The 120,343-nt window shown below is 46.4% G+C and overlaps 16 protein-coding genes across 20 annotated transcripts; 8 read left to right on the forward strand and 8 right to left on the reverse strand.

The window, feature by feature from the left end:
• Positions 1 to 7,304: 7,304 nt before the first annotated feature.
• Positions 7,305 to 8,361, reverse strand: LOC117836756 (uncharacterized). Its single transcript, XM_034716243.2, has one exon. It carries the CDS (start codon positions 8,235 to 8,237, stop codon positions 7,590 to 7,592), a length of 648 nt encoding a protein of 215 aa, XP_034572134.1. The 5' UTR covers positions 8,238 to 8,361; the 3' UTR covers positions 7,305 to 7,589.
• Positions 8,362 to 11,025: 2,664 nt separating this feature from the next.
• Positions 11,026 to 12,037, reverse strand: LOC140221418 (uncharacterized). The gene has a single exon (XM_072291009.1). The coding sequence runs from the start codon at positions 11,645 to 11,647 to the stop codon at positions 11,216 to 11,218; it is 432 nt and encodes a 143-aa protein (XP_072147110.1). The 5' UTR covers positions 11,648 to 12,037; the 3' UTR covers positions 11,026 to 11,215.
• Positions 12,038 to 17,879: 5,842 nt separating this feature from the next.
• Positions 17,880 to 20,483, forward strand: LOC117837101 (cytochrome P450 710A1). Its single transcript, XM_034716687.2, has 2 exons — positions 17,880 to 19,927; positions 20,084 to 20,483. The coding sequence occupies exon 1, from the start codon at positions 18,213 to 18,215 to the stop codon at positions 19,740 to 19,742; it is 1,530 nt and encodes a 509-aa protein (XP_034572578.1). The 5' UTR covers positions 17,880 to 18,212; the 3' UTR covers positions 19,743 to 19,927; positions 20,084 to 20,483.
• A 7,195-nt stretch (positions 20,484 to 27,678) lies between these two features.
• LOC140221477 (uncharacterized) lies at positions 27,679 to 29,215 on the reverse strand. Its single transcript, XM_072291143.1, has 2 exons — positions 28,755 to 29,215; positions 27,679 to 28,127 (listed from the first exon to the last, which is right to left on the reverse strand). The coding sequence occupies exons 1-2, from the start codon at positions 28,865 to 28,867 to the stop codon at positions 27,905 to 27,907; spliced, it is 336 nt and encodes a 111-aa protein (XP_072147244.1). The 5' UTR covers positions 28,868 to 29,215; the 3' UTR covers positions 27,679 to 27,904.
• Positions 29,216 to 31,981: 2,766 nt separating this feature from the next.
• LOC117839814 (zinc transporter 2) lies at positions 31,982 to 35,017 on the forward strand. Its single transcript, XM_034720240.2, has 4 exons — positions 31,982 to 32,534; positions 33,379 to 33,437; positions 33,566 to 33,695; positions 34,493 to 35,017. The coding sequence occupies exons 1-4, from the start codon at positions 32,054 to 32,056 to the stop codon at positions 34,885 to 34,887; spliced, it is 1,065 nt and encodes a 354-aa protein (XP_034576131.1). The 5' UTR covers positions 31,982 to 32,053; the 3' UTR covers positions 34,888 to 35,017.
• A 13,307-nt stretch (positions 35,018 to 48,324) lies between these two features.
• On the reverse strand, positions 48,325 to 49,935 carry LOC117840937 (uncharacterized). Its single transcript, XM_034721482.2, has one exon. It carries the CDS (start codon positions 49,751 to 49,753, stop codon positions 48,464 to 48,466), a length of 1,290 nt encoding a protein of 429 aa, XP_034577373.2. The 5' UTR covers positions 49,754 to 49,935; the 3' UTR covers positions 48,325 to 48,463.
• Positions 49,936 to 50,069: 134 nt separating this feature from the next.
• On the reverse strand, positions 50,070 to 52,504 carry LOC117835918 (uncharacterized). Its single transcript, XM_034715250.2, has 3 exons — positions 52,212 to 52,504; positions 51,092 to 51,310; positions 50,070 to 50,429 (listed from the first exon to the last, which is right to left on the reverse strand). Exons 1-3 carry the CDS (start codon positions 52,458 to 52,460, stop codon positions 50,382 to 50,384), a joined length of 516 nt encoding a protein of 171 aa, XP_034571141.1. The 5' UTR covers positions 52,461 to 52,504; the 3' UTR covers positions 50,070 to 50,381.
• A 3,745-nt stretch (positions 52,505 to 56,249) lies between these two features.
• On the forward strand, positions 56,250 to 57,199 carry LOC117836116 (uncharacterized). The gene has a single exon (XM_034715491.2). The coding sequence runs from the start codon at positions 56,453 to 56,455 to the stop codon at positions 56,936 to 56,938; it is 486 nt and encodes a 161-aa protein (XP_034571382.1). The 5' UTR covers positions 56,250 to 56,452; the 3' UTR covers positions 56,939 to 57,199.
• Positions 57,200 to 60,152: 2,953 nt separating this feature from the next.
• Positions 60,153 to 69,637, forward strand: LOC117835314 (E3 ubiquitin-protein ligase BRE1-like 2). Its single transcript, XM_034714672.2, has 19 exons — positions 60,153 to 60,592; positions 61,983 to 62,144; positions 62,226 to 62,313; positions 62,398 to 62,628; positions 62,729 to 62,896; positions 63,549 to 63,739; positions 63,884 to 63,967; positions 64,058 to 64,177; positions 64,252 to 64,438; positions 64,537 to 64,697; positions 65,591 to 65,662; positions 66,220 to 66,296; positions 67,228 to 67,422; positions 67,655 to 67,727; positions 67,800 to 67,886; positions 68,370 to 68,507; positions 68,680 to 68,882; positions 68,972 to 69,134; positions 69,326 to 69,637. Exons 2-19 carry the CDS (start codon positions 61,983 to 61,985, stop codon positions 69,455 to 69,457), a joined length of 2,532 nt encoding a protein of 843 aa, XP_034570563.1. The 5' UTR covers positions 60,153 to 60,592; the 3' UTR covers positions 69,458 to 69,637.
• Positions 69,638 to 69,871: 234 nt separating this feature from the next.
• LOC117835315 (nuclear transcription factor Y subunit A-4) lies at positions 69,872 to 75,305 on the reverse strand. Of its 3 annotated transcripts, none has more exons than XM_034714674.2 (7): positions 75,041 to 75,305; positions 73,841 to 73,944; positions 73,597 to 73,750; positions 72,380 to 72,510; positions 72,229 to 72,297; positions 71,695 to 71,862; positions 69,872 to 70,504 (listed from the first exon to the last, which is right to left on the reverse strand). In XM_034714674.2, exons 2-7 carry the CDS (start codon positions 73,889 to 73,891, stop codon positions 70,136 to 70,138), a joined length of 942 nt encoding a protein of 313 aa, XP_034570565.1. In that variant the 5' UTR covers positions 73,892 to 73,944; positions 75,041 to 75,305; the 3' UTR covers positions 69,872 to 70,135. The 3 variants fall into 3 exon arrangements, with proteins under 3 accessions (XP_034570565.1, XP_034570564.1, XP_034570566.1); XM_034714673.2 differs by having other exon boundaries at positions 73,841 to 73,941; positions 75,041 to 75,304; XM_034714675.2 differs by having other exon boundaries at positions 72,380 to 72,492; positions 73,841 to 73,941; positions 75,041 to 75,299.
• Positions 75,306 to 77,600: 2,295 nt separating this feature from the next.
• On the reverse strand, positions 77,601 to 83,322 carry LOC117839189 (uncharacterized). Of its 2 annotated transcripts, none has more exons than XM_034719464.2 (10): positions 83,212 to 83,322; positions 82,697 to 82,740; positions 82,030 to 82,153; positions 81,550 to 81,682; positions 80,549 to 81,081; positions 79,758 to 80,064; positions 79,324 to 79,585; positions 79,130 to 79,219; positions 78,211 to 78,654; positions 77,601 to 78,116 (listed from the first exon to the last, which is right to left on the reverse strand). In XM_034719464.2, the coding sequence occupies exons 1-10, from the start codon at positions 83,243 to 83,245 to the stop codon at positions 77,754 to 77,756; spliced, it is 2,334 nt and encodes a 777-aa protein (XP_034575355.1). In that variant the 5' UTR covers positions 83,246 to 83,322; the 3' UTR covers positions 77,601 to 77,753. The 2 variants fall into 2 exon arrangements, with proteins under 2 accessions (XP_034575355.1, XP_034575354.1); XM_034719463.2 differs by having other exon boundaries at positions 79,324 to 79,588.
• Positions 83,323 to 83,425: 103 nt separating this feature from the next.
• On the forward strand, positions 83,426 to 86,393 carry LOC117835664 (alpha-1,3-arabinosyltransferase XAT3-like). Its single transcript, XM_034715012.1, has 8 exons — positions 83,426 to 83,434; positions 84,622 to 84,724; positions 84,846 to 84,903; positions 85,025 to 85,316; positions 85,430 to 85,617; positions 85,665 to 85,880; positions 85,922 to 86,124; positions 86,350 to 86,393. The coding sequence occupies exons 1-8, from the start codon at positions 83,426 to 83,428 to the stop codon at positions 86,391 to 86,393; spliced, it is 1,113 nt and encodes a 370-aa protein (XP_034570903.1).
• A 6,500-nt stretch (positions 86,394 to 92,893) lies between these two features.
• LOC117838338 (protein SRG1) lies at positions 92,894 to 96,014 on the forward strand. Of its 2 annotated transcripts, XR_004636609.2 has the most exons (4): positions 92,894 to 93,383; positions 93,451 to 93,698; positions 93,786 to 94,443; positions 95,116 to 96,014. XR_004636609.2 is itself a non-coding variant. In XM_034718330.2 (3 exons), the coding sequence occupies exons 1-3, from the start codon at positions 93,129 to 93,131 to the stop codon at positions 94,390 to 94,392; spliced, it is 1,110 nt and encodes a 369-aa protein (XP_034574221.1). In that variant the 5' UTR covers positions 92,895 to 93,128; the 3' UTR covers positions 94,393 to 94,540. The 2 variants fall into 2 exon arrangements, 1 of the variants encoding a protein (XP_034574221.1); XM_034718330.2 differs by lacking the exon at positions 95,116 to 96,014 and having other exon boundaries at positions 92,895 to 93,383; positions 93,786 to 94,540.
• Positions 96,015 to 97,280: 1,266 nt separating this feature from the next.
• LOC117838337 (S-norcoclaurine synthase 1) lies at positions 97,281 to 99,651 on the forward strand. Its single transcript, XM_034718328.2, has 3 exons — positions 97,281 to 98,458; positions 98,546 to 98,793; positions 98,902 to 99,651. Exons 1-3 carry the CDS (start codon positions 98,204 to 98,206, stop codon positions 99,509 to 99,511), a joined length of 1,113 nt encoding a protein of 370 aa, XP_034574219.1. The 5' UTR covers positions 97,281 to 98,203; the 3' UTR covers positions 99,512 to 99,651.
• Positions 99,652 to 101,026: 1,375 nt separating this feature from the next.
• Positions 101,027 to 103,035, reverse strand: LOC117838339 (probable small nuclear ribonucleoprotein G). Its single transcript, XM_034718333.2, has 4 exons — positions 102,830 to 103,035; positions 102,712 to 102,734; positions 101,397 to 101,518; positions 101,027 to 101,296 (listed from the first exon to the last, which is right to left on the reverse strand). The coding sequence occupies exons 1-4, from the start codon at positions 102,862 to 102,864 to the stop codon at positions 101,234 to 101,236; spliced, it is 243 nt and encodes an 80-aa protein (XP_034574224.1). The 5' UTR covers positions 102,865 to 103,035; the 3' UTR covers positions 101,027 to 101,233.
• Positions 103,036 to 104,448: 1,413 nt separating this feature from the next.
• Positions 104,449 to 106,347, forward strand: LOC140220023 (protein SRG1-like). The gene is made up of 3 exons (XM_034718331.2): positions 104,449 to 104,831; positions 105,103 to 105,359; positions 105,481 to 106,347. The coding sequence occupies exons 1-3, from the start codon at positions 104,571 to 104,573 to the stop codon at positions 106,061 to 106,063; spliced, it is 1,101 nt and encodes a 366-aa protein (XP_034574222.1). The 5' UTR covers positions 104,449 to 104,570; the 3' UTR covers positions 106,064 to 106,347.
• The last annotated feature ends 13,996 nt before the right edge of the window (positions 106,348 to 120,343 follow it).

Below are 120,343 nucleotides of genomic sequence, written 5' to 3' on the forward strand. Positions count from 1 at the left end.
GTACTATTTTTCGGGACCGCTTCGAGGAAGTGCCTGGGATCCCACCAAAGATAACGTTGACAGTCTTGGATGGGGTCTGGAACTTGCTTTCGACGTGTTCTCCTTCGTCTACCTTGCCTTTCCCCTTGTCGTTGTTATTGTTCAGAGGTTCTGGCAAATCTTTCATTACCCTGCGTAAGCTGTAGCAATCTATCGCGGCATGCTTGCTATGCAGATGCCACGAGCACTGCTTTTTCAGCAGCTCGTTGAATTGTGCCTATCTTCGTTTCTGTTAGACCCTTTCTTACTTGAGTTCGTAATTTTTGCGACGGTGTTGTCGGGCTTGCGCTTGCGATTTTGGTTGCCCGAGTAGTTGTTTCGGTGGTCGCCATTGCGGTTTCTGCCTTGCTCTTGATTGTTGCCGTGATTATTGTTGTTGTCACGGCCGCGATTGCGATTTGAGTCGAACCTCTCGCGTTCTTTGTCTTCCTCATCTGCCCATGATTGGGCCATAATCTTGAGTGCCTTGACATCTGCGGGGCGGCACCTACTGAAGTCTTGGAACATGCGGCAATCATAGAGACCATTCTGGAAGCATTATATCACATCTGGTTCTGAGATGTCTACAATTGTGGCCTTTTTGTCAAACAAACAACATAGATAGCTGCGTAGAGACTCATCTCGTTGCTGCTTGACTTGTGCCAAGTCTATTCTGTTACCGGGGCGCTGTGTTGCCCCTGCGTAGTTGCTAGTGAAAGCTCGTTTCAAGTCTTGCCAGGAGTTGATGGAATTAGGCTTCAAGGATTTGAGCCAGGTCAGTGGCGCAGTTTCCATGCATACAAGAAAGTAGATGACCTTTGTGTCGTCGGTCCCTCCTGCAGCCTGGACCGCAAGTGATTAGCAGCAGAGCCACTGAACTGAATCCTATTTTCCATCGTACTTGGAGATACCAGGGGTTTGAATTTCTCTAGTAAGATTGTGCTCCTAACCCAGCTTGTAAAGGTGGGAAAATGATCATTGTCATCACCCCTGTAGGCTTCTTCAAGTTCGTGCTCCCGACATTGGTTGTTGATGATGTTGCGTGCATCACGGTTGCTGTTAATTTTATTCCTGAGATCACCATCGATGAGCGAGGGTTCAAGGTCAGCTCTATGGTGGCGAGCGCCTCCTCTAGAAGCTATTTGACTACCCTCAGGCGTTTCTCTATATTGTCTTGGGCTTTCAAGTACATCTCTGTTTTGTCTTGGAGCCCAAATTACGCCCCTGTGTTGTCTGGCATTTTTGTGTGGTCGAGCTGAAGGTCCTGCGTGGTCTCTGCTGCTGCCATGCTGACTACGCCCCGATGGGGTGTGAGATACCGATGGAATTGGAGTTGCTCTGTCGAGTATTTCATAGGCGTGTTCCGCCAATTGTGCTATCAGAATACTGAACTTGTCTTGAGGCATAGCACGAGTGATGAGGACGATGGAGGCAATAGTAGCGAGTGGCGTATTGTGTTGTCCCGTTTGCACAGTTTCGAATACTCTATCGAGGTTCATAATTGGGAGCTGGGCGGCTAGTTGAAGACGTTGTTCTGCTCTTTGTGCATTTCTTGCCCTCCACCGAGTCCTTTGGCTTTCGGTTTCTTCGACAATGTTGACAGATAATTCATCTTGTGATACATCATCCGGGTGATGCTCTCTTTGGGGGGTTCTTGGTTGATGTTGTTCACCTTCTTCCCCATTTGTAATTAAGGTGAAGAGTTCTCTTTCTGGAGTATAGCTGTTAGAGCTTGAGGTGATAACTTCTGTAGAGCCATCTTCTTCATAGATTGGAGACAGGGGTGTTCCCTCTTGGTATGGTAGGATCTCAAGGTTGGCGATCATCCGTGACTCATCATTCTGGTTGAGGAAGGACGGCTTCATGCCTAGCCAGTAGACGAATCTACCTTGGGGAGTTGAAGTAAACACCAGGCCTTGCTGCAGACCTGATAAAGGGGTTTCTTCGATGGAATCCGAGTAGAAATCGAGATTGTGATCTTCAATTGACTCTGATCCGGATTGTGAGTTGGATAAGGTTGCTTGATAAACCAAAGCCATGTCTCGGAGTCCGAATGGGAATTGATTCCGAGTTTGATTCAGTCTGAGCGATGGCCTGTTTGCCTGCTTGTGGGAGCCAGTCCGAGTTGTTGTAGAGTTCGAGTTGTACTCGAACTCACTGTTTGTCAGATTGAAAATTTTGCTGAATTTCTCGACAAAATCCTCTGTAGCTTGTCGATGAAGGGTGATGTCGAGTTGCTTCTTCTCCGGGACCTCTGCGATGTAGCGGTGGAAACTTCCATCGCCATTAGCAATGCAGACCCAAGAGCCGAAGATGAAAGTCGCGTCGGCTTCGAACGCGATCATAGGCTTGATGATGACTTGATCCATCGAACTCGCCTGGAGGATTTTGGCGACTTTCCCTACCTGGCGCGCCATCTATCGGTATTTTAGCCCGGCAACCTACCTAGGAAGTACCTGAGGTAGAGTTTTTGGTTGGTGGGTGTCGCCGAAATCAGGAGCTCGATGGTGTACGTAGGCACGCGATTTAGACAGGTTCGTGCCACTAGATCGCGTAATACCCTACGTCCTGTATATTGTTCGCTTGTATTCGAATGAACTTGTCTTGAGGGGGTCCCTGCCCGCCCTTATATACTGGGGGAGCAGGGTTACAGGGTAGTTATTATACAGGAGTACTAGTCCAATTCGACTAGAGAGTTCTACTCTAACTCGGAGGAGTAGTTTCCATATCTTCAACTAGTCCACTAGAGTCCATGTAGACAACGCCACCTTGTACCATAGTCTCCATGTCTTGATACGATTCGGTGTACTCTCCTGGTGTGGGTCCGTACAAGTCTTCTGGTGGACCCATAGGTGTATGGCCGATAGTCTACCCCGTGGTGGACTGCCGAACTATTCTCCCTACAGTCATATATCAACACATTTCTTTCTTATAGTGACGTACAATTTCTAAAAGGACAACTTTAAATTTTTACTTTTAGAAAGTTATATACACACGATTTATACATATAATTTTTTTCTAACAACAACTTATGTGATAAAATTTGTAACACAAGGTTTCATGATATACATAACTTATACACATAATGTATAACTTTTACAAAAATATTATTAAGCAACTTATGCATATAATTTATACATATAACAATATTTACTTAATACAAATTGCATTGAAAAAAATAATTGAAAGGAAAAAAGGAAAAGAGAAAAAAAACAGATACAGTATCTAGGGGGGCAGCAGCAGCTCGTGGTCGGTGGGCCCCTCGGCCGTCACATTGCGGTCTCTGTATCGGTGTATCCTCTCTTTTTGAGAGAGAGAAGAGATGTCAGCTTGTCAGATTGGGCAAACGGCGTGATGATGTAAATTTGCTGCAACCCGCGGCCCATGGTCATAATGGTGATGCGAAGATGGACTGGGCCAGCAGCGGTGTGGAAGCAATCAGGCAGGGGTGTGCCCGCCCAAGCCCAATTATATTTCAAATCAAAAAGGAAAAAACAAGCCCAAACATTGACCGACTTCCCAAGTTTGCAGCCTGGACAACCTCAATGAACTAGCCTTGCAGAAAAATCGTTTGTCTAGTTTGATACCAGAAACCCATTGTCATGGAACTATTCTTACGCCGATGATAACTCTTTCCAGGGAAGCATACCATGCTCTTTGAAGAACATGAAGGGGCTGACCATACTGAACTTGACAGAGAATCAGTTCAACGGAAGCACCCGTAGTGATCTTGGCAGTATTAGCACATTGCATAGTCGGATCATGCACATAACAACTATCAGGTCCCATCCCCAAAACTCTTCAAAATTTAACTTGTTTATCTTAGATCTTTAAGTCAACAACTTTCAGGGAAGTGTACTAAAACAATTTGGGAATCCTGGGTATTGTGTGATGGAATTCCACAACTCCGTTTACTTGCATGTCCTAAGCCATGCAAACACAGCAGCAGTGGACGATTTTCGAACTATTCCAACAGTAGTAGTGTTCATATAGCTGAACTTTGATTAGCTGAGCAGGGGCGGATCCAGGGCCCGAGCTGCCCGGGCTGTAGCCCGGGGCGAGACCATGGAGTCCCTTTAACCTATGTGCTGTTTAGCCTAACAAAATGAAGCTTAGGAGACAAAATTAGAGTATTTTAGGTGTGATTCAACAGCTCAGTCCGGGGCGCAGTCCCGTTCTGGATCCGCCCCTGAAATTAGCTGTTTGGTGGTTGTACAAGAAGAACGAGATCAGCCGAAGGCCACCGATCCTGCCTCCATCGATCATCGAGGTAATGACTTCCAAGGATACCTTACAATGTGTTATTATAGCAACTGACAGTTTTTCTGAAGCGAATATTGTCGGTAAGGGAAGATATAGCACACTCTACAAGGCCACTTCAGACAACGAGGGATGTGGCTGTCAAGGTACTCCCTCCGTACTCGCAAACGAAGTCGTTTTGAACAAGACTTGGATCAAACATTGGGAATATAAATCAAGAATAATTTTTAAGGTGTTGAGTTTGGAAATGTGAAAGCCATATAAATAGATTTGTCTTGAAAAATACTTTCATAAAAATATACATATATCACTTTTTGATAATAAATTTTATAAAAATAAGGAGTCAAAGTAATACTTTGGAGACCGTGTCACTATCCAAAACGACTTCCTTTGCGAGTACGGAGGGAGTACTTAACCTCTTGCGATCAGGATCTTCGAAGAGCTTTGAGTTTCACTAAGAAAAATGCAACATCGTTGTATGTCAAAAATAATAACCTGTTGCTCAATTATTGGGCAACAAGTAGAGGACTTCAAAGCACTGGTTTCTGAATTTATGCCAAATAGCAACCTGGACAAGTGATTCATCTATCCCTTGAGGTGCCTTCTCAAGGCACCTTGCTTAGCCTATCTCAGAGATTTAGGTCCTGTTTGGATACGGTGTGCTAAACTTTAGCACACCACTTTTAGCACACTTGTGTTACAAGTGTGCTAAAAGTGGTGTGCTAAAGTTTAGCACACCCTTTTTCATTAGCACACCCAAGGGGTGCTAAAGGGTGCTAATAGTGCTAAAAGTGGTCCCTCTCTCCACTTTTTCCCACCATTGCCCCCCTCTCTCTCCTCCGCTGCAATTTAAGAGGAGTAAATGAGGGACAATGTTGTCATTTTCCACTAAAGGTGCTAAATTTTAGTACAATATCCAAACAACCCAAAGTACTAAACTTTAGCACTCTATTTGAGAGTGCTAAACTTTAGCACTGTGCTAAAGTTTAGCCCTTGCTATCAAACAGGTGCTTAGATATTGCTACGTGGACATAGGTGATGCATTGGACTATCTCCGCAACCATTATCAGCCGCCAATTGTAATACTAAAGGTAAGTACTGTTTCTTCTTAGCCGCCAATTGTAATACTAAAGGTAAGGACTGTTTCTTCTTAAGATGTTTACTGGAAGGTGCCCAGTAGATAATGTGTTTCAGAATGGATTAAGCTTGCATGGGTATGCTATGATTGGTCGAACCGTGGTTGCTAGCTCCACTGTATTATGAGCTAGCCAACCAGGCTAGAGCCTGCTTGCAGGAAAATAAAATGATGTTATGGAAATAGCAGATCCAACAATGTAGCTTCATGATGCAAACAAGCCCTACCGATGCCATTGCTCTAAAGGGAATTTAGGAGTGCTTAGGTTCTGTCGTCACTGCACATAGCATTCCATGTGCTAAGCAATTTCCTAAAGAATGGATGCTGATGAAGGATGCCGCCATGGAGACGCATGCTGTCAGAGATGCTTACCTGAAGTTCAGCAATACCTTGGATGGTTGAGCGATGCAAATCAAATAGATCATCAGTAGTCATCGACACTATCAACAATAAGCAGTGGTTGCTAGACTAGACTTACTCTCCTGTAATTAGGATGCATGCTTTTATATGTTATTGTGCAAAAAAAGTCAACCTCCTACTGGTAATAAAATTTCATAGTCGATCTATTCAAAGATGAGGTCTTTTACAGTACACAATACTACCTTATACTACTATTTGAAAAGGACTCGTATGTAAGGATTCGATGGTTGAGATTAATTGTATACTACTAAAATCTTAAGCTGTAATATAGGTAGTATGCATGAGTAGTATGGGTAGTGTAGGGGTATGATTGGAAATATGTAAAATAGCATTATTGAAATATATCAAAAAAAAATTAATTATCCTTATCTTCTTTCATTTTTACTCCTCTATCTTCATTTCCAATCGCTCGCACGCGCACTGGGCGGGCGGCGGCGACTCCGGATCAGCGGCGACAGTCCCCGGAGCTGCTGGTGACCTCACCCCTGGAGCCGGAGGCTCTTGTCCCTCACGGTCGCGGCGAACCGCGACCAGGACACAGGGAAATCGTCCAAGGCTGGCAGACAGGCACTGCAGCTGGGTTGCGCCATGCGCCCATATGCTAGAGGACGGACGGTGACAGACGCAGCACGGCGGCGGCGCTCCAAATCTGCGGCGACTGTCTGCAAACTACTCCGAAGCCCTCATGATGCAAAGTACTCCGGCCGAGCAGCTCCTCCGGCAGAGACCCAGATGCTGCTCCCGCGCGGCAATCCATTTCTACTAGACCACATCAACGCTTCGCCGGCAGCGAGCAGCGGTGCTGGCGGCCAGGAGGCCTCCATGTCCATGATGATGTCTCCCAGCGGCGCGAGGAAGAGGGGTTCACCTACCGCGCTCAGGTCGTCCATGTTCCGGCAGATGGTCGAGAAGAACTCTGACACCGAGGAGGCCGGGCACGGGATTGGGGAGGCCGCCGCCCATCAGGAAGCATACGAATACCACAACTTTTTTTCAGGGAGAGGCTGTGTGATCTCTTCTCGTATGGTAACAATGGCCGCCTTCGCGGCGGCGGCTCCGCGGCGGCGACTCCGGATCTGCGGCGACTGTCCCCGAGCTGCTGGTGACCGTGCCCCCGGAACCGGAGGGTCTTGTCGTCGTGCTAATTACAATTTTACTCGTACCAAAAAAGAACCTATACTCTATACCACCACCTGGTAGTATTGTGCACCGTAAAAGAGCTCTCAAAGATAACATGACCTTGGGTGGAATTTTGAATTTATTGCCAAGTAACGATTTTTCTTTAGATAAAGTAAAGACTAAAGACTCACAAACATCAGAATTTTCAACCTTGGCGGCTAGAATTTTCAACCGCTGGGATGAATTAAGAGCATAAGTTTTTGCAATCTAGTAAAGGTATAGTAGACTTATCTGAATTTTGCATATCAAAATAGTTCTGCAAACAACTCAGATCTTCGGTTAAATGAACTGAAAAGTTTTGGGAATGGGCAATGGGTATGCCTGCCCCTTCCCATAAACTCAATCTACTACCATTGCACTAACGTAGATCTCCTGAAATCAAGTGGCATTTATACATTATACGGGCAATTAAGAGCGAGATAGAAAGATTTAAAATTTTGATGCAGCAACAATTAACATGCCATATCAAATTCGCAAAACATGTGCATGTTTGATTCGCAGGGCATGCTCCACAGAGATAGCTAGGTAACCCCTCCAGTTCTATGACTATAAGATCTGGCCACCTAGCATAAACACATTAGCAGAGCACCTTCGCTGCCAGGTAGGCCACTAGGGCGATGACAAACCCGGCCGGAAGCAGCCTGCAACCGGTGCCGCGACGCGCCTTCCGCGCAGCCCGCTCGGTGGCGTAGCGCCTGGGGCTGGTTTTGAACAAGGCGCGTGGGACCCGTGCGCCGCCGAGCCCGGGGCCCTTCATGGTCCGGCAGGTGAGCGCGCACACGGCGCCACCGAGGAAGGCGACGGCCAGGAGCACGAGCGCCAGCGTCGTGTACACGGCGGCGCCGCGGCCGCGCATGACCCACGCCGCGGCGTCGCTCAGGAGCCTCTCGGCGGCGACGTCGGGGAGCTTCTCGACGACCGCGGCGACGAGCCACCCGTAGACGCCGTTCAGGAGCTTCGCCGCCGTCTGGATCCACGGCCCCGAGGCGTCGACCGCGGAGCCCGCCGCGCTCTGGGCCGCCGCCGCGGCGCCGGCGGGGAGATGGTCCACGGCCAAGGCCCGCGCCACGGCGAGCCAGGCCCAGAGGTGGGTCATGAGCCATGCGGCCGAGGCTCTGGTCGCCTCGACGACGGCGTCCCTCGTGACGGCCGCCGGGAGCATCTCAGTGGCCACGGCCTTGGCCGCCTCGACGACGGCCGAGAGGTTGGCAATGGGGATGACCATGGCTGCTGGTTTCTTCCCTCCGTCCCCTGCTCTGCCCTGTGGCCTTGGTTTGCTTCGCTCTCTCTTCGGATGCTGGTGGCGAGTGGACGTGGATGGAAAGACCGGCGGGGCTTAAAGTCGGCGCGAGGCGGTAAAAGGGAAACAGCTAGCAAAAGGTGGGAAAGGGAGACAAAGCGGCGCCCACTCGATGGGTTACCGAAGAAAAGCCGCTTGCTTAGCCATGTTGTGCTGCGCATGTGACCGTGCACAGTTGTGATGCTTTCACCGGAGCAGGGTGCACTAGTGGGAGCGTGGTTAAGAGTAAAGATGGGCGGCCCATCACTAACCCGCCACTAGCCCGATTTGGTCCGGCACTATCAGGCACAACAGCGGCGGTCGCGGCTCCCCAATGGCGCGGTCCCCAGCGGCAGCAGCGATCGGCGCGGCTCCTAGCTGGAAGGAGGCAGGATCCATCTTGCCGCCGTCGCCATCTAGTCGAGCAATAGTCGCAGGGGCCACCTCGCTGCCGTCGCTGTATCACAGGGGCAGGCGGGGAAGGGGAGCAGGGAAGTTGAGAGGAGGGAGAGCAAGGGGAGGAGGGGGGCCGAGGAGGGGAGCGGGCGAGCTGCAGACGCGCCTTGTTCCGCACGCTCGTCGGAGTGTCGCGGTGGTGAGCTAGCGCCGTTGAGGGAATGGGGACGGAAGGAGATAGCGAGGCGTGGGAAAAGTGGGAGGGAGAGGAAAAAATGGTTTATATACTAGGGTTTGGTTGCTGGGCTAGGAAATACGAGTCGTTGTCGGGTCGGCCCAAAAATCGTGCCAGGCCTAGGCTGGCACTACGTGCCGAGATGGTGACCTAGGCACTGCCCGATGCATAGTGCTAGGCTGGCCCAGGCACTATTCATCTCGGGTCAGATCATAATAGGGTCGTGCTTCTTAGGGTCGTGCCTCGGGCTTCCCAGTGGGCCTGGCCTATTTGGCCATCTATAGTTAAGAATATCCCATGGTCAGCCCAAGCCTAGCTTATGCAGTCATTTTGGCTGGTGATTGATTTGCCGCAGTAGCTAGGTCTGTATTGGTTTGATCGTGTTCGGTTGCCTGCTTTGCTTGGATACAGTCACCTTATCTTTGGTAGGGTGAGTTTAACTCCATCTCCCACCATAGCAGAGAAGAGTAGGTTCGGTCTTCTCTCAAGAAAGAAAAATTGCATATTTAATCAAGTAGAGGAAGATTAATTACTCCATCACCAGCCAGCTTTGATCTCATTCATTTCTTCAATTCATAGGGTGTAGCGCTGTACCATGCTCCGCCTGCTGCTCCTAGGCCACAACTACTTCGAGGCCACACACACCATAACCATCCATGTGTTATCCTAATGCTCCTCCGCCTCCTCTCATGTTCCAGATGAACTCAGTTTAGATGCTGTCTAGCTTTGATTCGAGGGTAGGAGCTCGATTTGGACTTTTTGGAGCTAGATTTGGTGTTGTGGAGGCTTGATTTGTGTACTGAAGTGCTGGATTTGGTGAACGAAGAAACAATCAAGGTCAGCTGCAGCTATTTCCTACGGTCCGCGGTGGCTGAAGCCTCGATGGGGGAGGAGGACAAGCACCTCGATGGAGTGGGCAAAGCCGACAGCGGTGAAATCGACGAGCACAAGCGCCGCGCCTTCATGCACCACACGCTGGCGGTCCTCCGGCAGCTTGTGGAAGAGCAGGAGAGCCCGAGCCGCCGTGTGCCGCACGAGCACCACTCTGTTGCTGGACTCCAGCACCTCCCTCCGTCGGGGGCGCCGGACGTGGCTAGCCTCAGCAGCACCGCCGCTTGTTCCCTCCCTTGTGCATCCCCATCTCAAGCATGGCATGAGGAGGTAGGTGAGGCAGAGTAGCGCTCCGAAGGTGAGTGGAACAACAAACTCAGCTCCACGGGGCGCTAGCTAGGCTGCATAACGGAAACGGACTGATTTTCATTTCCAGCTATGCAGACCGGATCGGCTTTTTTGCATAACCTAAGCCTGGCTAACTAGCTTCTAAACATGGGTGGTCTGCACTACACAAGTATGGACGGGTAATGTACCCTACAATCACTACCTTAATGTACAATATAGCATGGATCAAATCGAAATTTTGAATTTTGGACGACTACTCAAAAGTTTCATTTCAAATTTGACAGTTGGATGCGAATCAAATGGTATAGGTCTAAGAGTCATCAAATAAATCCCGCTTCAAAACTAATGATGCCCCGCATTCCCAATAAACACATTGTGCGGTCGATTTGACGAATTTACGTACCGCAGTGGCGAGATCAGTCCCATGTGATTAGTTTTGTTGGAGGAGATTAGGCTGTGTGATTTCCCTGTGAAATTTAATTAACTAGAGAACACCATCCTCTCACGCGCCACTCTTTACCTTCTCTGCCTCTTCTTCCTCATGCTTGGATAGCTCCTGCCGCCGAGCCCGCACGCAAATACCGCCTCCACCCTAGAGCATCCCCCTCCCCTAACGACTTTGATGAGGTTTCCCTGTCTCAACCCACCGCCTTACCAACCAGCTTACTCTTATCATCTCTATATGGCATATCCAAACGTTTTACTATATTAAATTATACTTTCAGGAGTTTCCAAGATTTGCCTAAATATGGTAAACTAGTCCTTATGGTACAAACGTTGCCGATAGATAAACAAACTAAATCTCAGGACACCTTACCGTGTGAATTACTAGTAAATAAAGTCAGGCAATGAAGTGCATTGACAGCAATGTAAATTTGAATGACAAATTTTTTAGGAAATTGAAAATTCACAAACTAAAAAAAATAAAATGCAGACCAAATCCATACATTAGTGCTGATATGCTGACTCTGCAGCTACATCCGAACTGAGAACAGGAGATCCAGCCCGTACATAAGATCAACCGAGTAACCAACCAGATAAAACGTCCACGAAAATGGAACTGATACAACGAGCAGTAACACTGGAATACGGACACGGACAGAGGAACAGAGCGTCACAGGAAGGCAAGTGATGCAGCCGCGGCAGCTGGACCGGCAGATCCGAGCACGCCGAAATAGAGCGCCGCGTTCGCCTCGAACGCAGAACGAAGAATCATGAGGCCGCCGCCGCCTGGCGCCACCATCATGGCCCCGGCCCCGGCCGCCGCCCCGGCCGGCATGCAGCAGCTGAACACAATAATGCCCAGCACCGCCGCGACGGCCGCGACGGCGACGGCGATCTTGGCCTCGTTCGGGACCTCGAAGCGGGCGGCAGCGGCGGCTGCTCTCTTCGAGGCCGGGGCAGCCGCGCGGAACAGGGCGGAGAAGAAGCTCGCCGCCGTGCGCGCGGCTCTAGTAATCGACGCCCATAACGCCGCCGCGGCCTTCTTAGCTGCAGTGGCCACCTGTGAAGCAACGGAGCGGACCTTGCTCACGAAACCTCCCATTGCTAATGAATGAATGAATGAATGGCTTGAGGAGGCGCAGAGGTGATGATCGAGAATATTATATTGGAGATGGGAATATGGGAAACCACCGATCTTGGGTCTGAATTTATAGGGCAAGTGCTCTGCTTGTGCTTCATGCTCCTCGAGCAACTCGTGGGAATGAATGCAGGCAGTAATATTAGCATTCAGGTCTCTAGGCCTCGATAATAGCAAGGGTTTTGGAAGTCCAAAAGACAGTTCCCCAGTATTTAATCACTCACTGGTAATTTCAGGGGGTGTTTGGATACACCCATTAAAGTTTAGCACCTGTCACATCGGATGTTTGGATGCTAATTAGAAGTATTAAACATATGCTAATTACAAAACTAATTGCACAGATGGAGTCTAATTCGCGAGACGAATCTATTAAGCCTAATTAGTTCATAATTTGACAATGTGGTGCTACAGTAACCATTTGCTAATGACGGATTAATTAGACTTAATAGATTCGTCTCGCGAATTAGCACAGGGTTCTGCAATTAGTTTTATAATTAGCTCATGTTTAGTCCTCCTAATTAGCATTTGAACATCCGATGTGACACTGCTAAAGTTTAGCACCGAGTATCCAAACACCCCCTCAGTTGATGAGGATAGCAAGGGTTTTGGAATTTCAAAAGGCGGTTTCGTAGTTGCAGCTGTATGGTGCCTGTGGTTCTAAGGCTGCTAATGGTTCGAGAACCGTCCAAAACCAAACCAAACCATATATAAAACAAAATTAATTTTAAACCACACCAACCAATCCATTACTCTTATATATCTAAACCAAACCAACTAAGTGATGTCAAAGATCACAAACCAAACTAAACTCATATCTTAAACCGGTTCAAACCGGTTCAAGCCACTTAAAACCTTTTTTTCATATATATCATATGGTTAGCTTTCGACGTGAATCCACACGTAGATCTGCACGAAGTAGCTGATTGTTATTCTAAGACATCTCCAACAAATTTCAATTAAATTCGCTAAAATTTTAAGGTGTGAACGTGAACATGAGGTTTTAAGTTTAGGGTCTGACTTTTGATGTGGGGCCTATGTGTAGATCTAGCCACGACAATCTGCACAAAGTAGTTAATTGTGATTCTGAGATATCTCGAACAAATTTCAGTTAATTTCGCTAAAATTTTTAGGTATGAACGCGAGATTTAAATTTTAGGTGTGAATGCGAGACTTTTAACTAGATCACACGTATAGCCATACTAATTTTACTATTACTGAATATTTTAAATTAGTCAAAACAATTCCAACCAGCTCAAACCATTACAATTGCTAAACCAAACCAAATCTAACCATTATATATGTCACCCCAATTGTCCACTAAACCAACTAACCCCAATTAAGAAAATCAAACCACAAAAATCGGTTGAGATCAAACCATTCCCAGCCTACCTGTGGCTGTGGACTGTGTGTAGGCTTGTAAGTTGTAGCTGTACAATTTGTAGGGACGTTTGGTAGCCCGGACGAGCGTTGGGCTAGGCTCGGCTGCTGCAACTTGATTTGTTTGCTAGTCTGTATGGGGTTAGAGGCCAGGCCTAGGAGATGCAAAAGAGGCTCCCAGCCTGCATCGCGTGGAACGTATAAATCAATCGTTCCACGCAGTGCAGGTTGAAAGCTACCGTTACGGTGACCCCTAGTAAGCGTTTTTCCCTCACCTCCATACCGCTAACGCTTGCTGTCCTCCTCCACACCGTCGGCACCCGCGACCCCCTGCCCCACCGTCGGCAACCAGGAAGGTCGCGGCAGCGCTTGGAGGCCGCAGGGGCGCGGAGGACCCCGTCCCCGCCACCGGTCGCTGCCGCCCGCAACGCTCCCCACAGCCAGCGACCGGGAGGGCCGCGGCAGCGTGGGGCGCGCAGAGGACCCCGTCCCCGCCGCCGTCCGTCTTGCGTCTGCAATTCCTTCCCCACCACCAGCCGTTAGCGTCCGCAGCTCCTTCTCCACCGTTGGTACCCACGGCCCCTCCTCCCGCCGGCACCCACTGTCCTCATCCATGCCACCAGCCCAGCAACCCTTGCCCCACCGCCGGCTGTTGCTCTCTCTCGCTCGCTTGTTCTCTCTCTAAATCTGAATCGGGGTGGGGATTTAGGGTGGGTTAAAGGATGATTTGGGATTAGGAAAGTGGCGGCCCCTCCTCCCGTCGGCAGCCGCGGTCCTCTTCCACGGCGCCGACGCCGGCGCCCGTGGCGGGATCGGCGGAGAGACGAGGCGAAGGGAGATAGAAGAATGGAGAAGGAGCAAGAAGGTGGTAACTCCACCTTGGCCCACATGCAAGGTAGTCACATCAAATCATCCAACCCAATAAACACCCTCTCAGTCCAGCCAGCATCATAAGGTGCAGATTTGCCAATCAACGTCTTTGCACCCCTTAAATCTAGCCTATCTGACTCGAGTCTAGCTCACAGGCCCAGCTGAGGCTGAACAGGCTGCCAAATGCGCCCTAGTGCCCCTGCCGGTCAGGCCCAAAGGAGTACAGGACTAGCGCCAAACTCTAGCCCAGCAGAGAGGCGACGCGCGGCGCGGACGAGCCCACGCCGATTGGCATTTTCGCATGAGCGCCGCCGGTCGCCTTGGTTGAGAATATCTGCGACGATTGGCTTTTCTCCACCCGGCGCCGCTACGACTCGCGTCGAATCCTTGTCTGACGAGATGGCCACTCGCCGGACTGCGACTCTATTTCCTCCGCGCCGCCGACGAACTGCGCGAGAGCCCGGTCGAGACGGTGACGCATATACATGCCCTTACCGTTGGTATGTGAAGTTCAAAATTTATCAGTACTACTCTATGCGTAATTTTGCCCTCTCAGCAACTTCAAGTTCAGACTTTTTTTTGGACTAGGATCTTCATTTAGGGTGTGTTTGGTTAGTTGTATTATTTGATTCATGTATGAAATGTTTCAAAATAATAATGATCCTTTTGTTTGGTTGGGTGAATTGGACCAACTCATCCAGGATGAGGTCATCCCACTTAATACATTATTCTACTAATTAGAGTGAACCATATAATACAAGTAAATTGGTTGAACCACACTATTCAGGATCATCCATGCATGCATCATGTGGTGCATGCAACCAAACACACCCTTAATGATCTGCATATTACAATCAAGTTCTAGACATCGCAATACCGGATCGGGTGCTACATGCACATTCATGTGCAGCTTACAAGTACTGGAGGCTAGTTTGGCACATTCGTGTGCAGCTTTATTACAAGAACGATGAGCAAGCAAGTGGAGCAAAATCGTCGAAACTTCAGATTGTTGGTTACTCATATTGGACCAAAGAACAACAAGAACCTGAAAGGCTAAGGCTTTGAGGAAAGACTGGGATTATTCCAGAAAATAAACTTGTCAAATCTAAACCTGAATGGTTTATCCTATTAATTGATCAGCTGAGCAGAGAGAGTAGAGCACAGTTGTTGTTTTGCCTATGGAGAGCATGGCATCTGAGAAATAATGTTGTGCATGGTGATGGTAAAGCTTCGGTTTATGGGTCAGCTAGGTTTGTTGTAAGCTATTGGCAGTCACTATTACAGATCCGGCATGGTAAGGAAAATGATAGAAAAGGCAAAGTACCAATCTATGATAGTTGGAAGCTGGAAAAGGAACAGAGGAATAAGGCTCTGCATGAACAAAAGAGGGAGTGGTCTGTACCACCACAGGGATGGTCGAAACTGAATGTGGATGCATCGTTTGATCCAATCTCAGGGGAAGCAAACCTAGGAATAATAATTAGAGATCATATGGGAAAGGTGCTCCTGTCATCATGGAAGCACGGTTTGCGTTGCGGGTCGTCTGTAGAGGATGCCGAAGCTGCGGCCTGCCTCGAAGGGGTTCAGTTGATTAATGAATGGATCAGGAAACCAACTGTGCTCGAATCAGATTGCCAAAATCTAGTGCTTTCCCTGAATTACGAGTCCGAAAATAGAGCAAGCTTCTCCAATATTGTGAAAGAAATTAAGTCTAGTCTATCTGTAATCTCCGAGGTGAAAGTGTGTAAAATTGGGAGAGAGTGCAATACAGGATGTTGTGTGCTTTAGTTGAGTTTGACTTATGCGTTGGCGTGGTACAGCGCGGGTTGATGCTCCAATCCAACCGGCCGGTGTTGTTTTTTTATTGTTTGCCCAGTCTGAATTTATTCTTCTTTTTAATAATATAATCAGCAGGTCTCCTGCCTTCGTTTTGAAAATGAGTTAGCTCAGTTAGCAAAACGTTGTTTGCATTCGGCGGTTTGGAGAGATCGTGCTCCAACCTGTGTTCATGAGCTACTATGTCATGATTGTAATCTTGTATCAAAAAAACGAGATGCACTCTTCTTTCTCAAAAAAACGAGATGCACTCTTCTTTCTCAAAAAAAAAAAAGATCAACAAGAACCTTGCAGTCTATCTCTAGCATCAACCGTTCCACACCTAGATGGATAGCAACGCCGTCGCGGCTTCAACAAGATCTGCCGTCGCGGCTTCTAGGCCAGCAGATCGGAGTAGGCTGAAATACAACGCCGGGTTCGCCTCGATCAGCTGAGAGGCCCCGCCGCCACCAGCTGGAGCCTTCATCATGGCCCTGTCGCGACGGCCACGACGGCGATGGCGGCCTTGACCCCTGTCGGGATCACCACACCCAGGAGCTTCTCCACAATCGGGATGAACGGGACTAAAGCCTTGATATCCTCGACGATCGACGCCGCCGCGGCCACATTACTGGCCGCCGCGGACGCGAGCTCCGGCAGCGCGGCCAAGGTCTCCCGCACGCTGGCAGCAGGGGCGGCGGCCGAGCAGGCAGCGTCGAGGGCGGCCACGACGGTGGAGGCGAACGACGAGGCAGCGCCCCCACGGAGAGCGCCGCCGCCACTCGGTCGAACTTGCTCTTCGCGGCCGCGGCAGCGTCGCTGCCGAGCAGCTGCTTCACGAGCTCCACCACCTTGATGCTGGCCGCGGTGGCGGCACACTCCAAGGCCCCGTAGGCCGAGACGACGGCCGAGCAAGAAGCAGCTGCGGCGAGGCCGGCGAACAGCCCGGACACGTAGCTCACCGCCGTCTCGGCCGCTTTCTTGATGGACGCGAGCGCCGTGGATGCCGCTTTAAGGGCGCCGGCCTTCTTGGCAGCGTCGTCCAAGACACCACCGCCGGAATAGCTTTTCTTTGCATGAACGGCGGCGGAATCCCAGTCACCAAGGAGAGTGGAAAACAAGTCGCCAAGCTTGTTCGTGAAGCCCCCCATTGCTAACCTAAGCAGCCGATCTGTATTTTTAGTTTTTTACCGATCGACAACGTTGGCCCTTTGAGCTCGATATATACTCCCATTTGATGCTTTTGAGTATAAAAAAACAGAGACCATTTGAGAGTGCACGGTATTGTGCGTCTCTGTGTACACGCATGGGGAATCGCACTCGTTAGTTTGGCCTTTTCGTTTTCCAAGGCCAGCTCTTGCGTTGCATGGGAATGACGATCGGAGCCTCGGAGGCCCGCTAGATCTGAGCTTCAAAATTGGAATGGCGCTTCCAAAGTCCCAACCAGCAACCAACTTCAGCGGCAGCTCAACGGACATAAATTTTTCATATGCACGTGAGATCACATGAGCTATCCGATAGCCATTCATTTTTAAATCAATGGTAAGATGAATCATAGGTGAAAAGTACATGATTTAGGTGGTGAATCAATAGTTAGATAGAGAGAAATCAACGGTTGAGATAAATCATATAATCACATAGATTTAACTTTTTTATTATTGCACGTAATGGATCTATATATGTTTAGAATTTTGACTTAATATATATCTTGTTCTATCAATTAGTTATTACATTTCTATCTTTTTTTTGCATCGATCACACATAAAACATAGTATGTGACATGACCGATGGCTGCTGCTACTGATTTGCACATGCACCTCACGCAACAATCGTATTCGCCGGGGCCCAGCACACAGCGTGGGCGGATTTGATGGATAACAAAAACAATAATTATTTTACACTCCTTGAAAGACCGAATAGTTTATCATAGATCCACTCTCTTGCATTATTCATTCAACTTGGGTGGACAAAGTCCTAATAGGTGAACTGAGCGTAACTTAATGTTTCTAAGGATGGAACCTACTCATCAGAATTTGAGTCCTCAACTCAACTCGGCACTAATACTTGCATTTTCCTGACTTTATTCTAGAATTTAACCGGCACCGGTAGTTCATCAATCTCAAGAATTTACCGGCTCAGTCTTTCGGAGATGCCCATAGAGGTAGGGTTGTGTGTAGGGACGAGTGTGCATGCGTGCTTGTGAGTGTATATGTGTGATTCGAAAAAAATTCCTAATAGCAATATCCTGTATATCCTAAGCTATATTTTATTCTAAAACACAAGGTCTACAATGCCTCCACCCTCCCAGTCCATGGCCATATATGCTTCTCAACGGCACACGCCAAACTCAAACCAACGTCTGCATGCGACCCATGCGTAGCGTCTCTCTCTCTATATAGGGCTGGCCGCACGAGCTTGAGCTCCACGCGAGCATCAGCCAACAGAAAAGCAGCAGCTGCAGCCAGCAATGGCGGAGTCCTCCTCGCTCTGCGGTTTCTTGGATCTCCGCGCGGCAGCGCCGTTCTTAGTCGCGGCCGTGGTGTTCTACCTCCTGACGGAGCAGCTGTCCTACCGCCGTAAGAAGGGTCCCCTGCCCGGCCCGCCGCTCGTGGTGCCCTTCCTCGGGAGCGTCGCCCGGCTGATCCGCGACCCGACGGCGTACTGGGACGGGCTGGCGGCGCGCGCCAAGGAGTCTCATCTCGGCCTGTCGGCGGAATACTTCCTCGGGACGTTCGTGGTGTTCATCCGCGACGCGGAGCTGAGCCACCGCGTGCTCACCAACGTCCGCCCCGACGCGTTCCATTTCATCGGCCACCCGTTCGGCAAGAAGCTCTTCGGCGACTACAACCTCATCTACCTGTTCGGCGACGAGCACAAGGAGCTCCGCCGCCGGATCGCGCCCAACTTCACGCCGCGTGCGCTCTCCACCTACGCCGCCATCCAGCAGCGCGTCATCGTCGCCCACCTCCGGCGGTGGCTCCACCGGAGCGAGCACGACGTGCCCTTCCGCCTCCGGGTGCCCTGTCGCGACATGAACCTGGAGACGTCGCAGACGGTGTTCGTGGGCCCGTACCTCACCGCGGAGGCCCGGGAGGCGTTCGCGAGGGACTACCACACGTTCAACGTCGGGGTCATGGCGCTGCCCGTGGACCTGCCGGGGTTCGCGTTCCGGCGCGCGAAGCAGGCGGTGGCGCGGCTGGTGCGCACGCTGACGGGGTGCGCGGGGGAGAGCAAGGCGCGCATGCGCGCGGGCGGCGAGCCGTCGTGCCTCATGGACTACTGGATGCAGGACACGGTGCGGGAGGAGGACGAGGCGGCGGCGGCGGGGAACCCCCCACCGCCGCACGCCAGCGACGAGCAGGTCGGGGGCCACGTGTTCGACTTCCTGTTCGCGGCGCAGGACGCGTCGACGTCGTCCCTCTGCTGGGCGGTGTCCGCGCTGGCCGCGCACCCGGGCGTGCTCGCCCGCGTCCGCGCCGAGGTCGCCACGCTCTGGTCGCCGGACTCCGGCGAGCCCATCACGGCCGCGCAGGCGGCGGAGATGCGCTACACCCAGGCCGTGGCACGCGAGGTGATCCGGCTCCGTCCCCCCGCGACGACGGTGCCACACATCGCCGGCGAGCCGTTCGCGCTGGCGGAGGGGTACACGGTGCCCAAGGGCGCCACCGTGTTCCCGTCGCTGTACGAGTCGTCGTTCCAGGGGTTCCGCGACCCGGCGGCGTTCGACCCGGACCGGTTCTTCTCGGAGGAGCGCCGGGAGGACGTGGAGTTCCGACGCAACTTCCTGGCGTTCGGCGCCGGGGCGCACCAGTGCGTCGGGCAGCGCTACGCGCTCAACCACCTGGTGCTCTTCATCGCGCTGTTCGCGTCGCTGGTGGAGTTCCGCCGGCACGCCACGGAGGGGTGCGACGACCTCGTGTACATCCCCACCATCGCGCCCAGGGACGACTGCGCCGTCTACCTCAAGCAGCGCTGCGCCGAGCTGCCATCATTCTAGCTCAGCTGATGATCCTCTTTGGGTTGGTGGCTGGGCACCATCGTCGAGCAGCACACTCACTGTTAGTGGAGCCATTGTAATCTTTCCTGCATGTTCTCGAGCGTGTGCGACCACCGGGGACCGTCGTCACAGAACGGCCGCCGGGACGATCGAGACAAGCTATTCCCTTGTCATTGTTCATCATGGTGAGCCTCCGTGTTTGGCATTATCGATGTTTCCGTATCTCGTTGGTTGCAGTTGTGTTTTAATTCATTATCCAAATAAAAGCACGTGCCATTTTTGTTAAGTTACGCACACGGATCTTTTTTGGGACCATACCATGTGTATGTCCGAAAGTACAGGTAGATACGAGGGCGACATTGCCATAAACAGTATGCTTGAACCGTGGACCACGCCACAGTCCCGGCCACCGCCGCGGCGTATGGGCAGGATGTCGACAGCCACGTACGGTGACCGCAGCAGCGAGCAACGCTCAAAGGTAAGTTAGGGCACATTTGGATCTTTTGACAGACCTTGCCTCGCCTAGCCAGGCAAGGAGCGCAGCGTCTCATGTGTTTGGATAGTTTGACAGTTGCCTCGATTTCTATGAAAGCAAGATTTTTACTTGCTTGCCCGGGTGAGCTGGAATGGCTCTCCTCCGCTAGCAAGCATGGCCTTGCTTGGTAAGGAGAGACTAGGCTAGTCAGCAAGCAAACCAAGCGGCCCCTTAGGTAACCGATGAACCACGCTGCGCGGCTGAAACTAACTATATGTTGCCTTATGCCGCGACTGGGATTATCTTCCACGGCGAGGGTCAAGGTTGGACGAGAGGAAGAGAATGGTCATGATGGCTGCTGCCATGTACGTAGTTCATGACCGATTGCAGCCTTGCAGGTAGCCAAGGGTCTGATCCTAGTTGGTTGTAATTAGGGGTGGTAATAAAGAGTCCAAAAATTTAGCATGGAAAATTTAAAAGAGTGGGCTAGAAAAGGACCGAACTGAATTTTTACATGTCATAGGCTAAAATTGATTAAAAGTTGAGTTGGATTGTGAAAGAGCACGCCATCCATCCTAGTTGTAGTTGGCAATAGTGATATTGTTGAAGGCGTTGTCTGTAGTTCGAAAAAATTGCTCAGGAATGAAAACCGCCTGATCTTCACGCGATGGATCATGGCCACACAGAGCGTGTCGCTTCATTCATGGAGGCAAATGATGTTTTAGTGGTGCAAGGAACTCGAGATTATGTTGGTGCATTCTTGGAGGCGCTGCCTGCGCACCCGGACGTGCTCGTCCGCCCTACTACATAAAAGATGAATTAAATACGTTATTAATCAACTCTCAAATTGTTCATTTGGCAGCAAAAACTTGACAGGTGGGTGTGGATGCGTTACCGGGATAACACGTAGGCAAAAACATGCCATGTAGGCAGCTTACGTGTACAATTAGCGCTTACGTGTAAATAAAACGTGAGCAGCACTATTGCAAAATTAGCTCTTTGTTTATTTATTACTCCTTTTATAATTGGGCTTGCTACGTAGGTTGCTTATATTGCCGAAGAAATTTTGACGGAGAATCATAAAGGGTTCTTATACTGCTTATCTCCTTCACCTAATGTAGCAGGAACAAATAGGGAGATGAAAAGGGAACGAACAGGCCTGCTTGCTGCGTGTGGCTGTGTTGCAGTGCTGGAGAGGAGCACCAGCACATGGAGGTGCTACCGCGCCGGAGCTTCTTGGGCTGCGGCGACCGGCGAGCTTGACGCACAGCTGGAGGTAGTGGTAGTCATGGTGGAAGGTGGTGCAGCTGGAGCTTCGATGCTGAAATCCCGTCGCGGGGGAGCTTAGCTGGGCGAAGGAGGGCCGGCGCGGCTATAGGGGGAAGTGGAGAAGGTTTGTGCAGCGGCGATTTGATTTTGCTTGAGGGAAGCGGCGTGAATCTTGGCCAGAGGTGGCTCTGCTCGTTTCAGTCCGAGGAAGAAGAAATGAGGACCAGGAAGCGGGATGAGGAGGAGACCGGCCAGCTTGCGAAGGAGATAGCCGCGGAAGTTGCCGTCCATGCTCAAATAAATGGTAGAATTAGCAAGGAATTTTTTTAAAAAATATTGGCTAACACGTAAGCCGCCTATGTGACATTTTTTTTTTTGCCAGCGTATCAACCGTGACCCATTCACACCCACCTACCAAGTTATTGTTCCCAAATAAATAATTTGAAAGATGATGTACCTAAGCATACCCACTCGCTAAGTTTATGTACTAACGACGAATTTATTTGTAGGTGCATCCCATTTTTTGATTAGGGGCGAATAAAAAAGTCACCCGCTCAACGGGACTACTTAGCTTCCGACTCGCTCCTAAAAAAGCATTTGTAGGGGTAGGCAGCAGGCTATGGGACAAGCCGCTCTGAAAATGGCGGTGATGGGTGACTGCTATATATATATACTTATGTGCCCACCAGCAGATATGGACAGTCCCGGATATGGGTGTTGGGGGGAAATATTAACGACCTCCTAATGCCGCTTAAAGCAACAGTCATGAAGGTCCAGGCCCACCTGCGGTAATTACGATTACCGCCGACCCAGTAGAGGTAGAGAACATCCCACTCCGTCTCGCCCGACCCAGGGCCCCGGGGTCGGACCATCCCGACCCCTCGATGGCGAGACTCCGCCTCGCCCGACCGCGGTCCCAGGGTCAGGAGCGCCCGACCCCTCGCCGCAAGGCTCCGCTTCGCCCGACCCCGGGCGTAGGGGGTCGGACTCATCCGGGCCCACGAGACAAGTGTCCACCTCGGGCGCAGACCGACGGACGAGGGCGCGGATCTTGTGGGCCCCCTCCAGCGGTCTCGACATAAATGCACCGCAGCTCTGGCATGCAGAAAGGAGCCCGCGCCCCTCGACGTGACCCACCACAAGTACCCGAGCGGAACACTGTAGCCACGACCGCACAGGCTACAGTGGCTGCAGATCCCCCTGATTCGCAGCAGGGCACTCATGGCTTGCGCCGCCCGGAGCAGGAGGAAGTCGCGCCCGTCCTCGCGCCCCACGCATCCGGCGACAGGGACAGGACGTCCGCCTTCCGCGGGCTGTCAGCAGATGGCGGGATCCGCCGCCTCCCCCAACGGACACAGGTGCCACAACGAAACACCATCATCACGCCTGGCGGCGACAGCCGTCGAGGAGACCATCGACGGGACGCGACGGCGGCCGCCCTCCTCCGGCAGACGCGCCGGCAGGAGCCGAAGGCCGACAAGGGCGCCGGTGGCCTGGGGACTTGGTCCCTCTCCTTGTGTTGTATTCTACCTAGCTTTGTTTATCTCTTTTACTTCTCCTAATAGCCGGTCTCACCTGTAACCTTGGTGGCCTCCTTGCGCTATAAAAGGAGAACCGGGGGCCTGAGACTGGAGGACTCTAGAGACAACTCAGCACAACAGGCTTCCAAGCGAACAGAACACACTCACACCCACTTAGAGCATCAGTGCACACCCAAGAGACCTGGGATCAGCTCCCTCTCTCGTACTCCTGTAACCCCTACTACAAAACCCCGCGTGGGCAACACGAGCAGCTCCCGATACTGGACGTAGGGCGTTCCCTTGCCCGAACCAGTCTAAACCCCGTGTCTCCCACGCCACCATCCGAAGCCTTACGCGCATAAAAGAAATTTACTAGTCTAAGTCTTGACCCGCTAATCCTGACAACGACAATGGGGCTAGGCATCAAGACGTGTCTAGTGATGGAGGCAAGATTGAACCTTAGAGGGCTCAATTTCCTCCTCCTCTTCCTCCCTCCTCTCATTTCCTCCTTCTTCCTCCTCCTTTTCTTCTCCCCCTCTTCATCCATGGCTAATATTTGTAGAGGAGCTTAGGGGGGCTTCATGGGATCCACGGTGGTAGGGGAGGCTCGAGCCCCTCCCGCCCCACCGCTGGCTCCGCTACTGGACGTGTCTGACATGAAGACTACAATGTAAGATGGTGTAGTCGATCATGGAAAGGAAAGAACTAGTCGAGGATAAGAAAAGTACTCCTTGTAATAAGAGCCTGTGTTGAGGATAAGGAAAGTACTCCCTGTAATAAGAGCCAGACTCCTCTAGTCGTATCCGACTAGAAGCTGTAACCTTGCCTCCGAATATATAAGACGAGGTAGGGACCACCTCCAATGCAATCCAATACAACCAACAAAATACAAAGACACGTGACGCATTACGCTATTCAGCGGCCTGAACCTGTCTAAATCGTGCGTCAGCATTCACCTTCGAGTTCCTGATCTCGGCGAAACCCCAGCAACAAATCCACTACCTCGGGATACCTCTCGGTAGGTTGCCGGTCTAAACACCGACCTTGGCTCGAACCATGGGAACCATTTCTAGGAGCGGGTGATAATTTCTAGGGGTGGGTAATGACATGACCCGCCCTTAGAAATGATCTCGTGCAAATAAATTTTTATCGACCTCGATAAAAACAAACTTTATGTCAAAATTATAGAGATTGACGTGAACTAACACTTAGTTGACAACTTTTTTATTTAAGATTATTTAGTACTCCAAAAATTCATTATAAATTCTCTAATATATGTATGAGTAGTCTACCTCAAGCAGCGGTGCGCCAAGCTCCCATCGTTCTAGCTCAGGTGATTGATCCTCTTGGGTTGCTGGCTGGCACTATCGAGCATACTGTTAATGGAGCCATGGCAATCTTTCCTGCAGTGTTCTCGAGCGTGTGCGACCACCGGGGACCGTCATACAACATAACGGGCCTCCTCCGGGACGAGACACATACGTACTATTTGCTCATTATTCATGGTGTGGTCCTCGTGTTTTGGCATTGTCGATGCTTCCACATCTCGTTGCATGGGTGGGAGTGGTACTTTCATTATCCAAATAAAGGACAATCCATGGATTGCTTGTTGCTTGCAAAGTGCAGCGCTCTTGCCATATTTTCGCTATCCCAACGTGCGGCGCATGCTCGAGAGTGTCGACCCTACCATGCATGCATGTGTCACGTCGTGGATAGTGTCGTGTCAACCGAAAGTACAGTGTACATATATATGGAAACGCCATTCCCATAAACAGTAATGTTGCTTGTACCGTGGACCACGCCGCAGTCCCGGGCTCCCGGCCACCGCCTCAGCGTATGGGCAGGATGTCGACACCCACGGCGACCACAGCAGAGAGGAGCGGAGGGAACGCCAAGAACGGGTGCGTCACGCGCGGACGCGGTGCTCAGCGGTCGGCCAAGCGGATGGGCGCGCATGCGAGCTTGACATCGCCGCGCGCGTCGCCATGGCCGCCGCACCGCCGCAGACGGGCGGGCGCTGCGTGCGCATGTAGGCTCGACGTTGCCGCGAGCGTCACCATGGCCGCGGCAGCCAAGCTCGCGCTCCGCGCATGCCTGCCCACGTTGCCGCGCGCGTCGCCATGGCCACCGCGCTGTGGTGGGCAGCAACGGTAGGTGCCAGCCACGACGACGCTATGCTTTGGTCGTGCGGTGCCGGCCGCCGTCGTCCCCAGCTCGTCACCTTACACCATTGTCCTCCGCCGTGCTGTGCCCAACTCATGGGTCTAATGGGTCCTAACCCATATCCACTCAGTGCATTAGGTGGGTTACGTAACCCATGCACACCCCTAACTCAGAATGCAGTAGGCATGTTCCTGACATAGTATATTGAGGACATTCTCGACCATGCCAGCATTATCCATTGCAAATCAAACTAACAGCCACATTAATTGACACTACTATAAAAAATAATTTTTAGGCGTGCCGTATTTTTTTTTTGACACGGATGGGGAGTTCCATCGGTCCTAAAAAGATGATGACGTAGTGTAACAACTGGCCAGCCCTCGAAAATCAATTTTCAGGGATGGTCAATATTTCGATTCGTTTCTGAAGTAAAGTTAGTTAACAAACCGAACACCCGTTAAAAAAATTGTGGCACGCTTAATAATGTTAGGTGTGGCAACCTTTGGCGTGGAACCAAACACACCCTCGCTTGCTTGCGTCCCGTCTCGGTTCCGTTGGACCAAGTTTTTCCACGCCGCTGAAGCGCCCATCTCGCTGCGAGGAATCAGCCCGCCCACCCCGCCGGCTCGGTGCCGTGTGCCCTTCCCTGCAGTAGGTAATAAGCCTAGGCGTGTGCTTTGGTGGCAGCGGCAGTAGGGGAGACAGCGTCGAGACAGACGGCCTGTCTCCCCTACTGCCGTCGCGGCTACTATGACGATGATGGACGACCTCGCCGCCGCAGGAATGCTGTCGCCCAGATCGGCCTCCGCCACGAAGGTCTCAAGGATGAGATCCACCATCTCGGCGGCGCTTCTGGCCGCGAGCCTGGCCAACGCTCCGGCGGGCGCGGTGGCAGCAGCAGGGGCGACGACAACGGCCGCCGACGAAGCTGCCGCTCCTCCCATGATGCGACGCGCGCCGCGGCCTTGGCGAACGCGTCGGGGCCCGCGCGTCCAGCGCCGCGGCCCATCTCGCGCCTCGCCGCGGCGGCTCTCCCGCGGCCGCACAGGCGGCGGAGGAGCCTCATGACTCTGTCCCTGACGAACGCCGCAGCTATCTGAAGCTTCTCCAGGGCCTCGCGGGCCGAGCGTGCGGCGGCGTCCTTCGCCGCGCGCAAGTACTCCATCACCGCCTCGGCCGCCCTGTCGACCGCGTCGAGGGCGTCACACGCAGCGTCGGCTGCGCCGGCACCCCACGCCGCCGCCGCGATCGCCACCCCAGCGCCGATGGTTATTCCGGTGGCCAGGCAAACGGCCGCCGCCGTGAAGCTCAAGCCCGTAGGCGCCAGCAGCATGATGCTCGCCGCAGCCCCCATTGTGTCTCTCTTCCTCACAATGCCGGCGGGCTTCGGGGATTTTTGCCTGCGCTCTACGAGCATGCCTCTGTTTGTGTGTGACACGGCGAAGCCTTGTGGGCGCAAACGGGTGATTTATGGCGAGGTTCGCGTGCACCGGGAAAAACGCGGCGTTACTCCGGCGTCGGGTGGGAAGGCGTTCGTATAAACCTCGAGAAGACCGAAGGTCAGGCGCATGCTACTGGGGCGCATCGGCTTCCTCCTTCCATGTTGAACAGGGTGCCATTGTCTTTACACTGACAGAAGTACAGAACGATGAGGATGCACCACTAGCAATGAAAAACTCAATAGCCTATCAATCTTTGTGGCCAGTTAACATAAGCAAGCAGGCACTCTGAGAATACAATGAAAATTATAGCTGAGAAAACAAAGCACAATTCAGAACAGAACGATCCTGCAACTGTACAACCTACAAGCTCGTCTTAAAACGTAAAACATTAGAAGTAATGAACAATAGAAACTTAGGATGTCAAACGAGTTAAATTAGCAGGAGACTCTCTTCTTTCTTTCTTTCTTTCCCAGAGGCCTTTCGGTCTTTGTATTTTGTCCTAGATGAAGCGGGCAAGACACTCTAGTTGTGTAGTGTAGTGTAGGCCATGTATATCGAAGTTAATGGGTATGTTACTAGGAATTTCCAACATATAAGACATGAGGCAATCGAGATGCCTGCATACCCACGAATAATCCATGAGCTAGCTTCTAAAATTTGCATTGAAGCTAGAAAGACAATCACGTCCACTCTATCTGCTATGGCTGAACCTTATAACATGTCGATCTTCTAAAAAGAACCATAAACAACAAAAGAAATCCTGGTGTGCAGGGCTTCAGTCTACATACAATTAACCAAGAAAAGGCACCATGGGTTAATGGTCCAAACAAAAACAGGAACTAGCCTGGCTGAGACTATCTGTGTAAACACTTAAACTTTGGCATTAACATGTATTTTTTAATAATATGTTCTTTGAATACAATATATGGAATTCCAGGCAAAGTATTAACTGTTTGTACATCAGACTTCAGTTTGTACATTTAACGAATCACCGTAACTGTTGTACCCACTATCTCAATGCAAGACATTAACATGCTTTGCTGAGCATAACGATTTTGCATGATATGTTGATAATAAAAAAAATATGTGCTTTCATTCTCTACCAAGTTGTAATAGCAACTGAGACATATTAAAACTTGCAGTTTACAACTTCACATCAAGATGCAATCATGAAGAAGAAAAACCAGACTGCATTCGACTGTTGCATCACCAATTTGTTGACACATTAAAGCAGCAAAATTTATAAGCTTAACTGAGAACCTTATATTTCCTTGCACCATTATTATTTAAGGGTCATATGACCTTCGAGCACTCTGGGCACAAGAGACGGCCCTTGGATCTGCACTTAGTGCAAGGAATCAAATTCTCAGTCTTGGCTTCAGCTCCGAGTGATTCGTAGAGATCATCTAGCATGCCCAAATTAAGTAGCCCTCCTTTCCGAACTGAACCCATTCCTTTGCACTGTGAGCATGCTACTATCCGAAGATCACCACACCTCTTACACATACCTAGTGACCTGCAGTTCATATGTATTTTGCTCAGATAAAAGATGGATGAGTGGTAAGGATATGCAGAGTACAAAGCATCAGAGACTCTGATGACTGATGCTTGTACTCTCCTTTTTTTTTGCACTAGGCATTTTTTTTTCTTCTCAAGGAATTTTGCCTTAGGTTTTCTGAACATAAGTCATCGACTGATAGTTTGATATGCTACATAAGTACATCTTTTCCAGAACAGTTGCTGTGATTGAATCATTGAACTTAGCTTCTGTTTCATTTCCTTATGCACCTTGAAATAAGACTCAGTAGAGTAACCCTCATATTGTAGCAGGCTACCAACTGAGGTTAACTATGTATGGGATGAAAACACTTAACTGAATTGGGAGCACGAGCTGTGCATATTTGTATGCATACTTATTGTCCATGTAAAATTCTCCACCCTTTTTCTAATTCCCCTACTATTCTATCTTAAACCATCTTTACTTCTACTCCAAACTAAATTTGACTTCTGTTTGCACCTATTCATAATTCATAACAAACAGTAACTCACAGTGCAGCTATCTTTCTTCATCAAGATACTAAACGACACAATTGGGGCTAATGAAACAAAAGGCAGCAACGGAGAAATGGGAAGGGAAGGGGACCTTCTTTGGGAGGAGGCAATGAATCCGTCGACCTTGGGCGCAGCGATGGTGGCGCCGAGCAGCAGGCCACCCACCACGAAGCCAGCGATCTCGCTGCCCGTCAGCCCATCCATCTCTCCCTCTCCCTCTCTGCTATCGCCCTCAATTGCTGCACCGTCCAAAGTAAGCGACAAGTTATCTCACTGGAGATGAAGCTTGCAGCTTTGGGTGGTAGGAGCCGTCGGGCCTCGCTCGTCAATCCTTGGTGGAATGGTGGCGAGCTGCGACGGGCGTCGTCGGCCGTGGAGCTTCTTGGAGGAAGAGGCTGCGGACAGCCGTGATGCCCCACGCTGCGCGTCGTCGAAGGCAGAGAGGTCCAGCAGTGCGGCCTGGCACGCGGCGGTGGTGGTGGAGCGCCGACTGGGGGGAACTGCCGACTGCGGAGGGTGGTGGCCGGATGACAGGATGAGGATTGTTGTGGATATGGAACAGTGGCGGCAGGTCGTTCCGTCGCGGATTCGTGGGTACTGAGATGGGCCGGCGAGGGGAACATGGGCTTGGGCTGAATATGGGAACATATGAAAACATCACTGGATTTGCTCTTTGCAACGTACTCCCTCTGTCCTGGAAAGGATGCAACTATGGTATGCGTGCTAGTTAAAGTGCTTCACGTTTGATCAGGTTTGTAGTAAATAGTATTCACATTTATAGCTCCAAATTAATTTATTATAAAAATACATTTCGTAATTAATCTAATGATGTTTATTTGATATTATATATATTTATACTTTTTCATCTATAATAGGTCAAACTTGATACAGTGAATCATGGCACTGTTCCAGAATTGCATTCTTTTGGGGACGGAGGGAGTATGAAACATGAAAGAAATAACTGGTCCCGTGCATCTAATTCCATTTAAATTAAAATATGTTTGAGGATCTTAAAAATTCAAATGATATAAATTTTAATCCAAATTGTATATGTCCTTAGTGTATAAATATTATATGCAGAAATTCGTATTTCAAATATCTTTTACAATAACATTGATATATCATAAGAGAGATTGATGATCAAAATGTACCTGTAAAGATTTTTAAAATCCTAATATGTCTATTAAAATAAACAGAGGAAAGTATTCTTCATTTTTAGGGTAGCGATGACAAGTATAAGCATCACATCCTCACTGCAAAAGCTGAGAAACAAATTGCCCCACCTAGCTCGGGCTTGGCTTGTTCTCCCAGATTTTTTCAATGGTTTCATGAAAATCGTTGGATCATCTACCATTATATTCGTTTTGCTAGAGCTGGCATGTTAAGGATTTTAGTACTGTGTGCCCATTTAATAACCCATGTATGGGGCAAATTGCTCTCTGTAATGCGTACATAATGTTAGGCCGAGTCTAGTGTCACTCTTTTCCTTTTTCTTTCTTTTTTTAATAAAAAAATTTAAGTTTCACTTTGGAATCCTTTGGATCCGTCTGCGCGATACATACTGTTTGTAGGATGAGATATGCACCAAGTTGGCTGCTTGTTTGTTGTTGACTTGTCTCCGTCGTCGTCGTCCCTCCGGCATCATTTGTTGATGCACTGGTCTGGTCGGGTAACAAACTAACAATGCCGTAGCCATGTTATTGTTAATTATATGTTTTTATATATATATATTCCTGGATGGATCTTGTATGGATGGCCGGAAAAGGCACGCAACACTTTTGCGGTTTGATTTACACGTCTCAACTAAGTAGAAACGAGAAGCGCATGTGTTTGTTATACTAAAACACACGTCGATTTTATGATTCTGATCGGTCAAACTTTAAGGTCCTGATCATGAGTTATGAGTATTACGATAAAAAACGCTTTAAGATCCTACCACTGCCGATGATTCTATGAACCATGATCCAGCAGACAGACAGGATCTAAGCAGAAGTACTATATTTTTTATATAAGGGCCTGTTTGGTTAGCATTGCTTATTTATAAGCAACTTATAAATAAGCAAATAAGTTGCTTATGACCCAAACACCCTTGCTTATAGACTTGCTTATAAGTTGCTTATGCATAAGCAAATAAGCAACTTTGGAGTTGCTTATAGTTGCTTATACGGGCACTTTTACACCTCCTACCCTCATTCTCTCTCCTCTCTCCCCTTTCTCTCTCCTCTATCCCGTCACCACTCAGACCGCCGGTTCCGCCCGCCGCCGCCGCTGCGCCGGCCGTCGGCCGCCTCCGCGCCGCCCGCTGCGCCCGCCGCCGCCGCGCCCGCCGCGGCCCGCCGCTCCCGCCCGCACCCCGCTCGCGCCCGCCGCCGCCCGCCGCCGCTCACACCCCGCCGCCGCCCGCCGCCCGCGCCCGCTGCCCTCTTCTGACGCCAGCCAAGGAAGGAGCTGGTAATTAGTAGGGGTAGAGGTAAATGGGGTGGACCAGGGGTAAATGTGTCAATACCACTCTCATTTATTGCAAATAAGCAACCAAAACAAACACCTAGACTTATAAATAAGCAACTACAATAAGCAAATAAGCAACTTATTTATAAGCAATCCTAACCAAACAGGCCCTAAGCTATTAATCAAAACGTCATCTTGACTTCTTATAAACTATAATGCGATAATGTAAACACAATGTATTTTGAATAGGTATATCTGATGAGCCGGCACGTTAATGTATTTGATATGGTTTATGCACTACGTGGTTTGAGCTCCATCTTTGAGCCACGCGTGTATACGCTGGAACCCCATCTCCAGCTCCAAAATATTTTGTGAAAACAAAAGGCCGCCATAGGAATGCTACTCCAATCTAATTGGAAGCGCGTGCCAGGAGTCAATGACCGCAACACCGCAGAGGATCATTCATGGCGGGCACAATTGGGAAAGGCCAGAGAGACCAGGCAGGCGGCTGTTAACGGATTTTCCAAGACCCAACCCCACCCCGTCCCTGTCTGTACTACCCGTCTACCGCCCGCCGGGCACGCCGTTCCCTTGGCTCCCTGCCGTTCCCTTTTCCCACCTCCCCCGCGTGATTGCTCGTACAACCATCGCCGCACGTCCACCTGCTCGTATTTCCCACCCACCCACTGCCTTACGCGCCCCACGGAATCTAGCCCACCTTGTCAGTGTCTCACACTGATTCGAGTAGCACATCCAACTCCGAGGATCGCCCTCCATGCTGCGGTACGAAGTACAAACGCGACGACCAACCACCGGCGTCTACCGCGAGGCCCACACGTCAGAATCCTCCATAAATCCAGGTCCCCCCGCGCGAGCCGCGCCCCTTCTCACTCACCATTCGTGAATCCTGCCTGGTACACCAACCTCCTCTCCACGCGCGCCATGGCTCGCGCCACCACCAGCGCCCACCTCCTCATCTGCCTCTCCGTCGCCGCCTCCGCCGCGACAACCGCGTGGGCGCACGGCGGGGGCGGCGGGGACCCGGACCCCGACGCGGGCGCCGGCGACTCCCCGAAGCCCGACCTGCGCGCGCGCGGGCTGGTGGCGGCGAAGCTGTGGTGCCTGGCGGCGGTGTTCGCGGGGACGCTGCTGGGCGGGGTGTCCCCCTACTTCATGCGCTGGAACGAGGCGTTCCTCGCGCTGGGCACGCAGTTCGCCGGCGGGGTCTTCCTCGGCACCGCACTCATGCACTTCCTCAGCGACGCCAACGAGACGTTCGGTGACCTGCTCCCGGACAGCGCCTACCCGTGGGCGTTCATGCTCGCCTGCGCGGGGTACGTCGTCACCACGCTCGCAGACGTCGTCGTTTCCCACGTCGTCTCCCGGGGGCGCACCGCACCGGGATCCTCCGCCGGCGGCGCAGGTCAGTAAAACACTAAACAGCGCCGCGAGTCACGTGTCGGTAGTACGTGGGTAGATAGAAATCCTCTGCTCTGCTCTGCTTTTGACAGTGGCGGGTGAGCTGGGCGGTGTGCTGTTCGCCTGTCCTGAAGCTGGCGACTGGGGGTTGGGTTTAATGCACTCTTCGTCACATTTTGCTGTTGCCGGGTTGGTAGTTTCTGGTACAGAGTACAGGCTGCAAATTCAGATTAGTGGGGGCTCTTGGAAAAACTTCCCATTACTGTTTTACCGCTACCTTTTAACCGAACCCAATTGCCCGTCCACTGGAAATGGTTGGGCTTTACCATTTTTTTTTCTGCGGAGGTGATGATGATAGTGCAGTAGTCACTCTGATTAGTTGGGCTGCTAGTAATCACTCTGACTGCACCAATACACAAGACAGGGTGCAAGTTCAGGTTTCTGCACTATACAGCATTGCAGCAATAATCCTGTTCTTGAGACTCCTTTTTCTTCTTTCTTTCATATAATCGACATGTTTTACCGCTCGACATGTTGTGAGAATGATTAAGGGGAGACTCAGTTGGACTGGATCGAAACGAACAAGTTTGTGTGTCACGGGACGAGAGTTATCTGGTTCAATTATGCGTGGAATCAAAATGCGTACACGAGAGGAGAATATGTATCTATATTACAAGTCTGAATAGTCGGTTATCAATCAGAGAAGGCTATCTGTCACTCTCTACTGTACATTGATTGTCACGTTTTCTCTGTAAAGCAATTCTGTTCCTGCATGAACTGTATTCAATCGATGCTTACTATTCTCAGAAGTTTATAATTCACCTCTTCTTTTTATATATTTCGTTCAGAGCTGGAGGAGGGCAAGGTGAGCGCCACAAATGGCACCAGCTCTGAGCCACAACCAGCTGTAAGTTACTAGTACTACTAACTTCAGTTTCTAAACTCATTATGTGACCAAGTCAGACCATGCCCACTTCCTAACACTGTACAGAGCCTTATGATCTTTATCGTCGCTTGATTTGTGTTGTGCTGCAGGAGGCACATGGATCCGATCACTCGGTTGCATCGATGCTGCACAACGCGAACACCCTGGGCGACAGCATTCTGCTCATCGCCGCCCTCTGCTTTCACTCCGTCTTCGAAGGCATCGCCATCGGAGTCGCCGGTAAGGCCAAGCTCGATAGAGCCAATAGGGATGCATAGATGCTTCCCTGCTTTGTTCTCTGATTCCAGCTTGCAGACGACGCGGTCTTTGCTTGACTTGTGAGTCATCACCAGATGTCTCTGTCATCCCCACGGGCTAAGTTTTCGATCTTAGTTTAGTCCGAGTAGAAGAATAGATAATCAATGATAGATATAAATGAGAATGCGATGCGTGGAAGTATGACATACTTTCAAGGATCAACTGAGTCTGAAGTCTTAATTGGATGTCATGGTTGTGATAAAGACCAAAGTGGAATTTAACCTTGCTCTTTGTCAAAGTTGGGTTAGTGTCTCGCAATTCAGTCAGAGCGAATGGAGCCTACAGATTGAGCACCACGGAATAGTAGGCCGATCGTTCTCCCAAAATTGTCGTTATTGCCTTTCTTTCCTGATATTTGTTCCCGCGATGTTTCAGTTCAGTCATTTTCATGCACACTTTTACTTGTTCCAGTCTAGGATTTAGACCTTTCGAAAGAAGACTTGAATTTAGATGCCCATCCAGATGCTCTGGACTTCACTTCCTAAACCGTACTTTAGCGTTCACTTGAACAATTCCCTCAAGTTTTCTATTTGATCTGGATTATGAATGTATTTCAAGCGTTCTGTCTTGGTGTTCGGAACCCATTTCAATCCATATAAACAAAATAGTAAATTCTTTGAAAATCTGTGTACGATTCTGAGGCTTCATTAACTTAGCATCTCCAATATTTGGTGAAACTTAGCAGTTAACAGAGCACTGACCTGAGTTCATCTGTGCAGAGACGAAGGCTGATGCGTGGAAGGCGCTGTGGACCATCAGCCTGCACAAGATCTTCGCGGCGATCGCCATGGGCATCGCGCTGCTCCGGATGCTCCCGAACCGGCCCTTCCTCTCCTGCTTCGCCTACGCCTTCGCGTTCGCCATCTCCAGCCCCATCGGCGTGGCCATCGGCATCGTCATCGACGCCACCACGCAGGGCCGGGTGGCCGACTGGATCTTCGCCATCTCCATGGGCCTCGCCACGGGCATCTTCGTCTACGTCTCCATCAACCACCTCCTCTCCAAGGGTTACAAGCCCCGGAGGCCCGTCGCCGTGGACACGCCGGTCGGGAGGTGGCTCGCCGTGGTGCTGGGCGTGGCCGTCATCGCCGTCGTCATGATATGGGACACCTGATGAGATTGTCCTGCGCAGTTTGGTGGGCGTTTGGTTCCTACAGGAGGAACTTTTGGTAGCTTGTAAGTAATATATGAAGGAATTTGGGAGAGAAATTGCTTTGGGAGTTGTGCTTCTGCTCCAAAGGTTATTCCTCTGGGTATAGAGACCAACTCGACTACTCGAGGCAAGGCCGTAAAGATTCGATAAAACCCCCGTTTCGCCAAACACGGAGGCATAAGACGAATGCTAGCTGCGAGCAGTCAATGGAAAACGGCGCCCCGCTCCGGCGTTCCGCCGCTGGGAACAGCACGGCGCTGCGTGCCCACCGCCACCCGAGCACAGCCGAGCGCGCTGTTGCCATCGGCGTTGTCGCGAGCGAGCGAGCCAGCCAGCCAACCGGCTGGTGGCCGCCTGGCCGGGAGAAAAGGCGCACGCACCCCTGCCGCGTCCGCGTCCCCGACCCTCATTTCCATCGGGAATCGGGATTAGCAAGCCGCGGCCAGGAGCCCTTTGGACAATTTCCCAGCCTAACATTTTGAGGTAAGTATCAAAAGTGGGCTAAATCCCTGATTGGGCCGAATAAGTTGCTTCTGGTAGCAGGTAAGGAATCGACAGAGATCCTAGATGTGGTTCAAGAGTTTAGGCCTCTAAGCGCGGAAGAGATAGCTCTTAGAAGAAGAGAGGTGAAAAATAGGGTAGTGTTTGGTTGGCTCAAATGTAACGTAATCTGATTACTGAAGGTAACGAATCTCATTACATATATTTGGTTGCGATGGTTTGTAATCAATTGACACTGTAATCGAATCCCTTAGCTAAATAATATCTATACAAGCTTGTTACCCCTCCTCCCCCACCGTAATCAGATATAGCACCCACACAGTAATCTAATTACGTTACCAGAGTGCAACCAAACAAAGAGGGCAATCACCCATTCCACCTCCAAATACACTGTAATCTGATTCCCTTTGCGTTTACATTACCTTAGCACGAACCAAACACTATCTAGATTCCTAGCAATGATAGCGGTAGAGGAACTACGAATCTGACAGCAGTCTAGAATCTCTTACCTAGCGAGTACATTGGTATCGCGGTCTCATGCATTAACACGTAATCTTGAGACGATTTAACAGGCAACCTGTACAATGGGTTGTCCTATAAGTTGTCTGGTAGTGGTATATAATTCCTTAATTTGTGCATAAGAAAAATAAAATATTATGAGTTGCATGGCAACAATAACTCGTACAATAGTTGTTAAGTTGTCTCGTAGTCATACAATTTAGCTCATGAGGTGGTTGTTTCGCGAAGCAACGACCTCTTTCTCTCTCCTCGCTCTCTCTCCTCCACATCATCAAAAATCTTACGTGGCACTACATGAGACGACCTATAAGACCGCTGACGTGTAGCAATGTACTTGCCCTAATAAAAGCGCGCGCCAGGAGGGAAATTAACCATCGAATTCCGACAGGTTGCGGCACCACCAACCACGTTTCCTTTCCCGAGCTTCTCGACACTTTTCTTGCGTGCGCCGGTTCTTTGGACGAAAATTGGAGACAAAGCTTGGAAACAAAAATCTTGAAACAAACTTTTGCAACAAACTTGTATATAAAAGTTTGGAAGCAAAATTAATGAAACACAAATTTAGGGGATAATTTTGTGCAACAAGTTTGTATGCAACAAATTTATGCGACAAATCTGTACGCACAAATTTATACAACAAACATGTACGCATAAATTTAGAGGACAAATTTGTACGCATAAATTTATAGGACAAATTTTGCAACAAATCAAATTTATACGCAACAAATTTGTTCAAATAAATAAAAAAAACTCGCTGGGATCCGCCGTCCACCGCGGGTCACCTCTCACCGCCACTCGCAGGGGATCCTCTACCGTGAGCTGCTGCTCGTCAGGATCCGCCCTACTCCATATGCCGCCTCCATCCCGCTTGCAGCCGCGCGCCACTGCTTGCACAGGCTCCGTCGGAGCTTCTTGTCTCCGAGCCTCCTCTCCGCGCCCCGCCTTGCACCAAAGCTCTCCGTCGAAGCTCCTCATCTCCGGCCAACTTCTTCACTGCTGCCTCAGCTTGCTCGGACGCTGCCTCCACCGAAAAGGGAAGCGGGATGGAGTCTGAGCCGCCTGTCGGCGGTGAAACAGAGGGAGCAGGGACCTTGTCTAGCGCGGCGACCTCACCCACCGGTGCTCCATGCTCGTCGCACGGGGCCGGGCTCCTGCCCATCTTCCCAGAGAGAGCATGCCGGGATGGTGGGGATTACTGCCTTGCAGGGATAAGGCTAGAGGGAAAGGGGGGATTACTGTCTTGGAGGGATAAGGCTAGAGGGAAAGGGGAAACGGGAAAGGAAATTATGGAAAAATTGGGCCCTACGTGCACATGGTTCGAAAGTTTTGCGGAAGCTCGCGGCGATCGCCAGCGTTGCGTGGTAAAGGGCCATCTAATTTAGCCTACCAATTTTAAGGATCGGACTCAATAAGGGTGAGACTGAAATATATATGATTTTGAGCTAAATATATTTAGGGTTGAGTTGGATTGTGAACGAGGCATGAGAGCCATAATCCGTTACCACCTCTACTCTTACCTTAAGGCTGAGGATGCTAACTTAAAATTATTCTTCCTTGTGGTGAATGGAAGGAAGAGAAAGAATTTTATCCAGAGCCTGGTCACGCAAAATGGATCGGTGCATTTACACGAGGAAAAGGATGTTTTTCAGCATTTGAAAAGTCCGTTGGGCTCTGCGGAGAGTAGGGATGCCACTCTGAACTGGGAAAGACTGAATCTGCCGAGGCATGGTTTGCAGTGGCTGAGGATGAACTCACTGAAGAGGAAGTCAAGGAAGTGGTTCACAACTTACATGTTGAGAAGGCTCCAGGACCCGATGGATATATTGGGAGATTTTTCAGAACCTCTTGGGGAATTATCAAAAAACATGTTGGTAGTTAACTTCTTCTACAATAAGCACATGAAACATCTTAACCTACTATGTTGCCAGCAGTGTTGCTAAGATTCTATCTAAACTGCTGGCCAACAGATTGTCCCCTTGTCTACTAGAGATCATGTTGAGGAATCAAAGTGCCTTCATTAGGATGAGAAGCATCCATGACAATTTCCTTTACACTCAGAACCTTATTAGAGAACACCATTAAAAGAAGAGGCCAACTCTCTTTTTAAAACTAGATATTGCCATAGCATTTGACTCGGTAAACTGGAGTTTGTTGATTGAATTGTTGAAGTTCTGGGATTTGGACCTAAATGGAGATTATGGGTTACAACATTACTTTCCACAGCCAGTTCATCAGTGTTGCTCAATGGCTCCCAAGGGAAGAGATTTTATCACAAATCTGGCCTCAGATAGGGAGATCCTCTTTCTCCACTTCTGTTCATCATTGCTTTGGAACCTCTTCAAAAGATGTTGTCCCTAGCCGAACAAGAATCTGCATTACAACCCATTCATAACAGAGTTGCCAAGATAAGGGTGAGCCTCGATGCTGATGATGCAACAGTATTTGCCAATCCAATAAAAGAAGGTGATGCAATAGTCAGAGAAATGTTTGACATCTTCGAACAGACAAGTGGCCTTAGAATTAATCTGGCCAAAAGTGCAGTTTATCTAATTATATGTGAAGGTCTGGACCTTGAAGAAGTCATGGAGAGCTTTCCATGCTTAGTAAAGAACTTCCCTTGCAAATACTTGGGGCTTCCTTTGAGTCTCACTTGTCTCAGAAGAGTTGATGTTCAGCCTTTACTAGACAAACTGGCCTCCAAACTACCAGCTTGGAAAGGAAAATACATCAATGGAGCAGGAATACTTAACGCAGTCCTAACCTCGGTCCCTATGTACTTCCTGACTGTTTTTGCTCTAAAGAAATGGGCTCTGAAGAAGTTTGACATATTGAGGCGAAATTTCATGTGGAAAGGATCTGAAGAGGCTAATGGAGGATATTGCTTGGTCAACTGAAGAAAGGCCTCTCCGCTGAAAGATCTGGGAGGTGCAGGGTATTATTGATCTTGAGTTATTTAGCAGAGCAATGCTTTTGCGGTGGCTTTGGTATGCATGGAAAGAACCGAATCAGCCATATGTTGGTACAAACCCACCTTGTGATGACACCGATCGCTGCTTGTTCAGAGCTAGCACTCGGGTTTCCATTGGAGATGGGAGAAGGATAAAATTCTGGCAATGCTCTTGTCTGAATGGAGCAGTTCCTAGGGATTTGGTGACGTCTTTGTATAAGCTAGTGTGGCGGAAGAATAATTCAGTTAGAAAAGACCTGACCAATCACAACTGGACGGATTTTGGCGAATGAAAACTGTTTAGGAGATGGCAGAATTCATTGGCTTATGGGATGCAGTTCAAAATTTTCAGTTTAGTGAAGATTCGGATGACTTGGTGTGGAGGTGGACAACGGATGGCATATATTCTGTGAAATCCGCTTATCGAGTTCAGCTTCATGGACTACACAATGCTTTTGATGTCCGATCCTTATGGCGTGCTCATGCAGAGGACAAGCACAAATTTTTGACATGGCTATTCATACAAGCAAATATTCTAACAGCTGATAAGTTGATGATCAGGAATTGGTCTTGCAATCCGATCTGCCTGTTTTGTGATCAGGAACAGGAAACAACAGATCACTTGTGCTTGTCCTGCTACTTTGCTAGGGAGGTTTGGCACTTGGTGTCAAGCTGGTCTAACCGTAAGTTTTAGGTGCCACAAGCAGATGAAGATAGTGTGTAGGGTTGGTGGTCCAACACTCTGCAGCCTTTCACCTTCAGTAAGCAAAGATCTGTTGCTGTGTTCCTAATAGTCACATAATGGAATCTATTGAATGAGAGGAACCTAAGAATTTTGTAGCATAGATCGGTGTCTGCTGTCCAGGCATTTAGCTTAGTCAAGGAGGAAGTGTTGTTGAGAGTTGTGGCCTGTGGAAGGCATGAGCTTTCTTAGTTACTTATGATTTGGCCCCTATTGTGTGAGTTAATCTTTGATCTATGTAATCGAAACTTTGTAAAATCTGGCTTCCTTCCTTCTTAAATTAATCTGCAGTGCTCCTGTATTATTTCAAAAAAAAAATATTGTGTTTGCTCCATATTGTAACTTGAAAAGAATGAAACCCCCTAAGATCTCACCACTCAAACTTGATAAACCTGTAGACATTAAGCTATTTTGAGGAAATTTTGATTGTAGGATGGAAAAACATGTTGCCTAGAGTTGATCCACCTATAATAAATTAAACAATCTAATTCCATTATCTATATGGCAAGAAGTGGAGTGCTAGCTGTACTCTCGATGATCACTGGACGAGCTGGGCTGCCGAGGTCACATAAACTTTTCACAGGGTCATAGTTGGCAAAAAATTACAGGATACTAAAAATTTCACGGGGGCATAGCTGGCAAAAATATTGCAGGGAACGAGATGTTAGCGTGAGCTCATCAGGGTCAGCTGATCCCGACGACCATACGTATCTTCGCGCCTATCCAGATGCCAGTGCAAGGGGTGGCGGTGCGGCAAGATGTGAAAACAAGAAGAGGCGGAGAGAGCGGCAGGCGGTTGGCGACTAGGGTTCAGGGTGGGCCGTTGTTTATGAGCTCCAATTTCAACTGGGCTTCAAAATGAGATGTTACTACCAAAAGTATCGTATTGTATGGACGTATTTGTAGTACCGACGAAGGATCGAGAATTTTTTTTTTAAAATTAAATTAACCGGATACGGGATACGCACATTGAGAGTATAGAGGCGTATCGCCGTATCCGATACCGGTACGGCAACCTTCCAGGCGTATCAACGATTCGTAGGAGGGGCCATCACCGGGAAGAGAGGATCTGTGGATGCGGCCGTGCGGGCACCATCTTTGGTCGGGACTCGAGAGGAGGGAGATGATGCTGCCGAGCAGTCACCTCGTCGGGAAAGGAGGCTGATCAAATCGGGCAACGAGGATCTCGTCCTATTGGCTTGAGCCTTAAATCGGAACAATGGAGTGGCGACGACGGGCAAAATGGAGCCGAGGAGAGAGCTCGATCGCGTTTGATGTGGTAGAACATAGAAGAGGCGGCGAGTTTTGTTTTTTCGAGCCGGTTTCCGTTCTTTCCTTTAATATTCCGCCTCCGAAACAGGAAGAAAACGTGACACAACACAAGCGTCTTACACAGGTCGGCGGCACTCGGCAGGGTTTTGTCCCTATTTATACACCCCGCTCCTCCCCTCGTCGATCGCCAAAATATTCCGGCGCCGCAATCGCAAGATGCCGCCACGGCCGTCGCCGCCGGCGGCGGCGGCGAACCTCCCCGAGGACCTCATCTGCTACGGCATCCTGCCCCGCCTCCCCGTCCGGTCGCTCGCGCGTTTCGCCACCGTCTGCAAGGCGTGGCGCGACATCATCCTCCGCGACGCCGCCTTCGCCGCGCTGCAGGCGCAGAGCCCGTCGCCGGCCTCCGCCGCGCTCGCACGCTTCTACGGCGGCCGGCTCGAGGTCCTCGCCCCCGGCGGCGGAGCCGCCGCCGGCTTCGTCGCGCCACCGGACCCCAGCCTCTCGTTCCTGACCGCCGGCGGCGTGTACCAGCGGCTCGAGCTCTGCGCGTGCACCAGCGGCCTCCTCTGCCTGACGGCGGTGCACAGCGAGAGCTGGCGGCTCGCTTTCTGCGTCTGCAACCCGGCGACGGGCAGCTTCCACCTAATCTGGTACGACTGCCCGCTGGGCGTGGCCGGGCTCGCGTACGACCCGGCGGCGGCGGCGGCGCGGGGCTACGACGTGGTCGTGGCCGTCGCGGAGGGCGTGCAGACGTGCCGGTTCTACCGGTTCTCGTCCCGGGCGGCCGGGTCCGGGTGGCGCGCGGCGCGGGACGCGGCGGGCCTCGCGCCGTACGAGGCGCTCCAGCCGAAGCCGGCGTACGCCGGCGGGCGCGTGCACTGGCTCACCAACCGGGGTAACGTCGTCTGGCACGACGTCGACAGCGAGCTCTCCGGCACGCTGCCGCCGCCGCCGCGCGCCTCTGGCGGCGGGCGCATCGAGGGCAACATGGACCTCGCCGGGTGGCGCGGCCGGCTCCGGCTGGCGTGCGCCAGCAGCGCCGGGCTGGGGGTGTGGGAGCTCGCCAGCTACGGCGGCGCTGGCGCGCCGGCGCGGTGGGATGCCGTGCACTGGAGGCGCTGGCGTGCGATCCCCAGCGTGGTGGCCCCGGAGCGATGCTTCATGTGGTCGGTGGTGCCGGGAGGGATGGTGGCCGGCGGCGAGGAGGCGCTCGGCCTGGCGCTGCGGTGCGCGCACGCGCCCACGCGCGTCGCCGACGGGGAGGCGGCGGGGCGGCGGGAGGACGTGTGGCACCGCGCGCTGGTGCGCTACGACAGGTGCACCGGGGCGACGGCGGCCGCGGTGGAGCTCGGCGGGAAGCAGGTCCACGACGGCTTGGGCACCGTGTTCGGCTACCATTCCAGCTTGGCGGCGCTGCCCAGGCTCAACTGGGACGCGTGATCCATGTCGATCTCCTTGCATTGCATGATTGCATCCCTGCAAGTAAGCTGCACGCACGCAATGCCTACAATTTGGGAACTGAGCTGCATGCATGGGTATCTTGCGCTGCAGATTGTGAGTAGGAGGGCATATTTTTGGTTGAGTTTCTTATTGTTGTTGCTCGTTAAGCACCAGATTTTTATCTTGTCGAATTAGATGGTAGTAGTTTTGTCTTTACTTCTGCTAGACTGCTACTCGTTAAGCATCAGAATTTTTTTACAGACAAGTGGGCTGTTTCCTCAGTAGTTTTACAGGCTTCTGCTACTCGAAAGTTTTTGAACTTCTGCTACTGTTAATGTTGTTTTAATTTTCTCCTCCGATAGATGTTGATTGTGGACTGTTTCTGTAGTTGTTTCTGCTATCACTGTCGAATTCAGCCCGGCCCGTTGAGGTCCATCCGCACCAGCAGCGCGTAGTCACCTTCTTGTTCTTCCTCCCCTCGCTCGCGCGTCGCTTGACCCCGGCGGGCTGCTGCTCCCGACCACTGGACGATCCACTTGTACAGCATGAGCACGGTGGCGTCTCGAAGCCGCCCTGGCCTAGCTTATTGGCCTTGGAGAAGTTGTCGGTGGTAGCCAGTGGCGGGATAAGCCCTCTCAATTTTCAATTTTTCAATCCACATCAAACTGAATAAACCCCAAAGTGCCATACCGGATTTGCTGCCCACGACGATGGGGATGCTCGCTCTCGAGCGCCATTCCCTTCTTTTGGAGGCATCGTCAAGGCGTTTCCTACCCCCTCCACGGGCCGACCATGGTAGCCAGCAGATGCATCGGCGGTCTTAGGTACTAGGGTATGCGCGTTGGTGCGTCGACTGCATCGTGGTGGCGTGGTTGACGGTGGTCAGCTCGGTTGCACGCCACCATAGTGACTTGGCTAGCGGTGGCCAAGCGAGGCGCGCCAGTGAGTGGCGTGGCTGGCGGCATTATGAGTGGCAAATTGTGGCTGGGTGCTGGAGTTGCAGTCTTGCAGGTGAAAACCCAACCCACTTTAGGCTGGTGTCCACGGCACCTTTGGTGTTGTGACCTTTTTAAACGCGACATTAGTCAATTCCGGTATGGTATGTTGACTTCCCCTTGACTGTAGATGTTCCTTTTCTTTTCTTTCTCAAATTAAGGAAAAAAAGAGCAGTTGGTAATGGAATGGGCGCGACGAGGTCAGCGTGGTGGAGTGACAGCTGGCGATGTTGCAGCAGAGGTGCTAGACCATTTGCGACATTTTTGAGGAGCTATAGCAGCGTGTTGATATCCCAATTTAACCAACCGTTGTGGTTGTTGAGTTCTGTTTGAGCTGAGTGGTGCACTTGTGTTGATGTCCTAATCCAACCGGCTAGTGTTGTTGTTGAATTGAGTGGTACGGTCGTGTTGATATTCCAATCCAACTGGTCATTTATTATTTCTCATTGGTTTAAGCTTATTCTCTTTTTAATATAATCTGCTGCTCTCCTGCCTGATTCGTTTTTATTTTAAAAAGAAATTTCACCCTACCAAACCATTAAATCAATTAAGCAGACGTGTTTCTGTGTTGGACCGAATAGATGAATCTACTGCATTTATCTGATCATAGTCAAAGGTTAAAAGAAAACACAGATTGCTGCCATACGAGGCTACGACCTGTCTCGAAACTTTCCCTGGTCACCACATCCACAGTATAAGATGATCAGGATACATAACCTTATACCTGCCGTTTCCTGCGTCTTCTTGTCAGCTTCTGCGTATGCTCCTCGTCTTGTCCGACAGATACTCCTGTACCTACATCAAATAAAATGGCTCTTAATTCAACAAAATGTCCTAGAAGCAATAATTAGTACCTTCTGGATCAAGGGGACGAACAGTTATGTTATCCTCAGTAGAACAGGGCAAGCTAAACCTAAAGCACTATGGCCAAATAAATAGCTGCATATCACTTCTTGTCTTAGGAATTGACATATGATGCCAATGCACTAAGATATACCAGAAGCTTAACAGTATCAAAATAATATTGATGATGCACTTGCACGTAGTGTTTAGTAAGAGAAAAGGAAACTTCGGCCATCAAAGACATTTTAGTACCCACAATGATGATGCATTTGTCTGGAACGGGTTGGACACCATTTCCTGGATGGTTTGTACATAAGGAGTTTCCATAGTCCACTGCTAAAATTCTCAAGGACAAACATTTCCATACAATTAATTGTCACACACAGAAATTTTTGAATTTCAGGATGTGATTAAAAAAAATAATTAAACAATAATTTTCTTATAATTTTAAAATTTTCCCAACATTTATTTTTTTACAGGAAATTTAGTATAGGAAAAATAATTGATTGTTTTTTTCTAAATTATATAAGGTTGTTTTGTGTGTTGCATTCATGCCGATGCATCTTAGTGTTTCTTGAGTAAAAAAGGTTTTAATATGCGTTTAGACGATGTCCAGACCCTTTTGAAAATTTTCCAGCTTTTTCTGAAATTTATTCTCCTTTTCCTAGAGCTAAATCTATTTATTAGAAGGCTTTAGATTCTTTTTCATGGGTTCCCAAGTATTTTATTTGGACTCCCCATGTCCCAATCTATCTCTAGGAATTTTTCTGGAATTTTTGTGATTTTCAGTATTTTCCGTGGCTTAAATGAATTATCTAGATTTTCTGGATTTTTATTTACACGGGAAATGATTTCTGAAAAAAAAACCTATTTCAGCCGAGCCTGTGGGCTCGACCAGCGTCAGCCCGCCTGGCCCAACCGGGGACCATCAGGGCCCATCACCGCCGCTTCCCGGGCCGCACGTAGTGCCGCCACCACCACTGGCCTTGGCACGCGCCGGCCGCACCGCGCCCTATAAAACCTCCGCCCACACCTCGCCCTACACCCCTGTTGTCCACGCGCCGCCGCCATCCTTCCTCGCAGATTTAACCCTAAGCATAGATCTTTTCACGAGCACGGTTCCATGTGTCTTATGAATCTTCCTTGCTAGCCTCTGTTATCTACGGTTAATCACGAATAGATCCTTATAACCTTGTTTAATCCATAGATTACACGTTTTAGTTCTGTTTCTATCTGTTCAAGTTGCGTTAAGTTCATGATAACATAAAGTACATGTTAGTGGTGATGTTTTCCTTCATGCATATTTTTGAAAAATAAATTTGATATTAATTTGATTAATGCCTGATAAACATGTGTCTTCTCTGAATAAAAGCTACTTAGAGTTATACATTGCTTTTCATAATAAACATCAATTTGATTAATGCTTACTTCGTATCCTTTTCTAAATAAAAGCTAATTAGGTTATATATATAAACTAATGTTAATTTTATTAATGCTTATCTAAATAATTCTTCCAATTAAAAGCTAACTAGAGTTATACCTCAGTTTTCATAGTCAAACTTAAATTAATTAATGTTTATTCAATTTGCTTTCTAAATAAAAGTTACATAGGTTATATCTCGAGTTTTCATAATTGAATGTTAATTTGGCTAAATATAAACATAAATGTGTTTTTGAATTATAATTTGGTTAATTCAACACGAATCATAAAGTTATGCGTTTAGATGTTCCCACATATGATATTTTTTTCCAAATTAAATGTTTAAAGAGGTATAAACTATACATGAACATTTGTAACTAAAATTTTTTGACTAAGCTTTACTTCATGTTTTCAAAATATAAACATAATGTGAGTTAATTATAACATAGGGCATTTCTCTTAAATATCATCACATTGATTTCTACATTTAAAATGTATGAAGCACATAGTTCTTTTCTTTTATAAACCCAAATCTTCGATAGTGTATCTTCTCAACCAAAGCTTCGTTTTGGTCGATTCTTGCTATGTTAATCTTCTAATTGTAAGCCATAGTTTAGCAATGTTGTTTCACCATGTTTCATGTTTTTAATAATAAATATGATATTAATTTTTATTAACACTTATTTACTCATCCTTTCTAATTAAAAGCTAATTAGGTTTATACAACGGTTTTCTTTAAGCAAGTGTTAATATGATTAATATCAACGTGAATGAGTTTCTAATTATAACTTGTTTTAGTTCAGCACGACATATAAAGTTATCGGTTAGATGTATTACATATAGTTTATTTTTCCAAATTTAAATGTTTAAATGGCATAATTTGTACATAAATATTTATAAATAAAAGTTGACTAGGTTTTACATCATCTTTCCGTATACAAATATAATTTGAATTAACTCTAACTTAGGATATTTTCTAAAAGTATCATTCACATGTGTTTTCTAAATAAAAATAAATGCAGCATTTAACTTTTGTCTTTTCCTTTACAACCAAAGTTTCTCCGATAGATGTATGTTTTCAATGGTAGCATCGTTCTTAGTGTTTCACGCGCCTTCGTGATCTTAGAATCGAGCCCTATCATTTAGTACGCTCTTTTAATGCTTTTCTTTTATTTTGGTGTATTATTCTTAGTTATACTTGTATGTTTGTGCCGCTGATTGCTTCAAGTAGAAGGATCGTTGTTCGAAAGATTCAAAGGCTAAGAGTTTCATGAGAGCAAGAGCTGAAGAGCAGTAAGAGTAACTTTTCGTTGGAGAAAGGTAAGTGTCCCTAACCATCCTTCTATCTATACTTATTTTACAAGAATACCATGTACTAATTGGAACATGGAGAACCACTCAGGAAAACAGTGCAACCACAAGGACTATATGGCTTTGATCTTGGCTAATTAATTAGACTCTAGTTTGAAGCAGTCTTACCGAAAGGGCAAGAGGGGCGGCGACAGATGGGGTATAAACTGGCCCTTAGACTGATCTGCTCTATGGTAGCTTCGTAGTCTTGAGAGAGGTTTATGCTCTGCTACTGATCCGAAAACCTTAGCGGGCTACTTCTTATTAGGGAATCTTTGCAAAGGCCTCGTAGCGTCCCTATGCAGTCACACCTTGGTAGTGTGATGAGTTCCTTATCAGCACAGCATGGTTAGGTCTAAAGTTCTTCTGAACTTTTACGCGACTTGTGGTAAAATTGATATATCAGTCGTGCTCACGGTCAAGAGCGACATGGACCCTCACATGATTAATAAACTTGAAGATGGACTTAAATCGTTATTCTAGTTATTTCTTGGGGTCTTACTGAGTACCAACCATAAGTGTACTCACCCATGCTTACTGCTGCTCAGAAGAGGAAGGTGTGTGAAGTTTTCTGAAGATGATGCTGAGTTCTAGACGTACGCAGCCCCCAGTCGATTGCCTGTGAAGTTTGGAGCCTCCGTTTTCAGGATTAAGTTGTATATCTCTGATAGACTGGTAAGTCTTTATTAATTTTTTTACGTGATATTGTTACTGTTATTCATTGATGATGTTACTATATTGTTATTCACTGATGATGTCCCTATATGTATGAAACTAGATCCTAGCATATATATAGAGAGAGAGGTAGCACTTTGTTTTGTTGTAAAACCGGGTGTGACATTAATAAACAATTAAACAAAACCACAAGATGTGGTATTGTTTCTACGTTTTAACAGCAGTTTTACGGTCCTCTAGAAGAAGTGAAGAACAGTCAACGCACATAATGCAACAGTTCAATTCAACAAATTTCACCTTTTCTAGATCTACTGTTCTCCACACCATCCTTATTATTGTTATATACTCCAATAAACAAGTCATTCTAGAATTTTAGGACAGATTAATAAGAGGTAAAATGACCCCGATTGCCCCTATTTATTTGCCATATTTGAGACTAATTGATTGTTGCATGTCTACATGCCAAATTGACTTGTTTTTTGGATAAATTTTGAATCGTAGAATGACTTGTTTTTGGGACGGAGGGAGTAAGGTTACTGAGAAACCTCCTGAATTAAGCGCATCTAATAACCCCTAGCCTACCTTAACTGTGTAACTGCAGGTTTGCAAATGACACGCAGATATTTTAATTTCGTCATCAATAGATAAATGACAACCAGATCGAGCACTCTCATCAGGCGAGGTTGCGAGGAGCAGTATGGTAAGTACCTGTAGTCATGAGATGTTTCGAAATCCCACTGGCAAGGAAGCAACGCATGAATATGGTGTTCTTTTGGCTATCAAGCTTGGCCACTCCTTCCAGCTTCTTCCTCCTCATGTCATTACAGCAATCACCACTCCCGCCTTTCCCCTGCCGGCAGATAAATAACATCATCGCCGTCGATGCTCAAGGTGGGATAAGCCATACCCAGAAGCCCCAGGGACAAGGTTGCCTCTGCGGTCACCTCCTTGTTGCTGCTGCCGCTGATCATGAGCTTATGCAGCAACTGATAATGCCTTGGGTCGTCGACACGCAAGTCGCCCGACTTAGCCGTGCAGTCAAGGTGCCAGTCCTCCCATGAAGCGGCCGGGATCGGGATGCTCCATACGGTGGCCTTCCATCGACCAGGGACCCAGGAGTACGTCGGCCGCGGCGGGTTCTCTCGGCGGTGCAGCCATTCGAGGTACGTAGCGGGTTCGGGGCCGGAGGGCGTGGTGGCGACCTCCCTTGGCTGAACGATCTCCATCTCCACGTGCTTGATGGAGTTCTTGTCCTGGCTGACGGCGATGTCCCGGCGGTAGTACGAGCAGTCGTTCCTGAAGAGCCTCCAGTTGCCCTTGGCCGGAAGCGGCAGCGGAAGGTCCCGGAGCTTGGGGCTCTCGTCGAGCACGTCGCAGAAGAAGACGCCGCGCCACAAGTCAACCCACCCGACCGTGCCCTTCGGGCCTCCGATCACGATCACCTTGGTTGTCATGTGGTCCAGGATCAGGTCCGCATCTCTTGGGATCGGGCACACCTTGTCCCTGAGCAGCTCCTCCACGGGCAATGGCTGGTCGGAGGAGGTCCAGCTCCCTGCCTCGCCGCCGGGTCTGGAGCGGTAGATGTGCAGCGTCAAAGCGGTCTTGAGTCCGGCCACGACGTACTGCTTGTCACCGCCGTCGGCGGCGCAGTAACCGAGTACGGCGAGCTCGCAGTCTCCGAAGCAGGCGTAGCTCTTCGGGAGCAGATCCAGCTTCGGGTGCTGGGGGTGCGCCCTGTAGACGAAATAGTCGTTGCGGTGGTGGGACAAACTGGCCATGGGGTCGGTGGGCACCCGGAAGAGGAAGAGGTCGACGTCGGATGCGATGGCCCTGGGCATCAGGTTCAGATCGTCGGGCGGCAGCTGCAGGCCGGGGCAGTGGACGTTGAAGTGGGCGAGCACGGGCGGGCGCGCGGTGTAGAAGGTCACCTCGATGGGGTGGCCGGTGCTCGTCGTGGAACTGGCGGTGGAGGAGTTCCGGCGGGCGGCGCCGTAGGCTCGGACGTCGAGCAGGACGCTGCTGAAGGCGTGCGTCATCGTGGCCCTCGCCCTCGGGGCTCGCGGCGGCGGCGGCGGGGGCCATGGCGTTCTGTGGATCCATCCGAGATCCAACCGAACCATATATATAGTTATCTTGCAGCTACAATGGAAACAACTACTCCGTGATGCTTAAATACCTGACCTCTGTAACAGACTAACAGTGTAACTGAGCTGCTGCTGCACTTGAGTGCCACTATCCCAACTGAACTCTATTAAGAGTATCAGGATGGAGCGAGATTGCTGGCCGTCAGTCTCCAACAAATGGATGTCGTTAAATCAAGTCCCTAATAATCCCATTAGATCTCGATGATATTTCCCTGCACCAGCATCAGGGCTAATTGGAGCGAACTGCATTCGTTAACCTTTTGATACTGAAAAATTGGGTAAGAAATCTGTCTTGGAACGACTCAACCAACGCAAATAGAATTATAGAAGCAACATAAACAGTGGCTAAGGGAGCCTGAGATACGGGAATATCTTCACTGGGAAGGTTACTTTACAGCAATGACAAGCCTTTTGCCCTGCCTGTCATCAAACATAAGCGGGAGTAACTAACGTTACACAGTGCCAGAAATGCACCTTTGTTGCTGTAAACTAGTATACATCAAAACCCCTAATTTCAGCTGCTGATGATCTTAGTCAGCAAGAGATCTTCAGGTTCTCAGGCTGCAGGGTGTGGTTCTCAGGCTGCAGGGTGTTTGCGAAGCTACTACTTCCCCATTGACCTACCACCTCTGTTGCTTGCTGCATTCTCTTCCTGCATAAGGTGACCGGAAATAAGAAATTTCGTGAAACTAGTTTCGATGTTTCTGTTTTTCTATAGGTAGTTTTGATGTTTCTAAGCAATATAGTTTTGATGTTTCTGCTGATTAGATTGCTTATGGAACTATAGCAAGCCGAAAGTACAAGACAATGTGCAAGCTGACAGTGCATGATATCAGTTTCATCAAAAATGCTGACGGCACTGTACTCAAATGATTTATGTCAAAGAAGAGAAACAATTTCCAATCTGCAGCTAAGCAGAACTTCCACTGCATTACAGTCAAAGTACCATACATAATATGTACCGCTATTTCAACAATGTGTTAGTTTGGACAATTGTGCATTTTATGTTCTATGTCATCAGTTCCGTTCATTATATTCAGGATGATTCTCCCGAACCCTGTCCATTAGTTGAAACTTACAGTCCTTGAATGTTTTAGCCAAAAAACATCTGTGATGAAAATAGCTAAAATGTATTGGATTCAGACCATTGTTCCAAAATGGGATAAATTAGCATGCCTAGGCTTCAGAGAAATATTAACGTTCGAATGGGATGAATTGACATGGTAAAATAAAAATAAATGGCAGACTCACAAGATAAGGAAAACAGAATGAATTTGGTGGCAAACATAATGAGCTAGAGCTTCTCGGGCATACCTCATTCTCATTCACTGTCTGTTCAAGCTCAAGTTTGTGAGCTGACATTCGGGCAATCTCAGAGATAGCTGCATCACGGACCTGCGTATCATCGCCAGCAAGTTCCTCATATGCAGCCTCAAACGCCTCCTGCCAGAACCGTGGAAGCCGTACCTCATCACTGGTGCGTGTGTACATGTCCCACATTCGACCCACTAATTTCTCCCTCTCCTCCATCTCCTGGTCAAATTGTAAGGCAAACATAAGCTGCTTATCCACGCATGGAAATACAGAACTGAAGTATGTCTATTGTGTTTTGTGCTACTAATAGACAAGACAACAATGTATCACGATTTAACAATTAGGAAATGTGGAACTGGGACTTGCTATCGGACAATCATAAGAAATCATGGAATTTTAGTTTCTAAGAACTAAGATACATAGTATAAAATTTAAGAATAATCCACATGCTCTGGCTGACACTCGTAGCAGGTATTTTGACAGGCAGTATTGATTCGACGAATTCAGATAAAATATGAAATCTGAATTTTGCAGGTTCAGTATTGTTTGCAGTCCAGGATCTGGTGCTTTGACAACCCACCAAGGGAAATTGGTAACCCAGCTAGTTTATGCGGAGAATCGATGCCTTGGCTGAATCCATCCTGTTCTTCGTAAGGAGTTTAATATAAATTGGGTAATTTTGGTAACGTTCGTGGATAAGTAAGTGGTACCTACTCAACTGGTAAGGAGTATCTAATACTATTTGTAGGTACTTTTTTTTTTACCTGTGTTTTCTCACAGATGGTCCAACAAGCAAACCTAAATAAGGTTACGAGAATTGCAAAATTCCCCTGACATTGACCTGAAAATACCTGAACCTGGCAGGACTACCTATAGGCCACAGCCCACAGCAAGTGTTGCAATTCGTAAATGGAAGGAAGAAAGGAACCGTGTCCCTCCTCGATTTGAATACAAAATCCAGCTAATGGAGTAGTAAATTAAGCCCATCACGGATAGCTTGCTCCGTAGGAGGAGGAGGAAATGGGGATTGACCTCGTGTCGGAAAAAAAAGAAAGAATGAATCTCTCCCTCAGGGAGGCAGGCGGAGGCGGGCGGGTAAAGTGAAGGGGGGCGTACTTACGAGGGAGTCGAGGTCGTCAAGGAGCGGGACGTCCAGGTCCCCGGAGAAGGCGGCGAGGTCGCCCGAGGAGGACCAGCGGAGGGAGACGGAGGCGGCGGACATGGACCAGAGCGCGAGCAGCGCGATGGCGGCCAAGACCCAGACCTTGCGGCCCTTCCCGAGGAGCGCCGCCTCGGCGCCGGCTGCCGCCGAACCGGGCATGGCGATCTTGGTCGCCGGCACCGGGGCGTCGGCGGGCACGGGCTTCATTCCGGCGTCGGTGGCGGTGGAGCAGTGGAGCGGGCGTGAGGGCCCGTGGTGAGCTGGTTTTGTAGTTAGCGACTGGTAGTGAGGTTGGCCGCGTGGGCCCCGCCCAGTTCCGGTGCCATACGTACCACCACTTTTGCGTCAGTGGAAGGATGCTGGCCAAGGCCCACCCAACAACGGAGCGCTGCGCTTGTAACGAACAAATTCGGATCAGGATCTCTCACACTGCAAAAAAAGTGAAGCGCTTCTGGTCCCGTTCCTCGTTGACTCGACAAAAACAGCGCAAAGACCACCTCAATGCAAGTTTTCAACGTTCGCAAAATTACGTAGAGTGCAAAAGCAATATACTTGGTTCACAGGAAAATCATGGAACGGTCACACCATGAGATTTAATCAGGGTGAGATCAAACGGTTCCTCGGACCAAGAACATGATCTCGGAGCACAAACAAAAGTGCACATAACATCACGTCCGTATTTTTTTTTTTTTTGCACTTGAATAAAAATCACGCGAGGATTCAGCCACGAAGAACTGAATTATACTTGGAAAAATAGATGCGTGTACGTTGAGCATAGTGTGCATATATGGTTAAAAATGAGATGCCTATCACATAATTTAATTCTAGTAGGAGTGCATGCGCCCCTTTCAATTAAGATGGGAGGAGAGATACATATCATTAAAACTACTTTTTTTAAAAAAAAAAAGGATATTGTCTATAGGAGCAACACCTCGAGATGGTCCTTCGTTCTAGAACCAGCTAGCCATGTCCAAATCCTTACTGGCAATCCACACCGTTGCAGGAAATGTTGGACGTTTGTTTGGATACAAGATCACATCGGATGTTCGGATGTTAATTAGAAGGATTAAATATGAACTAATTATAAAACTAATTGTACAGATGGAGTCTAATTCGCAACACGAATCTATTAAGGCTAATTAATCTATCATTAGCAAATGGTTACTGTAGCACCACATTGTTAAATCATGGACTAATTAGGCTTAATAGATTCGTCTCGTGAATTAGGCTCCATCTGTGCAATTAGTTTTGTAATTAGACTATGTTTAATACTTCTAATTAGTATCCAAACATCCGATGTGATAGGTGTTAAAGTTTAGCACGGTGTTCCCAAACACCCCCTTAATCTACGCGGTCTACGCGGAACGAATGGTAGTACGTGGACAGCACAAGAATGAGACTTATACGTCTAATCGGAACTTCCAGGTTCTAAAAAGATGCTGAATGAATGATAACAATGCTTGAGAACGATACAATGTGTCACTAAAAATATGATTTACAATTGCCCATATGCCCCAAAGTCCTTTTCGTTCTCTCCTTTTCTTTTCTTTGTAACTAATTTATTCATCATGTCTATAAATTTTGTTCATCTATAAGAATTATTTGTTCACATATGAAGCCATTTGATCACAATGTTAAATTACTTAGTCGCTATGTAGGCTAACCTTTTCGGTGCATGTATATATTTTATTCACCTATAATATCATTTGCTCGTGTGTGGAGTCATTTGTTCACGAGTCACCGTTTGTTTTTTAATTAAATTATTTCTTCGCTCTGTAGACTAAATTGTTTTACTGTAAGGATAATTTGTTGGCGATGTAGACACATTTATTCTGCAGGAATTAACAACGCCATGTCTTGTTACAACTTTGCAGATTCACACCATCGGCTTTGGTTCAGTCAAACTAACCCTCTACTTGAAAACGCGGCTTTAGTCCCGGTTGGATAGAGCCATAGATCCTGAAAATCCAACCGGGACTAATCATTCGAGATAAAGAGGGTTCTTTAGTCCTGGTATCATTCACCCGGGACTAAAGGTCCCCTTTAGTGATGGTCGGTAAAACTAACCGGGACTAAACAGTTCCAAAAAGAATAAAAAAATGGGCCGGCGGCGTGGCGGTGCCCGCCTCCTCCCGCCCTCACCCACCTCCATTCCGTCCTCGCCCATCGCTGCCCGCCCCTCACCGGCCTCCGCTTCACCCTTGCCGGCCTCCGCTCCACCCTCGCCTGCATCCGCTCCGCCTCCGCTCTGCCTCCACCCGTTGCGACCCACCTCCGCTCCGCCTGCCGCCGCACGTGCCGGCCGCGCCACTGCCCTGCCCTCTCCCCGCTGCTGCTCCTCACTGCCAGTGAGGGCGCGAGCAAAGGGGGAAGGGCAGGGGCAGCAGAGGGGGAGGGGATGGCAGCGGCATAGAGAGGGAGGAGAGGATGAGGAGAGGGAGGAGGGAGAAGATAAGGAAGGAAGGTGGAAGATAAGATGGAAGAGGAAGGAAGAGGGGGCCGCTCCTCACTACCTGGAAGAAGATAAGAAGGGGGGAGGGGACGTGGAAACATCCTTTTGTCCTGGTTGGAATTTTCAATCGGGACAAAAGCCCCCCTCCCCCGCGCGTCCCGGTCGGTAATTCTAACCGGGATAAAAAGATTTAGTCTCGATTGGAATTACCAATTAGGATAAGGGACCGCTTTTGTCCTGGTTGGAATTACTAATGTCTCCATCGACCATCGGTATTATTAATTCAGTGTGCACTTGGTGCCCGACTAACAATGATGAAGAACAGAATGTTAGACTTGGCGGAGAAATCAGGGATGAATGAAGAAGAAATGAGGCTCGGATAATTTCAGAATTCCACATCATGAGTGCAAATCTCAAGTACCGCTGGCACTTCCTCGGGTCTTATGGCAAAGCCGCCTACTCTTAATGGGTTCCAGTCAGTCACACAGGCCTCTCAGGTCAGGCGGGCTGCAAGTGTGCGGCCTGCAATCTCTTTCTGGACTTTAGCACAAACGATTTTTTTTTTAAATAGAATAGTGGTGCAGTCCCAGTTTGATATTATATTAGGGCGCAGTGACCACTAATCCTGCTGGAATATATGCCTTTCTCTCTCATTGGACCAGTGGTTGAATAACAAAACCATCGGATCCATTTTTTTCACCCACAGTCCCGATTAAGGGGGTGTTAGGAATACCAGGTTAAACTTTAGCACCTGTCACATCGGATGTTTGAATACTAATTAGAAGTATTAAACATAGTCTAATTACAAAATGAATTGTACAGTTGGAGTCTAATTCGCGAGACGAATCTATTAAGCCTAATTAGTCCATAATTTGACAATATGATACTACAGTAATCATTTGCTAATGATGGATTAATTAGCTTTAATAGATTCATCTCGTGAATTAGACTCCATCTATGCAATTAGTTTTGTAATTAGCTCATGTTTAGTCTTTCTAATTAGCATCCGAACATCTGATGTGACCCTGCTAAAATTTAGCATCTCGTATCCAAACGCTCCTAAATTAGGAGGGTAAAAAGACCTTCCGTACGCTTGATCTTGTGATCTAGGAGTATTCAACACCATGGCAGATTTGACGTGAACCGAGGCCTGGCACACTGATCTCCACGAGCCAAACGGGTCGTCGCCTCGTCGGTTTTGCCGACACTGAGCGCTAGCTCATGCTACCCACCTCACCTGTCACTCTCTCGAGTCGAGCTATCAAGACAGCGAGTGAGGTGGAACAGATTCTTCCATTCCAAGGGGCGCAATGACAAAAAGTGTCGTTCGCGTTGTTAACAAGCACGCTGCTGAATGCCCAAAGTAAACTAAACTTAAACAGATGGTTGCACCAAAGCTGTTACTGTTTTGTGCTGTTTAATCATGCTAGTACCCAGATCGGCTTAGTGCTAAAAGAGACGTCGATTGAGCCAATCCGAAAAATCCGACGTCAACATCAAGAGAGGCGCACGTGGGATCACACCAGTGATCGCTGACCACACCCAGAACCCCAAAATATCACGCCCAGGCCCCGGGGCTGGAGAAGATAAACATCCCCCAGCAACCGGACCAAAGCGACCAGGCACCAAATCACAGGCCCACTAGTCTCCAGCCTTCACTCCACAGCTCGATCGCGAGCAAAGCTAGCACAAGGCGCCGAGAGAGAAAGAGAGAGAGAGAGAGAGGCACGCCGGCGCCCGGGCAGCCATGAGCGTGGTGATCCTGGACGGCTCGACGGTGCGCGCCTTCGTGGCGGACGAGGCGGCCTTCGCGCGCAGCGTGGACACGCGCTTCGCGGCGCTGGACGCCAACGGCGACGGCGTGCTGTCCCGCGCCGAGCTCCGCCGCGCGCTCGAGTCGTTCCGCCTCCTCGACGGCGACGGGTTCGGGTCCGCCGAGCCGGCGCCGCTCCCCGCCGAGGTCGCCGCGCTCTACGACGCCGTCTTCGAGCAGTTCGACGCCGACCACAGCGGCGCCGTCGACCGCGCCGAGTTCCGCGACGAGATGCGCCGCATCATGCTCGCCGTCGCCGAGGGGCTCGGCTCGCAGCCGCTCCAGGTCGCCGTCGACGACGAGGGAGGAAGCTTCCTGCTCGAGGCCGCGCAGCACGAGGCCAAGGCCATCGCCGCCAAGGTCGACGCCGAGCGCAAGGCGGCGGCCGCCGATGCTGATGCTGCCGCCGCCGCCAAGTGACGTGCGGACGTGCCGCGTGGGGCGGTGGCCTTGTGCTCTGCGCTCGCTGTACTGCTTCTAGATGTTGGTGTGCTGGTAGTACGTGTCAGTCGGTGCGCCGCGGCACGTGTACGTACGATCAGAAAGCCGGTGGCGTTCCTCCTGAGGAACCAGTACTGGTTGTGAACGGAATAAAACAGCTATCAAGTGTAGGGTGTCTGGGTGTGTAACTTGTCAACCGTTTAGTATTTTTCTTTTCTGAAAACAACTTGTTAATTGCCATTTCTTCGGTTCATTTTTCTTGTATTTAGATGGCTGAGTGTATCGTCTTCGACAATAGTGCTAGTTTTGTATCGGGAATGGACACTGCCGACACGCACGCACTAGTGTATTCTAATGGGGAGAAACAAAACAATATGCTCTAATCAATCTTTTTTTCCCGTAAAAAGAAAGCTTTATAGGGCCTGTTTGGATACTCTGTGTTAAAGTTTAACAAGTGTTAAAATTTTAACACTCTCAAATGGAGTGCTAAAGTTTAACACATTGGGGTGTTTGGATGGTGTGTTAAACTTTAACACCGTGGGAAATGACTCCATTGCCCCCTCATTTATGGCCAGCGGACCACTTAGGAGGAGAGAGAAGGGGGCAATGGTGGGAAAAGGTGGAGAGGGGGATTACTTTTAATAAGTTTAACAAGTTTTAACACCCCTTTGATGTGTTTATGAAATTAGGGGTGTTAAACTTTAACGCATCCCTTTTAACACCCCTGTTTGGGAGGCAATGTGTTAAAAGGATGTTAAAAGCTTTAACACCCCTTATCCAAACACCCCCTTAAACTAGATAGAGTTACAATCGTTGTCGATAAGGTTGGTAATGCACGCAGGCGCCCGTCTTAGGGGGGGTTTGGTTCCAATAGCTAAACTTTAACTCCCGTCATATCGAATGTTTAAATACTAATTAGGAGTATTAAACATAGACTATTTACAAAACCCATTGCACGGATGGAGGCTAAACGACGAGACGAATATATTAAGCCTAATTAATCCCTGATTTGACAATGTGCTGCTACAGTAACTATTTGCTAATTATGGATTAATTAGGCTTAATAGATTTGTCTCGCTGTTTAGCCTCCACATGTGCTAATTAGTTTTATAATTAACTCATGTTTAGTTCTCCTAATTAGTCTCCGAATATTCGATGTGACACGGACTAAACTTTAGCTCAAGGAATCAAACGGCCCCTTAACCAAACCGCAGTACTCCCTCCGTATAGGAAAAGAAAGTTGTTTTGGACAAGATTTGGGTCAAACATTGGGAATATAAATCATGAATAACTTTTAAGTTGTTGGGTTTGGAAATGCGAAAGCCATATAAATAGATTTGTCTTGAAAAATACTTTCATAAAAATATACATATATCACTTTTTGATAACTATTTTTATAAAAACAAGGAGTCAAATTAATGCTCTGGAGACCGTGTCGCTGTCCAAAACGACTTCCTTTTCCTATACGGAGGAGTATGTACAGTTCTTCTAGCTAATAGTGCTAATTCATTTGCTACAACGTTACACTCTCTTTCTACCTGAACTACCTTCCAGTCAATCAACAACCGAGCCTGCTCTACAGCTTCCGCAATAATGAAGCTCAATTCTGACAATTTCTTTCTCTTGTTCAGGGCATTTACAATTCGAGCACAGTCCGATTCAATCATCACTGGTCCTTGAGTCCATTGTGCTGCAAGTCGGATGCCCTCTACACATGCATGAGCTTCTGCTTCAGCTGCATCGGCACAGTTAAATAGAACTCTCCAAGCCAACTTTGGTCCAGCCATCTGGTGGGGGGCTCCAGACAGCAAATAGCTGCTTCCTCGCGTTAGCCTGCTTATGGCTTTGTTTGTTGTCAGATCATGCACAGGGTTCCTTGCCTTTACCTTCCTGCATTGCGCCATGTTTTCGGATGCTCTAATCAATCTTAGAAGAATAAAAGCTTGGATAGAAAGTTAGAAACCGATAGGCACAAACGCCACACGTTGTTTTGTACTTCTTTTTTGCTCGTTTTGTATCTGGAATGGGCACTGCCGACAACAGCTACTCGTATATTGGAATCTGCAATTTTCTAGACATTTTACAACACACTATCAGTATATTAAAAGAGAAAATTTCCTATATGGCACTAGATAAAAATCTGGTTCCCTATATGACATTAGAAAGTTTTGCCTCCCTTATTTGACACCAGGATTTATTTTTCATTCGTTTTATGACACTTCCGTTCTTTATTTGGCACTGGGATTTATCTTTCATTCCTTTTTTTACACTTCGGTTAGATCTGTTAGGAACTTCCATCAAATTCACTCTCAACATGTACCAAATACCCCTAAAATTTCTACTCTCATCCCGGACAATTCCTTTGCGAGCTACCCGAGTACGGTATTCACACTGGTGATAGGCTGATGATGTCTCAATGACGAGTGAGGTGAAAGCAGTGGGTTGAGACCACAGCCATGCCGTGAACTCATGATGCACCTGGCACTCCGGCCTAATTGGTTCTCATACACATACACGATAGCCTATAGGATTTTTTTTTCTATACAGGACATCAATGCTGTAATGTTTCCTTTTGAGAATGCATGTTCGTGCTCAATGCTGGAATGGGAGGATCATTAATCTCTAATTTTTTAATGAATAATTATTTGGCTAAAGCTATCGGAATTTGCAAACATAATGTGCAGCTATTATTCCATTTTCATTGTTGCACGTGCTATATATCCCACCATATATCACAAGGACTTCTGGATTTTGATGCAGCCGCAAGAAACTCACCATAAATCATTATATAAGATGAGAGGTAAAAATGTCTTTTTAGGTGGGACTTACCGGCCAAACTAATAGAAGTGCCAACAAAGGAATGAAAAATGAATCCTGATGCCAAATAAGAAATATAAGTGTCAAGAAAGGAACGAAAAATAAATCATGGTGTTAAATAAGGGGCAAAACTTTCAGTGTGGAACCGGATTTTTATCTGATGAATTTCATCGTATTAAAATGGGTCACCGCCACATCAGAAGCTGGGCTCATTGACAGCCCAAAGTGTAAAAAAAAAAGAAGCGCAATCCGCACGAATAAAACCTAGATTGGGATCATCTAAAAAAACCTACGATGGGCCGGGCCGAGCCGAGAGAGGCCAAGACCGAAAAAAAAATGAAAGGAAGCATACAGGCTGAGATGGACGCGGCCCGCTCTGGTGAGTGAGCGCCTGAGCGGGGAACTCCACCTCCTCCTCCTCTCTCTCTCTCGCCGTTGCTCCGACGAGCCCGCCGCCGGCCGACCCCTCTGGCCATCTCCTTCTGTCGGAGAAACGCACCAAAGGCGGCCGGTCGCAAGAGAGCCTCCCCGGTCCCCGCGCCGCACGCCTTCCTGCCTCCTCTCCTTCCCGTTCCCGAGCCTCCTCCTGCTCCCGGGCCCGTGCGGCCGTGCCTGTGCCCAAGCGCGTCGGGCCGGCGCGCCGAACCGGCCTCCCGCTTCACCCCACCGAAGCTCGTCAGCCACGCGGAGGGACTCGTTTCCTCTCAGAGTCTCAGTCGTCTTCGGTGCCCACGCCCTCGTCGTACTCCAGGGGTTAGGTTTAGCGTGGAGTGGAGCGGGGATCAGTCCAGACCTGGGATTCAATCCTTGCCCTTGGTAAGGAACCCTAACTTGCTTGGTGGAATTAGTTTAGTTCTGCTACGGTAGCTGTGTACGATCAAACATTAATCTCTTCTTAGCTCTTTATGGTAGTAGAGGATTACTTTGCTGCATGATGGAGTACTAAACCGCCCCACTAAACCTTGCAATGAGTGCTTTCGCAGCTGCAAGGCACAACCTGTTGTTGCACCTCTGCTGCATTAGTCCAACTGATTAAGTAGACTGTTGATCGATCTATTCTGACAAGAATTGATCCTTGGATGCTGCTTGGTTCTTTTGTGCGTCACAGCCACACGCTGATTTTATTTTATATGGTGTTCGATGGTTTTAATGTATTTTGTTTTAGGTATTCTTTAACGAATCTGGACTGGATATTCGCAGTAATAAATTTGATTCATTCTCCCCCATGTAGTTTTAATTTGACGTAGAAGCTGAGCTGCAATATGACCAGTAAGTAGTTGGAGATTCTGTAACATACTTGTAGTCTTAGCTATCAACAATAACGGAAATAAGCTCCTGGGAAAGTATTAGATGTTCTAAATTGATGCAGCTTCACAGGCGACTGTTCGTTATAAGTAAGCATCTTTCATTTATTAGTATTAGCTCGTTTCCTTACCATGTCTCTGACTTGTTTATGGGGAAATCTAGTTCCAACTACTTCTAGATGTATTACAGCATTTACCCTATTTTTTAAAAGAAAAACACTGGAATCAAATCTCATAGGTTTCTTTTTGAAAAGCACTTGTACTGAACAAAAGGTAATGGTACTGCATTCCAAATTAATCCTAAATTTCTGCATTACTCAACAATGCACTTTGCACTTTTGCACACCCGTAGACTGCAATCAGTGGACATTAATGAGAAAAATGGACTTGATGGAAAGTTTTTTTTATCTTGTCTTTAAGGTTCTATTACCTATATTAGTGAAATTAGAAGTTGTAGACTTGGTTACGTGATGCTAGAAGTGTAAATTTGCCTCCCTCTTTCCTTTTCATTTTCTTACCTTTTATGATTAAAAGCTTGAGGGGTTGTTGAAACGTAGGGCTCTCATAGGAATTCAATAGGATTCTCATAGGATTTTCTTTTCTTCCCAAACATCGTAATGCCAAAATTTTTTTGTTTGGTTCACCAGCATCACAAACCAAACAGACCTTAAGTAAATATGCTATATCAATATAGAATCTAAATTTCAGTTATAATTTGCGTAGAAAAAATTGCAAGTTGACCATAACAACCGAGTACCTGCTCTCATCAGATCACTTAAGTAATTTTGAAAGTTTTGTTGCTGGGTTTTATATGTTCCTTTGTCGGCCTTTTTCAAGTTTCCCTTTTTGATGTTGTAGGATCTAACTTTGTGCATTTTCATTATTATTGTTTGTCTTTATAGATGGATTCCGCAGCTCTTCAATATGAAAACCAAAAGTTGTTGCAACAATTGGAGGCACAGAAGTCTGAAATGCACGCATTGGAGGTCAAGTTCAAAGAGCTGAAAGATGAGCAATGTTCTTATGACAAGACTCTTATTTCTCTGAATAAAATGTGGAATCAGGTTCTTTCCTTTGCGTCTGAGAAATCTTTGTATGCACCTTTGCCAGTCCAACATGTTTCTCATCATCTATGTATATTACAGCTGATTGATGATTTGGTCCTGCTTGGGGTACGGGTTGGCGGCGATTTGGGCAATCTGCAAGCGCTTGACCATGAAGAGTTATCAGAAGGTTGCATCAAATTCTCTTTTGTGAGATCCATTTTGTTTCTGTAGTGATGTTTCTTTCCCTGATTGTGTGCTCATCGTTTCTTAGAATCTTTTGAGTCATGTCCTTCTGAGGAGATATTTCTCTTGAGGCTCTTGAAGTCCAGCAGTTTCAAAAATAACAAGGACAATAGCTTGTTGGAATTTGTTGAAGAAGCTCTTGCTTGCCACCATTTGGCAACCGTTACTTTGATGAAGTCCCTGCAAGAGGCAATTTCTTCACATCAGGCTAGAAGTGAATCTTTAACTTTAGCTCTTAATGGGCAAAAGTCAAATGAAGGTAAAAAAAAAGAAATCTTGTATCTTTTCCCTTTTTATTACTCTGCACCTAAGTTCTACACTCACTGTCCATTTGATTAAACCATATTTATTTTATTTAGATGTTTTGATTGCCCTTCAACATCATAATGATCACCTGAAAGAGGTGGTTGAGAATGCCAGTCAAGCTGTTTCTATTATTAATGAGAAGCACAAAAGGTATCTGGATGAGATTGAAACTTTCAAAAGCAACCATTCAAAGGAGCTACAGGAAATTAAGCGCATTTCAGGTGTTCAAATAATCCTTCCCTCATCCATTCCCATTTTATTCGGTCTGGGTGAAAGTTTGCTGCATCCACAAAAATACTTTTTTCACAGTTCTTGACTTCTTTTCGTCATATGTAAATGAACCGCTCCCTCCAGTTACAAATAAATGACAACTTTTGACTAATTTTGGTATATATTTGTGATACTTAGCAAACGTGTACTATCATGAAACTACTTCTCGATAAAAATCTACCAGTATCATTTTCAAATATCAAAACCGAACACATAAAAAGTAATTTGGAACCAAGTTTGGAATGTTGACTTACCCTGTGACTGGATGGAGTATATGTGAATGTGGGTTGCAAATTGGAAGGCACCAAATTATTATCTTTTTGTTGTAAGTTAAAATTTGCCCTATTATATGAAATAAATCCTGGTTTTACAATGGACCTTTATGTGATGCTTTGCATGTTTATTTAGCAGGCTATTCAATCTGTACTAATATTTGTTTGCACATGAATGAACACAAAATAAACGCAGACCAAATTTCTGTTGTGCATGAATTAGCACAAAATAAACGCACACTAAATTACTTAGTCTGGTCAACATAGTTTTGGCTAACCTGGTCTATAAATGAAACCGACCCATAATGCATATGCATTTAATGGATTTCAGGTGAGCTAGAGGAAAGCATGGCAGAGCTTGAGGAAAGTCGACGGAAGTTGGTTGTGCTCCAGTTGCAGAAGCATGGTTCTGTCATGGATGCATCCGGTGTGAATGCTGTGAATGGTGGTATTTCTACTGATAAATCTTCAGACCAAAGTATGAGCTGGCAAGACCTCAAAGATGCTGTTGATGCAGCTAAGGTACTTGTGAACTGTAGTCAAACGAATCTGCAATTTTCTTGGGATGGATGCTCTTTAGAAGTATTATCTTCTCATGTTTTTTTCCTTTTAGCAGTATGTTTGATCTTTTACTGCTAATTTGCGGACTTTCCCAACTTAGGGCAGACCCTTGCAGGAAACCGTCTATTAGAACTCCATCAGACTCAAGAAGATAATCTAATACTGTCCAAGGAGCTAGGAGATCTTGAGGTTGGTACCTTGATTTGTAGTGGATGTTGACATGTATTCGTATTTTTAGTTGGATCCTTGTGTTCTTATTTCACTGTGCTATGTATGCAGGGGCAATTGAAAGATGAGAACTATGTTTTAGCATCAAAACCATACGCAATTCTTAATGATCAATTGCAGCATCTAAATGCTGAGATAGAGCGCTATAGGGGGTTAGTTGAAGTTTTACAGGTATGATGTCTGTCCTCTGTTGTACTGGCTTGCATTAGTAAATATTCCAGTTTTTCTTCATTGTGTGAATGTAGAATGACAAGGACCAGCTCATGCAAAAGGACAAAGAAATTTGTGCAAAAGCAGAATCGTTTGACAGTATTAAACAAACCATTACCATTTATGAGACGAAAATTGAAGAACTGGAAAATCAAATTAAGATATTCATGTCTGAAAAGAATGATCTTGAGACCAAGGTTGAGGAAGCTTTGCAAGATTCAGGTAGAGGGGACCTGGCATATTGCTTATATTTATTAGGGAATCAGTAGTCATCTCTTGTTGTAGAATGTGATACACCTTGTTCTCATTTCTCCTGTTAGGCAAGAAAGACTTCAAGAATGAGATTCATGTTATGGCTGCAGCACTCTCCAATGAGCTGCGAATGATGGAGAATCAGTTGAGTAGATCAAAGGATGCGGCTTCTGAAGCACTTGCATTACGTGAGAAAGCGGAGTCATTAACATCATTGGTAGCTAAGAAGGTCTATATTTGATCTGGTTAACTATTCCTCTTGCATTTGTATTTTCTTTATTCTGCCTATGTCTAATTGTTTTGTGATCTTAGCATGCTTGTGAATGCTGTTTGAAGCTTACCCTGTTGGAAGTTAGCCTCCCATGCACATGCTGGTGGTTCCATGCTATTCTCCATCTGGTCCTTCAGTTTGTGATTTTGGATTTCCCCTGAGTTTCTTTGGACATACATTTTCCTCAGTCATCTTTCTGTTGTATACATTTTTTTTTATCGAACACGCAAGAGAGGTGCATATCATTATTCTAAAGAAGAAGAAAGGGTACAACCCTGAGTGCACACACCCTTATATCTCAGTGTAATCCATGGAGCAATAGTGCAGTACTTTCGTTTTGTTCATCACTGTGGAGTGTGAATTATCCACATAACTGGCTAATTTGAGAAGATGATCATCTGAGTCGTAAGCAGTATTTTCAGAATAAGAGCTGGCATCAGTATATGCTTTATTAGATCGTAATGACTATGTTTGAGTATTAACCCTAGGGATAGGATATCTTGTGAGCATAGAGCACTGCATGTAAATAATGGGTCTGTATTCTGGAATATTGGCTTTTTGGATCACTTGAAATCATTATTGGTTTACTGAATTCTGATTATCATATGCTTATGTCAAAGCAGAATTATATGTGGGACCACTGTGTGGTAGATATATGTATACTTTGATGCCATTTTGCGCAGTTGGACATCTAAAATTCTTATATGTTGGTCTTATGTAAACTTAAAAAAATGTTTCTTAGAGTTTGTATGTTGAATTATTGTTCTTTATTTTTTGCTCCTCTTCTGCAGACATTGTAAAGAGCTAGCAAAATATCTAGTACATGTGATGAAAATATGTTTAATTTTCAGATTGAGGAGCAAAAGGAGATATCTGATAAATACAACTCACAACTAATTGAGATCAAGTCCCTCAAAGCATTGGTATGGTATCCTGAAAACATCTCTGTTTTCTTTAAGGTGGTGCTAAGAGCTTGAGAAATTGATACATTTGGTTTCTCCACGAGTTGTGATACTTGTATGGAAGATATCAATAGCAAATATATCAAGTTTTGTCATAGTGACTATGAGAACACACATGTAGTGTGTCGGTGTGGCCAACCATGGCTTGAATCCTGGATCTCACAAAAAAGGCCAAGAGCTTGGTCTCACAATAGCACTTGGTCTTTCAATTTTGAGTAACAATATGTAAGTAGCTTTGCAGTTAGCTTGTAAGCAATGCTCTTGCACGATCTGTGTGTTTTGCAATGATAATAGAGATCCAGCATATTAGGTTTAGGGAAATGGTTGGAGCTGGACCATCTATTCACTGTTGAATGGCTTGATTGAATTATATCCTTTTTCTATTTTAGAAACTAAAGTGCAATTAGCATACATGAATGCAAATTTTGAGTACCAATTCTGGTGAAATAAAGTTGCTACTAAAAGTGGTCACATGTTCTTCGTTCTTACTTTGTCAATGAAGTTTCAATTTTTAACAGGTTGAGGAGTTGGAGAAGGAAAAGCAGGAGTTGCAATTTATTGCAGATATGTACACAAAAGAATGTTCTGAGTCAAGGTAAAGTTGGCTATTATTTTTAATATCGATTTTAGATTTTGAAAATATATGCTACATTTAGAATGATTTGCAATTGTTATGGTCAGTTGTCCTCATAATTGTATTCCTTTTTTTCTAGTTATTTGATGGGATTTCCGGCTATTGGAGTATTGGGTCAAAAATTTCAATAAGATATATCTATCTGCTTTAAAAATAGATCTATATTCCTCATGATTGGATAGTATATAAAAAGTATATGTGACTACTTTATGATTCTTTGAACTTTCTTCAAAGTAACATTTTTCTAAATAAATATATTTACTGTAGGGTCTATATTTGCATATTCTTAAATTAATTTTCATTTATGCAACAACAACAAAGCCTTTTATTCCCAAGCAAGTTGTGGTAGGCTAGAAATGAAACCCAACACGAGCCAAAAAAATTCAACAGGGTAATAAAACCCAAAAAGGGGTATTAGTAACAATAATAGTAGTAGTGGTAGAAGGGGACTGAGCCAGGTTATGGTTTAAGCACCTTGTTAATATTTAAATTTTATTATCTTTATTTTTGTGGCACATGTTTGGTTATCTAGTGTGCTATCTTTGAATAGTGACCTAGTCAAACATCGATCAAGCTTTTGAGGAAAAGCAATGACTGGTAATTTGACTTGCAAGTTGCAATGAGGTGGACTCGTAATAGTCCTCCAAATGTTGTTGCTAACTGCACAAAGAAAAATATAGTTCAGAAAATTTACGATGTAAATTTAGAAAATTAGAAGGGTATGGTCATGGTACTGCATATTTAGTTTCAATTTGTCTGGGACAAACAGTGTTAGATTGAGAAAGTGTACGTATAGTGCACATTACATGTGTATCTTAGTCTTTTGACATACATGTATATTTTATTTCATTCATTATATTATTACATCATTCTCTCTACACTTTGCATCTAGGACAATTGCTGATATTGAAGAATCAGAAAACCGAGCTCACAGTCAGGTTGAATATTTGAGGAGTAGTCTAGAGGAGCATAGTCTTGAGCTTCGAGTAAAAGCAGCAAGTGAAGCTGAAGCTGCATGCCAGCAAAGGCTTTCCTTTGCTGAAGCAGAACTGGAAGAGTTAAGGGCTAAAGTAGATGCATCTGAAAGGTTGGCTTTCTGCTCCAGGGAACAACTGATAGTTGTTGATTCTTTTAATTCAATTTAAAAATCATGCTTTTCTCAAGTTGTATCTTGTATGTAATACCCAGTTTAGTGTTATATAGTTATATGAACTATCTATATTTGCTGGGTGCGTCTGTGAAGTGCAGTGGCAGGTATTATTTTTGTGAATCCAGTGAATATTAGATTGTTTTGTGAACCTGTATGATCTGTTTGCCAGAGATGTTGTGGAACTCAAGGAGGCAATAAGAATTAAGGAGGCTGAAGGAGATGCCTATATTTCTGATATTGAGGTTACTTATTTTTCTTTTCTTATCAGTACTTTTTTTGGGATATATGTGAAAGCCTATGATATTTGCATACAGACTATCGGTCAAGCATATGAAGACATGCAAACACAAAATCAACATCTTCTTGAACAGCTTGCCGATAGAGAGGACTTTAACATAAAGGTATTTATTAGTTCTCCTTTTAATCATTTTACATCAAAACTGCAAACTCGTGCCATATGAATTGGAGATAGCTGCCAGGAGTATCTTCATGTGACTGTTCACATGAGACTGTATGCTTTATAAGCTTAGATAGTCTTAGTATTTCTACCTTAGCAAATCAGAATAGGTACAAAAACCATCAACCATATTTTGATGTGCAATGAAGTGCGAACTGCTGGCAAGCAAGAAAAAAAGATCTAATGAGAAACGTCATCTACCAGTTTTATGGGTTTTATGGCGCATTTTGCAGAATATTGTAGTGATAGAGGCAAAGAGCTTCACTTAAAGCTGTTTGACTACCACACTGTCTATTAGCCAGTTATTGCTGGAGGTTATAAGCACATTAACCAAGATTACAAAACTCTGTTTGCTGTTTTGAATTGGCAAAAGCTACCTTTGCTTTTATTATTGGTTGCTATCAGTAACTTAATTCTCATCTTACAGCTGGTATCGGATAGTGTGAAGATGAAACAAGCTTGTAGTTCCCTTTTCTCTGAAAAGCTTATGTTAGAGAAGCAACTCCAGCAAGTTAATACTTCACTGGAGTCATCCAAACTGAAAATTTCCCGTGGTGAAGAGCAGGTAGTTTAGTATTTCTGTCATTATAATACTTCTTTTGCATAGTATTTCTGTGACTCACTATTATGTCGCAACAGTCTTAAAAAATTTTGTGATAGCAAACATCAACTCAAAAATGTAAATTGATCTTAGTGTTAACATTTGGAGTGAGCTAGTTTTGAAAATGGTTTTACAGATGAAGACTTGCGTAGCACAAGCTATAAAAACTTCAGCTGAAAATAGACATCTTACGATTAGCCTGGAAAGGACTGCGCTGGACATGTCCAACACAGAGAAGGAACTCAAGTGGCTTCGGTCCTCTGTTGGATCCTCTGAGAAAGAACATGACCAGACTCAGCAAAAGATATCTGAGCTGAGAATACTGCTAGAGCATGAGAGGTTAGTCTGCTGTTAAGCTTCTTTTACGAGTTGATCGTGCTATGCTGCTGGCTTCTCACCATTTTCACGTTACCTTTACTTTTTTTCAGGAGTGAGAGGCGGCGGCTTGAGGAACAATATGAAGAGGTGAAAAATGAAATTATGGAGCTGACGTCTGAGACTGAAGAGACCACTATCCAGAAACTCCAGGATGAAATAAAAGAATGCAAGGCTATTCTCAAGTGTGGCGTCTGCTTTGACCGGCCTAAAGAGGTAACATATAATGTACTGTACAGCTTATAATTTTACAATGACCTAAACCTGTTTCTTAATCAAGGTGGCAGAGATTTACACCATTCTTGCCTCCACAACGCTCCTGTTTTGTTGTTAATCTCTTGGATGTTGGATGGCCAGTTTTGCTGCCTAAGCTGACGAGGGTCCTATTTCTATGCTTGCGTTAACAGGTTGTGATTACCAAATGTTTTCACCTATTCTGCTCACCATGCATCCAGAGGAACCTTGAGATTCGCCACCGGAAATGTCCTGGCTGTGGAACCCCATTTGGACAAAATGATGTTCGGGAGGTGAAGATATGAAGCTTCTCCGAAGTGGGACTGACTTGGTGTTTGAATAGCACTGACCTGTGGATGCTTCTCCCTTGTGAATATTGTCATGTTCTCTTGCAAACATCTAGATCTAACTCCCATAGTGTGCTACTGATGCTTCGTGACCCCAAAAAGGAAAATAATAGGAAGAACGGAAGTTCTTGAACTTAATTGCAGTCATGTATGGTTCCTCATGGGTAGAGTAGTTTCTGCTTTGGTTTCGATGTTCTGCTTCCAGCAAGTGCTGTATCTGCTGGGACCTGGGAGTTTCAATATGATGGAATTCCGTCCTGCCTGCCAGCATAGTCAATTATGGACGTAGTTCCATGCATATAGCTGTTTTATGGCAAGCTATGATCATGTTTGTACTGTGCCAAAATGCAAAGTATCAGCGGCAAGCAAAAATTGTGGCGATGCTAAAATCAAGGTCCTTCCAAACCAGGTTACATTACATGGGGATATTTCTCTATCCACAATATATAAACAAGTGGCGCTTCAGTAATTTAGTTGCAACAAATGCAAATGAGTTGATCTAAGACAAGGTCTACTACATATGAAACTGAAAGCAGACTATTATTAGACACTTCATAAGCCAAGGATGAATTGCCACGGGCACAACAGAGCGTGCCAGTGATGGTGCCACCACTGCAGCAATGGAGGCGGTTCACCTCATGACGGGGTGCGGTGGCGGACGCCATTGACAGCCATCTTTTCACTGCCGTTCTCTCTGCGGAAGTTCATGCTGGGGAGGAAATTAGGAGATGAGAAGCTGATGTGCTCTTGATGAGCCATCATGCCACCCCCATTTGAAACACTTGAGATCCCAGAGCTTGTCGAAGGCGAGTGAGATGTGCTGTTTTCAGGGCATAGATTCCTGCCGAAGGCCATTTTGCGCACCCCACCTGTTGGAGTGTGAAGTGAAGGCAGAGCCTTCTCCCGCTGCTGCTGCTCCTGGAGCTCCTTTTTGTTAAGGAAGCGACCTCCTGGTCCACGGACTCGCTTCATTGCATGACAATGTCGAGATTCATGAAGATATGGCTGGGAAGAGAAGAAAAATTTCCATGCTGATTGATATATGATATCCCAGGAAAATGTGCGAACTGCATGATAGGTAGCAAAACAGAGCTGGCCAAGAATAATTGTGTGCGGAAGAAACAAATGTGGCATAAGTAAGGTGAAAGAAAAAGTACATCTAGAAACCAATATAAAGAATATAAGTGATTACTGTATCCAGCTTAATTTCCATGACTGTAAAATGTTGACCGATGCTTTCAGAAACGAAGTACTATAACAAAGGTCCTAGTGTGATGGTTACTAGATTTATTTGGTTACATGAATGCATGAGCCATTAAAATGGTACTAACTGCCAAGTTGCTCACTAATAAAGTATATATGTGGCAATGCTAGTGTTTATCAAGGAAGCTCGTGGGGAGAATAATAAAAGGACACACACACAATTGTTCTGTAAAGGAATGTGAATATGTTGAAAATTCTATTAGTTCTTTTATTACCAAGGGAAAATAGTGGAGTAGAGAAAACATTTTAGAATGGTTGTTTATACCCAAAAAGAAGTGAGTAACTTGAATTGTGCTACAAAACCCTTGGGCATGACGGTTCCACATACACTATGAGTAGACTCAATAGGTTTGGTATGCCAAAGAAGGGCGCAATACTATTAATCGCACTGGACTGATTCTGATTGATAACAACTCCCTCCGTCCCAAATTATAGGTCATTTTGGCTTTTATAGATCCATAGCTTGTGCTAAGTATCTGGACATAATGTATATCTAGGTGCAGAGCAAAATATATGAATCTAAAAAAGTCAAAACGATTTATAATTTGGGACAGAGGGAGTATATAATATCATGGAAAGTGTACTAACTAATTTAAAAGTGAAAGCAATGAGATTGCGTGGAATAGTAGATTGGATTGATAGAGGGATAGGTGTACATATATATAGGGGTGAGATCTATATATATAGGGGTGAGGAGATCTTGAGGTTTATAGAAACAGAACCAATCAAGATCTCCTCATATCCCTCTAACCAACCAGGGCAGGCCAGTGCTAGACGGCTGGGCTCAAGCCCAACACACACACACACACACACACGCATACACAACATATATATCTGTCTAACAAAAAGTCTAGTGCATCCCAAAGTGTGCAAAATCATGAATCATACAAGAGAAATTGTATGGAGCAAATGTGAAATGCTTTAGGCTTTACCTTCCGACCTTTCACCAGTTTATTTTGAGCCTCCAATTTTGCACGCATTTGCCGCCTCCTGAGGATAGCATGGTATTGCTTTGCATTGACAAATATGGGCTCTTCTGCTGCAGGTTCAATAGGCAATGGTACCCTGGAGTTTGTTGCACCATTAATTTGAGGACGAACCTGCATGACAACATATAAGATTCCACATAGAAAATTCAAATGTTTGTGTTTTGCTTATAAATTATAAGGAAAAAGGGTTTCATATTCTCATGTGTTTTGTTATTAAATTGGGTAATACTTTTATCAAATCCTATTATTGGGTTACCCAAGCTATTTTTACAGTAAAATCTAAAATCCAACTTTTTCGGACACTTTCCATTTTTCATTTGAAACCCAAAAGCATTTCTACACTATCCGCGGTGTTTAGGAAATAAAAAATAGCAAAGCACAAGCAAAACAGGTGGATCATTTTTGATATGCAAGTTTACTATATTTGTCAACGTGTGCACTGAGTGTACTGTACAACTATAAATCTAGAGAACTCACAATGGAATTTGAACTGTATCCTGTCAGGACCCCACCATAATATGGATCAGCTGTATAAGAAGCACAAGCCTGGAAAACAGATAGTGGGTAATTGGAACATAAATTCAAAGAATAGCAGAAGTACTGAAGAACTAATGGTCGATTATCTTACAAAAGGCTGGCTGTAGTCAAACTTTGGAGGGGAAAAATCAGCTTCTGGGTTGCCAAAGGACAATACAGATTTCACCATGCCCTGGTCCCGCTTTCCACAACTATCATTGTTTTCTGAGGGGAAGAACAAACCTGTTATACAATAAGTGATGCAGTAGAGCTCCACGGACAGTCTTGCTATCCATTTGTAGCGATACAAATTAATAAATGATTTTTCATAACTCAAATAATCGATTTTAGCACTATCGACAATCACCAAATTTTATCCTGATAGCTGAATAATACTTAAGCTTCTTAGACTGAGATAAAGGCAAATTTCTTTTAGGAACAGCAGAAGCTAGAATACAATAATTGATCAGAGCGCATGATAAGTCCTTGGTTTGGTGCATTGTGCACATAGTACATTTGGCTTTGAAGTATTGTTGGGATGGCATTGAGATCACATCTAGTTGAAGTATTGTTGGGATGCCATTGAGCTTACATGTAATCTCGGATCAAGATAAGGGAAAGGAACAAGGTACCAACACAACCAAATACATTTCCTGGGGATTCAGGCTAGAGTGGACCTTCCAGACTCTTACCACTCAGCTTCACCAAGTCACAAGTAACCAATTATTGCAAGTACAACAAAGAATTTAGTTAATATTTTTAAGAGTTGTAAACTATCCAACCAAGGTGAAGTGCAGAACCAAAAATCCAGGAACATTAATAGATCAAATAAGGCCACCAATAAGTTAAAAAAAAGAATGTATTTCATGCAGCATGCCTAGAATGATCTAACAGCAAGCAGAAGATTCTGATAAAAAGATTAATAAATTGGAGAGAGAAAAAGACAATTGCAGTATCTACTAATTTGACAGTAGAAAACTAATTTCAATGTGGAATACTATGGCAGTGTCACAATGGGAACCAATGTTGTGCACATTTTTAGAAGAATGACCAAGAGGCAAGATTGCAACACAATGCATGATTGTAACATATTCTTAAAGCTTAAAACTCAAAGCTACCGAAAATAATCAGAATTTGAATCCAATCTGGTTTGACAACTTTAATGTTTTATATGTATACAACGCACCATTATACTACAACAGCCATATTTGTAATAATCTGCAAACCTAGGGATCACATCTCAAATATGTTCTTTAAAAATCTCAAATTAGTTATAAAAATAAAAAAATAGGTTCATAGAGATGTATGACGTTTATGGAAATGCTTTACCGGATTGTGTTGGTGTGTGTTGTCCATTGAGGCTGCCGTCACTCACTGCAGATAAGTCTTGGCGAGACTGCTCAGATTTTGTTGATGAAGAATCTCTGTCAGAGTTGCTACAATTTAACTGCTTCATTGAATAACCATTCCCAGACAGGAAATCCTAATTCACAAAAAATGGATTGTTAATATCCACTATTGTATATCCTGTAATTCAGGATACAATACAGTACTAAACCAAACTGCTACTTACATAGTTGGGCATGGTATGGAACGGATCACCATCCATTTCTCGCAGAAGCATTTTTGCTATCAGATGGCATCACTCAAGCTCCAGAAGCATTTTGCTTCTTCCTGCTTTGGATAATAGAAAACATATTGAGAATAAATCACCGACACAATAATAGATTCAGCTGAACTGACACCTATACACACAACAGTGGTAAAATTTTGGAAGCTTGAGTTCGGTTACTAATTCTGTACCTACATGATTAATAGTTGAAAATGACAGAAAAAATAAATAAAAGGAACATTGTGAGACATCAATCATCTCCTTAGCAATTTTTTTTAAATTTACCACCTTTGTAATGATTTAGTTTAATGGAAAATCTGCAAGCTAATCAAGAAGAAGAGAAACAGTGCTGCAGTGTCCAGAGTAGAACACAACTTATCACCTCAAGTTTACCAAGAATTTGCTATTGATAGTTCAAGATACTCACTAATTATATTGTTTAGAATTTATTAATTCAAAGTGATATCTAATATGTACTATCTTCCCAACATAAGATTCTGTTTAATCATCAATGTTTTGGAGACCTATCATTAACCAGTGAATAACAAGTGAAATCCCACAGTAATCTGAGATAATACTCAAAGCAGAACACATTTGTTACAAATCACGTAAACGGTAAACCTATGCTGCTAAAGCAATTTCTATTCCACCATCCTTTCACAATCTTTTTTTAAAAAAGAAAAATTTCGGTTCCGTTTCTCCGATAGCAACAAAAAGCAACTACATCTGAAAAATCACTCAAGACCAGTACAGCCCACCTAAATTCAGCTTAAAATTCTTGCAAAAATAGCTTCAAAGAGCACTAAATCAGCGAAAGCGAAGGCGAGATTTCCAACCATATTCTGACACCCCGGAAGACTCATGTTATTGGTTCATTACCGAACCGAGAAAGAGTGGACCGAAAGGACGTGTTCCCCCAACAAATAATTCACAGATAGTTTCCAAAGATCCAGCTGCGAGAGCAAACGAGTAGATCGAGGGGGGGAGCAAGAATTAACAGGAACCACATCGACACAAAAACTGCAGAGCGATTGAACAAGAACAAGGCACCGGATAATCAGGAAGCTTGACTGCCGGGACCAACGCAATCCACTATAGGAAAGATTCACCGGCTAGAAACAGCAAATTTGAGGTGACTAAGAGGAAGCAGAAGCGAAGTACCTCTCCGTCCTCGCGTCAATCGAGCCCCCTTCTTTTCTCTCTCCTCTCCCTCTCCCTCTCCCTCTCCCTCTCCCCGAAAGATTAAATGACGAGGTCCCTAACGCGCATCCAAATTTGCATTCCTTGTATATATTGTCTGCTAGGTTCTTCTCTTTCTTTTCTGATTTGGGGTTAAACAAATATGATCTGGCACACTCTCATCACTATCATACATCGTCCACCAGAGAAACTGTTAGGCGTACACAGCATATGAGCAATTTATGGTCCACTTTCTTTTGCCTAAAAATGTGTTGCATTTGCTTAGATCGTTCGGTTCACTAGTATATTACTCCGAGGACCGAGCTAGGTTTATTGTTTAGATCTAATAACTTATACCAAAATCTATAGTGTTGCTGACATTATCATGGTCATTAAAAGAGTAATTGGCTGTGGTTATGTCACCTTTTATCATGAGTGAATATCCATGTAGCTTAAACAGTATCATGTGTTGTTAATTCGAACGAAGGTGGTTTGATGCTCATTGCCTCACCATTTTAACTGATCCTAACCTAGGAATGGGTTCTGCTTTATTGGTAGTTCAACTATGTGGACTAAAACAATGGCACATCTGCTTTTTCTAATTAAATGTCTTGATCATGTTTAAGAGAATTTGTTGAAAATTGTTTTCTCAATTCTTTTAGAAAACTTATTGTAAAATATTAAATAATTAAACTATCTAAATTACATGAGCGCATGTAGTTCTATAATAACTAAATAGTGACAGTGCAATAAATGTTTGAGAATTGGGTATTAACTTATGGATTCAAACCATTGTGCAGCAATTTTTGCAGTAAACATGATATTTTTGAAAGAACGCTAGTCCCAGTAATATAGCTTCAAATTTGACGCATTCCATCGAATCTACGGTGACTACAACTTTTCGAACTACTGAACGACAATGTGTGCCTATTTTATTATAAAGGTTATATAATGACATTTCAACCGCTACACATTATATTGATCAAACCATATGGCATGTTGTGCTAAAAGAAAAGGTTGCTATGCATGGAAGTTCTCGTCGAGCCACATCCTCTCCTATCACTGAGCATCAATATATGTAACTCGTAGTTTTTACTTTGAGGTAGGAAAGGGAGGTGCAGCTGAGATTTTTGTGCTCTGTATCGTTGGAGGGCAAAACTGGGATCAAATATATTATTGTCGTTAAGCAAAGGCACAAACGTGGGCAGGTTGGGGGTCATTATCGGAAGCGACACAAGGAAATTTGTTAAGGCGCCACACGTAATGGTAGGGCCGATAACTACTCGTAGACCCATGCTATGGTGGGTGCACTGGACTGGCCCCAACTATAAGAAAGCACTTAAAATCCTTAAAAAGATGCACGATGAAGAAAATCCTTAAAAAGATGCATGAAAAGAATGTTAAAATGAAACCTAGTGAGTTTTATAGTTTTATTGGTGTCGAAAATACGATAATTTATATTAGAAATAGATGCGCATAATATAGAGGAAAATTGAAGAAATTTGAAAATAGCATGCTAACTTCCCTTTTCCCTTAGGAAAAATTCGAAATGTTAGTCGGAGTATAAGAGAAAAGGAGGGACGAGCCTTGTTATTCAAATCAAATGCTCTAGAAAGTAATTCTCCAAGTGGTAGTCTCGCTCAATTTTTATACGCAACTAATATATTCCTATTTAATACTTTTTTATTAAACAAAAAATCCTAGAGAACGAGGAACTCTAAATTCTCTTGCACCTTTTGGTCCCTCGTGGATCTGGATGGAGTAAAAAAAAAGTATAATTCACCTCAGGTATACTCCTGTTAACTTAACATTATTTCAAACAAGAAATTGCTCTGAAACTTGTGCATGCCCTTCCTCGAGCGATTCTGACGATACGAGGTCTCATGGTCTGTCTGCGTTGGCCAGGTTGTGTGAGATCTATATGGGCAACCACACAAAAGGAGACAGCAATGAGGGGGGAAAAAGATGCAAAGCGCCAGCATGTCCCGCCTCCTTCTCTAACATCCTTTGTTTAATAACAATATGGATAAGATCAAACGCCTTTGTTGCATGTGCAAAGGGTATTGTTTTTTCCTTGAAAGGTTTTGAGGATGGTATCTTGTCACATGCCTTTTCAACTGTCGAACTTCAATCCACTCATCTTGTAGTGTCAACATCCAATTGGTATCTAGTAAATGTTATCTAGTGGAGTCATTCAGGTTCGAACTTTAACTATTTGATCCACTCAAGTGATCAAATCGTTTATAATCACGTTCTTTCCAAACCCAATTACCCAAATCATCCCCCTTCTCTAACATACGCATCACGAATCTATTTTGGCTGCACATCGCAATTTACCAGACCGGGTTGCAGAGTAGATCTTGTTTATAATACGGTTAGTAGATCAACGTTGCAGTTTATCACTTTGCCAGGTGTTCGTTTCTTCTTTACCTTCTGTCAACTACCCACAATCAATTACGAATTCAAAATTTTGGAATAAGAACCTGAACCAACAAGTGTTCCAAAAAGAAGCTCGAGACATTTGTGAATCACCGAGGCACTGTAAAAAAAAAATGGGTTTCCTTTTTATAATTAAACCAAAAAACCTGGCATCCATCAGGTTATCCAGCATATTACAGCATGGCACTTCAATCAGGTTTCTTTGAATACGGAACCGAAATTTCACTTGTCGAACCAGGGAAGCATGTCAGAATCTTCAAAAGGATTGCGGCGCCCAGCCGAGGTGGCCAAGCTGGTTCTGCTGAAATGCTCCAACTTGACTGCCAGGCCCCATGGCCGCCATGTCAAGGCCCAGATTTCCTGGGGCTCCTGGCTGATGTACCATGGCCTGTGGGTTCTGCACCATGGTCACCGATGTTGGGTGCAGTGCATGCGGAAAGCCCGGGTACTGCAACTGAGCAGGATGGGGAGGAGCTGGACTGAAAGAAGGGTGACCATTGTGGGGTGGCAGGTATGCTGCATGGGGGGAAACTGGCTGTCCCACTATATTGTAGAACTGTGCCGGTGGCATATTGGGAATCTCTCTCTGACCCTGAACCCATAGATCTGCTGCTTCAGCCTGACAAGCATGGGAAAGAAAAATGTTAGTCAACACAGCAGGAACAAAAAAGCCTAAAGAAATAGTTAACGGTCCAGAAAAGATTCCTTGCTACCTGTGGATTGGGTGCATAGAGACTGTTATCCTTGTATTTATTCATATTGGCATCCTCAATAGCACCTGTGCTGCTAATTACACCGTTACTGACAGGGTAACCGTTATGACTTGCATAGCCACCATATCCAGCAGGGGTTCCTTGAAACACTGGCTTATACTGATGGGACGACCCATATTTCATGCCATTCGCTGCTAGTTGTGGGGCTCCATTTGGCATCACCAGATAGCTACTGGCGTGTGGCAACTGAGGAAATGCAGGATTGCTTGAATAGTTCGGGACAACCATTGGAGACCCATACTGTGCTGAGTAAACATTGCGATATGGCAAGAAGTTTGGATACTGTGGCACTGGAAATTGTTGAGGATACATCTGGGGCACCGGTTGTTGAGCTGCTCCAGATGCAGGTAACTGATGGGCATTTGCAGGATGTAAGCCCATGGCCTGTCAACAAAATCTCACATAAGCCTGGGACAATGAATATGCACTAACAGAAAAACCTAGATACTATCATGATAGTTGCATGAGAATGTTAAGCCAACAGCCATGATGAATCCAACCTCTGAAAAGACATACTGGCCTGGAGTTCAAAAGTTCTAGGCAGGTTCTCAAATAACTATTCAAAACTAGATGCCATACAATCCATAAAACTGTTCATAACTATGTTTCATACAATACAAAATCCATTAATGACCAGCAAATATAAGCCTACAAGAGGAAGATACTCAATAGGTGACTGTATAAACGGAAGAGAAATCGTACCAAAATACAACCAAACAAAAACAAGTGGAGATATACAGCTTCCAGGATTGAAACATTCGCAAACAGATGGTTCAGAAAAATTTCTGTTTCTAAATATGAATCCGAGCAGCATATAACAGACACCAAGTGTATCAGCAGACAAGTGTGTCTATGTTACCTCAGATGTATAAGCTGTACTTTGTGCTGTTTGACCATCAACAAATTTTGTGATAAATGGCATCACATATCTAGAATCTGGCTCGTATGACTGGTACATCATGAAGGTGAAAGTGTCAGTTTAACATCGAAATTCAAAGGAATAGTACAGAGAAAGTAAAATGGAACATTGTCATCCGATTTAAAGCGAGTCACCTTAAAGTTCTGTATAGCTGGATTGTCCTGATGTTGGAATTGAGGCTGAGAATATGTGACCTTGCTTGTAATCATCTCATTTGTCCCGTACTCACCAACAACCCCAGGACTGGGAGCCTCCACACTCTCGGTCAATGATTGCTGATGTTCAGAAACTGAAATGATTGACTCTGGCTGTGGCAGTGGGCTGCAAGAACCAAGATGATCCATCTTGTCATTAGGAGCCACATCAGTGGATGTGATGGAGTTCAATGCTGTCTGACTGCTGGCAACAAACAAAAGCAAGTCCAATTCAATTTATTGATATAATAAGTTTAGAAAACAAAACAAGAAACTCAAGATAGAATCACCAAATGGAAACACTGGAGCGGCTACAGTCACCAGCTTGATCATGAAAAGGGAGCAAGATCCAAAACATTATGCTGCAGAATCACCTTGGAGAAGGATGATCATTCAAGTCTTCTGTAGTCACAACAGTATGGGATGCTGTTACCGATGCCTTTGGGTCAATTTCTGGTTCAAAAGTACCGAAGATGAGATGTGTTCTTTCAGAGTCTGGTACCCTGATGTGCTCAGGTATGATAACATGTTCATCTTGAGATGCATTAGCTTGTGAAAGCTTCTTAGATAAGCCAGCCAAATCTGCCTGGTTACAATCAACACTGGGAGGCACAACACTAACTTCATGATTGACACAGCTGGGGCTTACTGATTTGGGCTTCCACTCCAGATGTGGGCTAACTGCATACAAGTGAGAAGTACTTTTAAATTTCAATATGCTAGACAAAAGGGCTACCAAAGATGAAAAAGAGCACAGCCTTTTCTCCCAGGGAGTGCAGATAATAATTTCAACTTAGTTCAATGATGACAGTTTACTTGTTAGCACAAAAATTTTTCATTTGAAAGCTGGTAAAATGCCCAGCAAAACTACTGTATATGCTTTTCAGATATTGTAATCAGTTTCTAATCAACTTAGAACGATGTGGTACGAATGTACAAAAAGAGAAACTATGGGTCTAATGCAATGGGGAGCCGATTACGCACTTGTAAACTAAGTTAATGCTTTTTCTTATAAAAAAGCATTTTATCTTCTCTATGGCAGTATAAAACTTGCATGCATAATGTCTTAGGGAAAGTATGAGTAATAAGAGGTGAGATGCTAACCATAAGAAGCTACTTATTTATCAACAATCCTAACAAATCAAATTCCCACGGAAGTGCTAACCTTTCGTGTGACTAACATGGTGGGATGCCCTACCGCTCAACGGTACAGGCAAATTAAGACGGCCATTTCTCAAAGAGGCGCCAGGGAGTCCAGATTGGTGTTCATTCTGAGGATTATCCTTTTGTGCCGATGTCACTTTGGCTAAGCTGTTAGAAGTAGATGTGTTTGTTGCTGGACTGTCAGAAGGCCGTTGCCTAGCACCAACTACTCCAACTTCACGCTTTATAGCTCCAAAAGTTCCAGCTGATTTTGAACCAGGTGAGGGTACATGGATTGGATCTGATGAGGAACAGCAAAGTTCCCCACCAAAATTATTTTTCCCGGATGGCGGAGTGGCCACTCTGTTCTGGCTGCCCTTTCCTGAAACTGCATGAGAACCAACCACTGTTGCTTGCATCCCTTCTGATTGTTCCAACTTCCGGACACTAGAGGCTTGGGCAGCACTTTTGATACCTTTGTCAGCTTGAGCTGCTCCATGACCATTAACATTGGGAGTAACCAAATGGTGTTGTGCAGCTAGCTTTTCAGTTGAGCTTCAGAAACAGGACAATGACATATATGAACAGATGTGATACTGGTGAAAACGATGCAGCAAATTTCAGTGTAGATAAAAGAAATAAAGCAGCTATAGATCAGAAAGCAGAGAAGCCAATAATACTACAAAACATTTATCTGAACTAACACTAACGGAGAATAGAAATATGTTGTTAGACCTACTAAAACATGAGTAAAGGAGGCAAGCAATTTCAGAAGAAAAAAAAAGGGTCACATATCAGCCGTGTAAAACCCACAAATCAGTCAAATAACATCAAGATGAAAGAAAACACTGCATTAGAGACCACCTACAGCTACATCACCAGTTTGCGTTATGTTACTGCAGCTGCAAGTTCCAATTATCTGATTATCTTCAGATGATACAAATATTTTCTATTTGTGTGTACCACTCCAGTTCCATTTACATAAAAAAACAGAATACAAAGGGATTGATTGGCATACTCTACCTTTTATCTCCAACATTTGAAACAGTATGTTCATTGCTAGGATCCCTGTTATGAGATGCTTCTGGCAAAGTCTCAACAGCCTCTTTCTGTTTACTTCTGTTGTCCTTGACAATACGAAATTCCTGTGTGAATCCTGAAAATATCAGATGTTCAAAAGGTTAGAAGTAATATATTATGCTGAAATGCTAGATAGCAAATAATAATCATAATAATTTTCTATTTCACTGACTTAATAAAGCATATAGGCACTACCTACCAATCTATAAAATAAGAATGAAAGATGTAATGTTGCCTCAGAATATGTATCCATAACCATTATAAAAGCTATCAAATGTTACATAGGAGCGCCAAGAAACAACAGAATGCAAGAGCAAGAGCTTCACCATGACACCACATGCCCATGTAAGCAGGTATCCTCAAAGTTTTAAGTTCTTTTTCCCTAATAAGTTACTATTCAGGTACAGTCAAGTGGTTACGTACCATGCTGACTTTGAGAGTAGCCTCCTCTGCTAATGTTTCTATTGAAAACTCTTCCAGGTCTTGCCAACTCTGATTGCCTTTCTTTTTGCATCCTGAAAGAATTCACACCTTGCTGACTTGTGTTCTGCAACGGCAGAACAAACAAAGCATGAGAACAGATATGGTATCTACAGACAGTAGCTACAACACATATTGATGATATTTGACTAAAAGAACTCCTGAATATGCAATAACAATAATAAAACAGCAGCAATTGGAATAACAATATGCTTCTCTAAAAATATTGTACATGTGTATTTATTAGAAAATGTCATCAACCAGGCAACCAAATGCATCTTGAACATGAAATCCACTACATATAATCAATGATAAAAGTAACAAAAAATATTTAGCGCAACAGAATTCAAAAGAAGACATGCTTTTCTGTTGGTCAATTTACACCACGTGGTCTTTGAGAATCAACATCCAACTTTAGGAAATTTATGAAGCGCTTACAATTTTATTACAGAAATGGAGAAATAAAACAGCAGCATTTAGTCAGAAACAATAAAACTATATGTGAATGCTGCATAGGAGAACAAGTCTGAGCAAGAAATAAAACACATAATCATTCAGGTCTCCATCAACTGTGCAGATAATAACTCATTAAGAAGTATAAGAACCATACCTCTTTATTGCTGTCATGTCGCTTTGTGCCATTGCGAAAAGAATCTGCACAGAGCATGAACCCATAGTTAGAACTTGTGCAGTTCCAGAAATTGAATACGCTCGCAGTTGTGATATCCACCAAAAAAAGAACTAAAGGTAAAGGCTCAACATTGCACAGAGTTGATATCTAGACCTAGCATTCACCAATAGCACCGAGCTCTTCAATTCACTTTAAAACTTCCCACCTCCAGTGGCCCGCATAGCACAGGGCGTGAACAGGGAGGTGCAGTTTGTACCGAAGATCATCGCAAAATAAGTGTTAACGGTAGCAATTGCTACGTTAGGTTAATAGAAACCTTAATGCGTGAACCCACACGCGGATAGGGTCGGGGTGGGCGAATACCACCTAGATCAATATCGCGCTAGGGACAAGGAGAACTGAATCGAAGTAACCGAACGGACGATTAGGGCTCGATCGCTCATGGTAGGGGAGAACAAATAGGAGCGCGCAATCCGAAGGAGGCCAGGGCTCACCACTAATCCCGGAGTGGCCTCCTCTCGACGCCATTACAGGAGACGAGAGGAGGAGGAGGACGGCGGCGGGCGGGCGGGCGGGCGGGTGGCAAACTCGAGGCCGGCTGCGTGGTCCGGTGTTCGGCGGCGCAGGCGCGGGCGCGGGCAGATGGGGCGGCGCGAGGAGGGTTCGGCGGCGCGGCGGGGGCGAGGAGGGGTTTCCCCTTGGATGACGATGGCGATGGTGTGCGAGGTCGAGACTTTTGAGGGAAAGACAACAGAAAGAGGTGTAGTGGGCCGAGACTATGCTTGATGGGCCGCGGACACAGACGTCTCTACTAGGCCTAATGCGCAATTGGGCCACAAAAGACTCGGTGTTTATTTGCAGCGAGTGCTGCTTCATTCTTTCCCAATTACTATTTTGCCCTCGGTCAAAACTATACTACTCTCTCCCGAAAAAGAAGGGAAACATAGTACCTCTATCCTATAGAAAAAAGAACATAGTACATGGATTCTCTCTGCCTCTGGCTTAATCACGTGGCAGTCGTTAACATCGATGTTAGCTAACTGATTGTATACTCAGTTAACTAATTTCAAAATTAATTAAACGCGGAGAGGACAGTTACACTGATTAAACAAAAGGCACGGCTACAAAAGTCTCTGAGATTCTGCTCGCCCAAATAGCCTAGTACGGTGCTCACGAATAGCAAAATCCTAGGTTAATATGGACCAATTGGCCAGTCGAATCACGTGATGGTCATTAACTCAGACGTTAGTACTTGATAGTTTACTAAGAGCAACTCCAAGAGTATCCCAAAAAATTCTTCCCCAAAACTATGTATTGGGGGTTCTCCTAAAAAAAATTCCCTCAAAAACATATCAATCCACAGCAGATCGCTAATAAATTGCCCCCAATATTTCAAAACAGGCCACGTCATCGTATTGGGCCCATCAGAAGGGACGCGCGGGCGTGCGGGAATCAGGATTGGGGGAGGAATGCCAACGCTAAAATATACGCGGTGACAGGCTGTTTTTTAGCGTTGCTAAAAAATTGGGGAAGGTTTGGGTGGACTGTTGGAGTTCATTTTTTCTCCTTTTCTCCCTAAAAAGGATATTGGGGGTAAGATTAGCAGCCTTTTGGAGTTGCTCTAATCCGTCATTAACTCTTCATGACTTGGATGTGTAGCACAGCTAACACCGATCGTCGATTACAAGATTTCACAGCTAGCCAATTGAGTCTTGGATCGCGTCTTCGTTGCCGTCCTACCCTTCCCCACCCTGGCTGCAACCCTACTCGCTCAAATGGCCAAATCTCATTCCCATGCTCATGAACACTTGGACGGTACGATGAAATCGATAGATGATCGATGCTGCATGCGTACGCATATGGAGCTCCATCGTCACCATAGCTATGCACGCATGGCTGGCTAGGTCACCATCCGCTTCCTCGTCGTCGGCATCGTCGTGTTCTTCGTGGCGCACCCATTCGCGGCGCGCTTGTTCACCGCCGGCAACAAGACGGCCGCCGCCGTGGGTGAGTGCATTTGTTCTTCGTCCTTTTTTCTGTTCCTAAAAAAAAGGAAAAAGAAGAAGGTTGAATGCTCATCACTGATCAGCTGCTGTTGTTAGATCTGGCGCGGCATGCAATCGTACAGGCGCCGGCCAGTCCACCGAGGAGGAGCGGCCGGAACACCCACAGGCACGACGGCGACGGTACGTGTATAAATGTACGTATGCTAATTCATTCCAGTAATCCGCAAGTACTAATCGTGATTAATCTGGATTACTCAAATCAGGAGCAAGACCGCTGTGCGACGTGACGACCGATCCGCAGCACCAGATTTATTTGCCGGCTGGTCGGCGACGTGCGCGCCGTCGGCGCCACCAACACGGTGCTCTACCTTGCTCCGGCGGGCCAGAAGCAGCAGGCCAACGCGACGACGACGTGGCGCATCAAGGCCCAGAGCGGCCGGTACATCCGCGACAGCGAGCGGGTGACCTTCGAAGCCCGCGTCGTGTACCCGGCCGTGGTGTTCACGGTGAGCCGGCACCTCCGCAACCTGCGGCACAGCTTCGCCGACGTGCTGGTGCCGCTCTTCGCCACCGCGCGCGCGTTCGATCGCCAGGTGCAGCTGGTCGTCACCACCGTCGGCGGGCACGGTGGTTCGTCGCCAGGTTCGCGCCCGTGCTGGAGGCGTTGTCCGCGCACGACGTCGTTGACTTCGACTCGGACACGGAGGTGCGCTGCTACCCGTGGGCCATCGTCGGCCTCCGCGGCTGCGGCGACCTCGCCGTCGACGACGGGAACAATACCCTGCTCGACTTCCGCGCCTTCCTGCGGTCCGCCTTCTCGCTGCTGCCGGTGCCGGCGCCCATGGTGGCGGCGAAGCCGAGGCTGATGCTGGTGGACCGGCACAAGACGCGCAGGTTCGTGAACACGCCGGAGATCTGGTGACCGTGGAGCCGCGGCACAGCAGCGGCGAGGGCGCCGCCGCGGAGGAGCTCTCGGCGCTGGCCCGCCTCGCGGACTCGTGCGACGTGCTGGTGGGCGCGCACGGCGCGGGGCTGACGCACCTCCTGTTCCTCCGCTCCGGGTCCGTGGTCGTCGAGGTGGTCCCGTACGGCCTCGCCGGGGCGGCGTCCACGTACCGGGACTTCTTCGAGCGGCCGGCGCGGGCGCTGCGGCTCCGGTACGTCGGCTACGACTCTACGAGGTGGCCGCGGAGGAGAGCACGCTGCTGGAGAGGTACGGCGCGGCGCACCCGGTGATCAGCGACCCCGTGGGCGTGTACCGGCGCGGCGAGGCGGAGGGGAAGCCCTACGCGTTCAGGCACTACTGGAACGAGCAGGACATCCGGCTCAACGTCACCACCAGGTTCGGCGCTGTCCTGGCGAGGGGCGTCGGCACGTCGTCGCCCATCGGCGACGGCTCAAGTAGTGCGTGCCGGTCGAGGCCGTGGTATAGACAGTGTCCTATTGTTGTGCCACCGAAATGCCAAAGCCCTCGAATAGTCAAATGCGTTCCTTGTTTGTAGCATGTTTTAGCACGGCAATGACTGGATGGATCTTACTCCAAGATTCAAACTATTATAAGACCGTCTCCATTAGTATAAGTCAGCTGATAGCTCATAGTTAATGTTGGTCTCATATACATGGTAGGCTGGTTAGATCGTGTTATGAGGGAGAATTGTATTGAAAAGTGAGCGAGATTAGCTTTTCACTTCTTGCTAGTCTCGTACTTATCGCACTGTTTTAACTAGTAAAAAAATTGATTGAGCTAGCTCTAAGCTAGACTATTGGAGAGGCAATAACGCTTAATTTTTTAGAGGTGGTAGTGGTAGGCAACTAGGCATAGGCAACTAGAACATCATGTTTAGCCCCTATAGCTGCTTTGACATTTGCTGGAAACTTTAGAGGTAAGGATTTTTTTTTGTGTTCTTTCAATTTGGCTGTGATTTGGGAGCGATAGATTTGTCAAGAGCACATTCCCCAAACCACTTTATCACCTAAGCTCATTAGATTTGGATTTCTAAAAAAACTAATCATTTGGTACCCCTCAAAACATTGTGAGCGTCTATCGTCTGTACAATGTCACAAGCGCGCACACACTCAACCTTATGAATACACGCACGTAACCCTACCCATATGAGCACATCCGAAAGACTGAGCTGGCAGATACTCAAGATTGACGAAGTCACCACTGGTACCTCGCTATTACTTGGCACGTCGCCTACTATTAATAATTGCCATACGACCCTATGAAGATCACATGCATGTTGCTCAGCAGTGGTTCCTTGTCAAGTGGCCGAGCTGTATCTTGGCCTACCGCTATCGGTCTATCGGTACTTCACTGTAAAGAAAGTTGTGGAAAGCGGACATCCAACCACTAATGGATGTAGTTGCGGACTAAAGTTGCTGACTTGAAAATCGGGTCTCCTGCTCCTCTGGAGGGCGGCTTACCTTAACGAACACGAATCTCACCTTGATCACGGTCTTCACTATGTCGATCCTCTTACCAGGGTGGGCTATCAAGGCGATCGGCAAGCTTCCTTAGGCATTTCTGTGGCGGGGCTCAGAAGTTGTGTTGGACGGACATTGTCTAGTGACATGGCCACGAGTTTGTAAACCTCCGGAGCTTGGCGGCTTAGGTCAGTTCAACCTCAAGATTCTAGGTTGGGGCTTGCCAACTCGCTGGGCATGGCTCAAACATATTTTAATTTTTCTAGATATATGGTATATCTAGATGCATAGTATAAATTACGTACCAAAAAAATCAAAACGAATTGTAACTTACGACATAAGGAGTACATAACATAACCGTGGTGTGACTTGCCAGCAACAAATGAAAAGGAGATGGTCGCTATGTTTGACCCTTCACTTATGTTGTTGTGAATCGTCATTACTATTTTGGATGGACTGTTGGTTTGATGGTTGTTCGGTTGCACAAGTGGCACCAAACACTATGCAAGCTATTAGATGGGTTCGGGATATAGGGGCTCTCACGGTGCAAGTACTAGCAGAGCATTTAAGATTGTAGGACCAAATGCAGGAAATCTATCCATCTCACTCCAAACACCGTTGGCCACTTTTGTGCATATTGCAAATTGCCTACTAGCATAGTACTATCTCCATTTCAAATTATAAGTTATTCCAACTTTCTTGACAAGTCAAACTATTTTATGTTTGATCAAAATTATAGAAAGGATCACAAAAGTGTACGGGGCGTGGACTGGAAGGCTGCAGCGGTCGAGCGGACCGCGGATGAAGGTGTCGACCGTAGAGGACGGTAGGCTCGGGTGGAACGGGAAGAAAAGGTAAGGATGAGAATGAATAACACGGGAGCCGTTTGATCGCAATCTAACAGCCAATACCAGTGACTGACGGAAAACCAAAAAATCAATTGACTGGCAAGGAGACACGTCCAAAAAAAAGTTACTCATTCTTTTATCTGTATGCGAGCATAAATTAACTTTGGTTTTGGTTGAAGAAGTCGACCAATAGAGTCCATGTACTACAAGTAAGGACTCCAGATGGGAGGAACCATTCCCACTGAACTCAAGCTTTTTTTTCTTATTGAATATGCAAAAGAGTTGTGCATCTTTGTATTAAGAAAGGAGTACCAACGTTACAACAATGTGCAATGGAAGCATGTGCTGAGAAATTAAGGTGCTATTACAAAACAAAACAACCAGAGGATTGGAGGGAGGGAAACACAACTAATCCTGAGCCAACTTACTCGCTAAAGAGGCAAAACCCAGGTTTTTTTCTCCCGCCATGATCCAAAGTTGGCCCTCCATCTTGATCTGCATGAGCAGCTGGCCGATCTGCATATGCTCTCCGCGGAAAATATGTGCGTTGTGCTACTTCCAAATCCTTCATGTTTTTTTCTAAGACGTGCATAGCATGTTTTTCATTAAGAAGAAGAGAGAGTTACAACGATGCAAAAGACCCCAAATCACAGAGTTACAAATTACAAAAACTACCACTTGCGACCAGCAATAGAGATACAACAATAGAAAAAGAGGCTACAACACCACCACCACACCCAACATGACCTAAGATGACTCAAACCTGCAGGAGATAAGGACACCATGAACACAAGCACATCACCGATTGCCTAACAACCCGGAGCCAGCGAAGGTAGAGCGAGAATGTCATGATGATGCCTCCAAGGGGGAAGCGACGTCGACGCCGCCATCGTCCGTCTGTCCATGGAGGAGCAAACTAAGTCTTCACCTGGCAAAACCAAATGGATTTGGTGGTCGCAACAACGCTCCCAGCGAGGTGAGCTACATTAAGGAACGCAACCGTTGTTGGCACCAACGAATGTTGGGCAAAGCTTTCGCTCAGGTTCCCAAAACCAACTCCACGCAGCAAACCACCAAGGGTTGGATGAAAGCCAAATCGATGGGATGGCCACGAGCAATCCACGACGATGACTATGGGGAACATCCGCAGGCCAGCGACCGCCATCACGACGACCCAAAGACGACCAAAGCGATCGCGATGACCAAATTAAAAGACAATCATGGGGGAGAAGGGTAGAGCTGATGCCCTCCCTCCTTCCAGCAACACTTGACGGTGACGTTTGGGGACGACCCGTTGAAGCGGCAACCCGAACACCATGGAGAGGATGAAGACCCATCCTCCCAATCCTACCAGCGAAGAAGATGGCTGGAGGGGGCATGGCCCCATGAGTGACAACCGGGAGCAACCCAAGAGCGAGCGCCACTGCCGTAGGGTGGAACGAGAGGGGAGCGAGGGAGATGACCAAGAGGCAGTAGGGAAGAATGACTACGGGGCCACTGGAGCACCCTTGGGCGATTTGGTAACCGGCGGCCCAAAGCTGCCCATGCCACTGGAGGAAGAGCGGGGGTGTGGGGTGCGGTAGCCGAGGGGGAGAGGTAGAGAGGGAGAAAAAAGGAGCGACCTTGGGCCACGTCGATGCCACTGGATCATGGATCCTGCATCGGTGAGAGGGATCTGGTGACCGGCGGGCCAGGAGACCGCCACCACTAGTCGGCACGCAGTCCTCCAAGCCGCAGGCGTCGGGCGCTGTTCCCCATCGCCCCACCATAGGAGCGCAAGGGGACAAGGGTGTTGATGGCAGAGGCGGCCACAAGAGGGTGAGACCGCGGGCCGGGTCGCAGCAAGAGCGTGGCGGCCCCGACCTGCTAGTGCGTGCACGCACGGCGATGCCAACCGCAACCTGCCCGTCGCAGGCGCCTATGCTAGGGCGTCCACCGCAGATGTGCTGGCGAAGGGGCGGAGGTCTGCCACCAAGCACGGAGGAGACGAATCCCGACCATGAGAGCGCAGATCCAAGGCCAGGGCAGGTGGATCCAGCGGGGAGGGCCTCAGCACTACCTTGGTGGCGGCTAGGGTTAGGGCAAGCGGAGAGCGACCTTGGCGCGGTGGGGTTGAAGGGAGGAGAGGGAGAGGGAAGGGGATAAGGGAGGGGCGTGCGCAGCTGCCGGCTTCGACGCCACTACCAGGCGGCCTGGGCGAGCCTCTAGCGGCGCGGGATAGGAGCCCCCGAGTCGCCCTCGGGAGAGAGCGACACGAGGGCCAAACCCTTCATGTGACGAGAGCAAAGAGTAGATCGAATCCTTTCTTCTCCGATTGCCACAAGCATCTCACTTGTCTCTACCAATCCTCCATCGCAGGGGTGAACCTAGGAAATGGTTGGGAGGGAGGCTGATCCTAGCTTATGAGGAGCTCAAGTGTTTTTCATCTTTAGTTTTTGCATAATTTTGCTTGGAGCTCTGTTGATTTTTAGACCATGGACCCAGGCTGCAGCCCGGGTCCTGGATCTGCCACTGCTCCATCGTGTCGTGCTCATGGTGGGATGGAAACCGGCGACCCAAAGCAGCAATGATCGTTGCCTAAACCGGAATCCCTCTGCAGTCAAGTTCATGAACGTATGTCTGCAGTCACATTTCATCATCCTGCCTTGTGAATTCGAAAGAGCAATGCGTGAACAGGTGATTACTTGTTTCCGGCTCCTGATCGCAAATATCTCGGTTCATGCACACTTCATCGCAGACAGCACCAGCAGCGCATGTGGTCGCACCGACGCCGCCATGGACGCATCCCTCGCTGCTCGCGCCGCACCTGTTCGAGTACATGCTGACCTCCGAGGCTCCTTGGTCGCTCCACCGGCGGCTGAGCTCGGGCAGGTGCCTAGGGTCGCCGCTCCTGAATGGCTTGAGACTTGACCTATTAACAAATCGGCTCTCTTTCCGTAAAGATTGATGATATGGCTGAAATCATCGGAAGCATTTACCTGCTCGAGAGGCATGGCCCGTGCGTGTTCTATGTGATGGCGCGAGGAGCACTAGTTCATTGGGTCACTGTAATAATCTTGCAAATATTCTAAGACACTTCTTGTATTTTTTTTTTATAAAGACGACACTTCTAGTTAGGACTTAGGATTACCATGAGAGACAAGCAAGTACCTGAGTCATTTGTTCTTCCTGTACGACTCCAATATTATCTACATTAATGGTGGATCAGCCGATCAGGTAATGGTGTTTTGTGAAACATTATCTGCTCAGGATATTTGCAACAAGGTCTGATGGATGCCACTATACCACAATCCCTCTATACCGATTGCATTGGCGTCGGTATAAGCCTATGTACCGACCCACCATCGGTCGGTATATAGTTATACCGACTCCTCATAGCAGTCACTGTAAGTGGTGTACCAACCGATATCGCTATATCGACATGCTCCCTGGAGATGCATATACACCGAGTGATAGTGGGTTACAGGTTTTTACCGGCCAACAGTTTAAAGATATAAATTTCTATACCGACTAACAATCCAATGCTAATCATTCATATGAACCTAGAAAATTATATATATAATAATAACCTCACACTAACCGTCCAATATCAATCTTTTGAACATTACATATGAAACAGTTAGCTAGACAGAGCTCATAGATTTGAAGCTAACAGACATCAAACACACAAGTGAACATATATAACTTAGTTTTCATTGAAGACAACAGCATTTGTCTTGCCACTAAGTTCAGTCAACCTCATATATTTGGCTTGTCACAGCTCACAGTTCAAGCAAACAGCCACATTAAAAAAAGAAGAGAGGCAGCCAACCTAGACCAAATCAGTCTCTACACAGCTATAAGTTTGGCTTGTCACAACACACATGTGATGTTTGTCACAACACACATGTGATGTTTGGCTACACAATTACGCAAACTCATCACATGACACAACAAAAATGTCTCAAATCTGTCCAAAACAAAATAGCATCGGCGAGCACTGATCCGCTTGCCACCGACAAACTTTGTAAACTTTGACATTCAAAAATGTTTTGAACAAACCATTGTTTTCAGTTCTTTCCAAATACATCTTTCTTGGACTATATTAGAGAGGTACTACTCTGCTTGGAAAAGAATGTTTATTTTTAAAGAGGCAACCGACAAGATTTGCCGCACATATATTGACAGAGAAGGAACAACTTACAAATCTTTGAAAAAGGAATAACTTACAACAAGATAAACAGACAAGACAAGCCACCATAACAGGGCACGACTAACCGACAAATCCACTACTGCAATGACAGCGAAACCACTGCTGCAATGGCCTGATTATCATGGATCTGCTCCCTGACATTTTTAGGGAGTTTCCCTATACTGCTTGTTACATATAAATACTTGAAGTTTGTTTTACATGTAGATACTCGAAGTTTACGTGTACATTTGAACATATCCGTTTGAGCTCCTCCACAAGCGGATGGCGAGGCATGGAAGGGGAAGTCATCAAATAAAGAGGAAGTCATGAAATAAAGCGACAATGTTTCTGTTCCGGCACACAGCACACTACACTTGCCATGCACCACATCACACCCAAGGCGAAACGACCAGACCGAAACATAACGTGCTAACAAAAGCTCATCATCAATTAGACAATTACAGAGAATGATTGGTTAGCTTTAAAATCATGTCGAGTTTTGCCGATTAAATGCTAGTAGGTCCAACTACCGTTTCTGGTGGTTGCTCCATCAATCAGGATTGTGTGCGGAGGCTGTAGGAGATAGAACGTAAAGGCTGTGTCCATATTTTCGAGTGCATGGCCGACCATCCTACTCATCCTTATCATGTCTCATAGCAATATTTTAAGGAACAACGAGGGGCCAGCGGCCCACCTGAACTTCTTCTCATTGCAACGAAAGGGAGGGACGAACCCAAGTACAGCAAGCAAATAAGCATACAAAAGGAAGGCGGAAAGCTAGAGTTAATTTACATTTGCCAAGGAGCGGCACCAGGACGATAAGGCTCCTGAAAGGGAGATGAGTTTATCCCATAACACTCATCAGTCCTTATAAATATGATAGCAGGACCTGAATGTAAGTCGTGCAGAGCCAGAGCCGTGCGTGTTGGCCAATTGGGAGGTAGAGACGACGCAGAACAATGGAGGCCGCTGCCGCCAAGCTCGTCATCAGGGAGAAGATCACGGGCGCCACCGCGGCCGTGTTCGCGGGCTCCGTCGAGATCCCCGAGAAGTTCATCAGGACCACGGAGGTCCAGGAAGCCGGTGCCGTCGTCAGCGAGGACGAGGTGTTCGAGCTACCGGTGGTAGACATGGCAAAGCTTCTTGATCCGGAGCTGTCGGCGTCAGAGACGGCAAAGCTTGGCTCCGCGTGCAGAGACTGGGGTTTCTTTCAGGTTAGGACGATCCTACATATACATGTATCCAGAATATAGATGAAATCCTTCCTTTTCTTTCTGCCAGCTAACACACCATGGGGTAGACGAAGCCGCGATGCAGCAGATGAAGGACAGCGCCGCGCAGTTCTTCGGCCTGCCACTGGAGAGCAAGAACTCGGTTGCAGTACGAGATGGTGGTTTCCAAGGATTTGGCCACCATGTGAACGCGTCTTCAGGCGATAAGATAGACTGGGCGGAGAACATGTTCCTCTTCACGGAGCCAGTCCAAGACAGGGACATGGACTTGTGGCCTGCGAACCCACCCACATTCAGGTGTGTCAATTTTCTTTTCCGGTTGTTCTGATTAGATTTAATTCATGGCATTGATCGATTCTCGTCGACCTGCTCCCTCGATCCTAGGCATGCCCTCGACAGCTACTCCGTCGAGATCAGCAACCTTGCAAGGCGCCTGCTGGGATTCATGGCAACTGATCTTGGAGTCAGTCAAGAGGCGCTCCAAGGGGCTTTCTTCGGCGGCGGCGACGCAGACGACGACACCGGGAGGCAGCCGAAGCAGCAGTGCACGGCCATGCACTACTACCCTCCGTGCCGTCACCCGGAGAAGGTGCTGGGCTCACTGCCACACACCGACACCCTGGGCCTGACCGTGCTGATGCAGGTCGACGACACGCCGGGCCTGCAGATCAAGAGGGGCGGCCGGTGGATCCCCCTGCGGCAACTGCTGGGCGCCGTTGTCGTCATCGTCGGCGACATCCTCGACGTCCTCACCAACGGCACCTACGTCAGCGTCGAGCACAGGGTGGTCCCGGACGCCGAGAGAGGCCGGACCAGCGTGGTGATGTTCCACGAAGCCTCGGTTCAAGGGTTCGTGACGCCGCTCCCGGAGCTCCTCACCGGAGGCGAGGCACGGCCACGCTATAGATCCATCGGAATACTGGAGTACAGAAAGGGCAGTAGCAGAGCACTGGCGCAAGGGAGACGGTTCGTGGACACCCTCAGAATGTAAAGAACCGCGCAGCAACTTCGATTGCTGTCCTGAATCCTGATCGAGATGAACGTACGTACCTCCCGTGCCCCTATATATGTGTACCGAAATAAAGAATCCTTATAATTTGTGCAATGCAATATATGCATGAACCCTCATTTTTAGATTCCATTTACCTTCATACTACCTTCTAAACTTTGACGTTGATATATGTTCAAATCGGTGGATATTTGTCGTACTATGTGAGTTTGCATTGCTTGACTGAATTTTTTTAGATCCGACACTTTGTGACCGCATACAACAAATTTTCATAATATTCTCAGCACAAGCACTGATCATCAATATAATAATATTAAGCAAAAGAGCACACAAATAAGATAAAGTAATCATATGCAAGTCTACTACTATTATTATTATTATTTCTTCATCCACTCTTAGTGAAAATGTCAAAAGAATGACCTCCAGTGTTCTTCTTACTAGATGTATTGTCTCCCGCGTGTTCTTATATTGCAACAGTGCCCAAAATTATAGGCAATAACTTTTCCAAAAGTAGTATCTGCATAAAGAAAGTGAATCTTTTTTTCTTGAAAATCAAATCATTACGAGTACACCAAATTGCCCACATTAAAGCTGCGAACCCACTCACATTCAGGTGTGTCAATTTTCTTCAATCGTTCCGATTAGATTTATTAATTGGTGGCCTGATTATAATCGATTTGCTCCCCGATGCCCTCCTACTCCTAGTCATGGAGTTCGACAGCTACTCCATCGAGATCAGCAACCTTGCAAGGCACCTGCTGGGATTCATGGCAACTGACCTTGGAGTCAGTTAAGAGGCGCTGCGAGGTATCTTCTTTGGCGGCGGCGACCAAGACAATGACGACACCAAGGGGCAGATCGTATCCATGCACCACTACCCTCCGTGCTGGCATCGGGACAAGGTGGTGGGCATCACGCCGCACACCGACACCATGGGCTGCCTGACCTGCAAATCAAGAGGGGTGGCAGGTGGTTCCCGTGCATCCGCTGCCGGGTGCCCTGGTCGTCAACGTCGGCGACGTCCTCACCAACGGCGCCTACGCCAGCGTCAAGCACATGGTGGTCCTCGACGCCGAGAGGAGCCGCACCACCGTGGCGATGTTCCACGACGCTTGTGTTGGAGGCCTGGTGACGCCGCTACCGGAGCTCCTCAGGGGATGCGACACACGGCCACGCTATAGGTACATCAGGAAACTCGAGTACAGAAATGGCAGCACTGGAGCACTGGCCCAAAGGAGACGGTATGTGGACGGCTTTTTTAGGTACAGACGCACACAGCTACACACATCAAACTCACACCGCACGAACACACATACGTGCGTGTCCATATATACACACACTAGAGAAGAGATTGGAGAGGTAACGTTGCGCGGGAAAGCACAGTACTACTCAACACGCACGCTTGTGTCGAGAAAAAAAATCCTGAAAAACTCGAAGGAATTCGTCCCACTTCGATCAAACCCACGACCTCGTTTGGAGGCTGGCGCTACTGAGGCCAGTTTGCAAGGTACGTGGACATCCTGATGATATAGCTAGAAAGCTATCGATGACTCCTAGTCCAAGAGCAATTTCGGACAAATGAATGGTGTGCTTATTCAAGTTCAGTGCAGCGCATGGTATACCTCCCATTCCAATATCTCAATCTAATAATAAATAATAACATATATATTATAATATAAAGTACGGAAGAAATCCTTCACACCTTCTGCCAGCTTCTTTTTGGTACGTTGTTTTCTCCGTATGCGATGAGAAACTTTGATTCTTGCCGGAGAAGTCGACCAATAGAGTCCATGTACTGCATACAAGGACTCCATGACCCTAGGACCCTATTTGGTACAGCGTGTGGGTGGAAGCTCTTCTCGAACAAGCTGTATAAATATGGAAACAACACTTTGATGAGAAGCAGGTATGATCCAGCTTTTGCATTTCAATATAAATAGAAGTGACGAGGGAGAAGTGCAGCCAGAGGAAGACACAAAAAACGCACTATTTGCCTGCTAATTTTAGCTTATTTTGGCCATAAGTAGGATTTAAGCTGTTCGGTACAACACACAAGGAAAAAAAATTCAAATATGAGACGGGAAGAGAAATCGGATAATTAAAAATAATCGAATCTCAGCGCACAATAGCCCTATCGCCGGAGGAGGTAGAAGAACATGTCCCGTAAAGATGCCGCTGGGATGACAAAGGGCATCACGATAAGCGCAACGGTGCTAATAATGAACACAGAGACGAAAAGCGCCAGCAAAGAGGATGGCCATGAGCCCCGCTTGGGAACTGCTGCTGCGGCTACTCATTTATGCCCTTTGGCCGGTTCGCTGCGCGGCTAAGTTCGCGCTGACGTCCTTCGACATTGCCTTCATGCTAGTGACATTTCAAAGATCAATGTCGAAAGCTGAAAGACCGTGTCGCTCTTCTAGCGACCCCCGTGACCCGGCGCTGCATGCCGCATGCGGCATGGAGCTCACGGCAGCAATGCTCAATGGGTAGTCTCCCCGCCACCTTGCAGTTGAGTTGGGGAAAAAACTCAAGGGATTTTGGATCTAGAGTTTTAGATTTCGAGAAAAATTTAGGTTTGGCTTTGGATTTGCGTCTCTAGTTTGGACGAGTTTCTCTATCCCTCTATTTATCGAGGAGGCGGCCACAATCATAGGTTGGGTAGCACCCTGAGGAAGATGTGAATTGTGAAGTTTTGCGGCATCATTTAGGTGGTGTTTGGATAGCAGGGGTTAAAGTTTAGGTCTGTCACATCGGATGTTCGGATGCTAATTAGGAGGACTAAACATGAGCTAATTATAAAACTAATAGCAGAACCTCTAGGCTAAATCGCGAGACGAATCTATTAAGCCTAATTAATCCATCATTAGCGAATGGTTACTGTAGCACCACATTGTCAAATCATTGACTAATTAGACTTAATAGATTCGTCTCGCGATTTAGCCTAGGGGTTGTGCAATTAGTTTTGTAATTAGTCTATGTTTAATACTCCTAATTAGTGTTAAACATCCGATGTGACAGGGGTTAAAATTTAGACCATACCTCCCAAACACCCTCCTGTTCAATTTCATGAGGCAACGGAGTGAGCATGGGAGACAGCAAGAGACTGTGGGTGCGAGTTTTGTATCGGCTGACGACACGGATGTCGTATATTGGCAGAAGGAAGGAAGTAGGGAAGGGCGCTCGTCGCATGAAGATTTTTTTTCACCCTTAGGAATATTTTGATTGCAGAGAAGGGTCACAAGTTTGGGGGATAAATCAAATCAGACTTTTAAGCGGTGGGCTACACTTTTGTGTATATTTAATAATCGAGCATTTAACCACTCAACTTAGGAAACTACGTCGACTTTACCGTACTATACAACTTAACAAATTTTAGATTTAGAAATACACTCCTGGAGTTTGTGGATTTTCTTGTAAGTTGACGCATTATAAAAAAAAATTCTAGCACAAGTTCATATGGATGAGTGTCGTGCTCGTATGCAAACACATACTTTATTTTCAAAAAATACTAGCAGGTCCTAACTAGTTGTCACAGTGTCCTTTGTTCCACCAACCGGTAACCAGTATATTCTGCAAGTAGAGAATCATATAGGATTATGATGTAGATTTACCCTTTTTTTTTCCTCAACCGAAGTATTTACCATGAAAACGAGAGGCTAGCTGCATGCTTGATTTTTGAAATTGAGGTGGTTAGGTTTGGCCTAATGAGCATGCTTATAAAAATTTAAGCCCTCAATGTATCTCGTGCGGTGCCGTGCTGTCCACTTGGGAGGTACACAAGCAAAATTAAACAATGGAGGCTACTGCCGCGAAGCTCATCGGCAGGGAAAAGATCACGGGCGCCACCGCGGCCCTGTTCGCTGGTTCCGTCGAGGTCCCTGAGAGGTTCCTCCGAACCAAGGAGCTCCAGGCAGCCGGTGTGGTCGTCGGCGACGACGAGACGTTCAAGCTGCCGGTGGTAAACATGGCAAAGCTTCTTGATCCGGAGCTGTCGGCGTCGGAGACGGCAAAGCTTGGCTCCGCCTGCAGAGGCTGGGGTTTCTTTCAGGTCAGCCAGGGTGGTCCTGTCCAGAATATCATCCTGTACGATGAAATTTATGTTCTCCTCACATACCAAATTCCTTTTATTCTGTAGTTAACAAACCATGGCGTCGACGAAGCAGCGACGCAGCTGATGAAGGACAGCACTGCACAGTTTTTCAACCTGCCACTTGAGAGCAAGAACACCGTGGCAGTCCGAGAAGGCGGTTTCGAAGGATTTGGCCACCACTACAACGGATCCTCAAGCGATAAGCTGGACTGGGCAGAGAACCTGTTCCTCTACACGCAGCCAGTCCAGGACAGGGACATGGAGTTCTGGCCTGCTAACCCACCCACCCTCAGGTACGTCCATTTTCTCCATTGCACGACTCCATTTCCATCGGATCATATACCTTCGAGGCCTGATCGAGGCATGAACGGCGGCTCAACCGATTGCATCGGCGGTGGCAGGCACGCGCTCGACAGGTACTCCGTGGAGATGACGGACCTTGCAAGGCGCGTGCTGGGTTTCATGGCGGCCGACCTCGGGGTCAGTCGGGACGCGCTCCTAGGCGCCTTCTTCAGCCGGGACGACCACGACGACGACACCCTGAAGCCCAAGATGCAGAGCGTGGCGATGCACCACTACCCTCCGTGCCACCACGTGGACAAGGTGCTGGGCATCGCCCCGCACACCGACACGCTGGGCCTGACCTTCCTGCTGCACGCTGACGACACGCCGGGCCTGCAGATCAAGAGGGGCGGCAGGTGGTTCCCCGTGCGGCCGCTACCGGGCGCCTTCGTCGTCAACGTCGGCGACATCCTCGATGTTCTCACCAACGGCGCCTACGCCAGCGTCGAGCACAGGGTGGTCCCGGACGCCGAGAGGGGTCGCACCACCGTGGCGACGTTCCACGACGCGTGTGTCCGAGGGCAGGTGGCGCCGCTGCCGGAGCTACTCGGGGTAGGAGGCGGAGAGGTGGCGGCACGCTACAGGTCCATCGGGAAACTTGAGTTCAGGAAGGGCAGCGCCAGAGCCACTGCCCAAGGGACTCGGTTCCTGGACACCATCAGGATGTAAACAAACCGCAGCTACATTACTTGGATTGTTGACACTGTCCAAGCTGAATTGGAACAGAATTTGCCAAGAATTGTATCTGATGGCCGAGAAGAATGACCAACACATGCTCATCTACGAATGAGTCTTCCCTTGGCCGATAAGTTTTGTGGAAAACTAAGTTAATCCACGAACGCCGGAGAACAGTGACAAGTCGATGCAGGAATGCAGCAAGTGTCCTTGCACTTTTTTTTTTTTTTACGAAGGAACGCAAGCAGCGAACTGATGCCATTAGAAGAGTGGAACATATGCAGCGGTATGGACTATGGAATAATACGCAACAAGCTGTTCAATATGTCATTAGCTTTCTGAATCAATACGTATGTGACCTTTCCCGTAATAACATATTATATCAAGTGTAACTAACGTTTTTTTAAAAAATTATTATGTGGATACTGCTTAGTTTTCTAGTACACTTTTAAATTACACGCAACTCAACTTTAGTAAAAAAATTACACACGCGCGTCACGAGCCAGCGGAAACAAAAGGCTTCACGACACTCGAGTGGGACAAATTAATCTAGATAACCGTAGCCCCCTTCAGGGCTTATCCTGACAGGGCTTATCCTGACCGTTGGTAGAGCTTCAGCTCCAGCTTCTCCTGACTCCTCTGGCTCCTTTGATAGGGCTCCAGCTCCGACTTCTCCTGCAGCTCTAACTGAAGCCCTACCAAACACTTTGTAAAAAAACAGCTCCATTTCTAGAACACCAAATGAGCCAGAGCCATTGCCAGAGCAAAAAACAAGTGGCTCCTCTAGATCCTCCCCATTTTAGGAGCCGGAGCCGTACAAAAGGCACCTAATCAAATCAACTAGCTAACTACTGAGCCGACTATCACAACACCAAATAAATCCAAGAGAATATGAATTATGAAACTACGCATCTTCTGTATCTACGAAACCATGGGTCGACTAAGCAGTAATCCAGCAGACGAAGACACTAGCATCGTGTGTAGTTTGTTCTTGCGGTCATGAAAATTTTGAATAATGGGCATTGGCCATACTTGTCTAGTTGTTAGTTAAGTGCAATATCCATATACTGAAAACAATCACTATTTGTTACTTAGCAAAATTCCATTGCTAGAGCGTGTCAAAAAAATACCAACTGCAAAGTTACCCAGGACCTGCAGAAAATGTGTTCATACCAACTCCTTGCATGAACCAGCCACTGCTCCTTGGTACTCATGAATCTCTTCAACTGGTATTCATGCATCTGGATCTGGGAGGGTCTACCAGCCAGCCCAAGTCAATTTGTACAAATTCTGGAGAACATGCTACAAGAACATTACCAAGTACATGATGAAGACACTCCAATGGAACCACTGTCCCTCACAAAGCAACAGGCGATGCGGTAACAAATGCAGAACCACTCATCGCCCGCAGTAAAGCTGAGTGAGGCAATTCATGTAGTCACCTTTGAACCAGGAGCCAGCACAGGTAGCTAGGCCTGCTGTGAAGGTGACAATCATGCATAAACAAGCTGAGTTAAATTGAATTTATCATAAGCAATGGCAGAAGAATTACATAATCACAATCAAGGAGTACAAACGGCGGAACAGGGCTAAACTTTTCACGTCCAAAGTTATATTGCTGTGCAAATATTGTCAACGTACAACAGGACTGATAACATTTACATCAGTATTCAAGCAGCAGGGGCTACATCTACTGAAGCTGAGTGATGATTCACTTCACTGAGACTTGGCAACAGGCTCCAGCGCCTCGATCATGACAACACTATTTCCCCTGATAACCTGCAGATGAACGCTGGTCAGCATATGATGATGTATATAACCAATCCAATCTGAAGTACATGTTAAAATTACTAACAACACTCAGCAAAAGGTAACCTACCACCATTCCAATATCAGTCTTGTCATTTCCATTGACCTCAACAGTGTTATCCACCACCAGATTCATGAACTGATCAAATCCTCGGAGTGTGCCAATAACAACACGGTTTGCATTCAGCTTGACTGGAGAAATGATCAAACAGGAAAAAATTAGCCACTAAATATTTGTAAACCACTATGAACATCTTCTAGTCACCTAACAGTCATTAACAAACACATTGAACTGCCCAGAATACTTTAAACAAGTATTGCTGGTTAAAAAAACTAAACTAAAAATGAGCAGCAGGCATATCACACTTTGGTTGTGCTAGTTACTATCACATTTCACACTATGCAGAAGAATTGCTTCTTTCCAGTGGATTGAATTTGATGCAAAATTCATAAAGCCAAAGTGGTTCTTACAAAAAAAACACTTGGAAAGTAAAGTATGATTTGTTTCTGGCCACCAGTTTGATAGAGCTATTCAGACCACGAACAGCAGCTATCGGATCCCTGAAATGTAAATTCAAAAAGGTTGATATGGCAGCCTATCAGAGTAACTATGACAATAAAAAGCCTCATTTGGAACTTAATCCATAGCTTTTTGAAATATCATCATCATGTAGGGCAGCCATCCATCACAGATCAACAAAAGAAACAAGTATGAAAACTAATGAGAAAACATGACAGTAGACCTTAATGTCTACTCACCACTCTCTATCATAAACATGAATACAGAGTACCAAAAGAATTGCAACTATCAGAAGACTGACCTCAATACAGTATACCATTCTAAAGATGAAATGAAAAAGCGAGTGTTCATGCCCTATCAGAGTAACTATGACATTAAGCTTCATCTGGAGATAAATCCATAGCTTTGATATAATGTTCATCATATAGGGCAAAATACGAAATCACAAACGAAGCACATAAAAGATGCATAATCATCATGCATGATCAGCCTTGAAAACAAACTAGAAACACAAGATTTTTAATGATGCAACTGCAACTCCTGGAGAAATAAAATAGAATTTGGTTCAGCTAAGCTAACAAGGAGCAAATATCACATCTTCCCCACTTGGTGGGGAGATTAAGGGATGTTTTGGATATCACATTCCCCACTATTGAAGTGCTGCGAGTGAGAATGTGGTATAGTTAGTCGATTTACTCAAAAACCGGGTGCCGCCTAATCACCAATCGCTAAGATTAAACATACTGGGCACGCACGTTCCGTCTTTAACATCAAAGGAAACCTTATTCACACAAGAAACTTCTCGGAGGCATAACGACAGGGAAACTATTGGGATTTGTGATTTGAAGTCGAGAGATTCACTTACTCTGAAGCTTCTTGTCCATGTACCTGCGACGCCACAAGAGACAAACCAAAATCAGCATAAAGGAGCGGAATAGACCAAGATCTAACTATGAACAGAGTCAGATGCTGCGAGCGCTTACTTCTTGAGATCCGGAGGCTGCCCCGATCGGCTCATGGCGGCTACCTAGCCTCGAACGCGGGACGGGTGTAGGGAGCTCTGGGAGCTTCGCCCGGCCTTCTCCTCGAGACGAAACCCTAGCAGCAGCCGAGGACCCGAAGCGGAAGCGAGCAGTCCAGCTTTAAAAGGGGCGGGCGGGGAGGTCAGGGTAGGCAACAGCCAGCCGCCGCCGCCTCCATCTCCAAAACCCTAACGCGATCGAGACGTTGAGGGCTTCAGGCCGTAGGTTTGAGTAGTCATGTGGGCCGTCAACGAGCTCCAGCTGCTGTTTGCAGGAGGCCCATGAGCAGCTCGTCCCTGTGGGCTCCAAGAATTGGAACGGCCCAAGATCAGCATCCGCCGGCCCATCGCATCCACCGCCGCTCTCGATGTGAGGGAAAAAAACAGCCTACATGAATTATCACCCCCAACAAACTACGTGTATACATTGAATATGTTACTGCAGACTGTTAGTGACGCTTTACATATCGGTGTTCCAAGTGTTATCTAACTACTATCGCATCATCTTGAAAACAAAGAAAGCCGAGTGTTGTGCTGCTGTCGTCACCATTCACCAAACTATTGAATCGGTTTCACAAATTGTTGCATTCTCCAACCGCTAGCACATCAGCTTTTGCTTCCAGCACACAGGTCATTGCAGTCTTCGTGATAATGGTTTGTAGGATTGTCTCATTAATGTGTTTCTATTCTGGCACCTTGTTTAGAACTAAACCATAACTTTAAATCTTTCTTACACTGATGGAAAACCCACCTTTAGCTCCGGTTGGATAGAGTCATAGATCCCGAAAATCTAATCGAGACTAAGTTTTCGAGATAAAAGAGGGGGTTCTTTAGTTCCGGGTCATTACCCCCCCTTTAGTTCAAGAAAAAGTGCCCTGCTCCGCTCCGCCGGGCCCATGCTAGACCCGCCAGGCTCGCGCCGGCTGGCCGCCCGCACGTGCCCCCGCGTACCACTCGGCTTGAAAGAGGAGAGAAGATAACGGATGGGAGAGGAGGAAAGAAGATAAGGAAGGGGACAGCAGGAGATAAGGTGGAAAGAGAGAGTGGGGGAGATAAAGACTCCGGGAAAACATTTAGTCTCGATTGGAATTACCAATCAGGACTAAAGGAGAGCCTCTAGTCGGTTGTGTTTTCAACCGGGATAAAAAGTCCCCTCTTCCACTAGCTGTTACAACCGGGACTGAAGGAGACTCTTTAGTCCCGGTTCCCAGTTGGTAATTCCAACCGGGACTAAAGGGAGGGCCTTTAGTTCCGGTTGTATTTTCAACCGGAATAAAAAGGTCTATTACAATCGGGACTAAAGGTGGCTCTTTAGTCCCGATTGATATTACTAACCGGAACTAAAGAACTCCCGTGGCTGACTATCGGTGGTGGATTTTTGATCCGGGATTAAAGATATTTTAATCCTGAGTCTAAAATTAACCGGAACAAAAGTTCCTGGATGGAAGATCATATGCTTCACTTGAGTCTTAAAATCTTCATGCGAGCCACGGGCCAAGCGCGCGGGACAAATTAGCATACGTGTTCGATATTATCTGCTTGAGTATTAAAATCTTCATGCGAGCCGCGCGGCAAACAATTAACTAGTTCTTACTCTTAAACAAAAACCACATTTTATAAGCCTATTAATCCCACTCCCATCCCTTTGACCAACAAAATCGTGCCGTGCCGCGCCCAATTAGCAGGTACTAACGCGGAGTGCAATGGAGGCTGCTGCCGCCAAGCTCATCAGCAGGGATAGGATCACGGACGCCGCCGCGACCTTGTTCAGCACCAACTTCGTCAAACAGATCCCTGAGAGGTTCATCCGGACCGACGAGCTCCAGGCAGCCGGCGCGGTCGTCAGCGATGGTGAGGCGTTCGAGCTGCCTGTGGTCGACATGGCAAAGCTCATGGATCCGGAGTCGTCGGCGTCGGAGACGGCAAAGCTTGGCTCCGCGTGCAGAGACTGGGGTTTCTTTCAGGTCACGATCGATCTCCGTTTTCCCTCGCATATTATTGTGACATATCAAGGGATCAAAAATTCTCCGTGAATTGCGTGAAACTTTGATCTTTTGTCATAATCGAAATCACTGTTCATCCTACTCACCGAAAGATCTGCCTTTTTAACTCAAATTTCACCTAAAATTTCGCGATGGAAACCGAAAAATGCCAAAAAAAACAAAATTTAAAACCCTCATATGAGCTACTTATGAGCTATGATACTTATGAGCTATGATACCTCCTTCCCCGTAGCTGACGAGCCATGGAGTTGACGAGGCGGTGATACAGCGCATGAAAGAAAGCGCTGCAGAGTTCTTCAGCTTGCCACTGGAAAGCAAGAACGCCATAGCGTTTCAAGGGGGCGGCGACAAGTTCCAGGGGTTCGGCCACCATTTCAGCGGTGGGTCATCGGCTGGTAAGCTTGATTGGGCAGAGTGCGTGCTCCTCGTCACGCAGCCAGTCCAAGGCAGGAAAACGGAGCTGTGGCCTGCTAACCCGCCATCATTTAGGTCTGTGTGGCTGTGTGTTCATGTCCATTATCATGCATCCTCGTTCCGACCAGTTTCCTTTTATTCCATTCAGTAATTTTCTAGTCTAATTCATCTTCTGCTCCATGATGGATTCCGCCAGAGGCACGCTTCACAAGTACTCCATGGAGATGACGGGTCTTGCAAGGCGGCTGCTCAGATTCATGGCGATTGACCTTGGCGTCAGCCAAGAGGCCCTCCTTGACGCCTTCTTCAGTGGGGACGCCGAGAAGGGGCAGAGCATGGGGATGCACCACTACCCTCCGTGCCGCCACCCGGAGAAGGTGCTGGGCATCCCACCGCACACCGACGGGCTGGGCCTGACGGTGCTGCTGCACGCCGACGACACGCCGGGCCTGCAGATCAAGAGGGGCGGCAGGTGGTTCCCCGTGCGGCCGCTCCCGGGCGCCTTCGTCGTCAACGTCGGCGACATCCTCAATGTTCTCACCAACGGCGCGTACGCCAGCGTCGAGCACAGGGTGGTCCCGGACGCTGAGAGGGGCCGGACCACCGTCGTGGTGTTCCAGGATGCTTCCGTTGATGGGATGGTGAAGCCGTTCCCGGAGCTCCTCGGGGGAGATGAGGCGCAGGCACGCTATAATTCCATCGGGAAGCTTGAGTTCACCGAGGGCCACTTCAGAGCACTGGGCGAAGGCACACGGTTCCTAGAGAGCCTGAAGAAGTAGAATGCTCGTTTCAAAAGAAAAGGTAGAATGCACGCACCAGCTACAGGTGCATCCAAGATCTCAACACCGAAGCAACTTCTCAAGAAAGAGCTGTGTACGTGCTCCTTTGTTGCTTGTGTCTCAAATCAAGTTCTCAAAGTGATCTCCATTCCAGAATACAAAAATAAAAGCATCCTTGTTTTGTAAATTGTAATGTGCAATGTACCTTTGATATTCTTTAAGGCCTTAAGATAATTATCAGTATCTTTAAGGTTAAAAACCCAGGATATTGGGATCATTTAAGACGTTACTAAAAGCTGCTGAGCGGTGAACTGATGGACTTCGTTCAACCCATGGCAGCATATATAGTCCAGGGATCAGAGGCAGGATGGAAGGAGGCAGCGGGCATCCTAAAATTTCAATTTTGATTGATTATGGCGCGTCCATGAAAAATTGATTTTTGATCTCTCTTTGAGCGGGCTACTAAATCTCCATGGAGAATTTGGAAGCGGCACGAGGATTTCGGCTATTTTGGCTGGTGCGGTTTCTTTCGTCTGGGCGTGTGAAATTTCGCAGAGGAAGAGGCGATGCGTGGATGGTAGGTGCGGCAAGGGAGAGACGGGCCAGGTTAAGTGGGAGGGAGCGATCAGTGCACCGTGGGATACGAAGCGCTTCCCTGGAGCGCTGGATGGAACGAAGTAACTCAGCCTAGCTAGCTCATTTGTTGATGCTTCAACGGAGGAGATTAACTTCTCATTTGTCTCTGCGTTGGTCGCTTACGTGCAGATCAATCGTGGACGGAGGGATTAAATTAAAGTAGCATGAGAACTTAATTAATTAGCACATGACTTTTCCTATGTCTTTTTCTGAGTACACCCTCACTAGCGAGGTGCACCTAGTACACCTATACAACTAGCTTGAAGAAGTAGCTCGTAGCATCGTGACATTATATATGCTTGGATATGCTTGGCTTTTTATTTAGTGCCAAGGAAACGTGCCGTTGGGCACTAAAACCCTGTTAGCTCTGCTGAAAGACAATGAAAAAACTGATATTTAATTTGCAACAAGACAATATAACTTTTGTGCATACAATCCACGGTGAGTGCCCTCCACCAAATCTTTTTTGCAAGGATGAACATTTTCCTTAAAACATTGTTGGAGGACACACACTAGTATAGTGTGGGCGGAGAGTCGCTATCGGTGGGTAAAAACGTAGCAGTCTTCAGCGATAACTTCAGGCCCAAATCTGTAACCGAGCAGCTCGTTGGGCCCCCAACTTGGATTCCTAATCATTCTGCGCAGAGATGGTGTTAGGTGATAGACCCCTTTGGTACAGCTTCTCCAAGAGCTTCAGCAGCGGCTTCCGACAAAGCTGTACCTAACGGCCAAACTAGAAACGGCTTCAGTGCTGAAGCCGTCCCGGAGCACCTCGTGAAAAAACTGGCCATGCGGAGTCGAAAAAACTAACTCCTCCCCCGCTACCCATTCATGCATATGAAATTACCACTGCAGTTTGCCTAAATTTCGCCCCAAAACACCATCCCCAAGTTCCATGATCTAGCCCTATTCACGAGTTCAACAAAAATCAGCCGCTCAACCGTAACTATCCCGGACGAAACTATTGTTCTGAATGCGTGACTAGGTTGGTCCGAGACCGCTCAGAAACCAAAGAAAATAGGTTGAAACCGATAAACCTAATAAAACCCAAGAAATAGAAGGAAAGGTTGTGACGGCGGTAGTGAAGATGCCACCCGATGGCATCCCTCGAGGCCTCAAGCTAGAGACCACGTTGGCGGCGGAGGCAGCATGAGGGGCTACGGGAGGCATCTGGTCGATGGCTGGTTCCCAACACTTTGAAACAGAGTCAGATGCGGTGCTCGCTTACTTCTTGAGTTCCAAGCTGCCGCAATCAGCTCATGGTGGCTACCTAGAATCGAACGCGGGACATGTGTAGGGACCTCTTAAAGCTTCGCCTGGCCTTCTTGTCAAAATGAAACCCTAGCAACAGCTGAGGACCCAAGTGGAAGCGAGCAATTCAACTTTAAAAGGGACGGGCAGGGAGGTCATGTTAGGAAGAAGGCAGACGTCGCCGCCTCCTCCAAAACCCTAACGCGATCGAGATGTTGAGGCGGTAAGAACATCTCCAACAACATATGTAAATTTGAATACCTAAAACTTGTTGTAGGTACGAGAGAGAGAAGATTTTCAAGAAACTTTTGTGCTCCTCTCCAACATCACATGTAAATTTGAATACCTATTTTGAAGATGCATGAGACTAGCGAACAGGATCCACAAGTCAGTGAAATACCTCTTTTCCTTTACTCCTCTTCCTCCACCACCCGCTCCTGGCTGCCCCTCGCCTCCGCCGTCCTCCATATCACATTTCAAAGATGTAGATTACAAAATCAAGACGATCAAGGGCTTGAGCACACCATAGCCTCATGTCAGCTTTGAGAAACTTTGAAGATTCAACCAAACAAAGTACTCTAAGAGAACCAAAACTATTCGGCGAGGATCTGAAAAGTACTCGAAGGCTGCTACACTTGACTATGAAACGCAAGGAAGGAAGAAAACAGACTCCTACTAGAATTCCTTTGTAATCCTACTAGGACTCATACCATGTAATCCTACTAGGACTCCTTGTAACCGACTAGTAATCCTGTCCCCCTGGGGTATATAAAGGAGGGCAGAGGTCCCTAAATCGGTAGGCGAAGACTTCAGAGAACCACAACAGAGGACCAAATCCTCAATACCAAACAACACCTAAGCACATGGTGCAATGTACAACACCCCAAACAGGATGTAGGGTATTACACTACTCTGGCGGCCCGAACCTATATAAATCCGTATCTTGTGTCGTCACTTTTACCTTCGAGTTCCAGGTCCAGCGATCCCCCACCAACCAATCTACTATCTCGGGATACCCCTCGGTAGGTTGTAGGGTATAAAACACCGACATCTGGCGCGCCAGGTAGGGGTGATCGTTGAGATCATCGGGCAAGCTTGAAGGACCTCATCATCAAAACCAATCTACTTGACAAGAAGCAGGTCGCTGAGTTGGAGTTCCGAGTAGACAAATCTACGCCGAGACAGAGTCGATGCGCTCCTCGTTCCAGTCGAAGACCGAGTCGGTTTCCACCGCAGGCTACTGCATGCGTCTCGTCGATCAAGGCAGAGGCAAATTTGATTCGAGTTGGGAGATCAGGCAGACCGAAGGAGCCACGCTATAATTCCCAAGATGACAAAGATCTGTTACAGTCATGTGCAGATTGATGAAAATAATCAGCTCCGACTACTATCCGTGAAAAGCAATTTTGAGGGATTTGTGCTACACGCACATGGAAGGCTACCACAAGATCTCAAAATCATAGCCTAACGTACATAGAAGATGTACGCGAGCGCTGCTACCCCGACGTCCGGCCGCATCAAGTCACCGATGACTGCTTCGGCTACTCGTCTCGACTAGAAAACTAGTCGAGGACGGTCTACTTCGACTACTCGTCTCGACTAGAAAACTAGTTGAGGGCGGGTTCCACGTGATCAACAACTAGTCAGAATCAACTCCAACTAGTTGGCTTCATCAATAACCATCGCGGCTTCACGAAGACCGCCACGGCTTCGTCGACAATCATCCACGAATCAAGCTAAGTCACTTTTTTAATTATTTTATATAATTTTTGGCTTATTTTTCGCATCTAGGGCAACGCGCTGACTACTTATTTGTGTACGCCTCTCGACGGAAATTACCCTCCAGAGCTACACTTTGCCAATTATTCCTGGGGCATGTTAACCTACAACCATGGGCTTGGTACACCGAATTACGGAGCCTATCACCACGAGTTTTGTGCATCGAGTTCCGAAAGCTCCGCCACAGGCTTGATACACCGAATTAGGAGGCTCTGCCACGAAGTTTGGTGCACTAAGTGCTAGAGGCTCACAGCGGCTACACCCTAGTGAGGAACAAATCCTATACGCGGCAAACACGCACTCTCCTCGCCAAAAAGGCAAAAAAGTCTCAATGACTACTTTACACGCAATCGTGCAGTCTTTTTGTCGCAATGCCAACTAATTATTTTAAATGTCTTCTCTTAGCGGTTGTTAATCTACTCGAGTAGAACACGCCTCAATTCATGAATGCCTTGGATCTTCTATCATGCCTAAATGCTAGGACACGAGATAAATATCTCCGTAGCAGCAGTGCCAGTATGCGTACACGAGACAAAAATCTCACACATAGTGGCAATGGCTAAATAGGGACTGAGAGCCTAAACGTAATAGGCTAACTACTCGGAAAAAATATGACCGAAACAAGAGCATGACACATAATATTTACATTACACACATCACTGAATAAATTTCAGTAGTTCCAAATTCTACAATATGCTACATAATGTATGCATCTCTTTTTGCAGGTCAAGCTTCGGCGACGACTCTCCAGGACGCTCAGCGTACCTCCAATGGCTCCCAGGCTCGGGGGCTAAGTGCCAATTACTACTCGGAATATCTCCAATGGCTCAGCTACCTTCAATGCTTGGGGGCTAAGTGCCAAATAACTACTTAACGTGGCTCATACAGCTCACCTAGCGCACAAGCTCAGGGGTTGGACACCAAATGACTACTTGAAAGACGACTTGCGTGAACAATAAAGACCCTTGAATTGATTATTTAATCATTCCAAGGCTCAGGGGCTGATAAGCTATACCCAATAGTTAATTTTTTCAAGATGAAAGAAGAAGATTCAAGATTTTATTTACCCTCATCTTGATTCTTCCAGTCAACCTAAGGCTCAGGGGCTATTCCATATGGAGTGCGACTTTCACCGCCCTCAATATCATAATGAAGATTACAAAATCAAAACGATCAAGGGCTTGAGCACACCATAGCCTCATGGCAGCTTTGAGGAACTTTAAAGATTCAGCCAAACGAAGTACTCGAAGAGCACCAAAACTACTTAGCGAGCATCTGAAAATACTCGAAGGCTGCTGCATTCGACTATGAAGCGCTCAGGGGCTTGTCGGGGATAGATCCCCATTACCCGCAAGGAAGGAAGAAAACGAACTCCTACTAGGATTCCTCTGTAATCCTACTAGGAATCATACCATATAATTCTACTAGAACCCCTCCTTGTAATCGACCAGTAATCCCGCCCCTTGGAGTATATAAAGGAGGGCAGAGGTCCCTAGATCGGTAGGCGAAGACCTCAGAGAACCACAACAGAGGACCAAATCCTCAATACCAAACAACATCCAAGCGCAGGGCGCAATATACAACACCCCAAACAGGACGTAGGGTATTACGCTACTCTGGCGGTCCGAACCTGTATAAATCTATGTCTTGTGTCGTCGCTTTTTTCTTCGAGTTCTAGGTCCGGCGATCCCCACCAACCAATCTACTACCTCGAGATACCCCTCGGTAGGTTGCCGGGTTTAAAACACCGACACTGCCCGCCCCTAGTTGCTGGACTCCGGCTGCCACTTGACTCTACCCATCTCTTGCTGCATTTCCTTTTTGGCAAGGGTGGCGGCAGAGCTACCTAGGCTGGATCTCCCTGACGCGGTAACCGAGCTCCGCATCAGAGTGGCATCGGCGGCGGCAGCCATGGTTGGCGGTCCAACTGGGATGCTCCTCATGGGGCTCGCCGTCATCCTTCCTATCCTCATCGTTAAGGTTCACCTTGCCTCCGATTTAAGCTCCAAATAGACCAAATTGAGCTCCAAATTGATGAATTGATCTTTGAATTGGGTGGAGTAGGGGGCGCATGATGTTCAGGGGAGGGGTGGCGCACGACCGGGCAAGGTACGGGCTACTCAGGCGGTGGTGGTGCATGGCAAGGCGGAGCCAGGGGCATAGGCCAGTGGCACGGAGGGCAGCTCAGGTCAGTGGTAGTCGGTCGGGGAGGTGGAAGGGTAAGGGGCGGGTGATGGCAAAGATTGTGGCATGGTCCAACGGCTAGAGGTGGCATGGTCATGGGAGAGGATGGCGGTGGGATGAGCACAAAAACATCCATATTCTCGGTTGATCTCTCCCGCATGTAGAACAAAATATAGCAATTCAGGAGTTGGATTGGTATATTTGGGTCAAGAAAAGAGAAATTTAGGTCATAGCCTAAAAAAATTAGAGATAGCAATCCATATAGCAAATCTGTTGGAGCTACTTTTTAGGCTTTTGGTAGTTTTTAGGTATGACAATCCAGTTTAAGTAAACTATTGGAGATGCTCTAATCCTGTGCGGTAGGTTTTTGACTAGCTTTGTGGGCCATCTATGAGCTTCTTCTATTTGTAGGAGGCCTATAAGTTGATCGGGCTCCACGAAGGAGCTCGTCTCCCCTGTGGGCTCCAAGAACCGGAATGGCCCTAAGCTCTATGCACTGGTAGAGAATAGATCTTTCATCCAGTGTAATATGTCTTGGTCATTTTTGGACCCTTTAGTCCCGGGTCAAACGGCCACCACGAACGGCCACCGACGATGGGAGCTTTAGTCCCAATTGGTAATATCAACCGGGACTAAAGAGCCACCTTTAGTCCCAGTTGTAACAGCAAGTGGTGACGAGGGAATCTGGTGGGGGGTTTAGTCCCGGTTGGTAACACCTCGTCTATAAAAGTCAGCTTCTTCCTCCCCGAGCCCGAGCCACTCAGACCGAGAGCTTCGGGCTCCTTCTCCATGGCAAGCAAGCGAGCTTAGGGAGGTGCTGCTCGATTTTTTTCCTTTCGTGGGGACTTCACTCATCCAAAGTATTGTAAAGGTTAGCTACTTCATCCTCCATTCATTTATTGTTATTATACTTTGTTTTATGCTTTAGAGATAGAGAAAAAATGAGTTTTTTAGAATGAGGGAAAATGGATGGGAATTTTTTATTTATACATATTTTTGAACTAAAATTTGATGGATAGCTTGCTTGTTATATATGATTCATATTATATAAATATCTTGATGAATATTAGGTATGAAAAAAAATAGAGTAAATGTATTTTTAATATTTAGTCATTGCATTAACATTGAGGTAACTAAATTGTAGGTGTAAGAAATAGAATTTTTGATCATTGCTACAATTTTTTGGATAGTTTGCATGTTAAATTAGAGTGACATGAAAATTACACCGGTCAACTTAATGCTACAATTGTGGAATAGGACAACAAAGATACACTAAAGACTACAGACGCTCCATAGTGGACTTCACGGAGTCAAGAATCCAAAAATAATGGTAGAATAGAAGAACTTTGAGTCCACAAACTTGGGCTGAATATCATAAAAGAATCTTCAAATAGTTTTCCAAATGCCTTTTGGAGCCACATTCTCATAATAGAAGTATAGGGTCCAATAGCCTATTCAGGCAGAGATCTATTCACTGACCTTGACCCATCGGCTTTTGGTTCTGGCTTGCCAAAATGGGCCATGCTCAGTGAATAGATTTTTTGCCTGGACAGGCTATTGTATGCCACAATACTTCTATTATGAAAAATGTGGTACCTGCTCCAAAAGATGTTTGGACAATTATTTCAAGATTCCTTTATGATATTCAGCCCAAGTATGTGGACTCGAAAATCTTCTATTGTACCATTATTTTCTGGTACTGGAGGAGCGGAGGTGACTCTTCATAGACTTTGAAGAAGATTGAGTCATGTGCATAGATGGTTTGGACAGCGAACAGATGGTTTAGGATTAGTGACTACGTGAATTCCACTATGGAGCATCTGTAATCTTTAGTGTATATATATCTTTATTGTCTTGTTCCAGAATAACGCAGATAGACAGACCAAGGAGTTTGTTGATGGCTTGCATTATTTTCTCGAAGTGGCCAAAACTAACAAGCTAGAGACGGGATTCATATGTTGTCCATGCTTCCAATGCCGTAACAAGAAGGACTACTCCTCCTGGGGGAACTCTTCACAGCCACTTGTTTAGATACGGTTTCATGCCTAACTATTTAGTTTGGATCAAGTACGGCGAAAGAGGGGTTATAATGGAAAATGGCGAAGAAGAGGAGGATGATAACAATATTCTGGACTGGGCTGCAAGCCAAACTTTTGCAGATACTACAATGGGTGATGCTGATGAAGAAGAGTTTGTAGAAGACAACCCTATTGATGATCTTGGTCAGGTGCTACGGGATGTATAGAAAGACTACGAAACTAAGAAGGAATCAGAAAAGTTGCAACGCATGATAGATGATCACAAAAAATTATTGTACCCACATTGCAAGCAGGGGCATAAAAAATAGGATACCACACTAGAAATGTTGTATTGTAAAGGAAAAAATAGTGTGTCCGATAACACATTTTAGAGGATATTGAAAATTGTAAAGAACATGTTTTCCGAGAATAATGAATTGCCATCCACAACATATGAAGCTAAACAAGTTGTTTGCCCTCTGGGATTGGAGGTTCAGAAGATACATGCCTGCCCTAATACTGTATCCTCTATCATGGTGATGAATACAAGAAATTGGATGCTTGTCCTATGTGCGGAGCGCTGCGGTATAAGATCAAACGAGATGATTCTGGTGATGTTAAGGGGTAGCCTCCCAAGAAGAGAGTTCTGTGAAGGTGATGTGGTATTTCCCTATAATACCACGTTTGAAGCGTTTGTCAGAAACAAGGCGAATACTAAGTTGATGCGATGGCACAAAGAAGAATGTAAGCAAGATGAGATGCTTAGACAACTCGCGGTTGGGGTCCAGTGGAGATCAATTGATAGAGCATTCCCAAACTTTGAAAGTGATGCAACTGACATAAGGTTTGGTTTAAGTACTGATGGATTCAATCCATTCGGTGAGTTGAGTAGTAGTCCCAGTACTTGGCCTATGACCCTATGTATGTTCAACCTTCCTCCTTGGCTGTGCATGAACTGGAAGTTCATTATGATGTCAGTGCTTATCCAAGGCTCAAAATAACCTAACAGTGACATTGACGTGTCTAGCAAACCCAAGAAAAATTCAGAAGATAAAGAAAAACCATGGGAGCCAAAGCGCCACATAATTCTTCCCGGTAAAAAAAATCGTGGGAGTCGACGACAAAACAGACTAGTCAGATGATTATGATCAGTTTAATGGCATGCCTCCATTCGCTGTCGAAGTTGACCCAAGCATCATGCTAGCTAAAGAACATGCACCGTACTTACGCTGCGATCATGAGAAGGAACTTTCGTCAAGGAAAAGTTTTTTTTAACCTTGCATTGTAATGCACTAAATATGGTGCACCTTTATGTAATGCTCTATGACCCTAAGAACCTTTCAATTATATTGTAATGCTCTATGGTGAACCTTTATTCGATCAATATAGACAATGTTAACTTAACCATATACATCAATTGCATTTTTGCATGTTTAAATTATTTAATTGAAGAGTTTGTTGATCAATTGATGCATTAAAATAATTATTTTAGAAACTTAATAAACTAGTATAGAATTAATGACTGATTCAAATTTATTTTAAATATACTTGCTAATTTAATATATTTTTGCATGTTCAAAATAAGTAAATTTTTTATTTTTGTTTAACAACACCATTACAAAACAACTTAAAACATATATAAATTAATGCACCAGTGGGAAACGAAAAGGAGGGGCTAATACCAACCGGGACTAAAGATGCCTTTTCCCTCTCCTGCGCTTAAAGCCCCCTTTAATCCCGGTTGGCAAGTCCACCCGGGACTAAAGGCCCTTTAGTCCCGGTTGGGAGGGGTATAAATACATCTTCTCCACCCCCTTTTTCCTCCTCACTTCACTCCCCCGATCTGCCGCCTCTCGTCTGCTCCGCCCCCGCCGCCGCATTCTCCTCCCCAGCCGCCGCGTCCGCCGCTGGCCGCTGTCGTCGCACCGCCTGTTCTCCTCCTCGGCTACCGCCACGCCTCCGCGTCGACGTTCAGCGCTCGCCCTCCCCGCGCCTCTTCATCCTCCTCCGCGGTCGTGCCTTGGCCCTCGCTCGATCGGCCAGCCCCACAGCCGCCTCATCGCGTGTCGTCATCAGCCCTCCCGGCCATCGCGCCGCCTGCCGACACCTCCTCCACAGTTCCCCCATTTATGCCCAGATGCCCTATTCTCCTCCTCCACCGGCTGCCCCTTCGCCTCCATGCCTGGCTCCGCGGCGCAGCGCCCTCCCGGCCTGGTGTCGTCCTCCTCCCAGCCCGCCGGCTTCTCCGCCGCTGCTCGGCGCGTGGCGCCGAGCACCCGGACGCCAGCGCCACTACAACAGCGCCACCGCCCCTGCCATGCACCGACGCCCAGCCCCCTCCCCGACGTCGGGTCCCCTGTACCGTTGTCCGCCTCCATCCCGACCCTCTGCGCCGCCGTCCGATTTGTACGGCGCGGCGCCACGGGCGCTGACGCAAGCCCCCGGCTTGGTGATGCAAGCCGGGTTTTTCTATTAGAAAATTAATAGAAATTAGTATAAATGCTTAGGAAATTGAAAGATTAAATTAGGAAATTAGTATAAATGCTTAGAAAATTATTAGATTAAATTAGGAAATTAGTAGAAATTAGTATAAATGCTTAGAAAATTATTAGATTAAATTAGGACTTAGTAGAAATTAGTATAAATGCTTAGGAAATTATTAGATTAAATTAGGAAATTAGTAGAAATACGTATGAAATTAGTAGAAAGTAGTATAAATTAGTATAATTTAGTAGAAATTAGAATAATTTAGTAGATTAGTGGAAATGCTTAGGAAATTAGTATAAATGCAACTGGAAATTATAGAAAATTAGTATAAATGCATAGGAAGTTATAGAAAATTAGTATAATGTATGGTTTGATGTGTATTTCTTTCATGTAAATTATTTCATTTCATGTAATAAATTGTACAAGTTTTTTAATGTTTAATTTCGTGTAAGTTTCATGTAATAAATTGTACAAGTTTTATTGTATATATAATTCCATGTTACATATTTATAATTTCATGTAATAAATTGTACAAGTGTATATTTTCAATCATGTGTTCATTTACTAGAGTGTCATTTTTCTTTTCCTACTAGCCAATAGTTGATTTATTGTGCGAGCAGTTAGGATATAGTTGAGTTGGGAGATGAAGAGAATGAAAGATATATAATGGAGCAGGTTATTGCTGGCAGTAGTTGGGAGATAACCGAGGATGAGGGTAGCCAGGCGGACATGTTCCTCAACATGTCCGGTGATGGCAATGATGAGCCCGAGCACGACGTTGATGACATTGCGGAAAAAGACATTGTCGTGATAGAAGGTTCCAGCAAGGTATATATCATTTTCATTATTTTACCCCATCTATAACTTCATATTCATTATTACTACGTACTAATTATTGAATCTTGAACTTTTAGCCCTCTGGATCGATGAATCAAAGAAGCCGCGAGGTCATATAAAGATAATGGAGGGAAGGCTTCACATCACCGTAGTGACAAAAGAGGGCCAACCAATTGCTCCCGAAAAAGTCGCTAGAAAGTTCGTGAGTCAATGTGGGGCTATTGTAAGGAACAACGTGCCCATCAACATTCGAGAATGGAAGGGTAAAAAAGATGATCCATACGTGTTGCCGCAGACATAGAAAGATATGTTGTGGGAAGATATCAAGAAACACTTCACACTTCCCGACGGCATCGATGAAAAAGTTGTGAAATACTGGACACTCGAGAAGATGGCAATCCAATTCCAGACCTTCAAGAAGAATCTGGATGCCATCTACACTTATTTTCAACAAAACAATACGTCAGAAGACCCTCAGGCTTATAAAAAACATTGAAGATTCTAAAATGGAAAACTTCAAGCCTAATAGAGAGAACGATGAGCTGACTTTGGCACTCGGGAATCCCGAACACCCAGGACGTTGCCAAGGCTTCGGGGTGGTTTTGTGGAAGTTTGCTTTCCGTAGGAATATTGACATGCACAAAAGCTGGAAGAGAAGAAAGGAACAATAAAAGGAGAGGTGGCAGCGCATGTTAGAAGCTAAAATGCATGAACAAGATGTAAGAATGCATGAAGAAATTAATCGGTGAGTGGCCCTGGCAGTTACTGAGATGGCCCAATCTGGAGCACTGTCAGATCCCAACATTGTCGCCAGCCCTTCTCAACGCTGAAGCAACTGTGCTTCCACAGGGGTCCGCGATGAGAACATGCCAAGCTTACCCATGGTTGCGCAAGACAACGAACGATACCTTGTGGATGACATCACTTAGTGCACCTCATGTGAGCTGCACAGACCATTTGGCAACCTCACTATTAAGATATACATATATATAATTTATACAATTATCTCAATTGATCTATGCCTCGGGAGTTTAATAACTTCTTTATTTCTCCTATATGTACAGGTGGCGTACGGAAGTGCTTTACCAATCTTGCCACGACAGATAAGCCATGGCCTGGAGATTCCACCTAGCTACTCCAGTGTTGGGGTGGAGCAGATTTGTGATAGTAAATATGAAGCCCTAGAGCTCGACCTCCCGGGAGGTGACGGGGATAGGACACTAGCAGATGCACTTCATGGTATCATTCTATAGCGCAAACGCTACATCATCATCCCTGGCAAGGAGGCATCATTTCTTCCCTTAGAGCCCCACAGCCACCATCTCCTTAGAACTCAAGACCGTCATCTCCAGTACCATCTCCAACACCATCGAATCCTGAAGGCGCAAGCAATGACAACCAAAACAACCCTCCCCGATCACCATCTGTAGCGCCAGGACTAACGTTTGGTACGAGCAAGGAACCTATAGCACCTCTCAAGAAGTCACGACCATCGAGGAAGAAAACAAAGAAGTTTGAACCTATTAAGAAGCTAGCAGGCGATATGACTCCTGAGGAATTGGGGAAGGCATCACAAGCATATGTAAGGGAGTGGTTGGAAAAAAAGCTGCAAAAAGAAAAGCGAAGGAGATGGAGCCTAAGCCAGTAGATCCAACCAAATTAAAGTATTTTATTGGTATGAAAAAAGAAGTCAAGAAGACATTACTATCGAACTACGATCGGATTGTTCGTTAGTTAAGTCTTATCAGAAGAGAAAACAAGCAGAGTCGTCGTCCAGTCGTACTGTCCCCCAGCTCGGGTAGCAAGATCAGCAAGCCGATAAAGACGCTCTAGCTATAGCAGCTTTGCCTTTAGTACAACAAATCTAGGTCATTAAGTTAATGGAAGACATAGGACTCTCGCTTGCTGAAGTTCTAGGGAAAGCTGAACCGCCACCTCTACAAAAGACTGTACCTAAATGACCCTTTGAGTTAGGCAAGCCTCTAGTCAGTCCTGAATTGGTACGGAAGCTTTCAACTAAGATGTATGAATTCCATCAGTAGTACTTGGAGCAGTCAGCCAAGGAAAGGGTCATGTTCGCTCTTCGTGTTAAACCGATTGATTTTTTCGGTGAAGGTGAGAAACTGCTGTGGTTGGAATTCAAGGATATTTATGACCATATGGATGCCCTTGATGTCTCTCTCAAAAGGCGCCTGAGTTCTATAAGTGTGTATTTATTAGATGTAAATTTTGACTCAGATCATTATTTTGTGTGTGTGTCGCCCTACTAACTTTGTCTTTCATTTTATGTAGGATGCTAATTCAGAGGTGCCGCCAAGAATCCTATTTCAACATTGGCTTCATGGATCCAACGCTTGTTAACCAAAAACAGATACGGGATCAACCAAAGTTTACATTGGACGCAATATACAAATTCTTGGAGCAACAAAATTACAAGCAATACATACTACTGCCTTACAACTTTAAGTAAGTGTGGGCGCCATCTATTTTTATTTTCATTTTCCTTACCTAATAAATGTTAGTTAGTTCTAATATGAATATTTATGTGTGCAGTTTCCACTGGATTCTCCTTGTTATTGTGTTTGATTCATAAAGGAAACCAAAGGACGAGTACAAGATATTCAAGACATGTTATACTTGTAATAATTATGGACATATCTCCATGCAAAAGTTTGTTTCCTAAATTTTCACCTACCACTGTATCATTCATTATTTTAATTCACAGTGCATGGAAATGATTCCGCAAGACTCACTGTGATGAATTCAAGGAAAAACTTACATTCAATACAACGTTTCTGGTACGTATGAAGTTATCACATTTTGTACATTCTATAACACGAATATTTCATAACTTGTTTTTTCCCACTAATGTGCTTGAGACAGGAACAAGGGAATAATTTATGTGGATATTATGTATGTGAGCACATGTATCATTTTGTGAGGAATAAGGTGATATCAGACAATATAACTGTACGTAAAATAAACCTATTAATAATTAATTTTTTAATATAACTGTACGTAAAATAAACCTATTAATAATTAATTTTTTTAGCACCTTATATTTAATTGTTGGTGTAACATTCACATA

This window comes from Setaria viridis, chromosome 9, assembly GCF_005286985.2.
Source record: "Setaria viridis chromosome 9, Setaria_viridis_v4.0, whole genome shotgun sequence".
Classification (NCBI taxonomy): domain Eukaryota; kingdom Viridiplantae; phylum Streptophyta; class Magnoliopsida; order Poales; family Poaceae; genus Setaria; species Setaria viridis.

Excerpts from the sequence above, each read along its gene's own strand:
- LOC140221477 (XM_072291143.1), bottom strand. The coding sequence starts at position 28,867 with ATGGATGGGCTGACGGGCAGCGAGATCGCTGGCTTCGTGGTGGGTGGC. Across the intron at positions 28,128-28,754 it reads ATTGCCTCCTCCCAAAGAAG|GTCACTAGGTATGTGTAAGA; the intron begins GTCCCCTTCCCT and ends TATGAACTGCAG.
- LOC117835315 (XM_034714674.2), bottom strand. The coding sequence starts at position 73,891 with ATGCTTCTGCGAGAAATGGATGGTGATCCGTTCCATACCATGCCCAAC. Across the intron at positions 71,863-72,228 it reads GATACAGTTCAAATTCCATT|GTTCGTCCTCAAATTAATGG; the intron begins GTGAGTTCTCTA and ends GTTGTCATGCAG. Across the intron at positions 70,505-71,694 it reads AACTGGTGAAAGGTCGGAAG|CCATATCTTCATGAATCTCG; the intron begins GTAAAGCCTAAA and ends TTCTCTTCCCAG.
- LOC117835314 (XM_034714672.2), top strand. The coding sequence starts at position 61,983 with ATGGATTCCGCAGCTCTTCAATATGAAAACCAAAAGTTGTTGCAACAA. Across the intron at positions 62,145-62,225 it reads TGAATAAAATGTGGAATCAG|CTGATTGATGATTTGGTCCT; the intron begins GTTCTTTCCTTT and ends TGTATATTACAG. Across the intron at positions 66,297-67,227 it reads AAAGAATGTTCTGAGTCAAG|GACAATTGCTGATATTGAAG; the intron begins GTAAAGTTGGCT and ends CTTTGCATCTAG.
- LOC117836756 (XM_034716243.2), bottom strand. The coding sequence starts at position 8,237 with ATGGTCATCCCCATTGCCAACCTCTCGGCCGTCGTCGAGGCGGCCAAG.
- LOC117840937 (XM_034721482.2), bottom strand. The coding sequence starts at position 49,753 with ATGGTTCGGTTGGATCTCGGATGGATCCACAGAACGCCATGGCCCCCG.
- LOC117838337 (XM_034718328.2), top strand. The coding sequence starts at position 98,204 with ATGGAGGCTACTGCCGCGAAGCTCATCGGCAGGGAAAAGATCACGGGC. Across the intron at positions 98,459-98,545 it reads GAGGCTGGGGTTTCTTTCAG|TTAACAAACCATGGCGTCGA; the intron begins GTCAGCCAGGGT and ends TTTATTCTGTAG. Across the intron at positions 98,794-98,901 it reads GCTAACCCACCCACCCTCAG|GCACGCGCTCGACAGGTACT; the intron begins GTACGTCCATTT and ends CGGCGGTGGCAG.
- LOC117839189 (XM_034719463.2), bottom strand. The coding sequence starts at position 83,245 with ATGGCGTCGAGAGGAGGCCACTCCGGGATTAGTG. Across the intron at positions 79,220-79,323 it reads CAGCTATACAGAACTTTAAG|TCATACGAGCCAGATTCTAG; the intron begins GTGACTCGCTTT and ends ATGATGTACCAG. Across the intron at positions 78,655-79,129 it reads GTACAGCTTATACATCTGAG|GCCATGGGCTTACATCCTGC; the intron begins GTAACATAGACA and ends TTTTGTTGACAG.
- LOC140220023 (XM_034718331.2), top strand. The coding sequence starts at position 104,571 with ATGGAGGCTGCTGCCGCCAAGCTCATCAGCAGGGATAGGATCACGGAC. Across the intron at positions 104,832-105,102 it reads GAGACTGGGGTTTCTTTCAG|CTGACGAGCCATGGAGTTGA; the intron begins GTCACGATCGAT and ends CCTTCCCCGTAG. Across the intron at positions 105,360-105,480 it reads GCTAACCCGCCATCATTTAG|AGGCACGCTTCACAAGTACT; the intron begins GTCTGTGTGGCT and ends GGATTCCGCCAG.
- LOC117836116 (XM_034715491.2), top strand. The coding sequence starts at position 56,453 with ATGAGCGTGGTGATCCTGGACGGCTCGACGGTGCGCGCCTTCGTGGCG.
- LOC117835918 (XM_034715250.2), bottom strand. The coding sequence starts at position 52,460 with ATGAAGCCCGTGCCCGCCGACGCCCCGGTGCCGGCGACCAAGATCGCC. Across the intron at positions 51,311-52,211 it reads TTGACGACCTCGACTCCCTC|GAGATGGAGGAGAGGGAGAA; the intron begins GTAAGTACGCCC and ends CAATTTGACCAG. Across the intron at positions 50,430-51,091 it reads AGACAGTGAATGAGAATGAG|GAAGAGAATGCAGCAAGCAA; the intron begins GTATGCCCGAGA and ends CACCTTATGCAG.
- LOC117838339 (XM_034718333.2), bottom strand. The coding sequence starts at position 102,864 with ATGAGCCGATCGGGGCAGCCTCCGGATCTCAAGAA. Across the intron at positions 101,519-102,711 it reads CATGGACAAGAAGCTTCAGA|TCAAGCTGAATGCAAACCGT; the intron begins GTAAGTGAATCT and ends TCATTTCTCCAG. Across the intron at positions 101,297-101,396 it reads AGACTGATATTGGAATGGTG|GTTATCAGGGGAAATAGTGT; the intron begins GTAGGTTACCTT and ends GTTCATCTGCAG.
- LOC117837101 (XM_034716687.2), top strand. The coding sequence starts at position 18,213 with ATGGCGGAGTCCTCCTCGCTCTGCGGTTTCTTGGATCTCCGCGCGGCA.
- LOC140221418 (XM_072291009.1), bottom strand. The coding sequence starts at position 11,647 with ATGGGAGGTTTCGTGAGCAAGGTCCGCTCCGTTGCTTCACAGGTGGCC.
- LOC117838338 (XM_034718330.2), top strand. The coding sequence starts at position 93,129 with ATGGAGGCCGCTGCCGCCAAGCTCGTCATCAGGGAGAAGATCACGGGC. Across the intron at positions 93,384-93,450 it reads GAGACTGGGGTTTCTTTCAG|CTAACACACCATGGGGTAGA; the intron begins GTTAGGACGATC and ends TCTTTCTGCCAG. Across the intron at positions 93,699-93,785 it reads GCGAACCCACCCACATTCAG|GCATGCCCTCGACAGCTACT; the intron begins GTGTGTCAATTT and ends CCTCGATCCTAG.
- LOC117839814 (XM_034720240.2), top strand. The coding sequence starts at position 32,054 with ATGGCTCGCGCCACCACCAGCGCCCACCTCCTCATCTGCCTCTCCGTC. Across the intron at positions 33,438-33,565 it reads GCTCTGAGCCACAACCAGCT|GAGGCACATGGATCCGATCA; the intron begins GTAAGTTACTAG and ends GTTGTGCTGCAG. Across the intron at positions 33,696-34,492 it reads CATCGCCATCGGAGTCGCCG|AGACGAAGGCTGATGCGTGG; the intron begins GTAAGGCCAAGC and ends TCATCTGTGCAG.
- LOC117835664 (XM_034715012.1), top strand. Across the intron at positions 84,725-84,845 it reads CAAGACGGCCGCCGCCGTGG|GCGCCGGCCAGTCCACCGAG; the intron begins GTGAGTGCATTT and ends GCAATCGTACAG. Across the intron at positions 85,618-85,664 it reads GACCGGCACAAGACGCGCAG|CAGCGGCGAGGGCGCCGCCG; the intron begins GTTCGTGAACAC and ends GCCGCGGCACAG.